The sequence below is a fragment of the Atractosteus spatula genome, chromosome 2 (assembly GCF_055471065.1).
Source record: "Atractosteus spatula isolate fAtrSpa1 chromosome 2, fAtrSpa1.hap1, whole genome shotgun sequence".
Taxonomy (NCBI): domain Eukaryota; kingdom Metazoa; phylum Chordata; class Actinopteri; order Semionotiformes; family Lepisosteidae; genus Atractosteus; species Atractosteus spatula.
In genome coordinates, this window is record NC_142707.1 from 59,720,758 (window position 1) to 59,852,588 (window position 131,831).

Consider the following 131,831-nt stretch of genomic DNA (forward strand, 5'->3'; position numbering starts at 1 on the left):
TGTGAGGAGTGACCAAGGGGCAGCAGCACAGGTGGAGATGTGGAGGAGGAGAGATGCAAAAGAGATTGGAGAGAAGGAGAATTATGTTTAGTGTTTATAGTTTGGGGAAATGAAGTCAAAAGTGATTACAAATGACTGACAGCTGAGGTTGACTGAACTTGGCTGTTGTCATCGCTCCCAAACTTTCATTACAAATATGCACCTTCTTTGTATTTTCTTCAAGCATTACACAAACTGGAATAAATTGTCAGAGAACACTTGTTTCCATCTGGTCTTAATAGAGCACACATAAAAGTTTTTAAGCTGTTTAAGGTTCCTTTACTAATATGTATATTGGTACATAAAGTACATCCAATAATATGTACAATGTACAATACAAGTTTTACACTTTAATTTAACAAATCCTACAAATTAAATGTGTTTCAGAAGATTTCATATGGGTACATGGGGCATACAATAGTGAAATTTGTTCAAAGATTATAATTTTTTCTTTAAAAAGAAACAATGTGGTATTTAATATAGCATTTTGCTAATTAATAATAATAATTGCTTACACTTATATAGCGCTTTTCTGGACACTCCACTCAAAGCGCTTTACAGGTAATGGGGACTCCTCTCCACCACCACCAATAATAACATTAATTATTGCCATTAAGTCTTCAATTCATTATTATTAAAAATGTACACAAGAGTAACCCTGCCCTCTGCTTTGAACAGTGGAGCAACATTGTTTTTCTATGAGTGGTGTCATGTGGATAGAACAAATGGTGATATTTCTGAAACATTTTCCACCTTTTGAGAAATTGAAAGAGAAGTACAAATGTTTCCCACACTGATCACTGGTGCTGCATTAAAGGAGTCTTAGAATGAGTTCATGATACCTGCAAGGAGCATCCAGACATCCTATCTGGTATGTCTCTGGTTAGCTGGCTGAACATCCAAGGAACAGCCAAAATCCTAAAGGACAAAACTCTTTAAGAGAATGGAAAAATCTTTAGCAGCAGAGGCTTTTTTCCTGGCAAGAATATATCTCAAAAATGGAAAGCTTTCAGCAATTCCTAACAGCTGTTGCCATGAAAAAAAAGAGCTGTGCACAAATTCATAAGGCTTGTCCTAAATCCACAGAAAGTTGTGTTTCCCAATACAATTAAGGGAATCCATTTTATATACCAAAAAAAATCATACTAAAACATATACCCAAGATGTTCTGTTAATGGATACAAACCATGCACATCTCTTATAAACAGCATATGTTTTACAGCATATTCTGTACCTGAATCTCTAAACAAGAACCAGACGCAGTGCGTCATCATCACAGTCCTATGATTATCTTTTATTTATTTTATTATTTTTGCACTGGTGTTGATGTTGGGAAAAAATCATTGAGAAATGGCCAAGGGGAAGGAGGGCAGTAAACAAAACAGAAGACTCAGTTTGGAAGACTGGCTTTGTTAAAGAAATTAAATGAATTGTTCATCGTTACGTTAACTGTAACAAGTAATGGTAGACATTCAATTAACACAGAAATTTGCCTTCAATTACTCTTACATCAAAAAACAATTTCTTATTTTCATAACAAAATGTATGAGGTGAAAATGGGGAATGAAATAAAACAATGACATTTGTTTTTATTATTTTCTGTATAAAGATAAAAATAAAGATACAGCATCTGTTGCTTAGCTGATTATTTCCTATCTGATTTTAGGCATGCCATTGTTGTGTGTCATGTATTGAACATAATGTCATTGCCTTGTTATTCTTTAAAAAAGAAAAATGTTACAACAGTAACGCATAGTTATAATTCCATCCAGAACAAAAACGGGATTTATTAAATAGGTGAATGAAAGCACAGTTTTTGAAAAACAAGAATGCTTCCAATTAAACCTGAATTCATTTAGATACCATAGCCACCCCCACAATAACCTCATCACTAACACATTCAAAAGCTAATTACAACTTTCTAAAACTAAAAGGCTGGAAAGCACAATAGATAGCAATACAAATGCTTGTATGCAAGTCGTACTTCCATGAAATAAGAATGATCTGAAACATTTGATAACAGAGATGATGATAATGAATTCTAAAACATTTAAAAACACATTTCAGGTAACTGGAGTGAGATGATGAAATATTAATTTAGTTCTAGAATAAGCTTTGAATGAAAGAATAAAGCTACTGACAGCTTTGGAAATAGAACAGTAAATAAACCCTACAAAGTAAACAAAAACACTTTTATCAAACACGACTGAAAGAACAGAGAGCCCATAGGCTATCAGTTTGACATACTGTACTGTATTTTTCTCATGGAAAGTGATAGATCTGCTTTAAAGAGTAAGTAAATGAAGAACAGAGCAGAACAGACTTCAGGCATTCCACGTGATGCATTATGGACGTGGAAACCGAATTTAACTTCAAACTTGTTTTATGTTACCCAAACAAAATGCTATGTTTTAATTTAACATGAGGGAAGAGTGATAAAAATATATAGTGTACCTACTGTAATGTATTGAATGCAAAACAATGAATCAAGGCATGCATGTTCACTCCATAGCAAACACAAAAGGAATAAATGAAGCTTGCTGTTACAAATTATATGTTTCTTTTGTACTTTATCAACAACAATCTTTAATAACATTAAACATGGTTTCTACACAAACGTCAGGATCCTTTTCAAAATATTCATCATAAAACCTTCCCATGTTGTGCTTATGTTTGTCTTCTGTGTGGTCAGTACCAGATGATACATGAACCTTATGAGACTCCCACAGAAGTGCAGCCTCACTGTAACACACAGACAAACGCCCCCACACAGACGCACTTCACTGCAAGCCCACGCACACCCCTTCACGTTTTCACGCAAACCTACACATAGTCAGTGGGTTGGCAGGAAATGTACAACACTCCAGCATTCAGGGTGGTGACGGGGTCTTCTCAGCCCCCTTCCCTCCACACAGATCGTCCTGCATCCACCCCCAGCCCTCGTACATCAGGGCTGACAGATGGAAAAAAAAAAACAAAGCCAAAGAGCAAAATCTGCAACCCCTGTGTAACAGGCTTAACAAAGAAAAAGACACCAGGCTACAGTTTTAAAGCCAGCATGACAATAGTTTTATTTATTTTTTTAAGAATAAAAAAGATAACAAAATAAATTCTTCTTCATAGTCTGGAGTCATCAGCTTCCTTGCTGCTGAATAAAGACTGCTAGCCAGCGCTCATTCCTCTCCGGATCTTCTTTACTCTTTTCTCAGTCATCCCAGCTCCCTTGCAGCACTTCGGTGTGTGGCTTGCCTTCAGCCTATCCCTTACACACCTACTGCGAGCAGCAGTGTACTGTACATACTCTATGTAGGATTGGACCTGCTATAGTTTGCGACATTAACTATGAGCAGCTATGTGCTGTCAGGTGATAAGAGCTCATGGCCTGTCACACTCTGTTTATACTGTACTGAGTTTTATTATATATTTGTAAGAGCAGTTCATTACAACAATACAACAATATGATGCAAAGACAACTGCATACATTTACACAGCATGAGAACCTTGGTCTTTTATCAAAAAGTCATGTTGTGTGATGCACTTCTTATATTAGTTTGATATTTAGAGTCTCATGGTATCAAAATACTGGTAATCGGTATTATGAAACATTGATATGTGCAGTGTTACCTCTCTTTACAAAACCTCTCCTGCCTGTTTCCACCTCTGGAATGTTCCCTATTGAAACAGCACAAATAGTTGTTTTATAATCTTTTTAACGATTGATGTGTTCATTAAGGGAGGATGCAGAAAGAAGCATACTGTATTCAAATACTCCAGCTCCATCTCGTTTTATAACACACCTGTGGTAATGGACACGGATTGCATTTCTTGAAAAAAAAAACTTAAATATAGAACTAAATAAGGATTAATTTAGATTTGGATTAAAGAACATCATCATACATGGAGAACTATTGTTCATTTTTAGTTCATATTTGTGTGAGAATTTCTCTTTTTGTTTGGACTACTACATCACAAATTGTTTTTAGTGACTGAAATGTGTTCTGAAATATTAGCACATACTATAATAAAGAGCCATTCAAACCAATTCTGTCCATTTTGGGTTTTCAGGCTCTCTACAATCTCTGATTCTACAGTACCTTTAAATAGACCTTGACACATTGATGACAGATGAGTTCTGATCTCTGGAATTAAGAATGAAATCATGGGTCTTAGTAGTAGATGATAACTAATTAAGAAGGTGTCCTAAAAATAGTCATGGTAACATGCTGGCTTGGTGTTCCCTGAAGGGCTATTCTTAAAAGTGCTGTGAACAGAATAAGAATGTGAATAAAGGGTGTCAGAGGCTATGATGGAATTACTGAAAAGGCATGCTGTAACCTTCTCAAGCAACAGAGTAAATTCCCAAACACAGAAACTTGTTTTTAGAACTGTTAATCAGAGATGGCTTGACATGAAAAGGCAAGACAAGGGCAGACATTGTGGCAGGCGTCTCACTGAAAAGAAACATTGTCCTGAGGGTGTGAAGTGGACAATTTGAAGGAACCTATACAAGAAAAAAAAAACAGCAGGCTAACACAGAAGACTTGTAACCTCGTCTTAACTGTTATCAATCAGTACTTGAAGTTGTTTTAATTAAATGAAATACATGTTATTCTATAATTGTATAACTTGTTAGTCTAATTAAGTACATTTATACTTGTCAAGTACAATTATTACATAGCAGCTCGTCATAGCAAAGCTAGGACAAACCATTTCTCCATCACCATTTTCTATTTCCTGGTAAGGAGCACAGAAACCTACAGCTTATATTAGAAATGCAGAGTGCAAGGAAGGACTACATACTGGACAGGCATCAGGCCCATCACAGGGCACACATACAAGAACAAAAGGACAATTTAGAGAAATAAATCTAAGAAAAAAATTAACGTCGCCAGAAGTTGGAAGTAAGCACAGGGAAGAACGTGCAAACACCCTTCAGAAAGTGCTACAGTTCACCGTGTGGCTCCAATTATAAATCACTTCTACCTTATAATGTATAAAACTATGAGATAATTTCAATAACTCAGTCTAATTAATGTCACAAGACGTCAACATGTATAGGGATGGCATATTTACAATTTGGAGTTAACTCGTGGCTGAGGAAACGACAACCTGGCCAGTAAGGTTAAGGCTGACAGAAGCTCCTTGTACAGTATGGCTTTCCTTTTGATTCTCAGAAGAGAACAAAGGAATGCCATAACACCAATGTAGAGTTATTCAATGACAGAGCTTGAGGAGTAAGAGTTTTTGGTTGATCAGGTCTTTTGTGTTAGGCTAAATGTGCTCCCTATGGTTTGTTCTGTCCCTTTATTAGCAGTACAAAATACAAACATTATGAAATGGGGATCATGAATAATTTCAGTTTACCACAATTCCATTATCAACAAAGCCTTTTATCCTACGAAGTGGCCAATTCGAAAGACACCATACAAGAGGGTCATGACATGACAGAGGATGCGACTCTTTCCAAGATGCATGTGGCTACTCTCTCAGGATGTGACATCAGCCCATCAGAGGACCGAAAAGAAAGAGACAGGACTAGCTTATCAAGCCTAGCCAACGTGCCCTTGGAAAGCGGGAAGAAACTAGAGTACAGGGAGCAAACTCGAATGAATGCAGGGAGAACAAGTCAACTCCAAACAGACACCAGAGAATAGAATCAGAAACAGAACGATGGAGCTGAGAGGTAGCACATCTAACTTTCACACCACTATTAGTATTCCAAATTGCAAAAAATATATACCTTATTGTACATAGACAACATGCTTTTCTTTCATTCAAATTATAAAAATGTGTTGTCATCACAGAAAAAGGTATGACAGCACCAAAATGTCACTGAAAACCTGATGAGTGATGTGAACTGACCTCTGGTGTCACACAGACAAAAAGAAGGAAATGATAACTGTCAGAATAGTTGCTTTGTTATTCACAAGATAAGGAATTTACTGTAAAACCCAATCTTAACTATTTCTTCACTATTTCCGTTCACTTATTTCTTTCTTGTCATTAAGCTTACAATTCAGAACATTTGCATCAGTCCACAAAATGTTGCATCAAATTACGATACGTTAGCTATAAATTAAAATCTAACAATTCTTGCACAGAGTACAATCAATGATACTAAACATATCTCACAAACTAAATGAAAATGAAAATGAAAAACAACTTCCAGACATCTCAAGTGCTACAAAGATAAAAATGATCTAACTCTGCTCATTCTCTCATTTTCCTGCACTGAAAATAAAATTCACTGTGGCTCAACAACATACAACCAAAACATAAATAGAAATATTTAGTATATGGTTTCAATAAGAACATGAGCATAAATTCCCTTTTTAGTGTCCTGTGGTTGAATATCCCACAGTAATGTAGTAACCTAATCTATGTTTTGGTATTTAACTGAATTCTCTAACAGAAAAGGGGAAATTTTGTGTTGAAGCAGAAAACTTATCTTAAAAAAATTATCTTACAGATATAACTAACACACATTTCCCATGTAGTAAAATATTTTTTGGATTGTTGTAATTTACCTTCGTATACATTGACATTCCCTCACTAGCAAGCCACAGTGTTAAACAACAGATATGTTAAACACATCATTCATGTACATCCTTAATTCTTTCAGATGCATACCGTCTGTCCCTAACTTTCTGAGGAAAATATGAAGTCTCATTTTTGTGGTTAATTCTGGAGACTGCAAGCCAGTGGGTTGGACTGGTACTGGTAATTACGTCTGGTTAGAAGATGAGAAAAAAAAAGACATTCTTTTGGTATTTTTAAAGAACTCAAAATGCTGCTTTTGCATGATGGTCAAAAGGCATTAGAAGAGAGATCTTAATTAAAAAAGTGATGTAAAGATCCTCAAATTGTGTGCTACTTCTATGTTTATTGGTACAGTATAAAACATTTTCACTTATATTGAACAGAATAATTAAAGTAAAAAAAATCTTTAGGTGAACTTTTATGATTAAGTTTTAGATTGCAAATACTTTGGTTGGTTCATTTTATCACTATAATAGTCGCACCCCATATCATCATACTTCCTCAGACAAACTGTTCTTATTCAACAATTCAGTTCTTTGCAAATTGTTCTTCCTGGTGTCGATAAGCATGGAGCTGGTCATCATGAAGGCTCTCATTAAGTCTCAATCTTTTGAGTCTGTATTGCTAGGGTGACATGTAGGTGATTGTTAACACTACCTGTCTTTTCTACTTGTTTTTCCTGCCCTGATATAAATGGAGACATATCCAAAAGATTCACAGCTATAATTGCTGCCAAAGTTGCTTCCACCAAGCATTGACTCATGGAGTGAAGACTTACTTAATCAACATATTTTAGTATTTGATTTTTCTTTGTAGAGTTCCAGGCATTCAATATCTTATACCCATATATACCCATAAAAGTGTGTAGATTAATCATTCAAATTGTGATTCAAAATATTCACTTAAATTTAAATTTGCAGTTAAAAAATAAATGCTGTACATTCACATTTTTAATCTGCAGAGTCCCTCTAACTCACACAAAAACTAACAAGCAGCAATATCAAACAAAATGACAACAGCAGTATTTTTCAGTAGTCTAAAGTTCATTCTAGCTCTGCATTTGAATTCCTTTTCACCTGCCATTTTTGCTGTTTTAAGGGCGGGACTGGGACTGAAATTGTTCTATTGGCTAGGGTTTGACAACAACAGTTCAAATACAACAGGACATAACTGTTATACTGTACGTCCTGTTGTATTTTTATCTAATGAATAACGTATCATGAGCTCTTCTAATACCAGCAACACCTTTATTTTAGTTTACTAAACAGTGCCTTTTGAAATTGTCACATTATTTCACCAACTACCTAGAACAGCTCCAAAAAATACTGTTGTAACACAGAATTCAGCATTCCCATATGAAAAAGTATTGTTGGGTTAGATAATACTCACACCGTACATCATAGCCTGCTGCAACCATGGCTGCTGTTGCTGCTGTATGTGCCATTGTGTGTCTCTGTGTTGGCCCACCAGGTAGATACATCTGTTCTGACCAAACTATCCTATTCTCCTCCCCACATGTCCGGATGGCACCCGGGCTGGGCACCATCTGAGTTGGATGCTGCATCACTGCCATGGATCCAAGAGGGATATCGTGGATATAGCTATCATTTAGGAGGATTTTGCTGGTCTACAGAGATCTGCATGGAGTACTGACATACAGAAGACATGATGGATAGATTAATACCCTTATTCATTTTTTCCTTTTTTTTATTGTATAATGTTAGCATGCCCAAAGGGGTTGGGCAGCCAGTTGACCTTGGACCCCTAGAGGGTTTTTGTTCTCCTTACTACGGAGTTTTTGGTTTCTCTCCTCCGTTGTCTTCTGGTTGTTTCTGTTCTGTATTTACAACATGTAGGGTCACTTGCTTTGTTAAGTGCCTCGGGGTAACCTTGTTGTGAAAGGCGCTATATAAAAATAAATTGAATTGAATAATAGGGAAAAATGGGGATCTCCTTCTTAATGTAATGAAATGAAGGTTCATTAAAATAAACATGACATGCAATTCATTGTATTTTTATTTAAAACCAACAATCCTTTTTAACTGCACTGTAATTGATTATCCAAACTTAGTTGTACAGAATATTTTCCACCAAACATCACAAAGTTACCATTTTTTTGTATTCTTACCTCTTTATATTTGTTTCTTTACAATCAGTTGTGCTTTGTTACCTTAATTTTAAAGATACTGTAATACAATTCAGTGAATAGCAGGGCCTGGTGACAAAACGTTCAAAGAGTAAATTAAAGAATATGTATGTGTATACTGTATATATGGGATTCCCATATATATTATATACATCTATTATATATACTATATATATGGGATGTGTACATATTTACATTGTCTGGAATGTTTTCCCATATGATTCAATAAATCAAGTAAGATTTAGAGCAACAGGATTCACATAAGATCAAATACCTTTAATATATATTATCACTATTTCAACTAGTTTTGAAACAAAAAAATGCACAAGTGCACATATGTTGTTTCACTTAATGCTTAACAGTACTACTTTTTTAATCACAACTAGCACTTAGTTGTAGCCAATCCAGCAAACAGGAGATAAAAAATTACAAGCATTAAGAACAAACTACAATATGCAGATGTCAATCTAATGCATAAGTGCAGAGTAAGATATATATTTTTAATTTAAATAGCAGGTTTACAGTATACATATTGTTTGTTCTAATTAAGCAATAGCAAAACCCATGCTTCACATAGAAAAGGCATCCACAACATTAAGAAAAATGTACAATTTATGAAACATAGTACAATAAATAGTATAGAATTGCTGCTGTACACAAAAGCAATTAAATTTCACTCATATAAAAATATGTTTTAGTGCAACCTTACGTATATTGATACTTCACATCATTCAGACTCAAGTGTCCAAAAAAGAAGGGAAATTACATTTATTACAAAGCAGATACACAAACTCTATATATTTACAAATTTCCTGCTTAATATGCTTATAAGAATATAAGCAAAAAGTAAAGAAAAGGCACAAACATCTGTACATTTAAAAGTACCAGACTGGACAAAAAATAAGTCCATAAGCAATTTTGGTCAGGCTCATATAAGTTAACATTATTTTTATTTATCTTTATTTTTTATTTGTATTTTTTTTACATATGAAAAAAATCCTTAAAATAGCAAACCAAGTTATAAAAGGCATGCTATATATTTTAACTACAGAAACGTTCAAAGTTGTTTGCTTTAAAGACTTGTTATTTTGTTTTGCTACTGGCATTTCTTTCCAGTCGTTTACCTGTTATCAATGACTTCTCTTGCAGAATCTTTACCCGTCTTTGTGCTTGATGGCAATTCCCGCAGGCTCTGCTGACCTAGCAGTCTCTCGTCAGCACTCTTGCTGTAGAAAGTAGAATGGACTGCTGCAGTCTTTAACGTGCTGTTGTCCTTTTCAGCACTACAGTCAGGTGGGGTGGCCGAAACACTAACAGGCATGTGCCTTGTTTCAGAGCCACTAAAGTGCTCGATCCCAAACTGCACACTTTCCAATGGGTGGTGATGATCGTGACGATGATCCATAGCCTTCGTGGGCTTATCGAGAGGGCCGACGTCTTCTGAAGCGATGCGGAGAGAAGCAATAGCTTTCGTGCAAGTCTGTATGCTCTCCTCCTGCTCGCTCTCCTTTTCCGCGCCTTCTGCAGTTTCTTCCTTTGCTCTCTGTGAGGCAGAGTTTGGCATGCGAGGGGACCCGGCCAGAACCTGAGAAGAGACCAGCTTCTCCTGCTGCCTGAATGAGTCCTCCGCTCCCCTGATGCTGCTTTCTGAGAGGGGGAAAGACAACTCACTGGCGCTCGATTCCTCTGATGTGCTCTTCTGAAGAGGCAGCCGTGAGGAATGGACCAGGCCAGTCACGGACGCTGGCACCGAGTGCACCATCTGGATTCCTCCGATGGGAATCATAGGGAAGGGCGTCCGTACTTGCTGTTGGGAGTGCAGTGGGAGGTGGCTGAAAAGATAGCCTTGCTGACCACCAGGGAATACGGAAGTACTGGGAGGCTCATGGCTCCCAGATTGATCCCCAGGGAGGTTTATGGGGTGAGCTGTGCCCTTCCTTTGATCCTGAAACCAGAAAAAGAAGGAATTATTGACTTCTGTTGCTTTGAAACTGCAAACAGGTATGTGCGCGCAGGTGATGAAGGACAAGAATAAGAAAACAAAAGCCAAAGGGAGATTCAATGTACCTCATCACGTAAGATAGGGTCCCTCATGGAAGAGGGAGGTGCAGAGCTTTAAAAAAGTGCAATGAAGACGAAGAGATCAAATTTTCAGACAAAATGTTCTGTTTATAGTTGAACTTCAAACAGAAGTACTGGAAGTGTAGAACCACTTTAGACTTGTATGTAAAGGTTTAGCTCAAATAACATGAAAGATCTACAGCTCTCCAGCATCTTCAAATGTTTTTACAGTCATGATTCCCTTATTGCTGCTTCAGCATATTGCTTTTTTCCTTGGCCACTATTTGTACTCCTTATACATCTGTATAAAAGCAGAATGTCAGTCTGTGATGCACATACAGAACTGGCTGTAGCAGTGTATTGTACTGTACTCTCAATGAGAGCATGGCATGATAGATATATTTATTGCATGGCCAGTGCATTTGGAATCGCTCATCAATAAAGTCTCAAAACGTCATCAAAAAGAAGTGTCAATATCTTACCAATACCCCAACAAAGCCCTCATACATCGCTCACATGTAAGAAATAGCGCTCCTGGGAACGCAACCCCATTAAACCCAAGGTATAATTGCCTCTATTAATGTTGGTTCCTACAGCACTTCCTTCTCTGGAGCACATCCTCAGAGCTGAAAGAGACAGAGCTGTACTATAAGGCTATTATTGGTCTCTTTGTATGTCAATATATAAACAATATTGATTTAGCTCTGTTCCAAGAATTACATGTGATTTACATGTCGGAATTGCTAACTGAAATAATGCACAGTGTATTATCACTTTCACAGAGGTGGGAGCAAAAAGCAAACATGCAGTTTGTCAGTGCATGTGCATAGAGACAACTACTGTAGATTAAAAATATATCTCAGTCTTTGCTTGGCTTTACACATACAGTAGACACACTGATACTTCTCTGTATAATCAAAACATGCTTTGCTTATAATCAGAGTAGATCTTTCTACATCTTTCAGCTTTGTACTTGGAAAATGAAAGCTACTGTGTACTACAAGACAATTATAAAAACATGGGTCCAAATATACAATAAGCTTCCAGTAATACTGTATTTTTCATACAGAGTAGACAGTGCAGAACTGGTAGGACTGACTGTCAGAAGATAAAGATGAAACGCATCACATGACACTGCAACATTGCAATACGCCCACCACTTTAGTGATGATTTTCTGATGAATTTGAACTCTCCATTGACTTATCACGTGATATATACTGTGATAGATCACTACAGCTAACCACTGAAAACAAGTGGGACAGAACTCATCTTCAGAGATTCTGATATTTACACAGAGGCTCACTGAATATCTGTTCTGTTACATCGTAGTATAATACCCCTGGATTAATACATACATCTTTTTTTCTTTTTCCAAATAATATATAGGATATACAAAATAATATATAGGAATCACACAGCTCTTTTGCAAAACAATATTTTAACCAGAGCTCCCAATTATTGTTTCTGATGATATATTCCTCTAACAAAGTTCCATACTGGAATGCTAGCCCAGGCTAAATAAATAGTATGTGTATTAGGAGTACAGGGCCTTTTCTTGTATAACACACTTTGTACTCTATGTAGCCCAGTATGAAAGGTAACTGTTTTGTATCACATTTTCAAGAGGCAATGACATCAAACACTGTCAAAAGAAATGAATATGCATGGACTGGAGTTTCAATGGAAATAAACCTGCTAATGTGTTCTCGTTAAATAAGCCACAGAGACAGTCAGTCAGCATGCGAAGTGTCCCTGTTAAAATGAAGCTGGCTACAGTGACCTGACGTCTGTTGAAACCATCTGGTGAAAGGAGGGGCCTAAATTCAGGAAAATAAGAAAATCAAAGCCGTTTTTAGACCTTAACAGCAGTGACATTAGCACTTTAAATTGATTTCTGTTCCTGTATAAGATCATTTTTCTCTATAAAGTTCAATCTATTCAAATTATTTCAACATACAACATTTTTCATATTAGTTATTAAACATTTAATTATTTTAATATTCTCTGGGGTCTATAGTTTTCAGAACTCAATAAACCAGACCATGTAAAAGGGTAGAAATGTGTTATGATAATCACCACAGAATCTATATTAAAGGTAAAAAAAAAGCGTTATTTCGAAAATGGTGCTGTACACAATGTAATTTAAGAAAATACAACTTTTTCATGTCTCAAATTGCTGGCAATTAACAGTTGCCTTAAAAAAACTGTTGTTCTGTATGTGGTTTACATTTGTTCCACTGCTCACTTTATTAAATCAAGGGTTCCTGGAAAGCAAGTTTTAACGAGGCTCTTAAGAATAAAACAACACTTATTAAGCAGTGAGTTAAATGCCAAAAATGCATTATAGACAGAACATTGTTTCTTTATCTTGATATCCCCTGCTTTCATGGATATCAGCCAGATGAAATAAAACAATTGGTTACACAATGCAAAATAATTCTGTAATATGAATGCTACATTTTCCTCATCCCTGAGGAATCCTAATTAATCTGAATATAAATAGAAAAGGGCCTTCCATAAAACTGAAGTAATGTGAAGATATATTTGTAACAGTAATTTATATGTTTGCATTGGATTTAAGCAGCAGAAATGGTTTCATTAACTTTTACGGTAGGGGTAGTGCGCATCATGGTGCTGATCATAAGTACCTCATATGTGAAAAATTTACACCCCCTGAGACCCCTGGAAATCACTTTACTTCAATCATTTTAATAAGCAGCAAGCATTTTAGCCAAAAAAAAGATTAGCGCACAAATAAAACACCTTCAATTGCAGAATTTCACAATACACGCAGGGAGAAGTTTATAGACTTTTACACCTTTATTTGTACATTCTTAGTTTTATTTGGTGTTATTTTTCAGAGCTAAAAAAAGTTGACCTTCTTATTTGGAGAAAAGGGAAAGCAGTTGGAAGTTTCAACATGAATTAAAGGCACGCAGTACATACCGTCTCCATGTCCGAGTGGCTCCTGCTCCTCTGCCCCAGTTGGAGTATGTCAGACTGTAGGTACTGTCCTAGTGCCCATGGGGCATTGTGGTGATGCAAGCCCCTCCTTGGTGATGCCGCTCTAATCATGCCCCGATGCCGGCTCCTGGGGGACAGTTCTCGTCTGCTGGACATGTCCTTCCCGGGAGACATGGGCCTCCCCAGGGAAATGGGTGAGAGATGCCTTCTGGGAGACAGGTCCCTCCTTGGAGACAAATCCCTCTTGAAGGTCACGTCCCTCTTGGGAGACAGGTGCCTCAAAGGTGATGCCTCGCGCCGAGGCGACAGGCGTCCCCGGGGTGAAAGGTCTCGCCGGGGCGACAGGTACCTCCTTGGCGTGGGCGAGGACTCTCTGTGAGGCGAAGAGTCACAGCCCGGGGAAGACAGCCGGGAAGGTGAGAAGTCAGTCGAAGAGGAGCTGTACTCTGGAGACAGCATGAAGTCTTCGTCCATGGAACATGGCACATCCAGACGGTTCTTGTAACTTTCGCCCAGAGCTCCTTGCAAAAGCCTTTGGTATTCGGCCATCTGAGGGTCACTTGCTTTCTCGCTGGGCACCATCAGCTGTGTGATCTGGATGCTGGGTAAGGTGACGAAGTAACTGACCAGTGGAGGCTTAGTCGAGAGGTCAGATGCAGTGCTCTGGGAGGCTGCAGCAGCGGTGACCGACAAAGAGGAGATCCCACAAGGCTGTGGGCTTGTGCTTCTAGATCGTGTCTTTGGTGTTGAGTCTCCTTCATATTCGTCGTCTTCATCATCGTCCTCATCAATCTCATCACCCTCTTCCTCAACTCCCTCCGAGTCATCTGCATCAGAGAACTGGTGTTCTGCAGTGGCACCTGATACTCCCATCTTCTCAGTCTCCCTCTGGACATCATCAGCATTATCTGAAAGAACACGGAACAGCAGAATTTTATGAGACCCTTGATTAGTGCAGCCTGCATTCACTAACTGAAACGTAGAGTTTTAAAAATAAATACAACTCTGTAAATACAGGACAATACAATCAGATAACTGTGTTTTCACTATTTTTTTGGTCAGACTTTTTTTTTTGGCCAGCAATCAACCCTTTTTAGGGAAATTAAACAAGAAAATGTGCAGTGACACACCCTCATAAATCCCCACTCTCCTGTAAGACTTTGTTCAGGCCAGGATCTTCAGAGCTTTACTTCTATTACTGGTATCAATTACAGATTTTTTATTACAATTTACTTAAAAAATCCCGAAGAGGCAATATCGTAGACACGAACAGCATGATGTGTTGTTGTGTACAGTACCAGTGTAGATTTAATTTTCCTGATTCATCTATGCATCTTTGCAAAAGCAGACAGGTGTGCAGCATCACACAAAATGATGTAATCCAAAAATGGAAATAAAAAAATGAGATTTTTTTGCCATAATTTCTGTCGAGATACCTTGTTGAAACTAAACCAGAAGTGTTTTTACATGTTCCTTCTCTGTCAAGGAAAATCTTTGTGCTACATGTTTAATTTGTTTATTTTATATAAACATGGCAAACCATAAATTTTCTGTTTTTCATTATGCTAATTAGCCCAGAAGAACCACAGTTCTGGAGTTTGCACAGCACGGTATTTATCACACATTGGCTCCTCCTGCGATTAATTCACCCAAGGTCTGATTCATACCAGCTTCCTCTGCCTCCACATCGTCCACAGATGTCACTGACACCCCAAGCTCCAAGCATTTCTTCATGTGGGCTTTAGACTTCATGTGTTTTGTCAGGTTTCCTGAAAACACAGTTCAAACGTTTTTCACAACTGCTATGGGCCAACATAGAAAAATGTTTAGCTGTTGAAAATGCCAACGTCCACACTGCAGAGACCAATATACTGTACCTTGTTCCTGTACGTGAGGCAAAAAACCTTCAAGACACTAAATATTCATAAAACAATCCATACATTCAGTATCAGAAACCCTAGTAACGGTCATGGCAATCTAGAGCATAGGGCACAATCTCGGCTCATTACAGAACAGAAATAACTTTGAAATTCTACACTTATGGTGACCTGTTGAACATTATTACTTTAAAGTGACTGATGCCAACAGCAATTTGAATACCTGGAATAAAATGTGTAAGTGAAAATAATAAAAACAGATAATAATTAATAACAGTGAAAGAGCTATTCCATCTAAGGTAAATAACTCAAAGCATGCATATTACTAGTGTTAAAATTGTTACAAAAATTTTTTTTTTTTTACTTCTCATCACAAATGAAAAGGGTGCCTAACGTATTTATAGTCTTGTGAAGACTGTTCATATTCCAAAAAACACTTCCGTGAGTTTCACCTTAAAATTTAAATAGCCTGACCTGTGACTGTATAAAACAAACATAAAGAAGTAAGCATGGTTATAAAGCACAAGTTGTTGCACAAATTCTCACTGCAATATATTCACATGGTGGTTGATTCAGAAAAAAAACCCACCTTTAGTCTTAAAAGCAAAATTGCAGAATTTGCAGACATATGGGCGCACGTCTGTGTGCGTACGGATGTGTTTCTTCAGCATACTGGGTTTCTTGCAGCGGATTCCACACTCCTCACAGATATACTTTCCTCGGCCCCGGCCCCTCACGTAAACATAGTCTTCATTGGATTTGTACCTGAACACAACACAAATCCTTTAATTTTTTGCATGTGCTTTGGCTGATACATCCAACCATCCATTTTCTATCTGCTTCATTCAATCCAGGGTCGTGGAGGAGCCAGAGCCTATCTCGGCAAGCAACGGGCACAATGCAGGACACATCACAGGGCACACATACTCTCACCAGGGTCTATCGCTGACAGGTAGCAATGTTTACTACTGTGCCACCGTGCCTATTGACTGATCCACTGCACGGTCATACCCGTTTTTCACTGAAGACTAACATGGAGTTGAGTTGGTGAGCAAACTCAAGATATCAGGAGCTAAACCAGAGGCAAAGGAGTTCTCATAGCCTTGCAAATGAAAATGACATTCTGTCTTTGAAATGCACACCTGGAACAATATTACTGTCCTTCTACCTCACGAGACCCATCACTTTCCTAACCAAAACTCCCAATGAGATGAGTTTCCTTGCCGTTTATAAGATCCAAATCCAAATGAAATATGTTATATGTCTTAACTCATTAAACAGTATTTAATTTGTAAACTGTTTCTGGTCACATGTCAGTTTCATGAAGATAAATAGGCAAAGATCTTTTTAATACATATAGGGCAGATGAGGGTCTCAACAGACTCCAGTAGCATATTTCTAATAACAATTCCAGCTAAATGCTGTCATTTAATTTATTTTAAATGATTATACCCCTCTTTTATTATTGAAAAATAAAACTAAAGAACATCTGGCTACATTCCAGCTTCACAATCGCCTACAATTGTACATAATAGCTCACAGTAATTATGTAACCAAGGCAATGGTTGAAGTCAAGTAGCCCAGCGGTAAACCATTATCAATTTCTTTCACAAAGGTTATATGTATCAGAAACTGACTAAAAATGAATCAATATCAAAAGTCTTTAAGACAAATATCTTACAGGATTCTACTACATTCCCTTAAGACAGTTTCCTGATGTTGAATTACCTTTTGATTTGTACACTTTTACCATGCTTACTGTATATTGTGGTATGACCACCACAATTTTTTATTTTTATTTTTGTGGCTTCACTATTGTTTATTACACTGGAATATGGGAACACTATGATGAATGTCTATAAGTAATGTTTACTATGATGTGCCACTGTGGTACTTACAGTTTACCACAGCACACTATCATAAGGAGGGAGATTACACTTGCATCAACATTTACACATGCATGTATGCATTGTAGGGACTAGCTCTGGTCATTTTACTATTATAGAGCACACAGTCTGGATGTACAGTATCTATAGATTTAGCAGTTTATCCGTGCAATCATATAACATCTAACATATAACATCTTGAACAAGCCTTCAAACAAGCCTGAAACAAGCTTTGTACTTACTTTCCTTTAGGACACAAGGGGTAATTTAAAGTTTCAGGCAGAAAAAAATCAGCCTTTTACTTAATCAGTTTTTAAAGCCAGAATTTTCCAGAGAGAGACAGATGGGATAGGTTGACACACAGTATTTTCTGATATACTATAAATGACAGGTCAAAGAAAGCGCATTAAAAGATTTTTTTTTAAATGCCATTCCAGATATAATTACTAAGAATCTCGATATAAGCATGGGGGCTCATCAAGAGTTTTTATCAAAAGAACCTTTCAGTTTTTGCCTGTGGTTTTACTTGACACAAGCTCAGAAAAGAAAAAAAGTGCAAACTGGGAACTAAGAATGCCTGTCAGTCAACCACTGAGTCAAGTAATTCACTCGTTCCTCTTCCAGGCATTAATGTGCGAGAGGCTCACTTACCCTCCTTCGAAGATCTTGATGCGGGTTGGTTCAGCTTGCTTTGCAGACCCGTCCTTCTCTCCATGGTGATCTTCTTTCTCTCGCTCTCTTGTGCTGCTTCCTTTAATTTTTTTCTCCAACTTGCTCGCGTCCACCTGCATAAGCTCTGGTTTCACCTGTGAAGCAAAATATCACCAATGAAATATCGCTCTCCCTGTTTGTAGGAGGGTAGAAGGGGCTGCATGGCAACAGACAAGCTATTTCAGGATACAATAAATCACGGAATGTAGACAACTCCTATATGTTCACTCAAGTCATTTGGTGGAAAGAAAGGGATTCCATTTCCTGATATGTAAGAAAGACTTCATCAAATTTCTTCAAAGTACATTATTACTATGTGCCTTTCATTTAGACAACAATCAACATCAAACAAAACTATTTTTTGAAATATAACAAAGTTTTTCCACATTATCATGAATTATATTCATAACCTTCACCCTGGTTTTATCCACTAAGGTCTTATTTCAGAATAATATAACCTTTACCTTCTAAATGTGTTTCAGAATTGTAGTTGTCAGCTGTTTATTATCCCTTATGTTTTTGTTTTTTTTAATCAAGCAAAAACATGACTGCTGACAGCTGCATTTTTCATCAGAGTGATGCATTATCATCTTATCTTTAGTCATAGTAACAAGTTGCTGATCTGTTGAGTGTTTCTAAATTTGACAGTGCAATTCATTTTATGTTATACCATATAAAGATCTAAAATATTAATGTTGGAATGGATGAAAATAGTAGAAGCCAAATTCCCTACCTGGTCAAGGTTCTGCTTCCAGGAGACAGAGGACACAAGTTTGCCTGTTCCAGGGCGATACATAGCAGCCATTGTGTAGGTTTCTGTATTCTTCCTTTGCTTGGATCGAAGAAGTGAAAGGGTAGTCTTGGTGTTCAAGTTGGGCGGATTTGGATTGTAGGAACTGACACACCAAGATGCATAAACAGAAGAGAGAGGAGTCGTCTGGGTATGGTTAGGCTTGGTGTAATTCAGGAAGCACCAACTAACACTTGTTGTAGTGCGAAGACTGGGGAATTGAAAAAACTGCTGTACATCAGCCACGTCGGTAAGAAGAATGGTACTACCAACAGCAGTCCCACCCTGATTGGCAGCCAGTTGCACCAGCATATTTACTGGGATATTACCACTCATTGCCAATTTGTTTTCTTCTTGAGTGTCACTCATGGAGTGTATAGACTGCGGACTTAAGCTGATATCAGGTACAGCTTCATCTATGTCCAGTTCCTCCGGTGATTCTCTGCCATCTGGGGTTTTTGTCACTATCTGCCGTGGTGGAGTGAAGTTGTCAACAGATGGGGCCTCTTTTGAATGTGAAGAAGTCTTAAGCAATGGTGCTCTGGAAGAAGAAAAATCTAACAGCGATGGTGACATTCTTTCTGGGTACTCTCCTGTGCCATCATGCCTTAGATGGTCTGTTTTTTGTGATTTGGTATTACCTTTTGTCACATTTGAATTACTGAGTTCCACTGCACTAAGTTCCTCCACAATCTGACCATACATCTTCTCCTCCTTGACACGTTTCTGCTGCTTTGTCTCCATGAAGAGTTCCAAACTGCTTGCTGGTGACAGCATGCGCTTGCTTCCTCCGATACTCGATGAAGCATCAGTAGTGGAGATGCTTCCAGTAGTCAAGCACAAGGGAATCCCTGTATCCAATCTCCCTGGCAGAGGCTGCGGTACCTTCCAGAGTGGGTATCTTAATAGTCCACCAGGATGACCTAATATTTGTGATAAACTGAATCCTATTCCATGCTTTGCTCCAGTATTTGTAAAGGAGCCCTGGGCAGTATTATCTGTGACCTTACATATTACCATTGTAGAGCTAGTACTTTGTGAATGAGTGACCAGAATCTGAGAAACACTAGTATACATAACACTACCATAAGATGGCACATGAGTCTGTATTCTAACAGGTACTAACATACCTGGGAGTGATGGCTGAGTACCTGCATTCTGAGTGGCAAAGATTGGCTGAACTTGCTGCACAAGCACTGTGCTTGTAGAGTAGATCTTTGCTGGGAGATGGCCCGGATGATGTGAGGAAGCTCTGGAAAGATACTGGTAGTTTTGATTACTTGGACTCTCAACTGCCTTTGCATCACCCTGGTCTTGAACCTGCTGCAGCTGGAGAGCAGGATGTGTTTTTTGGTGAAAAGACTGCAGATTAGGGTGCCTGATATGTAGCTTTTGGTGCGTCTGGAAAGCAAGGTGATGTTTATGCCTTTGTGAAGACTCAGGATGCCAGAACATGCCTTGTTGAAATGGCAGGAAAGGGGCCTGTGCCAAGCTGCTGTGAAAGGAGGAGTACTGCATAATTTCCCTACTTGGAAGATCATGCATTTGCCGCTCACTTTCTGAAGGGTGTTGGCTTGAAAGATAAGAGGATTTTTGTATAAGTGCATGGCTTTCTTGTTGACTGTCTTCACTGATGCTTAGCTGCAATGGATGATGATGTGAGCCAAGAACTGCTTGCGTGCCTCTCTTAGATCTTGGTACGTCACCTGTTGGTACACCATGGAGCAAAGGTGATGAAGAACTGTGCCAAGTAGTATGCGATGAATGATGAGCACTTTGCACATGTTCTGAATGCTCTTGTTTAATGCTCTGATCTGTGCCTTGTTCTTGTATGCCACTTTCAGGGTAGACGCTTAAGGAGGCCTGTCGTACAAGATAACCCCGTCGGCGCTCTTTCATACCTGAGGCACTTGCATAGGATTCGCCCTGCAGGGATGTAGATGAAAGGCTTCCGTAATCGAATGATTTACTTCGGACCTCAGGGACCTCTGTAGGCAACGCACAGGGTGCTTGCTCTGAAGAAGACCGACGCATTTCTCTCTGTTGGTGCTGACTAGGAATAGAAAGTGAGTTACCACTGCCTGGCACAGTTAAAAACTCAGGCTGCTTCCCAAAGTCATCCAGCTTGGTTGGGGAAACAGCCTTAATAGTTTCATCCCTATCAAATGACATCGAGAAGCTTGAGCTGTGAGAAAGATTACTCTCTTGGCTGGGACTCCTGGAAAGGCTGGTGCAGGTAGATTCAAAGCTTGATTCCCCAGAGGAATGCTCCATTTCAGCCAGACGCAGTCGTTTCTTTTTTGGAGGCAGCTTTTCTGCTGGTAACTGGGAAAGGGTTTCACTTCTCTGTGGCCACTGGAACTCCTCTACGTGTTTCTCTGGTTCCTTAGTCTGAACCTCTGGCTCTTTTTCTGGTTTATCTGGTTCCTCAGTGACTCTGATTTCAGGCACTTGAATGTTGGGTTGGCGGACCAGCCTAGGGGGTATGTGATATTGCTGGTGGTTTGTAGGCAAGGTTGCTGGCTCTCCCTCACTTTGCTGCTGATCCATGCTTTCAGCTCGCATGGCAGAGTCAGGGCTTTGCACTTCTTCAATATTTTCTGAGTCAGATTGTTCAGAATGTTGACTTGTGGGTTTCTCCTGTTGATAAGTTGGATATTCAATAGATTCAGACTTTTCAAAAGAGCTAGGCCTACTTAATGAGTTGGTGTGCTGGATTACAGAAATTACATTGCCAACAGCCTTTCTACTGCTGGTGTCAGCTAGTTTATCAGCATCAGGAACAAGCACTACATCCTCCGCGGACATGCTCGTTGAGGTGGAAAGAACCCCACCAGTTTCAAAACTGTCAGACTGGCTATGCTGGTTGTAACTGTGAGCTTTTCCTGTAGGTGTCGCCCTTGAAGCTTCTTGATTTGCTTGTTTTGAGTCAAAGTCGCTAGCTGACACCAGCATTTCCATGGAACCTTGATCACTGCTATATTGAGAAGGAAGGTCTTCATCATCCCCCACACTCTTTTCCTTCCTACGCTTCCTCGTTGCAGTTTCTGTACTCTGTCTATGTTGCATTAACAGGGACTGACTCAACAGGTCAGAATAAGCCTCCATTCCCATTCTTCCATATTTTGCACGCATTTCTGGGCATTCAAGTTTTTTATGCGTTTCCCAATCTTCCCATCTTCTGTAACTCGTACCACATAATTCACATTCAAACAGGTTTCGTTCACCTCCAGAACCCTTCAGCTCTGACATCAAAGAACATAGCTTGACTGTTCCTGAAGGTGGGACAATATTCTTGGATACATTTCCATAGTTGTCAAGTTCTACATGCCCTTCATGTGCTGGTGGTAGTTCAAAAGCACCTTGCCTCCTGAGCATGCTTCGATGAGACAGCCCTCCTGAACCTGGATAAAAAACATCATCAGAAGTCATTCTTTCATCAAAGGAGTGGCTTCCTCTTATACCCTGTGGGACATTAAGATTTGATGCTGAGGATGTTGGCATTGAGTTGCTCCTTATCAATGGTCCTGAATCTGAAGGAGTTTCTAAGTGACCTGTGCTGCCTTGGCAAGTGCCTGTGGGATACTGTTTAAGGTCACAACCTGTTACCATTTGTGATTCTGAACTGTCTCCTCTAGGAAACATCTTGGCATTCAGTTTAATTGGGTTAACCAAGGTTTCATTATTTGTGAGAAGCTGTGATATGTGATCAGATTTGTCTTTTATGTCCATTACATTAGTGTCTTGGCACACTACTGCTGTCATCGCCACTGTCATGGAAGTTCTAGGGTTCAGTCTGTAATACTTCCCAAACATAATTTCCTCATAGGATTTTGCATTTGTATTTGGTGGACTGATCTGCTGCTCTGCACTTTCTGAGCGGGAAAAGTAGCCAGAGTCCGTACTGCCTTTGCTGTGTGGGCTCAAGAGGTTTAAAGACTGCTCAGAATCCTGCCCTTTCTTCTCAGTGAGTCTCAGTGCAAGTTTCTGCTTGACAGCATGAGGTTCATCTACCCTGCCACCTTGGGTACTGAGGGGAGATGTTTCTGTTTCAGCAAACTGAGGTCCCTCCCCCACTGGCTGAATCCCTTGTTTAGGGACAATCAGAATAGGCACTTTCATGGGGGCCACTGCAAGTTCATCAGCTGAATCCACATAAGCAAGTTCACCAAATTTCTCTGTTGTGCTCTTTTCGGCTTCAAAAGATATCTGTGGGATGGGACTGCTTTTATCCAAAAAACCTGGGCCTTCAATACTTAAAGCTGTCTCTTCATCCGTGTCTGTGCTTTGATCACCATCTGAATGTACCTCCGCTTCTCCAACAGAAGATGCCTGATCCATATCTGGACGAGTAGCTGCCAGTTCCGAAAAGGGGACTAGCCCTGCTTTAATAGCGTGGGCATGAGATTTTCTATGCTTGTACAAATTACTCTTTGTTTTAAAGGAAAAGCCACATGGAACACAAGGGTAAGGTCGTTCACCAGTGTGAGATCTAATGTGCTTTTTCAGCACACTAGGTTTAGCGCAAGCCCTGCCACAGTAGTGACAAATATACTTTCCAGGCTTCTTGGGTTTCTGATCTTTTTTGTGCACTTCCTCTGACTGTTCCATCCCAGATTGGGAAAAACGGGAATAAGATGCAGGCAAACTGGGAGACTTCCTGCGTGGAAAGACTCCCCCGTGACCACGGGAGTGCACAGAAAACAAGTCCTCGGAGGTGACAGACTGCAATGGGTTTACAAACTGCCAGGCATGTGCTTCCAGACCAGGCTGTGGCTTACCACTCTGCAGGAATCTTTCCGGTATAGACTGCTGTGGAAAAGAATGGGGTAGCTGGTAAGAGTAAGTGCTAGGAAATAGCTGTGGGTACTGATTCTCTTGAGATGGCTGACCAACTGTGGATGACAACTGGAGATTCCCAGGACCATACTGTTGTGCTGACACAGTGATGCTGCCACCACTGCTTTGCAACACATCACGCTGTGAGTGTCTTTTTCCATCTGGATCTGCAAAAGTGCTTCTTTTAGTGCCAGCTGTGGGCTCTGAAACCCACTTTCTTTGTAGTGGGTTCTTCTCTCGGGGCTCCTTGGTAGGTTTTTGACCAGCAGTAGGCTCAACCGGCTCCATTTTCTTCTTTTTTGTCTATACAGAGTACTGAAATTTATGTTTGTTAAACCACTCTAAAGTTTGTAGACATGTCAAATGTATGCCCAAACATTTGTTTCTTAAATGCTCAATCCACCCATTTTCTTTTAATTCCCTTGGACTGCCCCAAGAGAATTTTCTTCTTCAGTATTTTCTTTAGTATTTTCAAAATGTTCTTTTTTGGGCATCAGACCACTTACTTTCAGACGTTTTATATTTGTTTTAATTATGGAGACTTAAGTCTGTCACACTGATTGATATTTCTGTTTTTAAAATAAGGCAGCCATATGTATTGCAGACTCTATATCTTTCCTTCTATTAGGTCTTTTCTTCAATCTCTCCAAGAGAGAATGCAAAGTTTTATTCACTGCATAACATTCATCATGTTACCTGAAACAAAATGAAAGACAAATTAAAATATGGTGATAATTATCAGTACAGCTGTTCACTGTTCTTGACAAAATCACTTTGCTAATTTATTGACAACACTTAAAATAATTTAATTAAAAAACACTTTAGAATGTGTCACTTCTGGTCTTTCAAAAATGACAGCATACTTAAGTTGGATTTAATTTTAAAATGTATTCTTTGTTGTTGTTATCTGTTTCTTTGTTTATCCACATAAACATGTGCATGCTATTTTCCATGCTTATAGTTAATACACAGATCTATATTGATTAGCAGAACAGATCATTTAACCAAAACATCACCTAACATTACATCCCAGTAACATATAGTACCTATTTAATAACTAGAATGATATAATGATACCCTTAGAATCAATCATATAATTATAATTATATATACTATTGTTTAAATCACCAACATTACACTCAGTATTGGATATACTATCATACATAACATGTACCAATGTTGATACAGTATGTATATATACCCTACATATAAAGTGCTAAAAAACGACAGAGTTCCTTTTTCTTCTTATGCACTGCACTTCTTTTAGTCCTTTCAATTTAAATATGATTATTTTGAATAAGTCCAACAACTAATGGGACTTGGATACCCAAAATATACATAATACAAATTGTCATTTTCAGTATGACTGTAGAACTCACTTCTCAAATGACAATGCAAGGTGAGTGTCTTCCTTTGGTGTCTTCTTCTCGTTCTTTAATATTTACTAGACCTATAAGAGAAAAACAAAGAATATTAGTTTTATTCTCATTTTGTGGATTACGCATACAAAATGTGTTCAGCATATTTCTTATAGCTTTAAGTACACAAATATTTCACAACAATCCTTTATTGCTTCCGAATATACATCATTAGAGCACACCAAATGAATAAGCCTGAAAAGATGCATTAAAAGTCACAGAATTACAAAGTACAGTTATTTCAACTTTCAATTCCTCCACGACAGTAGTTTACTACAGTAGTTTTTTAGTCCTATAGCATTTTTAAATTTGACCAACCATTATCAGAAAGATACTTGTTCTCGGTCAGGGTTAAAGCAACACAGAGCCTATCCCAGAGGCACAGGCCACAAGGTAGGAATGTGCAGTTAGGGTTTGAATCGTGTAAACATGTGCCAGTTAAATGGAAAATTACAGCATCTTGTCAGCAAATGGAACCTTCTTTTTGTATGTTGCTTGAGGAATTAAGAATTTGATTTTCACAGCTGCAAAAACAGGAGGATCAAATGTATGACATGAGGAAAAAGTAAATTTCACAAATCAGAGACTACTTAACATAATTTTAGAGCATTTAGAAAGTATCTAACGTAGGGACTTTCTTAGTACTAAAGAAACAACAAAGAAAGTTAACTTACATGCAGTGTTGCATTATGCCAAAAAGATACCTTCTTGCTCAATGTGGAAACTTTCTTTCTTAGTGAAAACATAGGTTTTCTTTTGCTTACACAGTATGTACAGTATGTGCCTGTTTTACTTTATTTTTTAATTAATTCTGAGAGCAGTAAAGTTATCCATGGCCCAAATCCAGAAGACAAAAGCTAGAAGATAGTATTTCACTTTTAAATCAATGCAGAAAAACAATTCTACCAACTGTACTTTCAGCAATCCGGACTGACGTGTGCTCTCACTGATTCACAAAGCATTTAATAATCTCAAATTTGGTTTAAAAATCAAAAACACTCATCTCTGATCAAGTGCTAACATGTTCAGTTAATAACCTCAAGGAATATGACTCTTATTTTCATCCCCAGATATGTTTAAATTTCTACAGAATGTAGATCTGGTTGTTTCTGCTGAAAATACTGCCAAAGATGTGAATCACTGCTAGCCAGCATGCCCACTCAGTTCCTCAAAAGACACAAAAGGTGTAAAAATAGCCTGTGAAATGCTGCAAGTGTGACGTTCATCGGCAGATGAATGTGGGTGGCCAGATAAGACTCTACTGCTGCAATAGCATGCTATTAAAAAGTCACTGCCATTTTTCTTCTTCATGTATTTCCCTTCCAATCATACATCTTTTAACATTGCAAATGACAACATGCAAGATTTCCTGATTTCAAAAGAGTTCAAAGTTGCAAAAATCCAACAGACCTCTAGTGCCCTACATGGCCTCAGCAAGAGTGAGGAAATAATGTGACGCTGGTGTCTAGGAGCCAAAGCCGAGTTCTAAAAATAGCCAGGCAGAAACACCACTGTTATTTATAGCACCTGAAGCATTTACTTTTGGTTTTTTCTGTTATTGTAAGTGATGGACCTTCCCACAAAAAGTATTTGCCAAAATACTAGAACAGCCCAAAATCCTGACACTGCAGCCCTGGTGTGCATCTTTTAGGCCGAATGGAACATCTGTGACATACTGCATAGCCAGAAAAGGCAGCAGCAAATAAATTACCTCAGTAGAATCTCACCTTTATAGCAACTGTAATATAAGCCAGGGCAACATGAAGAATTTCTCAGTATTTTTGTATGAATATAAATCTAGAAAATATCTGTGCATGATATCTGTTCTCATGGAAAAACTGTTTCACACCATCTTCTGAACATATTTTGACAGACCTTGATCCAGTGGGTTGGGTTGGATTTCAAGATGATTGGAATTTTCATTCTGTTGCAGTTTCTGTGCACCACAAAGCAGCAGCTGAGATATTCCAGGTGATAACATTTTTGTCCACCAGTTCTACCACTAAGGATATGGTCACCAAGACCGTGTTTGCTGAGTATGAAGGAGACCTTCAAGTTACAGTAAGTAGCTTCAGGACTGAAGTAGTAATCCACACGTTACCCTGTCAATGCTAAGCCTACAGTACATTACTTACTGTCCAGATGAAAATAAAGGGAGACATTAGAATCCTTTGGAGATCATGCTCCAGTTTTCTCTCAGTCTCATAGGCTTTCTGGCTATGTCTGTTTACTTCTACTTATCGTAAGAAAGGTTATAGCTGATAGAAGACTGTTCAGCCCATCTAGCCTGTTTGGTAATGAATTGCTTGCCTGTGCCCTGTGCCGCTGGAATAGGCTGTGGGTGGCCACAACACTCTCTCCATTATCAGAAGGCTGCCTGTCCTGTTGAATGATGCTATCATTGTGGACACAGGTGTGCACATCATTTTATCATTTTAATGCAAAATGCAAGCCATTATTAGAGCCAAGAAGATCAGAATTAAAAAAGTGAAAAGTACAATAAATACAAACAGAGCTTTCAAACAGCAGTGATAATGTATCATATACTGTAAGATTTTTATATTTTAATGGGGATTAAATAGGAAACAAATATAATATTGAAGATTAATTTTATGTTCAATAGCTCCTATTTCAGGTTCACATATTTAACACAGGAGTGTTTGTCAGATACTATGCTTACAAATTTTAATTTCCTAAGTGATAAAGATACAATACTTACACATTTTCATTTCCTAAATGATAAGAAGGAATTAGTGTCTCACAAGGTATTTTGTGCAGTTTGATTTTAGGAACTTTCTCTGAGCTTTATGGCAGCTCCTGTACAGTTTTCACCACTGAAAACATTACAAGGGCTATTTGCATCTGTGGCTATTTAAATTTTCCACTAAACTAACCAGTGCCCAGTTGGCTTAGAGATTAACAGAAAGGCTTCTGGTTTCTGAGTTTCCAGGTTTAGTGTCCAACTGGGATCGACAAAGTCTAGACATTAATGTGATGGGAAACCATCCAATCAGTGCTATGAGGCTGAGCTTTTCTGTTCAAAAAAGACTTTTTTTTCTCACAGTGATGTGATTTTATGAGAATGCCTTGCTTCATATTCTCCTCAGTGCAGCTTTTTATTCCTAAATATACAGTATGAATTATGATGTAAATTGTATGTAGGTTTGCATTATCTGAATCTCTTAAACAACTTATTGTTTTTTGTAAAAGTTAACAAAACAATCTCTGTCACTTTCACAAATAGACTCTGGCAACTAAGTATTCCAGTAAACACAGACATAATTTAGACAGACATGAAATGAAATAGTGTAGAGAAGTCACATGGCTCACTAACCTAAAAAAGGATTATCATAAAAAGTGCAATATCATAACCTGTTTTTAAAACTGTTTTACTATAGTAGCATTTTTTGTTAATATTCATAATAAAAACAACGATAACTGTTCCTTGTATCTGTACAGTTCTTTTCAGCCCAAACATTCCAAAATGCTTTATATGCAGTACAGGAGGGGACTCACTTGATCCACTTCTGAAAAAGATGCACAACAGCCATTGTGTGCCAGCAGCCCCCCACCACAGCAGATTATAAGTGGAGAAGAGACAAGATACTGGACTTTACAAGTTGAAATAATGAGGAATTGTGGAAGGATTTGGTAGGATCATCAGATACTAAAAACCAAATGAGTAAAATGGGCCAAATTTTCAACTCTGATTTGTAACTACATACTATATATATCATCTCTTGGTATACTTGACACTTCTTTGTTTTAAAACTAGAATGCTATTTTTATTTCTTCAAATGCTGTTCTAGGGCTTTTCCATAAAATGATTAGTCCTCTTCTATTGCAATATTTTCAGATCTCCAGTTTCCTCTAGTTTGTATTAGTTTTTATAAAATGAATGTGCAGTGGTATAACTACCATATCATGATTCAAAGTGTCAGGAAAACCTTGAATTGATTTATTATTTTGGGTGTTATTTAGCATGAGAAAATTTCATTTCAGAATTTTCAAATTTATTCACCTCTTGTTTACCATGTCTATAAAGAGAATCTTGAAAACCATTTTAAAAAGTCATCTCTATTCATCTTCCCAAACCTTCACATACAGTACAGTAGTACTGAGGTATTGAGAGACCAGACGGACGCTTGTCTAACTCTTGCAAGTAAAAGCCATTAAAGAACCCACAGAAAAGGACTCGTTTTGAGCTTACGTTATGAGAAGGTACAGAACAATGTTGTCACAATTGATTGATCTAACAGAAGGTTATGCACCTGGTTTGGAACAAGGTCGGTTGGTGTGATGTAGTCATCAAATACCAAAATGAGTTTATCAAATACCGAAGTAAAGGGATTCAGCTGGCAGAGGACTCTATAGTTCACACTCATTTGCAGACGAGCTTACTGCCTCTTTATTTTTCCATTTGGACTTGTGAACATCTCTGCGTGTTACGTTAACCTGTCTGCTGGCTGCTACTCATTCTCAGTGGCGTGATTGAGAAAAGAAAGGCCCTTCCCTAAGTTTTCTCAAATCGCTCCTGACATGAGAGCCCTGCCACAGCAGCTTGGCAAGAGCAGCTGCTGGATCAAAAGGAAGAGGAATCCTCCCAGCCCTACAGGTACACTAAGGAGAAAGGTTCTAGCTCTACAATAATTCCGAAAGGCTATTCAGTGCTTGACTGATGTGATGACAGACTTAACAATCGTATCTTACATAAGTTGCCACTTCACAATTATATCACAGTATGTGCTTTTGTATGAAAAAAGCCACTACATAAATTATGAATGTTGCTGGAAATATTAAAAAATATCAGGTTTTCACCTCCTAAACATAAATATTCTGTAGCTCTCTTCTCTCAGTCATCATGTAATGGCAAGAGGGAGATGACAACTGAAAGGATCTCACTGGCTTAAGAATGTAAGACGTCCATTTTGGAGCAAAAACACATTTATACAGTCTTCACAGAAATCCCGATTTCTTTATGACTCAGACAGATTATGTAAGGTCTACAACCGTATGAATATTCATTCTGACAGGGTCATTTGCTTTGCCTTCTCCCTGCCTGCTAGGAATGATGGACCTGAAGAATGAAATGCACTCACACCCCCGCTGCGAAACACTTACTTTTTTTTTAAGTGTGCCAGCCACAGTTGATGGGATATTATTGAACATGCAGTATTTACTTTCTGAAAATTAGTCTCAGGCTTTCCTAAACAACAGCTATGGGCTTGTGCTCCTGTGTGTTTTGTAGCGCAGATCTGCAAGGATGTGGGAAGCTCTCTGCCACAGGCTACATTAGTCCCACAGAATGACGCACATCACCATTGTTTCTGTTAAAGGGCAAGCCTTACAAGTGCCTTTTTAAAATAAAAATACACGCTATTACCTAATTCAGGGATTAAAGTCTTAAAATTTCTGCAGTCGCTTTTTTGGAGGGGATTAGCATTGGTATTTTATTTGCGTGTGCATAAACGATATACACTACATTTCTCTTAAAAGGATTTAGCTTGCTTACATAATCTGGACATTTTCTTTTAGCAAAAGTTAATATACACAAATGTGTAAAACTGACATGAATAGTAAAGTGTCTAAGTATGCTTAACTCGGTGCAAGTTTACTGAGGACAGATGCCATTGAAAAAAGATCTGATACCTACAGTAGTACATGCAAACAAAAAGGCTGTACCTAGGGCATGTCCTCAAACACAATCATTAACAGCTCTAAAGGAACATGTAAAAAGTTTATTCCATGCTGAAAAGAGAAGAAAGGAATCACAAGGTTTCGGCTGTGGAGCCTTCTTCAGGTGTGCAAAGGAAACGTTGTGTTTCCTTTCTTCTCTTTTCAGCATGGAATAAACCTTTTACTTTTTCCTTTGCAGCTAACGCATGCTGACACAGCTATGTACTGGAACACCTTCTACAGCTCTACTATTCTAAGGATAACTGCTTCATCAGCTATAACAGTATGATATAGACAGTTAATTGAATCGAAATGCATTCTCTAAATCCTTTTTCCTGTTAAAGTAAGGCCTTTCAAATGCTCACTGTGCTAGAAATAAATAAGGAAAGAATAAATGCATATGACACGTGACAGAATCCCTTCTCCTGTAAAAATGTAATGTACTAATGTACATCCGTGATGTTGACAAGTAGACTATGACAGGCTGTCATGCAAGAGTGATCCACTGTACTGTGGTAAATTCAATGATTTCTGCAAAATAAAAATCTGTGAAGACTACAAGATGACCTGCTTCAGATATTCAAAAAGTCCTCTAAGGCAATGCCAAATTCACCCCAGCCAACTTGTCCAGAATCAACATAAACTAGATGACAATCATCGAAGTTAACAGCAAAATGCACTTAAAACTGAGTACAGGAGGCACATCTTTATACAAAGTGTTACAGGAGTGTGAAACAACTGCCAAGCCATGATGTTGATGGCTAGATTCTTTCAAGAAAACTTCTGACTTAGGTAGGGACTGTAGATCTATGGTTTGTAACTGTTATGATCATTTTCTTATCCTGCTAAAGCACAAATAAATCAAAGTCTAGCATATTTCCACCCAGTGTTTTACCAGATGCAGAATGCATGATTCTTGTGAGATCATGCTATACTGGCAATAGGGGCACACAAATACTCCAGGTTTGATGTCAAGTACCTCAGGATATTCTCTCTGCATAATATCACATAAAAATGTTACTAATGACAACAGCAGACATAGCTGTTCATAGTAACATTAATAATAATGTTAGTTTAAAACCAGTGTTACACGGCATACTGTACATCAGTTTTAAGTGCTCTCAAGCAATTTGTAGCTGTCTGAACACCTGCTGTAGAATGAAGAGATGAGAAGACCAAATCTGGAATAAGGTGCTCTTTACAGATGATCATTAGTCTGAACTGTTTGTCAATAGTTAACAACAGTTAAAACAAAGGAAAAGGGTGGATCAAGGCAAGAGAAATGTGGCATTTTAGCCAAGGGTGTGGAATATTTATGAGCAATCAATGATGCACTGATGCCTAGCAGGTACTGGCAGGTTTTGATCTGTCTCAGGGACACATCTCACTAGGTAGAGATTCTTCTTCTTGGCATACCTGGGACATGCATTAGATGTCTTGCCCCTCACAAGGTCCTAATATACAGTAAACATATCATATCATAAAAGGTCATATTGTCACAATCATAATCCCTCCTCTTGAGGGCCCTCTGGCTCTTTCTTATTTTGCCAAATACGTGCACTTCCCCCCAATCCTACCCCACCTTATTTAAGCCAGATGCTCTTACCATTCTGGGCTCAGCTTTGGAAGACGGACGCTCAGAAGCCCGCCTACCGGCGAGTCCAGGAGAGGCCCGACGGCATAGGCTTCATCACAGCGTCCTGACCATCTGAGTCCAGGGTTCGGAGCTCCTGGCCTCGTCATCCCGTTTTTATTCCCTGTTCCTGCACCGGATCCCGTTCCGGTTTTTAACTCTGTCTTGTCTTGATTGGATCACCCGGTTTTGGACTTTTGGACTTCGCCCCGGATTTCCCCCTTTGGACTCCTTGGACTAGTTCGCCTTGGCCACACCCCCCGAGCACCAGATCATCATCGTCACACCCCTGTTTGTCAACCTGCCCTGATCCTCGTCGTCTCCTCCCCACTGTCCTACTCCACTCACTTCCGGATTACACCATCTCCATAGGGTCCTGAACTATGCTTCATGGGAGCCTGGACCGGCTCCCGTTACACATATGGATTCTGAGAAATTCAAACAGCAACCAAACCACATTTGGTTTCCATATCAAATACTAATACACTGTAAGAAGTATTAAGTTTTTCTACACTTCTGACATTGTTACATAAATGTCTAGATTTTAATTACACATAATTTGTGATTCCTGTACGCATTTCATGTGTTTCCACAATTACTTGTAATACTTTAATCCATTCTCTTTCATTTACTGACATGACCTTTCAGTCGAAGAATTACATTGCCTAATCTGTTCTGCAAATGTATAGAATATTCTTGAGCATAAAACCATAAATGATAACAAAGAATACAGTAACTTGTTCTTTCTGTGGTTCTGATGGGCACATGTAGATCTAAATTATGATTAACACAAACTAATGGTTGAAATATCAGTTTGTCCTGTGGGCACTTTCTTTCATGATGAAAAAACAATTTCTTTTTAGAATCTCTGTGTGCTACTTGATTTAATTTTCCTGGGTAAAACAGAAAATTTGAATGGATATGCTTTTCACCAGCAGCCTTTCTTATGTTTAGATGATGCTGCTTAATAATTTAATTTAACATTAATCATTTCCATTAGGTAGAATCAGACTTTGTTGTAGCAAATCCAATACTGGAATGGGTTGGCAGATTTCCCCTAATAAGAGCTGCTGAGTTTTTAAGATAAGGCAGAGCTCTCCACTTCTTTAGACAGTAATTGTTGAAGTGCACAACAACTATCTGATTTCTGAATATAATAATAATAATAATTGCTTACACTTATACATTATACCGTTTTTTTGGAAACTCCACTCAAAGCACTTTACAGTAATGGGAACTCCGCTCCACCACTACCCAGATGATGCGATGGCAGCCATAGTGCGCCAGTACACTCACCACACACCAGCTATCAGTGGGGAGGACAACAGAGTGATGAAGCTATTTCATAGATGGGGATTATTAGGGGGCCATGATTGGTAAGGGCCAATGGGAAATTTGGCCAGGACGCCGGGGTTATACCCCTACTCTTTTTCGAGAAACGCCCTGGGATTTTTAAGGACCACAGAGAGTCAGGACCTCGGTTTTACATCTCATCCGAAGGACGGCACCTGTTTAGAGTATAGTGTCCCCATCACTATACTGGGGCATTAGGACCCACACAGACCCTGCTTACTTGACTGTGCACTTGCTGCACTTCTGTAATTACTGACAGTACCTCAACACATAAGGTATTAGTTTAACCCTTTCGACTGTCACTCCAAGACATTCATCAGTGAAACAAAGCAGCTACAGTACAGACTGCAGTGGCAGGCATTTTGCAGATCAAAGGTGTCCAAGTAACATTTTTATTTCTCCTATTAAGTGCAAGAATACCTTACCACAAACAACACAGTGGAGGAAACCAAAGATCTCTCTTAACCGCAAACTGAAACATTCCATTGTTTGGTGCATTTTTTTCTGGAATCGAAAATGTATATATAATGTATATATCATACAACTAGCTGTAACTATGAAATGAACTTACCCTCTGAGTTCATAACAAATTGAAAAAAATTCAAGAGTCAAATATCTCCTGCAAGAAGATTTTCTGGACATATCAGACAAACTATGTCAATCTCCAGAAGTGTCAAACTGCTTCCCGATTAGAAATCTTAAGTTCCTCATAAAACATGAATCCTCAAATCGAACGCAGGAGGTATTCAAAGTAATGCACGTACTTGGATTAGGAGCAGAAAATAGAGGATAACCACCCAGCCATTTTCTAACCACTTTTTCCATTTCGCAGCCAGGACCAGTTTTCCCAGAAGCCAAGAGTAATATTATAGGGATATCAATACATATCCACAGGTAGCTGTCACAAAAAAGGAAACACTTGAATAAATGAGGGATAGAAACGATCTGAAGACATGTGCTTCCACACAGGTGTTTATCCTGAATTAATTAAGCAATAAACATCCCATGTTTTTAAACTGCATGCTTAGGGTCATGTATAAAAATGCTGAACAGGCCCAGTTGCCCATTATTTTGGCTACCATGGCTAGCACAAGAGTTCACGGTGACTTTGAGAGAGGGGTGATTGTTGGGGCACATTTGGCAGGAGCTTTATTGACAAAGACTGATCAATTTGCTGATGTTTTATAGGGAGCAGTGGCTAAGGTGATGTTGGCATCTAAGTCTGACAGAAACACATCATCAACTAGAGGCAACTGTGGATGAAAGCGTATATTTCTTAACTGTTACGGTATGTCCATGCATTGGTTCGAGATGCATGGGAAAACTCTGAATCAATTGACTACAAATGTCAATCTAAGCAGGCAGTTTCATCACGTCGAGAAGGTCACAGAGAAGGATGCTATAATCGGGCTGCAGTGCATAAACACCTTATTACACCTTAAAGTGCACTTTTGCTAGAAAAGTGGTGCAGAGTACACAGTAAGTGGTCTACTGAGCAGTGGAAAAAAGTTATATGGTCAGATGAGTCATCTTTTACCTTGTTCTCAACAAGCAGACAAGGACAGTCAGGCCCTGCGAGAGGGGGGGCGAGCAGGGCCATTTGACCCAGGCCTCACCTCACAGGGGGGCTTCACTGCACCCGAGGGTGCATGCTCCTCCACTTTAACCCTTTGGCTGTGCTCCTCGATTTGAGGTGTATTTGGAACTTTTAACATATACTGTGATTCTCGACTAAAGTTCCCGGCTGGGAAGAAACGTACCCCTTTCAGTGCTGAATCTACCCTTCTTAAGGAGTTTCAAAATGCCCGCCTTAATCCTCCTACGCTTTTCTCCGTGAAATATTGTGTGTCATACACATACAATTATGTAATCGTGATGTTTTTTTATTTATATAATGCATTCTACGAATTAAAAAAAAATATGTGCCATTCTTTACATTAAAATATTTTTTACCCCTCTTCCCAAACAATGAGGAGGCCTCACAATGTGAAACGGCCCGAGCCTCATCTGAGCTCTCAGAGGGCCTGGGTACATGTGTCTCAAACACCAAAAAAAGCCAACAGGCTCAAACTTATTTCCCACAGTGAAGGGTTCTGGCAGCTCTGTTATGCTGTGGGGTGCATTTTCCTGGCATGGTTTAGATCCACTCAACCTCTTAGTGTGCAAGGTAAATACCAATAAATACAAAGGCCTTATGAGTGATCACATTCATCCTGTGGTGAAGCATTTCCCCCATCCACCGTGCATGAGTGGTCAATGAATGGTTTGATAAGCATGAAAACGATGTAAATCAAATGGCATAGCCGTTCTAGTCACGAGATGTCAACCCAGTTGAACGTTTTATGGGACATTCTGAAGCACCACCGGAGACTGAGTTTACCACCACCAACAACAAAGAGAAAGAGAAATTTCTCGTAGAAGAATGGTGTCACATCCCTGCAGTAGAGCTCCAGACACTTGTAGAATATACTGTATGCCAAGGCGCATTAAAGTTCTTCTGGCGGCCAATGGAGACCCAACACCCTATTAAGACAATTTATGTTGGTGTTTCCTTTAATTTGGCAGTTACCTGTAGATCACACATCATCATTACTGATCTATATCAATGATCTAGATTCTGTTAGAAATTAGTCAAGATGACAGATGATACCAAACTAGGAGTATTAGCAAACACTTTAGAAGCTGCAAATACAATTCAAAAGAACTTAGAACAAATTTAATGCTGGTGGGTAAACACCAGCAAATGATACACAGTATGGACAAATGAAGGGTGTTGCATGCAAACAGAAAAAAAAACCTACAGATATAAGATAGGAAACACTGAGTCTGAAGAAGTTAATTATGAGAAAGACTTACTGTATGTCATGTTATGCTTATGTTGTCACTTTCATCTTCAATATACAATGTGGAAAAACAAAGACAATGTTAGGATATATCTTTAAAAGTGCAGAATTTTAAATTAAAATCAAAGGGTTTTATGTTAAAATTGTGCAGTATAGTAGTAAGACAATTTAAAATACTGCATACGGTTTTGGTCACCAAATTATAGAATAGATATTACTGCTCTGAAGTCAGCACAGAGAAAAGCAAGCAGGGAGTGAAATGAATGTTCTTCACTGATAGAGCTGAATCTTTAAATGTGGAAGTATACAACAGAAACGAATGAGATCCTTGGATCAATTAACGATTTAAAAAACAAACTAGATGGGCTGAGTAACCTCCTCTCTGTTACCATATTTAGGTTCTTATATTCTTTCAGTGATTCACAAAGAAGAAACAATGACGTTCAGATATGGGGAAATTACTTTCACAGAATTCCTGCAACATGCTGCCTTTATGTCGATAATAAAAACTGCAATGTTCCTCCTAAATACATTTCCTAAGTCCTTTTACTGGAACCATGCATGTGCAGTGCAAGTACAGTACACCCCGTGTGCTGGACACACTCTCCATCATTAAAAAACGGAAGAAAAATACTGCCCAATATTTTGAATAATCGAAAGGAAGGAACTAAATTAGGAGACTAGTATTTTTAGCAGCTGACGGTGATGAGAGTGGATGTGTCCACATTAGTATTTGGGAGCATGTGTGTGGGGGGAACGGATGCTCACATCCATAGCTGCCTTTGTGAGTGTGAGAGAGAGTGGGAGACAGTTCTTGTGTGGGAGGCAGAACCATGAATGTGATCCAAGGTTAGAGTTTTGATAAATTGTTTTTATGAGAGGTTTGGTTATGCAACTAAACTTGTCCTTTTCTCCTTCTGAGCAAGAGGATTTGTGCAGCAGAGTGCCTAAATGCGAACTAAAAATTAACAGGAAAATTATTGGTTTTTATGGGCATTCATATCATCGTATAAAGGTACACATTCAGCATCAGAACACCCTGTCTCACAAGGACATTTGTTTTTACGTTAATGCTAGGCTTATATTTTTCAAGCAGTGGTACAGGAAAATGGAAAACTGAATGAGTATGAAGTTGGAAACTACAATAACCACTATGGTTTGGTAGTCTCTAAAAACATCCAGATAAAAAGCAAAAGAGCCCTGAAACAGTGTATAGTGTACAGACTTCTGTTGAGATTAGCAAAAACAGGTAAAAATCTATTTTATATAGTATTTGCTTGTTGCTTATTTTCTCAAAAACTCTCAGGCCTCTCAGGATGGACAGGAAAAGATTAAACAAAAATGTCTTGTGGCAATACTTGCCATCCATAATTGCTAGGAATTAATTCATAGCAATTTTTCTTGACCACACTTGGCGAATTATTACTGACAATATTGTGAGCAATTTCCTGGTGATTCAATATTTATCAGCAGGGGTAGAAAGCAGGTTTATACTTTTCCACTTGTCTTTCAGTGATTCCACAGAAAACAGGAGAGAGGACTTTAAAGGCTACAGTAAGTATACCATATAACTAGCATCCTCCCTGATTCAATTTCTGATATATGCAAATAAATTTCACTATTTCACACTAGGCAGCTGTTGAGCACTTTGCCCTTTAGAATTTCTTACTTGCTATAATCGCTAAGGCGAAATCCACACTTAGGTACAAGAGCTTTGAGAGACAGCACTTGCCTATGGGTTCTAGATTTTGTGAACAAAATGAATAAAGTTTTTTTAAGGTGTGTAGCAAAATGACATTTTTATTCTATAGAACTTTTATTGTATTTGTTCCAACATTCACTGTGCTGTGGCAGGTAACCTGAGTACACACAATAAAAACAGACTGAGCAGGATTATGAAGGTAGCCAGCAAAGTTATCGAAGCACAACAGCTACAGCTGGCAGACATCTATACCAAACAAACAGTGCAGGAGACCAACATAATCATGGACTGTCATGGCCACCCCTTGCACAGTGAATTCGAGCTCCTTCCATCAGGGTGTCAATTCCTACTGTACCTTTATTCCCACTGCTATTAGCCTTCTTAATTTGGACAACTGATTGATATATTTTACTTATTCTTTTCCGTCATGCGTGTTTCCATCTCATTGAACTTTTTTATTTTTCAATAAAAATATTTTTTTATTTTTCTGCAAACTCTTTATCTCATCTTATGCATGTATTTCTTATTTGTTAAAGGATGTGTGCCATGTTAAACGTAATCTGTACAGTATTGTGTTATGTGTTTTATCTGCCTGCAAAGAATGCTTTAAAAGAATTTGCAAATATTTTTAATAAAAACACAATGAAAAAGGACTTTTGTACGGTCAGGGTGTTTATTTAATGGAGCAATAGAGCAACAATCCTCAGGTAATGTGTTTTAAGACTCTACAGCCGTTGGTGCCTACTGTACATGTTTCCATTTAACACTAAAAGTCACAGATTACATCCCCCTATACAAAGAAAAGAAATGGTTCATGTTAATCTTAAGTCTATGGAAAGACTGTCATATTTTCCACTGGGTAAGCTTGAAACCATTACTGAGCTAGCTAGCCTTCATTAAATTTTCCACAACATTTTGCAGAAATGTCAGGAAACAGCTGTACAGGCACTGATTAATTATCTTTCTCGCTGGTACCACAGCCCACTCCACTATATTTAATCGAATATATATGCTGTTTTATTTACATTTTCACCTATATTAGAACTTAATGTGAAAGGCTGAACTTTATATAAGCATAAAACTGTAACCTGTTGTTAACTTTTAAAACCATGTAACTTTAGGAAAAAGACTGCCTCCTAAGGACATTTAAGATGTGTCTGTCTTGGACTGAACCTAACACAGGTTTAGGTCTGGAGGCAATTCACATCTGTCAATCCCAAAGCCAATTTTTTTCTCTTCTATAAAAACCCACTGAAAGACTTTCAGCTCCTTTTATTACACCATGTGGACACAAATCTATCAAACAGGGCACTGTGCAGTTCTGGCAAAAGCAAGTGGAACGGTATACTTCATAACTTCCAAGTGTTTAACCACTGAAATTTTGGGGAAGGGAAGGTGCAAAACAAGAAAGAGACCATCTGGAGTGCATGAGCTAGGGTTCGGGGAGGAAGAGTTTAAACATCTGCTGCTGAGCGTCCCAGAGTAGACCAAATAAATTACTGACACAGCCTTCCAAGGTTAACAGTAGGGTAAGGTGGGCAAATTGATGCATATCAGTATAACCACTGCTCTTCACTTCTGAAATGATGTATATCAGTGATTAAAGAAAAAAATTTAGCCGCACTTTTTTAACTTTGTGACTTTTCTGCCATAATTCTTAATTTCGCTGATAGACACAAGTGGCGTGAGGTTTATTTGGACTGAAGCTATTCATGGAGGACTTCAAATGAAATCCGCCGGGGATGGTTTCAAACCGTGAACAGCAAGTAACACGCTGAGAAAAGATGGCAATGCTTTATTTTAAGTGACATTACAACATATTTCAGTTCTTTATGACTAACATAATAGTACTTAATATAATGTTGAAGGCAAATATATAAAGAATCTGTCAGCATGTATTACCTTTTGTAAAAATGGCCCATTATATGTATTTAAAGTATAATTTATAAGGCATATATAGAGATTTAAAATGTATAAACTGGCATTATTGAGCTGTTTTCCCCTAAGAGAAAAATAACATAAGTAACAGAAAAATGTACATCTAAAATAAAGTATTACAGAAAACAATTGCAAGTCTGCAGGTGTTTGCTTGAACTTTAGCAAAATCTTAGTGTTTAATTTGCTGCTTCTACAGTGTTTGCAAATCCTCCTATTTTGATACTGTCTGAAAACTTCACTTATTTGCTGACTTAACCAGAATCTAGTTTGCTAATATAATGATCAGAGCACTGCAAATGCCTGTGGTGCTCCACTAATTATATCATCCCAGTTTGAGCATTTACTATTATACTGTATATAGATGTACTATGATTTCTATCTCTTAATCAGTTCTCCACCCAAACAGAAGCATTTCCCTGAATAACTTCTGTCTTTGATTTGACAATTGTTTTTGTATGAGGAGCTATATCAATAGCCTTCTGAAAATCTAAATACACCATATTGTTTGTTCTGAGTGTGTCAATGACTTATTGTTTGTTTGAAATAATTGCAAACGCCTTTTCTAAGTTCATGTTGACTATCCCCCTAGGATATTATTTTCACACAATGTTAGAAAAAGTATTCAAACTCATCCTATGGTGTCCCATTTTGTGGAACTACAAAATGATGGATACAGTACACGTGCTTTTACATGCAATACTTTATTCAAAACCTGAATGCTCAGACTGAAGGCTTCTAAGGGTAAATAAGTTACAGTAAATGCCAGAAAAAAAAGAGAAAGAACCTGTAAAATGCTGATTGCACAATATTTAGACCTGTGAACTCAATACTAGGTAGAAGCACCTTTGGCAGCAATTACAGGTGCAAGTCTTTTTGCGTAAGTCTGTGGCAACTTTGTAAAGTGGATTGGTACAATTTTTGCCTGTTCTTCTTGGTAAATTTTCTCAAGCTCTCTCAACTTGCTTGGGCATAGCTTATGGACCGCAGTTCTGTAGATCCTCAACAGGATTTAAGTCAGGTCTTTGAGCAGCCAGCTTAATGACATTCACTTTCTTATTCCTAACCACTTAAGTGTAGCTTTGGCTTTTTACTTTAGGTCATTGTCATGTTGAAAGTTTAACGTTTGTCACAGTTTTAGATCTGAAGCAGGTTTTCCTCAAAGATTTGCCAGTACTTTGCTCTATGTTACCATCAGTCTTGACAAGCTTCCTAGTCCCTGCTGATGAGAAGCAGAAGTATAACATAATGCTGCCACCACCATACTTGACAGGTAGGAAAGATCTGACTGAGTGATAGTGTGCTGGATCTGTATAAAATATAATTCTTTGACTTCAAAGCAAAAGGCTCCAATTTTGTCTCGTCTGTCCACATAAGATCTTGCCTCATGTTTGCTGTATCATATAAATGGAAAACTTGATGTGGGATTTGAGATCAGTTTTTCACTTTGCCACACAGACCAGGTTTCTGGAGTGATCAGGATATTGTAGAAACTCACGCAATTTTGAACTTTAAGTTTGTAGAGTCAGCCTGATGTAGGCTTTGTTTGGGTGCCTTGCACTTCTTAGACATTTTAAGGATCTTTTCAAATTTGTCATACTCTACTTATGATGTATGTCTTTTTACAGTTTTATCTATGAGTTGTTTTGAAAGCCCCTTGGTCTTCATTTTTGAATCTGGTTAAAATTGACTACCTGACTGAGGGACCTTACAGAGATAGGTGAATTGAAATTAATTTGGGGTTGCAAAGGGTTTAAATACTCATATTACTATTTATTTACTTCTTTTTTATTGTTTTTTGCTTTGCAAGTGTGAGGTAAGTTGTGTATATGACACATTGTTCAAACATTGTCTGACCAGAAGGCCTTACAGGTGATGATCAAGTCAGCGCATTCCAAAACTGGAGTCCAGCTTCCCTCTATTTCACACATTTTTTACAACTCACTGTCTCGGGAAGGCTGGAAGTATCTCTAAGGATGCCAGCCAATGTGGTTTCTCATTTTTCTTCCCCTTTCCCTCTGAAAAGCGTTATAGGAGCATAAAGGCACGAACGTCCAGATTCAGAGAAAGAAGAGTTTCTTCCCATAAGATGTCAGATTACTGAACTCTACACCTACCACTGGCTCACACTGATGTTTTTTTTCAAAGATGTGTGTTATTTAACTCGTTGTTGCTGCTACTGTTCTGTGTTTATGTTTTTGGTGTTTCCTTAATGTCTTTGTATTGGAGCATACATGCAAATGAGCATTTCATTGCACTTGTACATATGACAATAAATTGAACTGAACTGAAATATCGATTGCTACATCAAAGTGCCATGACTGCAGTCTCTAAAACAACAAAATGTGCAACGGTCTCAATTATTTTGCAAGACACTGTACAGGTGGATCTTCAAGTTTAGTACAAGTTATTGCTTCCATAACCTTTCATATAATAGAAGTCAGTCATATTCTTTTGAGATTAGAAAAAAAAACTAATATCTGTTGTCTTCTTAAGTACAGTGGTGTCAATCTGAAGTGCTTTCTTATAGCTGAAGGACGTTTCTATGCCAATCGTATGTAATACATAACTCTGTCCTTTCACTGCCTAAAATAAAGGTTTAAAATCAAATCTTTAATCAGTCTCTTCCACGCACTACAATTGCATATTAAAAGATGTAAACTGTTCTTAATCTAATTCAACATTTTGCACATATAGTAAAGCAGATTTTCCTACACCTACACATAAATAATCCACGATAGATATTTTTATCGGCAATTGTAAAGGACTCTGTAGGAATTCAGATAAACTAGAGGTCCTCTTCCTTCCATATAATGAAACTAAACTTGGGATTTTGTGTCTCTGATAGGAAATCAATGAGTACAGGTATTCAGTATATGCGTGATCAATTTTCTTCCCTGTTCCAACCCAAAAGCAGAAACCAGCACAACTGCCAGATGTGGATCAAGCAGACCATGCATGGTCTATTGCCTAAATACTGTATTTTAAAATGAACAGACTGTATCCACTTCATCCAGCAGGGAAACATTTATGTTCCTGGACACAAGATGGGCAGATGTGATACTAAAGCATATTCCAAAAAAAAACAACTGACAGATTTATAATTAGCCATGCCTTTTAAATAACCACAGACTCATTCCAAAATACATGTCTAAATTGCATTTTGAGAAAACATATTGATTTGATTTAAAGAACAATGTTTCTACAGCCGCGCCCACAGCAAAACACAGCAAATGAATTATACGGGAAAAATAAATACATTGCCACAGAGTTAGCTTCCCCAAAAAGCCCCAGGCACAAAGAATTTAAAGCAGTGCTTCCCAACTCATGGTCCATGACTTAACTCTAATTTATCTGAAAGCAACTCCCAAAATTCAGCCAAACTGTTCCGCCATAAATCCATTTTCTTGCTACCAAGTGTTGGATTATTTATTGTTAAAAAAAAAACATCTTTGGCAAAATTAAATTTACAAGACAGGTTTCCAACAGTGAAACTGTATTTGTCTACTCTATGTTAAAGAACACAACATACAGCTCCTGTGATGCAACTCAAGCACAGCCTTCAAAGCTGATACTGGAACAGCTTTTTTAAACAAATTATATTGTATTATATTTAACAAATACAAATATAATACAAAAATCAAAGAAGGCATGCATTTTTTCCTAAATTCCTTGCTTTGAAGTTGGTGAACTTCCCACAATACAGTATAACATCATCCATTGTATCAGGACATACTGTAGAGAATTGGCTTTTAGAACTTTAATATCACACTGCATTTTAATTAATAGTCACTTTCTGTCAATTCAACTCCTTAATGTGATTAACAAAATGGAAATTGATCAATTATTTTATTCAGACAACCAACCTTAGCAGGAACCAAATTATCAAGTAAAATGAATATCATATGCTCTCTGCTCTGAATATGTGTCTCTGTTTTGTCCTTGCACATGGATAAAAGTAGTCACAAGCAACCTGCCTCCACACCAGCCACATCCTTGCAGCTGCCTCCCTGGTTCATTCCTCTAAAGTGAAGGGGGTTTGTGACAGGGCTGATCTTTGGGCAGTGCTGTCATTTCCTCAGCCAGATGGGTTAACCCAAAAAGTACTTAGCATGCTATCTTTTTACATTCAGCTGCCCGTTATGCCATAATTACAATTACACTTTGAAAAAATAGGTAAAAAATGCATGCATAATCCTGACTCACTTTTTGAAAATAAAACATTAGCCATGACTTTATTTTCTATTATACATACTGTATGGTATATACCCTTTACGTATAACGTTCAAACAGTTGCTGTGAACAATACTTTACAGTACCTGGAAGAGGTCCATGGTATAAACCCAAAACAAAGGTGGTTAGGAGCCACCAGATCTAAAGCATTTTGGTTTTAATTCCATGTTTTGTATGTTTACTGGTCACAAAGACCAGGTTTAGGAATTGAAAACCACCCATCTTTTTTGGAAATTGTTATAAGGCTATGTGTGAGCATTTCAGGTTTAACCTGAAATACAAAAAAAGCAAATTGAATGGAATATCTTAAGCTTTAAAATGTGTGATTATTTAAATCACAGAAAAACAGAAACTTAAAATAAATAGATAAATAAATCTAAATTCCAATTAAAAGGAAAAATGCTTTGTATCAGGGATACTCAGTGCTGTTGTTAAACTCATCTAACTTAATCCTTTCCCCAGGTGTGCAACAGATGGTAATTCAAATATTCTACACACTCAAGGACTGTAGTCCTTGAGGACCTTAGTTGAGAGAACAACAATACATTCTTTGGTAGAATATTATTCTACACCCATCAGCAACTGATCTTCTCATCTCTTTAAAAGAATTTCTTAGGAACTTCTCACAACTCACCAAGCCGATAAGCAACTGTGAAAGCCCTGGGGAGTGGAAGAGATGTGTAATGGGCCCGCGATCACCTTGCCTCTCAAAAGGCTTGGATCAGCAGTCGCAGCCCTCAGGGAAACCCTGTGCCAGAGTTCCAGAATGACACAGGCCACTGTGGGGGAAAACAAAGAGAGAGAGACAAATTACAGCTGATGTATGTTATGAAAAAACAACACAATACAAGATCATAACAGTTGCTTTCAAATTGGACATTTTTAGCTAGGCCTTTATGTTATTATAGGGAAAACAGCCGCCCTGCACTCACTTAGAACACCAAAGAACCAAAAGCAAGGCTGTTTCAAGCACCTATTCCCTTTGGAAAAGCAATCAGATTCAATGGCGACATTTTAAAAACAGTACTGTACAAAGCATGTCCATGCTTGCAATCCCCTTACCATTCTAGAACAATTACTATGTCATCCAATACAATCCGAGAGACTAATGAGAACTTTTGGTTGGGCTGATGATGCTACTAAAAGCAATGCCTTTAATTTGCAGTCTCTGCATCACTAAATCTAGGGTTAAAAATTATTTTTCCCCCCGAACAATTTCATGTAATGAGATTCAATATACGTGACCTTTCCAGAACTGGAAAACTTGCCTTATTCAATCTGAAAACATTAAAACTATTCTTCTGAATTTCCTGTTCTTTTTTGAAAGGATGTTGATTATCCAGAGAGTCACACACGCCACAACTCTCTCTGTAGCTACACTGACACAGTGAGTGGATTTAAGCGCAGTCTGGGTAGATCAGCATAGATCAGCAGTGGTTCATCGGCTCACCCTCATACAGCACCGTCACAATAAAATGAATAAAATCAATATATGAGGCAAACAATCTAAATCAGAGGTCCTCAATCCTAATCCTTGAGAGCCACAATCCAACATATTTTACAAGAGAGTAAATCATCCATCTCTAAATGTACAATGGAGCCTGTACAAAGAAAAGATCAGGTGGTTCTAGGTGCATCCCTGCCTTTCAGACTCATCAGAACATCCCAAGATATTAGAATAAAAGTTGTTTCCACCCTAAACCGGAATAGAAATGCTAGTAAAACTTAAATTTGTCTCCATGAGCCAGTTCTCCAGAGCTCTGAATGAGTACGATGCAATGTTTAAGCATGCTCTGATTTGATATGTAAGCTAGCACTAATAAATTAAAAATGTGGTTAAGATTTGTATTAACAGTTGTGGAAAGGGAAGAAAATCAAAGTCATTCCAATGAAATACTTCAGTATCAACAAAGAAACAAGAACCAGAAACAGCTGAAACTACATGGAAGTACATTTTAATCTGAGAACAGGAGTCACTTCTTTACAAAAAGGCTTTTTGGAGAGGGGGAAAAGCTACAAAGCCATGGTTTTGAAGTCAAACAATTCTTTCAAGAAAAGGCTGGATTAGATTCTCAGATCAATTAGCAACTAACTACCACATGAGCAAAAACGGCCTCCTCTCATTTGTTGACTTTCCTAGTGGCCTTATGTTCTATTGGTCAATCAATGGCAAATAAGATTCTTCACATGGAGCATTACATTTAAACTTCATTCCATTTAACTCTTTCACTCTTAATTTGCTTTACGTGCTTTGTTTTCTTCAGATTTTCTCCACTTGTGCCACAAAGAACACAGAGCTTCCAGCACAGAACTTGGAAGTCCACTCGAGAGTCCTCTGCGCTACAGTGCCACCTCCCGAGATCCACCTCCCAGAACAGTTGCTTCAGAGCTGTACACATCAGTGGAAAACATGGGAGGGAAAGGGCAGGGAGCTGGGAATGCTAACAATCTAACTGAAAGATTTATTTACTGATTCCTGGGCTTTTTTTTTAAATAAAATGTAATCCATTCAGGTTCTCCCTGCACTGATAAATCATTCATCTCACAGAAATAAAATGACCAGAAACCCATGGCTTCAGGCTAGTGAAATAAAGCAGTGCTCATTCTTTCTAACCACTAAAGCTCTCTCTTATGTCCTTCATTCAGAAATGCAATACAGTTTGGCAGGGAGATAAGACTTTGGTATATGGATTCAGTCTAATATGAGCCAGTTATTGGGGTCTGGAACAAGGATGCCCTTTTTCTGCTTAAATCTTTATTATTTCCTATCCTAATAACAATAATAATCTTGGTGGTGCTGGCAGTAGTAGTTATGGAAACGATGTGTAACCTTATTAATATGAATTAGTAATTATCGGCTGAATTACAAACGGACACACTGTCCTTCACAATTTTAGGAAATTATATTCATCATTATCTGATCCTACTTTCATTCTGTGTGAATCTGAAGGAATACACTGTATCATTAGCAAATTATTTGGGGGGCGTTTGCTGTAAAGTCACTGATACAACTGCTATCAATATCTACACGTTTTAATTCCTTTCCTTTTTATGGGAAATCACCCCAAAACACAATTTTCCAGTACTGTAATTAAAAAATTATTCATGTATTTTCTTTCTCAACTTATTCATATTGTTATCAAGCTTATTTATAACTTCACATGCACATGCACATGGCCAAGGTTACTAGATGTCTACAGGTGTAGTGATACCTGCAAAGCCATCAGGCATTCTGATTCATCACACAGCATGAAGCAAGCCTCTTATATAAACCCAGCTGCCCAAGCAGCATACCAATTTACGTGTCTTTATTCCTCACAAAATCAAATGTGTGTTGATAGGGAGCATTGCACTGCTGCGTGTTACATGTTCACAGGAGCAACAGCACTGTCTCTCCGACATTACTTGGGGTCAGGAATGCCATTAATACTGATGCAGAACAGATGGAGCAAATAATTTCATTTCTGAAATAAACATTGAAAATCTAGTTCCAGAATGTCTTTTATTTTGGAAAACCTCCATCTAAAATCTAAACAGAATTTTCATCAACATGTAAAGGCAGGGATTATAGCAGAAGAAGGTTATCAACTGTATTTGGGGGGGGGGGGGGGAATGTTCTGAACGGCAAAGGAACTTTTAATTCGGATGCATCACAAAATACAGCACAGATCATGCCATACAGTGAAAAACAGCAGTAGTATTATTTTAGCAGACTCGTATTTTTCAGCATATAGTATGAACTTTACATCAGTCGCGCCAAAAAGGGGGAACAAAATCAACCATGTCCGTGTCACCACATTATTTTCAGAAGAGGAATATTTATTTTTTTTTAAATTGGATTCAAACTGAGTGGAAAAATGTTTAACGAGAAGATATGGTGTGTGGATATGAATCTGCTATTGATCCATGTGAGCCGTTAAAAGAGCACTGGAGAAGTTGCAGCTGTGAGACTGTCCTGGAAAAAATCCTTTCACAGCAGACCATTTCCTTCCTTTTTGAAATTCCAGGGACTCAAAAGGCAGTACAGTACTCTCAGTGATCAAGTCAGCGTGGCTAGAACCCTCAGCTGCTGTAATGCAATGATTTCACAAGTTCACGGTGGGCCAACATTTCATACCACAAGACTGGCCAGTGAGGAGAGTTTTTTGTGGACAGTGAGGACTATTTTGCTGATGAATGATGTTTGCTTCTAACTTGCAGTATCACTGGGACTTGCACATGAGCAACCTAATGAGATAATTCACTTTTTTTCACTTGTAATTTGTGAAGGAGGGAACTGTCGCAGTCAATACTGAGAAGCACAGATCTGCTGGGCAGACATGACTATACAGTCAACGTACAGTCAGACCGCATCGCCTGGTGAACCGAGGGCATATCTTGCAGTACAAGTGCAAAGTATTAAAACATAATCATCCCAGGAGCCCTGTCTGGAATTGAACAGAACACCTCTATCAGAGGTAGACGTTCACTATACACACTCTTCAATTATTCATTAAGCCTGACAGACAATATAATCTTGCTGGAAACTAATGACCAATCATAATAAATGAAACATTACGGTGAGGCCACATTTCTTAGCACATATTTTTAAGAATGTGTTTAGTGGAAATTTTTGTGGTAACTGATTCATGAAATTGTGCTGCTATCATCTCCAAAAAAGACACATCTTTGTTACACTTTGCGATTAAAACATTTGCAGGATTTTAGCAGCCTGAAGAATACATTTAAATTAAAAATATTACAGCATACAATGTGTTCTTTGTCAGTAAAGAATAAACAAACATAGGTCAACATGTTATTTTTGAATCTGTGCTCATGTTCCACAAAGAAATGCAAAACCAAATTGTATTATCTAGGGACATATCCTACAAAAAAATCCCCTAGCAAGTCACTAGACTTTACCACGAAAGCACTTGCATTTTCTATTTTACCGTATTCAAATTTTCCAGAGTATCACTTAACTTTGAAGCATGTTCAAGTGTTGTACTTGTAGGTGGAACAGGGCTCAGGGCACTGGGCAATTACAGAAGTGATATCACTGCCTTAAAACCTAGGTGCTAGAGGATTCTGTTGTAGCAGAGGACAAGGCATTTTGGCTGAAGTTAGCGGATGTCTAGGAAGTGGCACTGTGCACGCTCATCTGATTGAATCCAGGCAGGGGCACAGAGCTATTTAAAGCAGGAGTGAAAGAGGATGTATGTTAAACTTTCAGGTAGACATTTGAACGGAATGAATTCTACCGTTATCCTAGCTGGAGCAGCACTAATATTAATGTGTGTTTATGATGACAAGTTATTGTTTCCATCCTCAGCTGCTTCAATAATATGAAATTCTCCAGAATGTAAGAACACCTTATTTCATTATTACATTATTTCAGACACAGGTAGTATGTGGCTTCATGAGAAGCAATGAAACAAAAAAAAATTCCAGTGGCATTAAATACCTAAGAAATACCCTTAAGGTAGCAGGTGTGTCGCCACCCACTTATATAGGCACTGAAACTACTGGAAGAGACAACTACCTTTTGTCAGGTGCACCTGTTATGAGTTGACACCTTCAGGGCTTTAGCAGAGGGAGAGAGGTACAAGCATCTTCATTCCCACACCACTTATCACTCTGCTGCATGCACTTGCACAAGACACACGTTACATACTATACAACTGTTTAAAATTGTTCACAGTGTAGAGTACAGATATAAAGCATCTGTCAGTAGATAATGTGAACCACATTAAATACATTTTTAAAACATCTGACATTTAAAAAACAATTAGAAATAAATCAAGAACGTTTCACACGTTTCATGCATCACATCTTTTACCATAGGCATTTAGCCACGCCCTGACCCAACGACTCCGGGGAGATTACAGCAAGAGAGTCACAAGGTTTGTTCTTATAGTATCGCCATCCCTCTTCTATATTACTCATTATAAAAGTCATGCATAATTAATGGTAGCCTACTTAATAAATACTTCTAGACTCCATGCCTTTGTGCGTCTCTGGTTTAATTAGGCAATTGGCTTCAGGCATTATATAAAGACAATGAAATTACCTTCTATTTAATGGGAAGGCTTAAAAATTTATAGGAGGAAATAGAAATAGTAGAAGAATAGTATATTTCTAAAAAACAAAGAAGAGGGGAAAAGTTACAGGGCAATCTTTAGTTACTTTCAATGACCTAATGTAAGTTTGATATATTATCATTTTGAAATAGTTATTACTTGTATTTCTTCACTAGGTTAAACAGACAAAAGGGTTCAAAATACCTTAAAACTTTCATATCTTGGAGGATCGCTATTTATAGATGCTCAGAACAGCAATCTCATAATTAGCTTCAGCTACAATAAGCAGAATGTTTTCAAGTGGCATGGCTTGCCAGAAGAGACCAGAGCTGCAGCAGAGATGGTTATATTATATTAGGGGGTAATGAGGACGGAGTGGATGGGCCAATCTTAAATCGATACTTTTCATTTTCTGAAAGTAACAGTAAGCTGCTCCATAACTGGTAAGGCCCTATCTTACCTTCCCCGAAAAATAAAGTTTAATAGCAGCGCCAGCACTGAGTGATAAGTAAATCAGCATGGAATGTACTGAATAGCTGTGCTCATGACATCAGAATTACACTTTTTTTTTTTGCTCTGTGGCAACCATTCCGCTGACAGATACTGTAGGTTGGGCATCATGTTACTATTCACAAGCTTGAGTAAAATTCCTTACGAGCAAGAACCGTCTTTTATTTTTATTATGTTAATACTTCATTAAAACATTAAAAATCTGAAGCAAATCTTGTTTTTTTTTCTCAAGTTACCAGAACAATTGACTTTCAGTGGACAAACTTAGAAGGGCCTCTTGAAGATAGAGAGCAAAAACAATGAGCACAGAAACATTTCATGAGAGGTGGAGCACTGTAGTTTGGAAGACCTTGTTAATTTGGTTCTTTGAGATGGATTTTTAAGGGGGGATAATTTAATAACTCAGCCTGTCCCTTCTTTTCTTTTGTGTATTTCACATGCTTAGTACTGTATACCTTAGTACTCACAAAAGTACTAAAGGTAACGTGAATGAGAACTTTGTTCTAGGCTTTGATTGCATACGTCTGCACTGAGTTTATTTGTGCAAAATGTGGAACAGCCGGCATGCTTATTGTCAGCTAAGTGTGCATAACCAAGTATAAATACAGTCAACAAACATCCCTATCCAGTACATTTCAATCCCCATCCCTTCCCAACATCACTCTTGAAACTGGTCAATGGTACTTTCCAACTATTTTGTCCTTATGGTCTGGTTATCACGATGCCATTGTCCTTATGACCTGATTATTACTGAGCCCTAGTCCTTATGTGTTGAATATCAAAATACCCTCACCTTTTTGGCCAAATTATCACTGTCTCAGCCAAGTAGGTTAAAGCCAGATCTCTATCTCACATTGTTCACACACCACACCAGTCAATTCTAGGGCTACCCCAGAGTTCATGAAGTAAGTGAAGTCCAAAACATTAGGAAATGCCAAGATGCTTGTGAACAAATGTGATTAGATTTTATATTCAGAACTTCATAAATAACTAATCAAAGTCCACAGAAATGGAAAATAACATCAGTACTTTATAGCAGGTGCGTTTGAAGAAAACTGCTCCCATTTGGTAATCGCTGCTTTTGAAATCAGGATTCTGGGTGGAACGAATGGGAAGCACATGGTTTTAATGGACATTAATCACACATTACTTTCACAGTGTGAGCAGGGAATTAGCTGCTGCCAGCATGGGATAATCAGTGTAATTTCCTGACCCCCACATGCCTGTCTTTTCTTTTTTCACTCAGGACTGCCAGTGGTCCTCTTAGAATAAAATAAAAATCATCCAGTTGTCCTTCTTTTACTGTATAGGTGTTTCTGCACGAAAATATATTTTAATAGAGCAACAATTAAAGCGGACATGTTCTGAATATTTGACAGAATTAAGTAGTGATTTGAACAGATGCCGCAAACACAACAGAAGCTTGGTCCAACTGCTATGAATCCCATGATCTGTTGTAACAGCCTGACTCAAGACAGACACTGAAGGTCACTGAGTTCAGAGCATCTGGTTGGCTCCTTTCGGTGATTTCACCAGCATCTTTCTGCTCTCTTGTCTTTTTCCGGAAACAAGAGAAAAACAACTCCAGTCTCACAGTTATGACTCAACATGAAGCAGACACAAAACGCCATACTTTAAACAACCCAGAGTCTGACATATGGATAAAAATATTTTCTTCGTATGTATTTTTTTTTATTTTAAAAGCAGTGCGATACTTCTTTAGGAATTTTGGCACTCTCTGTGCTTCTGATAATGTTCTCAGGAACACAAAATGGGAGCTTTATGGTTGTGTTATTGAAGGGACTGAGCAGTAAGACAGAACACTGTGTAAGTGCCCCGTTCTGTAGTACCCTTCTATGAATATGATGACTGGTCAACATTTCCCTTAAAATTCACAAATTTGTGTTTGTCTGAAAAAACATTTAGAAACAAAAACAACACAAACAGTATTGTTTTTGTTGGGCCAAGAATAATATGTTCCAACTTTAATAAATACTAAAATGTGTGCAGTTTTTATTTAAACCAAGTAGAATTGTTTCAGTAATGAGCACTGATGTTATCCTCCTCTTCAAGGTGGCGTCTATTTGTATTTTCAAATTAAAAACCTTCAAGCCAGTCCATTGCAGGACACATACACAAACAGGGCCAATTTTCCCAGACGCCAATTAGCCTACCAGTATAACTTTGGACTGTGGGGAGATACCGGAGCACATGGAGTAAACCCATTTGAACATGTACACACCATGCAGACAGCACCCCAGGCCTGGAACTCCAGCACTGTGAGGCATTGCGCCACTGGTCCACCCATATTAATTAAATTGTATATTATATTAAATCAATTTACCAACCTATAAAAGAGGAAGACAGCCACCAGTCAGAATCCAACCTGCTAGCCTGCACCAGAATGCCATCAATATAATTTTGACAGCAATAATCATTAGACCACTTTTTACATTCTGATTGTTTTCACACTTGTTTATGCCTGTTGAATGACATAATAAAACAGGAAAGGAAGTGAAAAGGAGAAGGTTTCTCCCCTTTGTCCAGTATACCTATTGTCATATTAATGAAGGTGTCTAGAATTTAGATTCACTCAGCTTAATTAATTTAAATGAGACAACCAAATACTTCACAGAGCCATTATCTGTGTCTTGACACAATGATTATGGAACATTTCCTGCTCACGTCTGGGGCAGTTTATCTAGTGGTTAAAGTCCACTCAGTTCCTGAAAAATCTTCCTGAAATAACACTTCCTTGTTAACTAAAAACACCGGTACATTCTGACAAACAGTCAGGGCAGATACTAAAACGTGTTAATGCTGTAGCACAGATGTGTATATGGAAAACATAAGCCTGAATATAATTACTGAGCTAAAAAAAACGTAAGTGCAATACTTCTGCTAAGAGCCACCAAAAGACTTTGGTCAAAGACATGTGGGAAAAAATCTGATTCATAACCACTAACATACACAGACAAATCAGAAAGGCTTATGTTATACAATAGTCACATTATACAGTGTGTGTGTTTTGGAACTAGAAAAAAAATGTGCAAAGGTCCAAAGAACAACATAAACATTTGTCCAGTACTTTAAAAGCCACGACTGTTTACATATTTTCAATTATTTCTTAAAATATACTGTATTTATTTACTTTTTCTTTTTAAAGTCCAATGTCTCATGATATCCAGATTATTTAAATATATTAAAAGCCTGGTCTCTAGTTTTGAAAAATAATTGTAGTAAGATAAAATGATGATTAAATCTGACTGGCCTGTTTTAAAACACTGATGTTGCCTGGGTTCTAAATCTAAAAACAGTGATGCTATTCCAAAACTGCATGGTTTCCCCTGTATTCATTCTCCTAAGAAGGGAGGAGGGTACCTCTTTTACAGTCCCAGAGACAGTGACATCTTTCTCAAGAGTCAATATTGGTTCTTTACAGCTGCACTGCTTAAAGAATATGTAAACCTACACCTATCCGCAATATCACACGTTCCTCATCTTTTTCTCAATCCCAAATCCTACCCTACTGTGCCAAGCGCCAGCTTTCAAACTGTGGCGCATCTCAATGCACATACTATAACTGTCTCTAAAACACAACGGTGGATTTTAGTTGCTATAAATATCTGAGTACTGTTAAGCACAATTTACTGAGAACACAGAAAATGGGTCTGCTTTGCATGGCACCTGGAAACAGAAGCCACTAATCTGTCAGGTGCACCTCCCAAGCCATAAAATGGCAAGGAGGGAGGAGGAGGAAAAGCCAATGCTGAAAAGGGATAAACAGTCGCACTGACTTTTCATACATTAACGTCAATTTTAACGGAGCTTGTCAAGCTTAATGAACCCGTTAATGTCACCAAATGATTACGATCTGGAATTTGCCAAGTGCCACTTATCAGGCTTTGACTGTAATAAGGTAACTGAGGCAAGTTTCTGGCTGAATATGCAAGTCCCTTTCTCTTAGCCCTTATGCTGCCTAAAAGGAATGGAGCGTGTCACAGGCAGCTGCAGTCTCTCATTTCAGAATGGGTGTAGCACGGTTCAAGTCCTCAAGCTCTCAACGTTCTTCACGGTGAAAGCTGCTTAGTAAAAGTGGGGCTTTTTCATGGGAAAAGACGTACAAAAGATGTCTTATAAATGAATTTGTATAGTTTTCTAAATACTATATAGTAGGGCGGAGCGGTGGCTCTGTGGCTAAGGATCTGCGCCTGTTGCTGGAAGATTGCCGGTTCAAATCCCGCAGCCGGCAGAGGAATCCTACTCTGTTGGGCCCCTGAGCAAGGCCCTTAACCCCAACTGCTCCAGGGGCGCTGTACAATGGCTGACCCTGCGCTCTGACCCCAAGCTTCTCTCTCCCTATCTGTGTCTGTGTGTCTCATGGAGAGCAAGCTGGGGTATGCGAAAATACAAATTCCTGCAAGAAATTGTAAAGGGTTAATAAAGTGATGTTATTATTATTAATTATTATTATTATTATTATTATTATTATTATTATATACTGTATGTATGAGAACAAGGAGAGGATAATCCCACGTCTCAAAGTAAGATAAAAATCTGCACGCTGAAGTGGTTCCTCACTCTAACTGACATGCATCCTCATTGCACTGACTCTCTCCAGGAATATTTTAAAGAGGAAAGGAGCCTTCATATTCATTAATCCGGGTTTATATTGTAGGTGGAGCTCCCTAGTGTACATGTGGAGGGAGGTAATGAACGACGTGAAAGCATATAATCTCCATCACTTCTTGAAGCATTCTTGCAGGTTTTTCCACAGTATAACACATGGAAAACACACTGCATATGTTTCAGTAGTTACTGCTGATTCTCCAGAACAACTGTTAGTATTGTTTTACAAGTACAGTTTTACAAGTAGAGATGTCAGTAAAGATTAAGAATAGAATTCCACCACCCAAGACTGAGGTACAACTTTAATAATCTTTAATAGGTTTATTCCATACTGAAAAGAGAAGAGAGAAAACGCAACGTTTTGGCTGTGGAGCCTTATTTGGGTGTGGGTGCTGTTTTTGGCTCGGATGAGGGCCCTGTCAATAACATTGTTGTTAGGCCAGAACCCCCGGCCTAACAACCACATTCCTTTGGTGCTTCCCTTCCACCCTAACACACTTTCTATCCCAAGGACCATTAACGACAACTTTTCCATCTTACAGGATGATCCCTCCATCGGTAACCTCTTTTCTGAAAGCCCCATCATCTCATATCGCCGACCACTTAATCTGCATAACCTTCTTATTTACAGCTCCCTTGACCGCCCTCAGCAACCATCAACACCGGCTGCTTTCCCCTGCAACAGAATTCACTGCATTACCTGCAAGTACACATCTAACACCACACTCATTCAAGGCCCCTCAGGACAATTCCGAATCACTCAGATGACATCTTGTACCTCCAGCAACCTCATTTACTGTATGTCTTGCAGGAATTGTCCAGCTATCCGAGTTGGGGAAGCCAGAAGGAGACTAGGAGACCGCTTCAGAGAACATGTAAGGGCTGTGAAGATTACAGATTTCTCCAAGCCCATAGTTTCTCATTTCACCTCAGAAGGCCATGATCACACTGATCTGCATTCTCAAAGAAGGGTTTCTCAACTCTCATAGCAGAAAGACAACAGAAACAAAAATTATCCTGAAACGTGGTTCACACCTTCCCCCTTCTCTCAATGACAGACTTGTTTTCGTGTGATCTTCTCTATTCACGTGCAGGTTTCGACTTCACCCCTCTCTTCACCTCTCTCCACTTTGCACCACCTGAGTGGCGTCTCTGCCTCTCCCCTGCTCCCGCCTCCTCCACTCTCCCAGCTTTTGTTCGCCAATGCTATTTAATCTTTGCTGTCTGCCTTGTCTTTCTCACACCCGAGGAAGGCACCACAGCCAAAATGTTGTTTTCTTTCTTCTCTTTTCAGCATGGAATAAACCTATTACTTTTTCCTTTGCAGCCTACGCATGCTGACGCAGCTACCCACCTCAACTACTTTAATAACCTTTACTGAGACTCATGTACATACCCATGTTCATAGGATATTTCAATATTTCTGCACAGGGTTCAGTCTGGAATGTCATCTGGATCCATTTTCACTGCACATAAGCAATTGATGATTAATGATACTTTTTTTGCCGACCCTTATAGCTTATGGGGCTTATTACACACAGATGATATTTATGCAGATGACACACACAGCAATTAGGTAAGCAGCAGAAACGGAGAGGGTTATACAGTATCTTGAGAAGTGAACAGCTGCATCAAAACTTTAAATGTGACCTTAATAGAGAGTTAAGAAAATGCCAGGCATACTGTACATCAAGAACATGTGCAACATGCTACATGTGCAAAAGAAAATGGTACAATCCCTTTTTATCCAAAGAAAATTGAAATGTACATTTTCAGAACAATTTGTAAATTTAAAACGTAAATTGTTAATTCAAAGGCTCTCACCCTCATTTAAAATTGAAAAGAAAACAATAAAGCAATTTGACACCTGGATACAACAAAGCTTAGTGAAAATTCCTTGTTGTGGTGCTTGGCTTCCAAATAAAAAGACTACAAAATACTACTTCAACCTGTTAAACTAATTTTTGATTCGTATTAACAACTACTACTAGCATGCAATGCTAATAATGCTACTACTAGCAGTATTACTGTTCCCTTGTTCCTAATGGATATAGTATGGGGCTGATAGTGACCAAAAACATTCTCTTGTTGGGTAGCCAGCACAAATCCAAGTTACTGTTCTTAATTGCTAATTACCGCACACTATTTTCATACTCTGGTTTGTATATAAATTACATATATTGCCAGCGATCCTGGTTTGTATACAACAGAGAATCAATACAAAGACAACCACATGGTTTCAACACATGTTAATCAAGCATTATTTAGGTACTGTAGTAAGGACAGGCTACCTGATAGCTCTGTATGAATAATTGAATAATTGGTTGATGCCGCACCACTTTGAAGGATATATTAAACCAATTCCTACATTCACAGGTACAAATAAGGTTTAGCTTCTAGGAGGAACAAACACAAAGGCTTACGGGAATGAGGGATTTTTAACATAAAAGCATTTGTGTTAAGTATTCACTTTATAATTGCTGCTAAATTAATGTCCATAAAAATTATACAATGACAATAGCACTGGCATTGTCTTTTCCCTAAAATGGATTTTGTTCTTCTGTAAATTACAAAAACAGTACTGTCCCTATAAATGAAATGTTACCAGATATTCTACTAAAATTCTAAGAATTTATTTTCAAGAAAAAAATGGATACTTTAATAAATACATAAATGTGGTTTTACAACATACTCCTTAACCCCAGTTCACATTCAACTTGAACAGGGAAAAAAGTATTGAAATACGAGATGTCATGATGATGAATAGCTTTAAAACTCCTTTATTTTCACTTTTAAATACAAAGAGCAATTTTCCATTTTAGAGAAAGGAGTTGATTTTAGAAATTGTTCTTTTTCAAAAATTAAATGCGTCTCCGTACACTAAGCACTTGCCGACTTAAGTATTTTTCACTCAACAGGAGTTTTCTCAGTGTACTGCTTACGAGAGATAACACTTGAATCCTCTCAGATTAGATAAAATAAGATCACTTTATTGGCCACATACAATTTCTTGTATTAGGAATTTGTATTTTCACATACCCCAGCTTGCTCTCCATGAGACACACAGACTGGGAGAGAAGCTTGGGGTCAGAGCGCAGGGTCAGCCAGCCACTTATACCCCATGGAGCAGTTGAGGTTAAGGGCCTTGCTCAGGGGCCCAACGGAGTAGGATTCCTCTGCCACTGCTCCGACAGAAGTGTAATGTTTCCAGCTCAGGAAAGTTACTAATTTCCACCTGCAATTACCTGAAACATGCATCTTCACAACAACTAGACTATCACCAATTATTATCAGTGGAACAAACTGAAACTGACTGCAATCGTTGTTGTTTTTTTTTTTACTTTCCTCAAAGACTGAATTTTCCTAAGCATAGGCAGCCACCTCATTGTAAAAATGTAAGAGTTTGTGGGTTATTGTTTTTCAACCCACTGAACACAACACACAAAGCTTTTGTGCTTTAAGAAAAGACAGTGATGAAATTGGAGTGTGAAATGTGATTTGGAGATGCTGTTGCCTGATAGATATTTATACAGTGCTCTCATATGAACTTATGGTTAAAGGAAAAAAAGGTCGACTGGAAACAGAACTTTAAAAATATTTCTGTGATACAGGCCTCACTGCTAGCTCTTTAAATTTAGCCCTTCAGAAATCAGATTGCATATGGTACTACAACACTTGAGTTGTTCTTGTTTTATGTTTGACGTTTGCTCCTGTACGTAAAACTCATTTGTAGCAAAAAGTGTTAGCAAGAAAACTATATTATTAGCCAATTATGAAAACCATGTTCTGATTAATATGCCCACTTTGAGCAGCCAAGATGACAGAATGACATCAAAAACAGAGACTTTAGAGACATCGTCAGCTTCCAGGGGCTCAGTGTGGCTGACAGCTCATGTGCAGGTGTTAAAATGACTTCCTGTTACTATCTGGTGATATTTTCCAACAGGACTCTGGAAGGAAGTAAAAATGTAGGCGCAGCTTGGTGGAAAAAGCTAGGAATTTGTTACTCATGTTGTTTCTTCAGCAAAATTGAGGAAAAAGACAAGCCTTCTTCATGAAAGAATTTGCAACAACTCAAATGCTGTTACAGGATTCTTTGACTGTTAAATCTGATTAAAGAGAGACGTTGATGATAAAATTCAGGGGCTGGGAACAAACCTAGTCCATTTTAGTTTCAACAGATCAATCTGGGATACATTAATAATCAAGGCATAAAATGAAACAATAAATCAACCTGTGCAATGATTTTGCAGACAGCATTGTACTGTATATACCACTCCCGCTTTTAATGTTACAAAGTCACCCACATACAGTAGGTTACATGAGTTTTATTAAATGTGAAAAACAGGTAAATCAACAAGAACGTGTCAAAACAGATCTATAAAAATGAGCTACATAAACATCCAACTTGTTTAAATAAGTACAGTACATGACAGTGCCAGAGCAAATAATCCTGTCAGTACTGAACAGCGCTTTTGAAACCACTTTTTTCAAACTGGCACATATCAAATCATAGTCTTACTGTATTCAGGTTGGATCATGCAAGGACATGACAACAACAAAGAGCACTGGAGACAGAAAACTATATTCAGCATGATGCATTGCTTTGTACTTCATTTCATATTGGATGGGTTCAGTTTTTATTTATTTTTTTTATTTTGGTTCTTTTTATTTAGTCATTTAGAATCAGCTATTCTTTAATACCAAACTGTCAAAGCTTCAATTCTATTTTTTTCTTCCATGTTAAGTTTTACACTCTGATCACAGGAAAATGTAACTTAACACTCAACAACTGGTAGAATCTTTTGGGGATCCCATTTAAAGTTTAGCAATGTACCTGTATTAATTGAAAATTAATACTAGTTAAGTATTAATTAATAAGAGCTAGTGTGGTTAGGCCATTACTACCAAATAATAGCAAGCCACAATTTCAAGAAAGTACCATTTTTATTTATGAATAATTCTGTTTTAAATGCTAATAGGAAGTGACTATTATATTCAGTTAACTAGACATACACAGAAAGATATGTGGATATCTGTCTTAACACAATGTATCTGTCTTTTGTGTGCATGTTGTATCGCTTGTTAAGGTTGAAATTATATTCAAAAATATATACAGTACTGGACATCTTTTCAAAAAGATTATATAATGATACCAGTATATTCCTTATATAGCATTTATTATGTACAAATATGTACAATATATTTTATATACCAAATTTAACATGCATGCATAAATTAATTTTATTTTATTTTCAGATAAATGTCTCCTTGATGTAACACGTTGATTTTTCTTTCTATTACTTGTACTCTATAATGCAAGGTTGCATAGAGGATTAAGAATATTAATTATTTCACTACCAAGGATGCTGATTCTTCTATGTGCTGATTTAGTTGCATAGTAGCTCATTCTCTTAACTGTTTTGTGATACTAAATTACAAAGGTGTAATGAAAGGCAATGTGAGAATATGTGAGACTCCAGATTTCAGACCCAGGTACTAGCTCTGTTTTGTAGAAAAGCCACACAATAAACAATAAATAAACTAGGAATGTCAACATAACCTGAAAATAACGCCCATCAGTCAATCAAAAATGATCTACCAATCATGGCACTGAGGGGTCCAAATTAAGAGGAGGACAAAAACAGACAACAATCTTACTGAGCAGACCAATCATCAAATACACAAACTGCAACCTCACTGCTGCACAGCCTACACTTGCCAATACACAGTTTCTTGCTGTTCAGTACATTCATTTCTCAAAATCATTTTTCTACATTTGTATTTCCTTTATCATTTTCATTACCCTGTGTTTTCCATCTGATTGACATTTTCTACATGCACTGAATAACCTGATAACTAAATATTACTGTTTTTTTTCTTTGTTCTTTTCCAACAGTTCCTTAAAAGTTGTTTTTTTTTTTTGCAGTCATTTCTTGGATATGTTGTGAGGAATAAACAAACAGTTCAGCCAAGCTGTTGAAACTGACACTCTGGGATCCTTCAAGAAGTGGATAGATGGGATTCTGGGATCAATTAGCTACAAGAAATCAAATGAGCAGTTTGGGCCAAATGGCTAACCCCATACGTTCTTTTGCTCCCTGGACCTAAAGCAATTGTATAATGGATATGGAAAGGTTTCGCAGTTTCAAGGCTTACTGTTACATTTACTATGTTGAAAATAACGTATATGTTTGCCATAGACTTTGAGCTGCAATACTATCGTATCGAACAACATCGTTTTTAACTTTAGATGACAATATATCGTTTGTGGCATTTGAGGATAAAGTTCCTGAACACACGCGCTGAGGTTAAAATATTTCTCAGCAAGTTTGCGGCTGTTCTCAGTCTTGTCATCAAACACCAAATCACACGTAACTGCAGCAGCTCCTGTCTCAACGGGGTAGAACTGCTGTCTAAAAATGGGGGAGACAGTCTGCTGATGACAATATACCCTGCCACCTAGTCAAGCAATTGCCACTACTAATGCAGTGTTAAATAAGAAAAGTAAACTACTGACAGAATGAAAAACAACAAATAGGTCACTATATAGCATGCAAGCATGCTGGATTTGTTTTTCTAGTTTTAAAAGTCACAATTATTGCTCATTTTTCAATTTGGAATTGTCAGTTTTTCAAGTTCATTTGTCAAGCTTCAGTACTTCCATGAGAATGAGGTATGAGAACCCAAGAAGTTTTATACAGTACATGAGAGGAAGCCATTTGGCCCATATAGCCCGTTTGGTAGTCAGAAGCTAGCTGATCCAAATACCTCATCCAGCCGTTTCATGAAAACGACCAGGGTAACAGCTTCAACAAGCTTGTTCGGTACTCCCATAGCCCTCTGCATAAAGAAGTGCCTCCTGCTCTCAGCTTTAAGTGCATTTCCACAGAGTTTCCATGCGTGTCCTCTGGCTTGTTTCACTGTTCATTCTGAATAAGTCCATAGGGTTCCATCACAAGTGAAAGCGTCCTCTGAGACACACGTACTCTTCAAGTCACTGACTTTTATTCTACTTTAGGTGAAATGTCAAAATTTGGTAATGAGGAGAGGACAGACACAGCTCTTACTGATAATCCCCAGACCCCCATGTGCTCGGTCTTAAACAGGGGAGCTAATAAAGCCAGAATGTTCCTGTTCCTTCCAGCTTATTCCCAGAAATGATACAAACTTGTTTTTAAATCATCAGCAGTATGCAAAGTTTAATGTGTGTGAACAGGAAAGGCAGGAGATGGAAATATTTTGAAAATGGTACACCTTAAAAAAGCCTAAAAGCACTTTTTTATCACAGTCTTGAATGGCACTAAGAGTACACATATCGTCGCCACCGTCACATTTTCCTTTTAAGTCGTAAATTTTGTGATAGTATCTTGCAAGAATGAAATGAGTGTGTTCAAATCTCTCAGTTTAAAAAATATTTGACACATTTTCCACAAACGTTCAAAATTAAACACAAGGCAGTCAGCTACTTTATAGAAAACAGAACAGAAAAAATCTCCTTTTGAATTTGGTGGTTGTGTTAGAATGCAGTATCTTAATCTAATTAAGCAAATAATACATTTTGTACTGTTTCTACAGTACATGCTTCAGAAAACACAATAACAACTTGAGATTCACCCAAAAATTAGCTTTATGGAACTGGCATTTTCGTCTTCACTTCACAAGGGCCACTAATTTGAAATCAGAAAAAAATTATCCTGAAAAAACTTCAATGTTTTCAAAATTGTACTTATCTACTGACTACCCTTCAAGGTGACATTTAACCTCAAGTTGCAAACTGCCGCCAGCAGGAGCTAGAAACGATATTTAGCGTTAAGTGCAAATCTGCCAAACAGCTTTTTTATATTACAATATAAACAACCTTCAAGGGGCCACCTTAAGCAGTCTGGGGATAAGGCCTCCCCTAAGCCTTCAGCCCCACACTGCGGAGTGCAGAAACACCTTGGCTGACAGCCCCTCGGGTGAGCACACGGTTTCTTTAAAGGAATTTTCTGCTTTCATATAAAATTGATAATGGGATGTGTACACAGCAGGAATGGAAAAATCAGAGGTGCATTACGAGCGTTTCCACATTCCTCTCACTCACGAGGGCAAGCACGAAAAACCCCATCTGCCAACTGGCGTCTGAGAGGCCTGTGTGCAACGGGGGCTTCTTGTAGGTCACACACTGGTGTTTATTTATTGAGTGTTTTCGTGAAAGGGGAGTCAAGCTTTCGATCAATACTAAACAGGCATTCCTACCAGTAAGCAGAGATTCCTGTGTTAGTGAGATGCAATTTCAGATTATAGAACAGCCTGTACTTCATTTGGCATTCTGAAGCCATTCCCGAGAGAGCCAGAAGACCTAGCTCCACTGAGTGGGGCACAATTAATAATTTCCTCAAGCAGGGGACTTTGGCCTATGTTTAGGTGTAACACAAACACTAGTGTACTGATCTTCTATGTATGAGAATATCTTAAGGTTTATGGCTTCCACACCTAGGAACATGTCTGCTGAATGGAAGTACTGTACACGTCATTTAGTGTGAAGAACACCCTTTTCAGCTTCTCTTGTCAATAAATGACAAGAACATAAGAAACTACATTAGTTAGTGAGACCGGTGGTCTACTTAATCAATGATTATCTAACATTTTACAAAAAAAATTAAATAACCCTAAATTCTATTAAATACACACCCTCCCCTGTATTTGTCTCTGTTATCAAATTTTAAACTAGGGTATATTTTTCTTTGGTATCATTTTGTAGGCTGTGGAAAAACTAGCAGATTCATTTTGTCCAGATGACTGACCTTCTACATTAAAATTGGACAAAAAAATACAGCTGTTTCCAGTGGTGACAGACATAGACAGAAACAAAATAAATATCTCGTTACCCCTGCTACTGTATCATTTCCTTTCTCATTCAGTTCTAATGCATTTGGTTGGATGATTACAAATGGCAGTCACCCCACAGGGTCGCCAGTCTCTGTAATACTGCACCAGTATTTATTATTGCTATGGATTGGGCTACCCAGTTGTCTTGCCATATGCTCTCCAATGTCACGTCATTAAGATCCCTGTCGAGGCAAACGATCAGTACAGAGAAATCTTTTGGGAGAGTGGGCTTCCCTCTTGTTTCTCTCTCTGTTTTCCTTGGCTGTAGTTATAAAGGAATGCTGTAACAAGAGCAGAAGATCTAAGAAGCATACATTTTGTGACATCTGGACTAGCATCAGTCTAGCTTAAAGTCAGCTAGTTCCAGCATTCTTTTAAGAGTGTAGGTCTGGAGTCACAAGTGTGTGGGCTAAACTCCAGCCATCCATTATCAGAAAACTGCTTATTCCTGCTAGGGGGTCATGCTCCTGGACACCTGGGGCATAAGACTGAACTACACCCAGTCAATTCCAGGGCACACAAACACACAAGCACACATGAACAAATTAAAGACGACTCAGGCCAGAACTGAATCAAAGATCCAGCAGTTCAAGAACTTTGAGACATGGTTATAAGACTTGAGTCAGAGTACACAACTCATATTTTTATGCTTTTCTTTAGTCAACCTGTGTTGTCACTTGTGCCAGTTTTCAGTATTAATCTAATTGCACTGCATACTTTCCTGGAAGTAGCATTGTTAAGTGTTGTACTGCAGATGGGAAATACAAAGTGCCAGATATGATTTAATAGCAAAGGTTTCTTAAGGAGTGTAACTGATCTTCCTCTAAACTAGACCTTTGTGAGATCTGAAAGTTTTCTGGAACCAAAAACCACTTTAACATCTGCAAATTCTTTGAAATGATGATTATAAGGATGGCTTGGTCATACCTTTCTTTCTGGCAAGAACAATATGGTTACTCAGGGAAAAAAAAAAACATTTTCTTGTAAAAGAATGGTAGTTTTGTAAGTTTTGTAAATATTGCAGACCAAGGGGTAAAATGACTGAAACCACTGGCATGATCACGCAGGATTATTAACCAAATAAAAAACTGAAAGTATGTATTACAAGTTACAGGATCATAAACAGGTGGGCCTCACCTGGAGTTCAAATGTTAGGCCACAGAAGACCGCTCCATGTGATCCCAAAAACCGCTTTCCTGCACAATAAACGCTTTCAGAGTTAAAGCCGCTCTTACTGTGCAAGACACTTTAAGCCAACCCTGTGTGCTGTGCGTGGTGTCGCCAGCCCATCTGTGAGCTGTGCACTCAACTCCACTTTTTGGGCTGCATGCCTTGCAGTCCATTTCCTGTCCATTTCCACACATTCAGCCTGGCAGAGATCCTCACCAGCACTGCCAACAGGGCCTGCCACAGCCTGCTGGCAGCCCAGATTTAATGACACCGCACCACAAGCAACACGCATGCCGAACGGCCCTTCCTGCCAAACCACTGACTGTTACATTAGCATCAGCACTAATCCACTTCAAGTAGGGCACCACTTCTACAGAAGAGCAGGACTGCTCCAACCACAGCGAGGCTGCAGTAATTACGCGAAAGCTAAAATCTGTGAATTGTTTTGGTTTAAATCGGTACTTCAAGCCACCAAATCTAAAATGATCATAAAATAGGATCTCAGATTTTAAAATCATGAAGTGAGATCTTTTCTGAATTAATCTGGTGGAAATCACTTCAATGAAGATCAGAAGTAAGGAAATATATATATATATTTAATATGACTATATTTCCTTATTAGATATTTATATATATATAAAAGTATGGTGTGTATAGCACAAACATAAATTTGTATTATATTCTTCAGTGAATTGTTTGCTTTTTTCAATTGTATTTTACCATCAAATAGAAATGGTCAGGTCATTTTGTTTTTCTGCTGTATATTCACACACATACACTTTGCATACTTCCCTTTTAAACCACCAGTGACAGGGAACAAGAGAACAAAGCTCTGACCATGTCCCCAGTGCACAGCTACACTGTATGTGCAGCAACACACAGAGCTCTCTCAGACAGCAGAAACGCAGGCCATTCAGCTTTCAAAACAGCCTGCTGTGCAGGAAGGAGGAAAGAGCATGGCTGGCTGGCTGAGCCAGGTGCTGGGGAGCAGTCCTGCCATGATGCTGGCATCAATTCCCAGTTAACAGAAGGTCTCGGAGGCTCAGATCTACCGAGCTCTGTCACAAATCAGCCCTAGGGCTTCTCTTTGAAAGACAAAAAAGACAGCAGAGATGCTTAAGCTCCAGGGCTTGTAATGTTGTCAGGTTGTGCTTAAGCCTGAGAACTGGCTCAGGGGTCACTGTCTGTCCCCACAGGCTTCATATCGTAAGGGAACAAGTAATAGGTTTATTCCACGCTGAAAAAAAGAAGAAAGAAAACACAACGTTTCGGCCGTGGAGCCTTCTTCAGGTACCCACCTGAACTTCATATCGTAAGGGCTATTAAGTAATGCTCACGCAGAGGAAAAAAACAACAGACAAAAAATAACCAAGTTCATTCTTAGCAGAATTTATTAACATCACAAGCTCGCACTTACCAGAAAAGGAAAATATATTTGCCTCTGTTGGCACCAAGGGCTTGAAAGGGATGGAGCATTGGAGGCTTGATATTTTGCCCCAGATTCTCCAGCATTATTTTGAGTACTCTTAAAGAACTTGGTGAGATTATCCAGCCTTGTTCATATTCAGCAGCTTAAATTTCTTTCTGTACCCATTTGCTCTTGCCTGGTATGCCACAGTTTCACTACCTCGCAGTCTGCGTTCTCATGACGAATATGAACATGATGGCTCAGACTGCAGCTCACGCAAGGCAGAGAATCACAAGCACAATGCCTCCCACAGCCAGCGTACACTCAGGACATTTAATGTCACTTCCTATAACAGCCCGCACAACGAAAAGTTACTTTTGGTAAACGTGGACCCTAATGGATACTGATGTCTTATGTAACCACAAGTGCATCGCAAACATGAACAGAATCAAATATGAAAGTAAGGGATGTTTCTTTTTTCTGACAGATCTCTCCTCTTGAATATCATCATCTGAATCAGTGTTAACAAGGTTATGCAAAAATAGATTTCAGAACATCTAGGTCTCACTTATCACTGGGTGGCCAAGTCCATCTGTATCTATATTTCACTACTGTATATACAGTAGTCTACAACCCTATTTTATTGTGAAACGTACAGTTTGAGGTGATGGTCATTTTAGTTCAGTAGTGGGACAGTATAGAGCAGTAGTTGACATTTGTTCTTTGCTGACTCAGCAGGAAAATTTAAGAAAAAAAAATTAAAATAAATGTTTCTTCTCGACAGTTACACAGAGTAAAATCGTAATGACCGACAGTCACTGACTGTAATTTAGTGATGGAACCTTCTGTATGGATTTGAGTCAGCAAAACATCACACACCTTTATTAGAAATACTCAAACCTTGCCTTTATTCTCGAGAGCCGATGAGATATTATCACCAAACATAATCAATCATCACATTAAAAAATTCTGAAAGAAGCATCTCTGTGTTTAAGATAGTGTTCAAAAACAGCTTTTGTTGTGAAAACTGACACCTGTATATACAAATATTATCAGTAGAAGCAAATATTACCCAAAAGATAAAAAGGTGAAAGGGTGAAATTCCATGAATTTCCTCCACTGCTGAAGTAAGTGATTGTGTCTGCAACCCCAAGAAAAATTTGAATGTTGGAAATACAGCTTTTGCTGTCATTTTCGCAATTTCTTTGGAATGATGACTACATGCAATAACGGACAGCTGCAAAGCAAAAATGAGAAATGTTTCCTTACTAGAACTGCCTCATAGGATAAAGTGCGTCATCTTCACCTTCATGAAAAGGCTCATTTGCCTATTATACAGTACAGTACAAAACGAACAATGGCTGACAGAAAACAAAAACATAGCGCAGAACCAACATCACAATGGCAGGAACACCTGCTGCAAAAAGAGAGTAATTTCCTTAACAGAGCAAATCTTCCTATCAACGGGCTGACCTCAGTTTCCTCTGAGCCCAGCTTTTCAGATTGCTTAAGGAAGCATGTCAGGAGCTATATATCATAATAGTGGATATTCATTGATATTCACATTACTTAGGCATACCTAGGTTTAGAGTGATGTGGAAATGACACAAAAAACAGAAATAAACACCTGTCTTAAAACAATATAGAGAGAGTATAAAACATTTTATTCCATTTACATTTACAGTCCAAAAAAGAAAAACACGAACCTTTTGATGCCGCTTCGAAGAAAACAGTAGGAACTTTGTATTGGCTTAGATTTGATGTTATTGTGAAGTTATTCTTGTTATATAGAATTCAAACTTTTTCAGGCCAGCAATCCTTATGCTCAAAGTATTAAAACAAAGTCCTTCACATTCAGAAAATGCATTTTTAATTCTCTGGTTTGAATATACCTACTGATTCAGCACTGCATGTCATTTGAATTGTGGTTTTCCTTGTACCGTAAAATCAACCTTAATAAATGGAAATATGCTAGATTTTAGGTTTTTCACTGAAAATTAAAGGCTGAACAATAATTGAAGTTTGTTCAATTCTGTGCCTTTGGAAGACGTGCACAAAGGAACAGCAAAAGTAAAATGGTGAACAGATATAAAAAATAATGAGTGAAGTCATATATTGCCAGATTAAATAAACTACAAACAATGGAAATCAAATATAATTCAACCAAAAAATGGCAAGAACATAACTGAGTTCCCACCACATACCCACTATTTCTCAGAGACTTGATCTTGAAAGAGAAAACTGTTGGCATCCCTGTATCGTACTGAAAAAAAGATCTTACTATCAGATTTTTCAGGCAAGAAAAACACCGTTAGCCATGTTCCAAAATGAGTCCAAAACTCATCAGAATGAACAACAGAGCACTAAAGAAACTTTGACTCCCAATGTTTGACTAAAGTTACCAACAGTCCCCTTCAAAAAAGGAAAATAAAAACGCTTGAATTACACAAAAAAATAAGGGACTGATAAATGTAATGCTAAACTGTATTGTTGAAATGCTGCAGACATTTTTTTTTTATAAAAACAGTGTTTAGTTCAGAGTATCTACCACTGCAAAACCACCAACAGGTAGCCTCTGACCTCTGGGGAAGTGGCAGAGGTCAGGGGCAAGTGACAAGCCCAAGGGACAATTCCAAGGAACTCTGCTAAAGGGAAAAGATATTATTGCAATGGTAGACTGAGGGAGAGAAAGAAGTTAACAGTGGAATTTCGGATTGTTACAGTAAAAAAAGAGGGTGATAATCACTGACATCCAAACACAGATGCACGCATTTCCAAATCATTAAATCTTCCGCTCTAAGATTGACCTTCCGACCTCTTTTTGACCTCTGAAAGTGGAACTCGAGTAACTAGTGCGTACTGCTCTTCATTTTGTTCTTCACATACAGTGCATGCAGCAAAGCGACCTTTAGTAAAGCAAAGGGGGGGGGGGGGGTCTGCCGCTAGGCTAGGACACAGAGACGGAGAGAATTCACCGAGAAGCGATAACACATACATTATAAATCGTCTGAGAATTTGTGAATGGAAAATGGTTTAGCACACTTGGCAATGGAACAAGTCCTCATTCCACAGCTATCACGGTCCTACTGCTCTTTTGCAGACAGAGAAAAAAAGGAAAATAAATAAATGAAATTTCTTCAGCAGACTCAGCCTGCAAGGGAGGGGAGGGGAAGGGGGGGTAATAAAATTTGGAGCCCTGGGAGCTCATTTCAAGGTCGTACTAATCTCACCACTGGGTTCCCTACCCTTTCTAGTGAGTGGAGGGAATTATAAATGCTGAGTGGCTGGGAGATAAGCTTCTCAGAAACAATGCACACCTTTGAACCACTGGGAGACTGCGTGTGTGAGGCATAAAGCCAGAACCAGCAGTGTTTCCCCATCTTATCAAGAAGACGAATTATCCTATTATTTCATTGTGATAATAAACATTCCTTAGGGCACAGCCCATAAAACTGGTCTCGGCTTAACAGCTTTTCCTGGATGAGGTCTGTGTTATTTTAACCATGCAGGGATATGGCAATAGTGACTGTAGTAAGTGAGGGGGTTCCTTAAATTATGGGAACTACTACCGTGTAATCTGCCGATCAGAGTCTAGAAGAGAACAGGATTACTGCAGCTACTGCTACCAAGACAAACAGCATGACAACACTAGTCCCTCAGCTCAGAGGTGGCTGGCAGAGACCTGTGAACAGGAACAGTGAAAGGCAGATTTAGTGCAAGGTATGAGGTAATGTCACTGTTTCATTCCGATCGCCTGCTCCAGTAATGGCTGTGGAATACCTGCAAGAGCTGTGTATACCACTCTTCGGAACAGAAATGAGACATATTGCTTCAGCCTAACACAACTAAGAGCTGCAAAGCTATAGAGCAGCAAACAAAACAAAAGGGAAAACAATCAAGACACAGAAGCACAACAGCACTGCACAACACCACACGGCATACACCATCAAATAAAACAACAGGTCTCTTCCAGCTTCTCGCTGGCAAAGCCTCCTGCATTCAGTTCATAAACGGAAAGCTACTGTGTTTCTCACAAGGAAATCACCCCTCAATAAAACAACAACAAAAAGAAACGTCTGTCTACCAACCTGCTTTTATCAGCTCCCCAGTCCCATATCTTCAGTCATTCGCAGCATTCCACAGCTTGGAAATTCCTGTTGTCCATTCTCTGAGGTCACTAATAAAGCCAAACAGCAGGCGTAACTCCCATCAATCATAAGCCACTCACTGATAGAGCGTATGTTAGGAGACCTACTGATGTAAGCTAGTCACCAGAGAAAATACCCAGCCGTGACGCATATCCAGGAACAAAAATAGCTATAGGGCCCCCAAAGGGATTATACAACAGCCCACATTTAGAGACACTTCCAGCAGCCTGGCCGGCAGTCGATTCACTATGCTTTCATTGGTGGCTGCGAAGGGTTTACACGGTAGTTTACATTTCCCTAAGCAGACATGACCACAAATAGAGGGGTCGAATGAAAAGGCAGCAGTTAGGAGAAATTACAGGCTTCTCAGTGAATTCTGACACAGCTCTACATGAAGTGATGCAGAAACCACTGTCTAGTGGTGAAGAACGCTTCCTGTCTTTCCCCTGCTGGCTGTCCTCGGAGTGCCGGGGATAACAACATCTCGTAACTACCCTACCTCTCCACAACCCCTAAAAATAGTACACAAGTTTAATACTAGCAAAACCTCTTAGAGATGTGCTACCCCTATCTCAATCACTGCTCTCAGCCCAGTGACCTGATTTGCATCCTGCTCTTTCTCTGCTTTGTTCTCATACTTAATGTGACATTGGTAAGACGACTTAAAGCACAGGCTTTCAGAAATGATCTTCCAAGAAATTTTGCGCTGCTCAAGGACTGACTTGTGTATATGTAGACACGCGCATCCTAGGTTTTAACGGGAGGAAAGCATTTAAGTATGAGGGACGCTAATACATATTAAGTGTACATACACACTGGTGTCCTATTTTTCACTCAGTTCAGCTCAATTCAGGTTCTGAAAGCTGCCTGCAACTCCGAAAGGTACATTCTGTTCACATGAGTAGTTTTTTTTAATTGATGATGTTTTTGCATAAGTCAATAGATTCTGTATAGTTTTCCTACATATTAGTAAGTCAGTAAAATATTCTGGTTTCACTGAATTTTTTACCATCTTTATGTTTGATCAAAGCATAATAGAGTTTTAAAGTTTCCCAACCTTAGCACAAAGAATTTATATCCTGCAAAATAATCCTGCATTTTATTCCCTGAGTACAGTGAGGCAGATCAGATACAACATTGGCTTGCATGCTATTTGTCTCAAATTTAAACAATCTACCCATTACTAAACTGCTTTCATTCTGTCCCTACAACAGGGTCCAATTTAAACAGCTAAAAATACTCAACCTCTCCAAACCTCACATGTCAAAGACAGTAACTGTTAAAAGCCAAAGGTAAACTGAGCACACTCCACTGCAATCGCAGGGGTATTGTGTTTAGGACAGAAGGGACTGACAGGCTGGCCAGTGTTTGGCAACAATGTAGCTTGCTCTTTTGCAGTGTCTGAAATACAGTATATAGCTGTATATTAATGCCAGTAAAGTAATTTAAGGAACTACAGAATACAAATCTGCTAAGTCTCTACATAGTTTAAATAAACATCTGTCAACACCTCAATTAGTGAACTACCTTGCTTTCTAATTTGTAGTGAAGCTAAATTATAACTGATTTAAGTCATATATTAAGGTGCCTTGAACATCCATCAGCATGTTTCAAGTGCCCAATAATTTAAACATATTCTGCAAGAGCAAAATGTCTTGCCCTCACTGTGGCCCCAGACGTACTGTACTGTAAATAATTCAAATCTGTCACAATTTTAAATGAGTCTATTACTTTTTCAATATGCAATGTACTGTACATAGGTGCCATGGATCTCTTCAATATTTAATTATATCTAAACTATATTATTCAGTTTCATAAACCTCTTCAGGTACACACTGTATGAATCTACCTACAGAAGTCTCTTTTGTTTTCTAAATGCAGCAAATTTCCTACGCTTAAGAGAAGGAGAACACCCACACAAATTTAAAAGCACAGCGGGCACATCATGTCATATATAAAACTAGCAATAAGGTACCCAATTCGAAGACAAGCAGCCTGACTACTACAATGCTGGGAAGATACGGCAAATGTAGCCTTGGACATGCAGGTGGTGACACTGTTCTAGTGAGGAGCTGAAAAGAAAATAAATGCCATAGTTACTCAGCAGATATTCCACCAATACAACAGCTATTGAGCTACTCGACCACAGAAACAAAAGGTCAGACTTAGACTCCCAAACAACATTAGCACTGAATGAGAAAGTTAATAGCGGAGGTGCTGGTGTGGATGAGTGCCAGCTGTGAAGTGCCTCATTCATCAGTACACCCTGACACATGCGCGGGGATTTAAAGATTTTCCTGAAAACAGTCCTCCAAAACAACCCAGTCTGCCTAGCAGCTCAAATGGGTGATTTGCTGTTTATTTTTTTCTTTGTTTTTTCCAAAATTATTTGTCCACTTTCTGGTATTTAGAAGAAAAAAAATCATGATCATATCCTGTTATAGGTCTTCTTTTCTGTTGTGGAAGGTGGGACTGTTATGAAGTATGAACTGTTTCACATTGCTGGTTTACCTCTCTAGAGATAACAATCTTATATTCAAACAGAAATAGGAACAGGAATCCCAGATAAGAAATTCTGCATTACATTAATCTCTGAAATGTACAGTGAATGTACGTGATATGTATAATATACTGTATACATCTTTCCTGAACAACACATTCTGAATGCTGTTTAAATCTCTTAACCGTACTACAGGTAGTAACCCTGCCTTAGCTGTTGAAAGCATATAATTTCTTTTCATTTAGAAACTATTCATATCTTTTGGCCAGCATTCAAGCTGGGGCACAAGTGAAATTTGATTCCTTGTGGCCTTCTTTGTCTTTCTGTATTTGTCATACTTGGTCTCGTGCTTTTGTAGACCTACTTTAGAAAATGAAAGTAAAGTGTGTTCACAGGGTATGATTTCTCTCTCCAGAGCAGGACTGAGGCACAGAGCTGGGGTAACGAGGTGACGCCACAGTTATTGTGCCTGCTCTAGAGAAAGACAGCGAAACCCAGATTTCGCTGCAAATTCCTAAAAACAAAGCAGGCGACATTCTGTTCTGGGCAGACCTGTTCTGGGTAACACACCCAGGGGAAACCCAGGGTGCAAACCAACAGGAAAGAGGAGAAGAATCTTTTCTCATACTGTACATAAAAATGGAAATCTGCATTTCAACTTGTCTGTCTATTAAATATGCTTGCTATTTCAGCTTTCACTTACAGTGCCTATAAAGCAAATCTTCGGATATGAACAGAACACGCAATGGCCTTTAAACAGCAATTACCAGGAGAGACTCTTGTGGGCTATCATTGCTAGAAGTATTACAAAGAAATTCAGATGCTGGCCGGGGAATTTTATCCCTTCCATTACATCTTTATTGCATCAATAATTAATTATAAGTACTGCTTAAAGTATCCTATTCCCATAGTGCATCTATGAGAACTTTGATATCTTTATTGAAGTGTTTTCATATTAATAACCTTAACCCCCCCCCCCCCCCCCCCACTGCAATAAACCCTTTCTCCTAGACTAATACATTAAAATGCATTCATTTTAACGTCTGGTTTAAAAAGCTCTTATGGCTTTGTTTTAAACTGGCACTCACATTTACAACAGTATGTCAGTTGTGTACTTTGTCAAACGTAGCCATCGTTCCAATGATTTTCTAATATGCACTTTTCAGCATGGGAAAGTCAGCTTCACAGTAGAAAAGGAAACTTGAAATTTAACAGAAATCATAATTACTTAATTGGAATTCCTTCAACCAAATATGACACCAATTACAAATGCAGTAAAACATGAAAACTCTTACCCATCTTACATTTGATGTTTGGGTATTTGACTTCCTTTTTAATGTGTAACTGCACAGCAATTCTGTCAATTAGAACACATCAAAAAAAGTTTGTATATGTATACTTCTTTTCTCAATTGAAAATGTACTACATCCAGATACATCTCTTACTGACGTTTCCAGAAATCATTTAAAAATGCTAAGTTAAAAGGTTTAACAAAAAAGGAACAATAGAGAAAGCATAAGAAATACACATAGAAGAAAATGAGATCATGAATAACAATGACAAGCATCTTCCTCACCCCTGGTTTCATCCATCTGTTTTTTAAATTCTTCCAATTTAGGGTCATGGGGGTGCCGGAGCCGATCCCAGCAAGCAACAGGTAAAAGACAAGTGGATCCAAGACTAGAAAAGGCTCTTCCACTACATGCTTACGTTCAAAGCGACCTACAGAATGTTAAGACGTTGATACCTATTTGCCTTACTCGTGGACAGGATGCCAGTCCATTGCATGGCAGACACAGACACGCACACAATCACACCAGGGCCAATTTTCCTACAAGTATGTTTTTGTACTGTGGAGGGAAACAGGGGCACCTGGACTAAACCCACACAAACAAGGGGAGAACATACAGACTCCATGCAGATAGCATCCCAGGTCTGGAACTGAACCGAGGGCTCCAGTGCTGTGAGGCAGAAATACTAACCACTGTGCCACGGTGCTGCCCCCTCCTCTGTTTCATGAAATGATAGCAGCAGTTTTCACTTTCAGGATACTGCAACTAAATGTGCATGGTAAAACTTCTGCTGGTATTCAAGGCAGTGGTGTGGAGTAGCAGTTAGGGCTCTGGACTTGCAAGTCACTTTGGATACATGCGTCAGTCAAATTAAAAAAAAAAAATCACTTCATTTTGCAAATGATACTGCAGCACTAAGGCAGTGAGAGTAAAGGCACAGAGGTATCAATGTCATAACACACTGTGGGTTGCTTTGCATGTACAGTAGCAGAAGACCTTTTGCTAGTCTCCGATTCAAATTCTGCATTGAAATGATGCGCCGTCCGAGAAAGAAAAACGTGCGACTAATTAAATAATTGGAGCAGAACAAATTGGAGCACAACCTGTTTCTGCTCTGATCACTGCAAAAGGGCATCCATCATCAGACCCAAATCTTTTGAAAAAATCTCCATCTGACCGAGGATCTGAGCCTATGGCAGAAAGCAGAAGGCAGAAGGACATTGCCTCAGCACTGCCCACGAGGACAAACCACAAAGGAATGAGCTGCACCTGATACAACAGTCCAGAGAGAATTAAAAAAAACAGGAAGTCGTCATTAGAGCAGCTGTCTTCTAAGAAATATAATCATGCAGAAGAAGTAGGTAGTGAGAGAGGGGCTGGAGGATGAGCATTTGGGTAGGCCTGATGGTCACATTTACTATACACATACCATGTTACATGTGTAATGGAGGCTCTTCTTCCTTAAGCTCTTAAAAACTATTTATATTCCAGGAAGAGGAAATTTGTTATAGAAAATGTCAGGAATTTTAATTGTGTCGAATTTCTTTAATTTAAAAGGTTTTTTAATTGAATTTTAAAAACATAAAACTTAAACCTATTGTTTCAAATAATGTAGATTAGTAGGACAGATTGCTATTACTATTGAAACTCCTAAACTAATAATGATGGGTATGAGACAAAAAAAGACATTACAGATCTTCATATTCTCATTCATAACAAGCTGCTTTAAAAATCACACAATCCTACGCCATGTTCAGTGTACAGCGGTTACTGTATGTATTTTTACAAACACTTATCAAAGTCCCTGTGGAGGAAACCTGAAAAACAGAAGCTAAAGCAGAACAACTCTGAACAACATATAGGTTGCAACACTTTCAGATAAATGAAGCCTCTTTTTTATGATCTCATGATTGCAAATGTCATTGTAAAGGTAAAACTTAAAGGTTATCAGAGAAATTGAGTGCTAGACAGTTTGTTATGTTTGTGATGTTATAATGAATTTTGAGCTTCCTAACTGTAAGCTGAACATTATTGTAAATCCAGATCTGACTTCATAACCCCACATAGACCACATCATGGTCTCTGTTTCACAGCAGGTCCTCAAGAAGTACAAAGTCCCCTGACAGAACAGGAGCAAACAATCATGAAAACATTCAACAATAATGTGAAAGCAGGCTTTCATGCATCAGAGACAATTGCTTATTGGGGTGTAATCTAAAGGTTTCATTTTAACAATGTAACTGTCAATCTTACAAAAACCCATACATTTTCTGCTAATAATCCTGCCCCTAACTGTCCCTAATCCCTACCACGAAACTCTCCTGTGTCTAGTACTGTACACGTTGTGATTCAAATTCAGAAATTCAGCATTGAAATCAGGAGCCCTCCAAGAATGCAAAACGTGTAACTTGTACAATTCCCAAAGGTGCCCCCTGGTACTGTTAGTTTCAAAGATCTCATGTTGCTTCTAGCACCTGTTTCCCCAGTGGCAAGATCAAATGGTCAAAGTGGCAAACTCTAGGTCTCCATGGTCATTTTCCTTCCACAACAGGATCAACTTGCTCCAGCCTCCCAGACAAATGGCAACATGTTTAGACATAGGGTCTTCCTAAACAGATCTCCAGAGTGCATTAGCTTCCCCCTTTAAATGCACAGTACTGCAAACTGCATTTCTTTCAGCACTTTAACAAAACGAAGCACTAAGCCAAGAGTTTAAATTCCCTTTGGTACCTATAGGAAATTCATATTGTGAAGTTCAGCTGAATAGTGTTAGATCACCTTGTGTTAAGACCTGAACAAATCTGGCCAGCTGCAAAAAACCATGTAAAAATTTCCCTTAGTTTTCCCTCCGAAATGTCCTTTAAATCTAATCATGTTATAAGAAAAGTGATCAAGGTATGGTATTCAATAGTTAAAATATGGCACTGTATATAATAAGGCAGTGATCCTCACTGCTTTTCTTGTTTTTAGTCTTATTAGTGGCTGCAGTAGTAGAAGAAGTGGGTAACCTGTGATTCATCTGATAGTTTTGGGGGAAAAGTGTATCTTCTAAACAAGTTAATAACTAAACGTAAAAAGTATTAGTATTGTTTTCAGTATAGTACAACACTAGGCCTGCCATCTGTAAAAATTGGCTGTCCTGTAGAGTACATATGTGCAATGTAGCTCTTAAGTCCCTTAATGTTGACTTCAGTAGTCTGGGACAGCCTTGAAATTGATGTTGCTGGATGGGTAGTGAAGGTTATGGGGCCGGATTCAATCTCTAAATATGAATGTCTACCCCATGAATAATCTACACAGCTGGGCATGTCTCGGGCATATAGTTTAGTCTAGTACAACACAGAAGCAAACTGCATTTGATTTAGCTAAACTTACATTAGCGTTTATAGAACAGTGCACAATGGGCTCAAACTGTATGGCACTGGTGCAAAGAGCACAACAACAGCTGAAAGAAAACCTGACCCATATTTTCTCATAGAGGACATACTTACATACTTAAGAGGACCTTAAGCTCATTTCTAGCCCCCTTCACATCATGCCAGATTAAAAGAAAATAAACTAATATTTTCAGAATTCCAATAAATGCAAAATTAAATAGTTATTAATTTCATCCCATTAAATCTGTTTAGTTTCACCATACTTACTGAAATGCATATGAAAGAATACTGAAGACAACTCTAAAACAGTAGCAGCATTAAAAATTATAATACTGCTAAAATATAAAGAGGAAAATATATATGGCAGACAAAAGATAACTAATTAGACTAATTAGAGTCCATAATGTTTCCATTGCCTTCCTCGTCCTGCATAACCTGAAGCTATAAAGCAGGGGCTTAATTCATTCATTCATTCATTCATTCAACGTTTCAGCATGCAAACTGACTTACCTAGAGATGACTGTGTATGCATAAAGGGCTATGAAATCATAAACACATTGACTGCATAGTTTTCAAATGATACTCACTACATGGTTTTCATGGTATGCTTCTGCTTTTTAGCACATTACATTTAGTCAACCTTAAGAAAATTTTCTAACATCTATATGCTACAAAAATTTAATATTATCTCTAAAAATCAGTATCTTTTAAAATCTTTTAAATTTAATTTAACAGATTATAGTATTTTTTTAAAGATTTTCCTAATAGTCTGTGGAATGCTTTTAGTATGGTCTCCAGAAACGTACAGTATATGTAGGTCAGCTCTTTCTATAGACAAAGGATCTCCATGACATCATCCTGAATGCAACACACTACTTTTAGAGAACGCAAGGTGTACTGCGCAAACCTCTACAGTCAGCAGCCTCCATGAGGAAAAGGAAGGCACTACAAGCACCTGAGTATTGCCTAAATACAGTACTATCCACCAACACAGAAGAGTGTTCAGACAGTTTGCAGTTCATTTTTGAATGACCAGTGTAGCAACACAAATACACTACACTGTACCAAGTGCCTCTGTCCTTTTAGGCCATTTTGAACAATTAGCACAGGGTGTATTTTATTGCATTTATTCGCTTTTTTATGGAGGATAAACCATATTGCACTTATTCTTTTCCTATATAACTATATATTTAACTATATCTTCTCTATTTGTCAAGAACGCAGATCCCACAGGCAGATCTATTTTGCAAAGCTCTACTGCACAAATCCTTGTCTTCATTCAAAACATGTGGGTTTAAGTTGTCTTTTATACCAACATATTAATTCACACTGTTAATGATTTTAAGTGTATTTCTGTTATACAAGCAATGTCACATCTTGTGTGTATGTATCAGTTCAAAACATGCCACAATTTTTTTTCTCCAGCAATAAGGAAATCACAGATTGTGTTTGTGTTTTTACCATATCTATAAAAAGACAATGTCTGATCTAAGAAATATCTTTTAAAAGATAATAGTGAATGCCATCGAAAGATCAGCGTGCATATTTTCATTCCTGTTTATGACAGTCAATTAAATCTAAAATGGATTTTACCAGGGCACTAAACCATATGCACCATGATGTTTTATTACAAGTACAGCAGCATAAATTGAATCACTGCCATAGATTATTGTTGTTCAAATCCCTAGGCTCTGTTTGCTATCACTTTCTTGTGCACAATATTACACCAATGCGTCAAACATTGTAGCTATTTCTGTGTTCTGGCTTTTTACAAATGACGCTACGTTACTGGAGACAGTCTCTGGGAAGAATGTGACTCACAAACTATGAAGAAGACATGAGAAATTGTCTCCTCTAAAAGGAGAACTGCGTTTATGAAAATAAAATGAGAGAGACTTACTGTAAAAACAGTTGTTTAACCTCATCATTCTACTGGAAGAGAATTTTACAGTCAGAGTCACCAGCATCCATTGCATTGTTTTCTCATAGACACTAATGTCTCATTTCCACTTGTTGATTTCTAGCTATACTTGAGACAACCGGTCTGGGCAAGGTGTAAATACAATACATCCAACTACACCTTGTCACGCCACATTATACCATCATGAAGCAGTCAGATCTGTGCACACCATGCACACCAGCAAACAGTGCCTGATTCTACATCATTACTGTGCACACCACCAGTCAGTGCCACCTTCTACACTGTCACTATGCACATGAACAATCAACTGTGCCTTTAGACATTTTTAATCACAGCACACCCAAAGCAGGAAAAATAAATGTTTTAGTGTCATATGCACCACAGAACAAAATAACACTGATATACCGTAACATAAATTAGTCATGACTAAAGTGGTAACATATTTGTCCAGCATCTCACTGATAAAAGAAAATCAAACAGTCTACCAGTGAATTTCAGGAATCCACAGTACTACAATCTGCATCAAGTAATTGTATTTGGAGATCAAATTATTCTGATGAAACAGTTGGACAAGCATCTATCTGGAACTCCGAACGGGATAAAAGCACAATCTTTAACTCTTGCTTTCCAATGCACAATGGTATGTCTGATTGAGAATGCCCACTCATTCTGAGACCAACATATGTTACTTTTTTCATATGTCACAGAAGACAATGGTCTATGCTACAGCAGAACAACTCTAATCTATATCTTATCAAACGTATCAAAAATGCAATGGCATTTGAAACATTGATACAACATAGGAGACAATAGGATTTTGATTGTAATTCTGCAACCAAATGGGCAGAGCAGTGGCACTGTGGCTTAGGATCTGCGCCCATACCTGGAAGGTTGCTGTTTCAAATCCCACGGCCAGCAGACAAATCCTACTCCGGTGGGCCCATGAGCAAGGCCCTTAACCCCAACTGCTCCAGGGGTGCTGTACAATGGCTGACCCTGCGCTCTGACCCCAAGCTTCTCTCCTTGTCTGTGTGTCTGTGTGTCTCATGGAGGGCAAGTTGGGGTATGTGAAAAGACACATTCCTAATGCAAGACATTGTATATGGCTAATAAAGTGATCTTAATCTTAATTTTAAAATCCAATTTGAAAACATTTGAGACCTTAACAATCCTGAAATCGTTCTCTTTGAAAAAGAAATTGTTGCCTCACCTAAAGAATTTTAAAAATCATACAGTTTGAGCCAAAGTATCAGCATAAAATACTGAGTATTTGGAATAGATTGAGTTAAATTGTATGAACTATTTAATCTGTCTAGCACTGAATTCTCTTTCAGAGATGCTATGTGTATCAGCCAATTAACAGACACAGAGTGAGAAAAACAGAGTCTGGGGAATCGCTAATTTAAGACCTCCTGAATCCGTCCAGCAAACAGAACTATGAGCATTAGAGGAAGCTTTAGAGTAAAGTTGTAAGAAAGCAACACAGCCTTTTAACATGACACGTGCTAACAAAGACATCATTCAAGGATGATATGTAAGCTTACAGAGCATTAAGTAGGCCCAAAACATGAAACGGTAGCTCTACAATGCGTCTTCAGTAAAGGAACATTTTCCGCTTTGGAAGCTCTGAATACATTTTTTATGTGTGTGTTTGTGAACTTGGCTGTTGGGGATCACCGCTTCAGGCGGATATAATCAAAAGCGTGTCACAGTCACCAGCTTGCACCTCCACTACTTCTGCTTCTACTACTGTGCTTGCTTTGCACTTCTGCGGAAGCTAATTTTTATGCTTGAGATATTTAAATTGCTTTGGGGTCCTTCTGAAAAATATAAAATGCTATAAAATGCAAGGAAATATTTTTAAATTGTAATGAGACAGAGTGATTTAAGCAGGTCGCTTAGATTGGAAATTACTATTATACAGCCTCAGGGATATACATGAATTTAAACATAATAAAATATTAGATGCTACAAAGCCAAAGCCTGCATTTGGGTGACTCCCCCAGTCCAAATTTGAGGGAAAACACAAATGCTCTGTGCTCTGTTTTCTGTGAATAAAATTCACAAAATCCCTGAGGGTAAACTACAGAAGACATGTATTCATCAGTTTTGTGCCATGGTCCTTTTTTACCACATTGAACACTGCATTTGTTAACTTTCTGACAGAACTGATATTACATTACATCACATATTTCCTGCATCCTGATCAAATGTCTGACAGGACACCATTTTTTTTCCAGTGTTCCTACACTTTAATATCACTCTGCACCTATGATGGTAAATTGAAAATGAGATTACAATATTTTTCACACTGTTATAAAGAACCCAGAGAAGTGGTTTCAGTTTTTAATTGATGATCATTTGCACAACCTTCCGTTTGTGGCTCTTAAAGGCAATCAGCATCTGAAGTAGAAAGAAATTCCTGCAGCTGTGATGGCAGCAAATCTCCAAAATAACATTGATCGGGAGGAGCTTCATGAGATCTTGTGCAGCATTAGAGAAACAGTCAGTAGTTTGGAGAGAGAAAAGAAATCTGTCTTTGACGTATGGTCTAAAGCCCTCAAGAAGTGAGGTGCAGCTGATTTGGCCATTAAGAAAATTTTATTTTAACTTGTGTTCCTCATAACACTTCTTAATGCTTTGCAAGTAGCGTGTATTTTCTGTGATGAGAGCGGAAATTATTAATTTGATGCAATGCTGGGCAGCTGTCCTTGGTACAGTGTGAAAGCCCAGATGAAATCGAATTTCAGTAGGAGTTGCAAGGACTTCTAACATCTTCACTTGCAAAAAAAACCAAGAACATCACATTTGCAAAGAAGCACGAGAAGCGTTTCAGCCAAAGTACCTGGTTTGTGCAATAATTATTTCAAACTTACTGTAAAATATACCGTATAAATAATACAAAATCTATGTTGCACATGATTTAGCTGTCCATTCAAAGTATAAACATTCCAGAATAGGAAGATAGTAACAAGGGGCTGCAGGTATTCTGATAATTTATTCTTGTAAACTACTCAGCTTAGTTTAGAAAAGTAGTAATAACCTGAAGGGCCTTTCATTTAAGAGAATTCAAGCTCTTATATCTGAGTAATTGAGAAACAATTGATAAAGATGGTCCAGAGAAAGCTGTAATGAAGTGACAGAGCAAGAGGATGTACTGTTGTTTTTTAAAGTGAATATATGCAGCTAAGACTGCAGGAATACCAGCTACCCAAGCATGTACATTGATGTGTACAATATTATTGTGCTATTCAAAATCTAGGCATCGTCTCTCAATATTTGCCTTGGTTTTATATGCAATCACAATAGACACTGCAGCTTTAAAGATTAGACTTTCCCGTATGAAAATATTTGAAATAATGGTACAGTGGGCCACCAGCTACAGGTAATTTGAACTGATATTTACTGTTTTTACATTTTTCAAATTATATTACAATAGTACAAGATGTTCCATTTATTAAAAACATACAGTCTACAGTACCTGCAGCTAGCCATAATCTTGATTTTCCTCTAATCCTTCAGTCTGCGAGGCATTGCTTTTGTGGAAACTGGTCATTTATGAGCAATATATAAAAACAACAGCTACGATGTTGAAACTATGTAAGCCAGGCAAGCAAGTGGTTTTCATGAAAAATAAACATGTACTGAGAGTACATGAGAGTGTGGAGGACTGAGGCAATGATGCAGTGAAGCAAGCAATGGACGCAACATGCCATCTGGTTGCCAAGCAGCTATGCCAAGCAATCAAAGCTGCTAAGATCCTGTTCTGAAGCTATCACTTCTAGGGGTTTACACTGAATAACCGATGCTTTAGAAATGATTCTCACCTGGATACAGCCAATGGTTTTGGGGTGTTTTTTGAGAATCAGTTATTTCCAAAAAGAACAGACATCTGTGCGCATGGAGCAAGACACTAATACCACTATTTTGTGCGTTAATGTTGTTTTCTCTGTATAGGTGCAGCATACTACATGTAGAAAGGTCATCAGCCAGAGAAAACAGAAAGGTAAGTACATTTTTAAATTTCAGGCAAAAATACTCCACTGAACTGTGTTATAATCTCATTGTGGGCTGAGTAATAAGCAAGTACAGAAGGTTGCCATCAGGATTAAGAAGAACAAATGAAAAGATAATTGAAGATTTGGGATTATTAATATCCCTTAGCATTTCTGAATGCACATCTTTGCCATTTGTGTAATATTAAACAAATCTGTCACAGCAAAAGGAAATGTTTGAAGTTGTTTCTACAGACAGAAGCATTCTTAATGGAAACAATGTGTGTAGTACAGTAGCTCCAACATACAGTAAAGAGAACGTTTCAAACACCTTGTATGTTTTTGGCTCAGTTACACATTTTATCAGACCTCATGTTGCTGCTGCTGTTATTCCTCTGGTTGAGTACAAACAGTTATGACTATTTATCAATTACATCAATTTTTCAAAGACAAAGATCCTACTGCACTATATCTGAGAATTCTAGTTTTAAAAGATATCTAGACTGTTCATACTGTATACATTCCACATATTTTCCAGTGAGCTTTCCTTTTTTTAGAATTAATGTTTGCCCTCAGTCCTATTTACAGTAGTTAGAGGTCATTTCTCTCACTCCCAATGAATGGTATGTTTTGAAGCCACTGGTACATCTCACAGCATCAGATTTAATTGCTGTCCAAAGGCACGTTGTATGCTTAAATTAGAAAGTGTGGCCAGGAAGTTACAATGTCAGTTTTAGGGAAGCTGCCAAGACTGCAGATGGGACAGAGAAATAGGCACAGAAGAAAAGATGTGCTTACCTTAATACCTACTGTACCAGGATAAATAAAAGTTCTTAAACCTGTTAAATTGGGATAATCTGGAACCTGCAACTCTGTTGTCATTATTTACAAACATTCGACATTTCACAATCCCTACCGTAAATCTTGCTGTTAGGCCAAAGCCACACTACCTTGACAGCACTGTAATCAAGTCAAGCGCTTGCTGGAAACTCTTAATCAGCTACCGAATCTGCTAGCACGAATCCCACTCTTTGCATGCCTACTGGTCAATATGAGCAGGTCAGCCAAGTCTGTGTCAAGTGCTTTTGAGCTGTATTGGCTTATCCCTGACTCTCTACTTCTCTTCGCAAAACTACTGTTCATATTCCAGCTTTTGCCAGCACATTATTTTTTTTTTTGCATATAACATAATACTGTTAGGAAGGCAATAAAATGCAGCATGTACTGAACTGCTTACAATATCAATAATGCTTGAATCCATGCAAAACCTGTGTGTTTTTCAAAACTCATGAGGCCTGACTGTTTAATGCCTACAGTTCTTTTTAACACCAATATAAGAGTGTGACTTTGTGCAAGACCTGCAACACCTATTTCACAGGATTCAGCCTGAGCAAATGCTGCTGTTTCTCCATTTCATGGCGCATATCTAAAAAGAAACTGCCACCTCGCTCTAATTTAATTCAAGCAGTTTAAAGATCTGCACCATTTGGTCCAAAATAAGCTTTAACTGGCAGTAAGATGGGGCAGCAATAAAGACTTATTCACTGTTTTGTATTACAGTAAAAATCGTGTTGGAGCAACAATAACCTATCTATTGCTTTGCTGCACGTTATTTTCAGCTCCAAAAACAACTAATTCAGATACACATACATTACCTTCATTGGATAACTCTGTCACGCTTTGCTGTTAAATGATACTTGTGGATGTATTTTAGATTTCAGCTCGTTCTAGACGACACAAAACCACGGGAAGTGTCTCAGACTGCACATTTATAAAACACAGAAACATCAAATGCTGAGAAATTACACTTCCCCCTACTGACATAGCCCTGTGGAATCAGATGATGTGGTGTTCATACAAGCCATAGAAAGTCTAAATTACAAAAAATGTCACTCTCAAAAGTGCCTCATGAAAACCTGTTAATGTAATTCTCCTTGCACTTAATAATGAAATATTTTTTTTAACCACCCTAAATGTATTATTATTGCAATATGAACATTTCACAATAATATTTGTGTTTCCATATTTGGCGTGTTGCTATACATTTATAGTTTTACAATGTATTGTGTCTCATTCTACATTTGATATTTTTTATACTAGATATATTACTGACTTACAAGCAAATGCAATGGCAGTTACAAAGCAAATGAATAAAAGTAATGAGTAATTACTGTAACTAACACTTACACTAAACATACTTTTTTCTCCATTTTATATGATAAAAGATATTTTTTTTCTTTTAATATCTTTTTGACTCTGTCTGAATGGAGAAAGCAAATCAGTACATGTGTGTAAACAGCAGACACTTCCAGTTCTGAATCTGAAAGTCAGGCAGTGTTAACAGTTGTGTTTACCTGGGTCCTTGACATTACTTTAAAATACATATGTGCATATGAAAATAATTATCAAAAATTACAGCTTGTGTAGGACCTGACCTGGGATCATTCCTGAACTGACATGAGTGCATTCTAAATTTACAGATACCTGTTGTATGTGACATTTCACAAACTGAAAGATGGGGATAACCTTGTCAGGAACATGTGTGTAAATACTCTGTACACGTTCTAATGCACGTGACTGAAGCTCTTATCAGACTCTAAAATGTTCCTGAAAAAAAAAGCTTGGAATCTGAGCACCTTGTGTGTCTTCTTGGGTGATCCCTGGAAAACGGCTAAAAATTAAATCTCATGTCAAACCTTCGCTGAACTGCGTTATGATTTTTTGCGACCTCTGCACTTCATAGAAAATGTACAGGAGGGAAACAACACTGCCTCATAAGACTTTAAAATGTGATGTTTAAAAATACATGTTAAGCCCATCGTTATCCTGCAGTATTTCTTTAGCAAAGAGGCATCTTCTTTATAGTGGAGTCCAATCCAATAGTGTGCTATGCTACTTTCTCTCAGGTGCTTTGTTTCTCTGCTACTAGCATTTTCTCCTTTCTGTCCTAGAGACAGGTGTGTTTTTTGGACATCATCAAGGCAGCTAATCTTCCACAACTGAAGCACTGACTTCTGTGAAGTGGATGCTTAAGCCATGAGCCTCTACCTCCTGCTACTTTTACTCGGAACATGTTGAAAGCTGCTGTAGTGTGCTCAGCAGGGTGGAGATTCAGAATCCTGTTGGTGACAGTTTGAGACTCCATGAGAACACTATTTAAAATCGTGCTTGACTGCGTCATTTTGCTCACTCAATATTTTATTGGCTCTAATAACCTTAAAACTATGGAACCTGGACTGCTGTTTCAGAAAGATCTGAATCATTTAAGGCATCACAATGAATTGTGTAACTAAATGCCAGGGAATCCTATGACAAGCCAATTTTAATAATCGTTAAGTCATTTGAATTAAGGAATGCCGATATTGTGAAGTACCCAAAGTAAACGCTGACACTGCAGAATTTCAAATTATAAATATGGAATTCTTCATACAGAAATACAATGAGCAGATAAAGAAAAGTCAAGAGTTTTCTACTCAGAGTCAAGATGCCCCCTTACTTTGAAATTACCCATTCTAATTTTGCTCGTCTATGTCGAACTGCTGCAGAATGTTTAGGATGGAGCATGTGCAGGGAAGCTTGAATGTGTATTAATTTATCAGTCTGACGGCAAAGTGTAACAAAGAACGGGGCGAGAGTGGACAGCAGAGACAAAAAGAAACTGATTTCAGTCACAAGCAATCAAGCCCAACATGTTCTACATTACTCCTCTTAATAATTATCCTAATATGTGCTTTAACTAATACTGTACATTACAATATGGGAAAAATTCACAAAGTTCTTTAGCTCAATACTGTGTTCATAATAACACATCTTTTTAAAATGCGGCAAAGGGCTGAAGTTCTACAAGTGTTTATTGCCTTGTTTTGTATAACTAATTTATTTCTGCCTAGTGTACCAAAAGTGATGACAATTTGAACAGTAAATGATACAAATATCTAATAGTTTAACATGATAATGTGAATTCCTTATGTTTTTGTGTTGTTCCAGTTCTAAGAATGTATACTACTGCAGTAATACATCACATATGAATATATCTGTATATACAGGGATCAATTTCTTTGCAACAAAATAGGGTATAATTCTTTAGTTGCAGATTATATTCTGAAAAGTGTGTGCTTTTTGTTAATTTTCCACACATTTATAAAGTTCACAACATTCACTACTCAATGTATTTATCCAGTTCACTACAAAACACGCCCACACCCACCTACACACAGACTGAGAAAGAAAAAACACAAAGTGCTTTACCTAGCACATCCAGTCTGATAGCTATTATATAGCAGTTACAAATGCCAAATGATGCAAAGCTCAGAACATTTTCTTGTCACAGATGGCATGCATCACATTAAGATGAAGTCACCATTCTGATTCAGATGGTGAAGTTCTCTTTAATATGGTACTCTCAAATTGCAAGCACTTGCACATTTTAGATATCAAGACATTTCAGCCTGAGATTGAAAGTCTGAGTACATATTCCAAAAAGCCCTTATTAACATACAGTACATTGACAGACCCCGATATTGGTTTCCAAAGTAGGTTTTAACAGCTCAAAGCACAGTTTAAAAGCACAGTGTGAGACAATCAGGTTTAGTTAATATTAGTGTAATTATAAAACTCATTCTTACATGACATTATCTCAAATAATATCAGTAAGTGAGCAATTAGTTACTTAATGGGCTATATGTCTAAAAAGGAACAAGTAATAGGTTTATTCCATGCTGAAAAAAAGAAGAAAGAAAACACAACGTTTCGTCTGTGGAGCCTTCTTGCCAAAACGTTGTGTTTTCTTTCTTTTTTTCAGCGTGGAATAAACCTATTACTTGTTCCTTTGCAGCCTACGCATGCTGACGCAGCTACCCACCTGAACTATATGTCTAATATTTGAGCTGTTGATTGTAGAAATGTGTGTGACTTCAATATTGTATTTACTTAATAAATTCAAGTGTGGGCATCTATTTTAATGACTTAAAATATAACAAAATAAATAATTACAATTTAAAAAATACACTAATATGTACTGTTTAGAATAAGTAGTTTCTTATGGATATCATATAATATATATAATTTAATATTAAAATATTCTATAAATATACCCTGGCAAAAATTACAAGTAAAAATAAGCAACCAACTGAATTCAACTGTAAATGTTAAATAAAGGTAAAAGAGCAGATACTGTATTTGGTATGGATCTACCAGTATATGTGAAAGCACACAGTATGAGAAAGTTTATCTCATGAAAAAAATATACTGGAAGTACACTGTATGCACATTCCTTAGAACATAAATAGGGGATATTTACTTAGGAAATCACATGAGCAGAAACTGGTTATGAGAAAATTTTTAATAATTCTTTCTGGATACTGGTTTGTAACATTTACAGTATATACTGTAGCTGCCTGTGCTACTGAACACATTATGTGCAGTTAAAAAACAACTCTGCTTAATTGTAATTTACTGTATGATTCAGTATAATATTTATACATACCATAGGTCAAAATGTATCCTTTTGCTGAAAAGGTATAAAAATAATAAACATACACAAATGAGCTTCATATCATAGATATTGAATGTCCGGATTTCTTACTTTCCAGTTGTTTTTTTCCCTACACTTCATTTAACATTTGAATTCATTTGAATTGTTTTCTAAAATATATAATAAGATAAGAATCACAAAACATTGCAGTCGTGTAGAATACTGCAGATACTATACTGTACATAACTGCCCCCACATTATGATTCACAGCTTATTTTTGGAACAAAACATAACTGATATGATGATTACTTAAGGATTGTTCTGACCAGTTTCATTTATTTAGTCTGGTTGCCATCTAGTCCCAACTATATACCAGATAAATTGGCTGTTTGAATTTACTTGTGGATTTTACAGGGCCACTACAAGATTTTACTGTGCCAACATACTTTGCCACCTAGAAATTGAATCACAAGGTATTAATGTAAATTCCCCCCACCCCCCAAAGAAATTGGTGAATTAACATACAGTACATGCCAATTTTAATTTTACTACGCAAACACAATTGTAAACACCCCTTTGCTCTTTGTAATTGGCCTGTCTGCATGATCGCATTTAAAAGCAGGTTACAACATACTGATAACTTATCTTGGGAGACAACAGGCTACGCCATACCCCAGTACAATGGCCGTTCCAAGAACAACACAAATGTCCATTGTGTAAAGTTCTTCATGATTTCCATACCAGCTATTTGACTCTGTCCCTGCGTGACGTCTATTCCATTTTTCCGTTTTCTGTTGCGGCCGTATCATCTCTGTGTTGAAGACGCCGCATTTCAATACAGGGATGGGTGTAAATGATTGTATAGAAACAGTTAATCCGATCTAAAGTAAATAATACGTTTTCAGAATCAGCAAGACACCGTTATTGTGAAATCAGCCACATTTATGAGCTCCCATTATCTGACACATACAGTATATTATTGCACAATGTTACATCTCAACACTGAACTAAGGGCCAGCTCATGGACATACTGTAGGACTGTAATGGTTCATACATCTTCACTAGGGAACAACATAAGATGTATTAACTATGTAGCGAGTCCTATGTAGTGCTTCCATACCTTGATGATTCCAACACTGAATTCTTTTAAATTTGGAATGCTTTCCATTTTCTGTTTCACGTCTCCATAATTTTCCCTAGATGACATGAACAGATCATTTTCTCTTTCTGGATTTCTTACTATCCACAATGTCTTGTTCCTTAGAATCACTCCCAGCTCTTGATATGATCATTCCAAAGCTCTGATCAACCATCTATCGTCTCCCTCCGTCCACCATAACTTTGCTCTCTGTCTCACTATATTTTTTTTTTTGTCCTCGACATCCATCATCAAAACCAGCACAAAAAAGTTGCATCCCTGCTATTTGCTCTCTTGAGTATGTGGGTGTACACAAGAACACTTCCGCCTGTGCACAGCGCAGCTGTGAGCTTTTGGTACCAACTGGTACTTTAGTGAGTTCACCACCTGTTCTGTACTTGGCAGTTAAAAAAAAACAGCAAGAGAAACTGCATCCTCTCCTTTCTCTTTCCATCATGAGCCACACATGTGGCATAAAAAAACATACTCTATGACAGGAGAGATTGTTAAAGTGGTAGGCTACATAACATGCACTTAGCTTTTTAATTCCTTATTTGTAAATATGTGCACTCTCAGTGGCTCTCTCTACATTACTATGCAGAATTACCATCTACAGAATATATGACTTCTGAAAACAAGACTTAAAAATGAGAACAAACACTCTGGGGATCACATGACCTTTACAAGACATCATATCCCTTTACCAGACTGCTAGTAGGTACTTACTAGGAAAATGATATCCTCTAGTGTGAAAACTTTTTTTATATTTACCAATAGGCCAGGAAGCAGTTGTAACTATCCATCCATCCATTTTCTAAACTGCTTTATCAAATTCAGGGTTGCAGGGGAGCCAGCGCTTGTCCTGGTAAGCCGTGGACGCAGGGCAGGATACACTCCAGACAGGATACCAGTCCGTATCAGGGCAGACACACAGACACACACACTCACACCAGGGCCCATTTTCCCAGACGTCAATTAACCCACCCAGCATGTCTTTGCACTGTGGGAGGAAATCAGGGGCAGGGGCACCCAAAGGAAAAGAGGGAGAACATGCAAACTCCACACAGACAGCATCCCAGGTCCAAAATGGAACAGATGCAATGCAATGCTGACCACTGCACCACCATGCCACCCACAGCACAGTGTAAAGCTCTTCCAAATTTGTTTTGTTGAAGGAGTTAAATAACGTCACAAATAGTCATACAATCACACAGAACACATAAAATAACACACGCATGAGTTAAGATTGACAAAATCTGATTGCTAAAAAGCAAGAGCAGTTTACATTAAATGCAGTTAATTTCACAGACTTCAAAATAAAAGGATAAAAATTTATTTACAATATTTTTAAGGCAGCTGGTTAAATCTTTCAAAGAAAGTTCATGCTTTTGAATAATTGTAACGCAGTTTTGACAAGCTCTGATTTCAATTTTTATGCAACTTTCAATCAATGATTACAGAATATACACTGTCATCAGTCACAAGGCATCCCTTTACTAACTGAAAAGCCAGGCGTTGAGTACAAAACCAATAGAAAGTCATTTAAATCTTTAACACAGCCAGATCCAAACCTAAATTTTTCTCATGTTCAGACACATCTCAGTGAATCTGAAGATCCCTTAAAGGTTCACCGCTGCCAACTCACACCACATAAAAGGCGACTAAATAATATTTTATTGAATCTACGTTAAACAGGAAGAAGAACAGAAGCTTTATATCTACAGTGTACACTCTTTGCTTTCGGCTACTGCTTATGGCTGTCAAAACCTATTAAATGGAAAAAGTAAGAAGTGTTAAGTCCACACCCGAGTGAGACTGTTACACTTTCCAGTATGGTCCTACTGTTTCTTTAGGACTGAATATTTTCGTACCACTTCTTGAGAAAGAGTTATTGTTAAGAGATATGTTGATATCTGAGTAACTGAGTAACAGTAACAACATAGGAACTGAATGAGAAGGGTGAGAAAATTCAAAGTGTAATTTCATTACATTGTACCTATTTACCAGAGGTTGAAACATAACATCTACACTGGGTACACAAAGAAAACAGCACTTCTGCATTCATCACACAGCAAACTTTTTGTGAATAATAAATTCTAAACAGATTTTTTTTTCACTTTTGAATTTTACGAGTTGCCCAGAAGGACTTGTGATTCACTCCAGACCACTTTATCATGTCCACCCATCTCCCAACTTTCTGATTCAGCGTTGCACAGGAGCCGGGGAACACCCAAAGGAACCCCACTTGAACATGGAGAGAACAGACTCCACGCAGACAGCACCAGCTCTGGAACTGAACCCAGGGCCTCAGCGCTGCATGGCAGCAATGCCAACTGCTCCACCACTTACTACAGTATATATGACTGTTCTTTAGACTTTTGTGTTTTTAGTACTGTACTATTTTGTTTATTAACACCATCATTTTAGCCTCGTGTCTTGATGTTCTGTTTCTCACTAACTGTACTTTTTTGGTTTGTTTGCATTCAGTGTATATATATACACAGTATATCAGTGAACACATATACAGTACATACTGTATATTCATAATACAAATTAAGTTTCCAGAACAGCTGATCTACGTTTGTTAGGACAATACCCAACTATCGACACACACTAAGGGAACACGTTAAGCAAACGAATTGAACTACAGTGGTGAAGTAGTTACAAAACACTGCTCACAGGCAAACTATGAAGAGTGTAAATTTAGAAAGCGTTAGTGTGGAGTGAGGGGTTTTTCACTCATACTGTACAAATGTTGCCTGTGCCAACAAAATATTATATTTTTCTTTCAGAAGGTGAATTTTTATTTTAGGTTCTCAGGTATATTTATTTTATGTTTGTTCTCTTTAATATCCTGGCAAAGTCAGACTACACTTAACAGACTACAACATATTAACAGACAAATAATCATGCATACACTGAAACTATGTGTGAGAGTACAATATGAAAAGGACAAACAAGTGCAGTAAGGCATGTAGAGGAATAAATGCTTTGCTACTTTGATGACAATCAACAAATATAAGTGCCTTCACTGGCTCGTACATAAGGCTTTTGATGCAAGCGTCTTACTCCACTGCAACATTTAAAAGTGCAGACGTCCCTAATGCCCCTCTACAAATGAACATTTGAAATATGTTATTTCCCTTTGCAAATACGAAGTCTGACCAAATAAATGTTCCTTTGTCTCAAAACAGTATGGTATTCACAGAACGTGACTGTACAGTACTGAGGATAAATGAGCAAGAGAAAAAACTGCAGGCAGCCCAGGCAAGCGGCTTGGTACTGCAGCCTTGTCAAGAAGGATGCCCAATGAGTGCCTGGTTTCAGTGTGCCTTCTTGGGCAGAAGATAAGAGCAGCTCCTCTGTGAGCGTGCAGCTCAGGACGTTTTCACTTTCCTTTTTCCACAGGCGTCGGTAATTATCGGCAACCTCTACTGAAAGAGGAAGCACTGGATTGCAGCTGAGAAAGTTCCTAAACGAGACATTTGCATTTGTGCTGAGGAGGAAACGAAAACACGTAGTTACAGCATGTTGAAAATGGTTGGGCTTAGGGCTCCTGCTGGGTCGAATCTCAGTTGCCTAGAAGTTTACCTAGACATTACTTGGCTCACAATCAGCAATAAATTGAAGTACAAAACAAAGTCATAAACTTCAGGTGTGAAATGAGCAATACATCGGATACTCCTACATCCTGACGTAGATAGTTTTGTAAGCTTAGTCTCAACGTAAGGTAAACGTAAAACAAAGAAACATTCCCCACTGTAGTTACCTACATTGTGCATTATCATCCAGCGCAATGAGTCATTATTAAAACATGTGGTACAAGTCACTTATTTCTGACGATGAGAGTGGGTGGCCAGGCACGAACACTTTAGTGCAGTGCAGCAGGTGCTAACAGTAAGGTACTCTACTTTTCTGAGGCAGCATCTGTGAAGAAGCTAAAACTGAGATATGCATATTACTCAACCTGACTAGTTTCTTTTGTTCTACGGCTTGTTTTCCACCATACTTCTACATCCAACATCTCGACAATGAAACATCAAATTTCCATCCCGGTAAGGGTATTAGGACGCTGTGTTAATCCAAAATGTTTCACACCATATTAAGAAGAATACTCACATTTAATGATTGAATAGTTCCCATTTCTACATTTCAAATCAAAACATAGAGCACTGAAGAGAAAGAACACACATATGAATAATGATCTAATACAGTATGAACTTTTCATTTCATCTTATCAATAGATATCAATTAATATATAATGGAAAAAACAGCACTTCATTCCTTTAGAGTTTATTGATCCACAGAGTAAAAATATCACAAGATCCCATTTCTTTCAGCTGTTGCTCATGTTACAGCAGAAATCACAGTTAGTCATATGCATGTTTAGCTTTTGTGCAAAAAAGCCTGAATATTTCTCTTTTACCCTGATTGTACATTTTCTCATTGCTATTTATCAGACACCACAGCTTCAGCCCTATTTTTAATCCCTGTTCACACCATTATACAGTACTTTCAATCAGAATCAGTGAAGGACACCACTGTTGTCAGGGTTCCCATAGTAACACAATTTGTATTTCTATACAGTTCGGTTTCACGCATTGTCTACACCCGAGGTTCATACAAAAGCTAACCAATGTCTAATAAATAGGACAAGCAAAACTCAGATTCCTCCTATGATCAGAAAAGCACAATGTTCCTTAAAGGAACAGAAATATACAAACCATTATCGTTACTGTATAGGTGCTTGATAGAAATACGAAAGCCTGTAAATACAAGCATGTTGATTTTCTACAGTCAGTTCAACAACATCTGCACAGTCTCACCACCTATCTAATGATTAGGTTTGAAAATTATTAATTACTCCACAAATGGCGAACACATTATTTTTTAGGGGCTTTCCTTAAATTCTAACAATTCAGGTACTATTTTACTCTGCTGTATTTCATTACAATACTGTTCCCAAAGTGTTAAAGGACAATGGTTGGTCAGTACTGCAAATACAGATACTGAATTTACAGTTCTTTATGCACAAAATACAACTGAGATATATACTTAATGTAAGACTTTAGAATAATAATTTTTCAACACACATAGAATATTAACATATCCATCCATTTTCTAACTGCTTTATCCAATACAGTGTCGCAGGGGAGCTGGAGCCTATCCATGCAAGAAACAGGCCCAAGGCAGGGTACACCCTGGATGGGACACCATCTATCGCAGGGCAACACACACACATAAAAACGCACACCAGAGTCAATTTTCTCAGAAGCCAATTAAGTTGCATTATGTCTTTGGACTGTGAATGGAAATCGGAGCACCCAGGGGAAACCCACACAAACATGGGGAGAACTTATAAACTCCACACAGATAGCACTCTCGATGTGGGATTGAACCCAGGGCCCCAGCACTGTGTGGCAGCAGTACTAACCACTGCGCCATCATGTTGCCTTGTATGCAGAATACCTACACTCTTAATATCTCCAAAGAATACTGTTTGCTGAAGACACAAGGCATCTTTTTTTTTTCTTTAAGTCCCCTCCAACTTAACCAGGCGGGTACCAGACACACAGCCTCAGCATTCTGACTAAATATAGCCTAGCTATGCAGTGCTATGTCGTCTAACGGACGTTGCCTGCAAAAGTGCAATGGGTTGCACTTGTGTAGGTACTGTAGGTACGTGTCTTCCGGGATGAATCACGCACGCATCATTTTGTGACAGAGTACTCAGAGCACAGTTGTTACAAGCCCTAACCTTTTACAAGCCTTCACAATTGATGTCATCTCCAACTGGTGCTGCAGAGCTGTCTGCTATATGCAAATTTAATAACTTTAAAATGACTTTACTGACTGTCTGTGTCAGGGGAAAAATCTGCATCCTCCCTCCAAAGGTAAGATTACACAATGTAGTCTAAAGGCTCTTCTCAGGTCTGGCATATTGCTTGATAGGCACAAGACAGAAATTCACACACTTCCCACAACTGCTTGAAAACCCCTCTAATGCATTTGTAGCTCAATGTGAGACCCTTAACCATCCCACAGTAAACACACAGTAAACGAGACAAAGTCACCAGTATCTAAAGTTATCCTTAGGGCAGGAAATGGTTAGTGGAGGAGGTAAGCTGAATAAAAGACTGGAAATAAAAAAACAGAAATCTAAGAAAAATTCAGAGAGCTGCGGAACAGTTTTTAAAGTTAAATGAATTAGCAATGGGCAAGAGCAGCGTCAACATACCTTTTAGTTAATTTCTCAGAAAAAGAACAAGGATAATTTTACCTTGGACTCAAAAAAGGTTCTCAAAGTTCTCAGTTGCGCACTGCCAGCTTGTATCTCTGCCATGGGGGATTATATATCCTATGGTGATTTGTAAGTCTGTGAATGTATTAGGCAGCACTGCTGGTGCTGGCGAAATCTGGCCTGCAGTGCCAGGCTGTGTCTTCAAGTGCTATACACTACAGCACAGTAATGAACAACAATGGGGGCTTTGTAGTGCTGTTGAGCTCTTCTATCACTATCAGGACTTCAGCAGTTACCCACACGCAGTGGCTTTAGTACGTATTAGAACCACCAGACTCACAAATGTTTGTTGAAGTTGTTGTAAAAAGAAACTAAAGAAAGCTAGGCAACTCAAAACAAAGTTTCATGCACACGCGCTGGGTAAACAGTCTTCTTATTTCTAAATTGTTTCAAGGTCTACAAGGAAACGAGGAGTAATGACAAAACAGGGTTTATTTTGTTTTTATCCAATGCATTTCTTGTGCTCAAAGAAATGTGCCTACTCATGGTAAAATCACAAATGCAATATTCATTCATGAAAAGGGCATAAAACACAGCCAAAGGATTATACGAAAATTCTACAAATCAAATTAGAAAAGCATCTAGATCATGCAGATCAGATCTGCAAAAGAGTGGTTTAAATGGTTAGATTATGCTTAACCTGATAGATTTCTTCGAGCAAATAAACAAGGATTGGTCTGATAGCTGGCAAATGAAATTTAATGAACAACAAAGAAAGATATTACAAGCAGGAAAGAAAAAGAGAGAATTGTAAATATCTAATGCCTGTATATGGTACTGAACTGGAAGTAGCCATAGATTAGACATACTTGATGGTGTTCATGCTGAATCTTCACTTTTTTCAACTACGCAGTGTGGGGAAACAACAAAAAGGTCAATAAAATGCTTATATACAGTATGTGGTTAAGAGTGTAGAATGTAAATCAAGTTATGTTAAAATTGTCGTCAACTTTAGAAACCATGCTAAAAGATACTGTACTTTCATTGTCAAAGGAGAAAAAGCAGACTACTTCCTGGTCTGTTGGGGATGTCACACTCAGACAGTTTTTCTAACCTGTAATAGAGAGCACTACATTGGAATTTAATTCAGGTGTTTAAAGTCCTGAAAGGAACCAAGCGCAAGACCAAGTGCACTAAGAGGATATCTTCTAGATGAGCAGCAACACGAGGACCCGAGGGCACAAGTGAAATTAAGTTCAGGGCCAGTCCAGACAGAGGGCAGGGAACACTTTTTTTATACAGGGGAGTATATGGCTGAACTACTGTGAGATCCTTCAAGAAATAGATTCTGGATTTGTAGACATTAATCACCTATCAAAAAATGAAGCAAAATAACCCAAAAATTATTTTCTGTTGGTTCTAAAATAACTGGTGAAATCGATGATAAATTTAGCAATTTTATACTTTTTAGATTAAAAAATATATACTGTATATAAACGACAGCAAGACGAATAGTCATTGGTTGTGCTTCCAACATACAGTATGTAACAAAATGGCACGACTACTGAAGTATTCCCATGCTGTCTCCTGAACATGAAGAAAACGAGGGTGTGACTTCAGTACAAGGATGTTTCTGCAGTTCACGTTCTCGGTCTCCTCAGCCTGATCCACAGAATTAGTCCTTATGCTCTGGACTAATGATCCCCATACACCACATGTATGGAGGGCTGAACAAACGACTCATGAGCCTGTACATGTTCCACCAGCTACCAGATCATACTGTACCACTGTCAGCAACAGACCTACAAATCACATCTCATTGCCTTCAAGTCACAAGTCCAAGACTCAGACTGCCTGTGTCCACAAGTCAGCAGAATCCTCAGACATAGTCAACAAGATACTACACATATTTCACAATTTCTTCTCAAAAATGTTTTAAAGGACAGGCTTTTTCTGCCCTATAGATATGAGGGATACAGCTTCTATTTCAAATTACAAATGAACGCAAAAACCTTAGGGTTTTTTTTGACAGCTCTTTGTCTGATGTTTTTCTGAGTATAAAAGAAAACAGATTTTGACGACTACTAATATGAGGGAATGACATTTCCATGTGTTTTATCTCTCAGAGATAGTGATAATATGGCAAACTGCACAGTAGAGCAGCAGAAGAACAAAAGATATAACAAACCAGAACTCTCTCTAAAACTGTTATGTTGTTGTTGATCTATGTAAATGTCTTATTCAGTTACAGAACACTCCTAATGGCGTAGATGGCTTGTCAACAAAAAACATTATCATATTTGTTTCTGTCACTACAAACTGGTGAGAACAACAAAACAAGTTTTGTAAGATTTTTTTTTTCTTTTACAAGTATACTAAATCTAAGGCATAAAAATGCATGCTTATTGCTTGTACAGTATATCTTGAAGGGCTGAACAAAAAAATACACTTGAATAAACGACCTCACCACTTATTTATTCCTTTAAAGAGCCTTCATTTATACATTAACAATTAATACAATTATTGAAAGTCATATGCATTCATCTTATGTGCTGTAATACATATTATATGCAACTCTCAATAGTCATGTTACATTTTAAGAAAGCATGAAGAAAATGCTCTGTAAGTGCTTGTCAAACAGCTTGTTCATCCACTTTCTGCAACCTGTGACATTTACACACAACTAAACACCCGTGCCAACCCACACAGCACTGCCAAATCAATGACACAGATGCCAGCATAACACTTCTGTGTTCTAACCAGAATGTGATCCCAGTCCCTCTCAGCTGGCAGACATCCAGATTGGTAGAGGAGAACACATTTCACAACAGCAATGCATTTCAAAGGCTTACTCTTTCTCCTCCTTCAAGGCAAACATGATGGTTCAGGAGGGGAAAAAAGATCCAGCCAGTTCAAGAAAGGGCAAGTCTTTCTTTAAAACTGTAAAACAACTCGCGTTAAATTATTTTATGCTCTGGATTTTTCATTGCCCTACTATAGCACTGGATTCATTTTTTAAAAGCCCGGCAAAACAGTGGCATCTCTTTAGTCCTCAAAGCTCTGCAAATATGAAACAGTTAAGCATGGTAGGCCCTTCTCAAAGAAGCAAATTAAAAGGTTAAATCAGGCCATTTCTTTCATAAATAAGAAAACACTTTGCTTTCTAACTCCATTGACTCAAAAGGACTATTGAGACCTATCCACAGCAAAATGATTCATTCCATAACAATAAAGTCTGTTCTTTTGCACAGTGAGTAATATTCTCTCAAATGTGATATATTCTAGATTCACCCAGTGGTATGGCACCTTCACTACACTGATACACTGCTACAAAGTGACAGGAAGAGCATGTCAAACTCAAAACACAAAGTTCACAGAGTTAAAATGATAATCAAAGAATATTCTTGGGCACTGTCAGTGGGTGCCTATGAAATTCAACGCTGAAAATAAAAATAAAAAAAAACATTTCATAAGCTCCACGTACACTCTATCAGGCAAACAGGAATAATATCTGCCCCAAAAACAAAATCTTGTATCATCTTGCTAACTGGCTTGATCCAAAAATAACTATTGGTCATTTCACTTTTTATTTTTATCCACATTAGTTGATTTCCCTTTTCAGTGGCATTTTCAATGCAAAACATTTCTCCCTTTCCATTCGAAAGAGAGAGAACACATCCTGTTGTTCAGAACAAGTATGCAGGCAAGCACCCAAGCTGAAGCCCACAAATTGCAAAGAAATGTACATATTCAGTCACCCACCTCAGTCAGCTGTCAGTCCACCCTTCTTGGCAGTCCCAATCTAATCCCAGTTCACATCCATCTCACAAGCCCTGTGTTTGAGAGAAAGTGAAAAGGTCAGCAACAAACTCTTATACACACACAGCTACAGTACACTAAAGCGAACCCAGCTAGCTCCCGTCCAATGGAAGACATTTTTTGGGGACATGTGAGGTAACACATACCAGTTCAGTACGTCACTGCAAAGAGCAGGTAATCAGAACAGGCCTGGGGGCACACCAGACCAAAACCTGACCATGTCAAAGTGAACTGGCCAATTAAATAACTTTCCCATAATTGTTTCTGCCCTAAAGACAGCACAGAGAATTGTAGCTTGGCACACGACATCACTCTATGTCCGTTTAATGCAGAACTACCCCAAAGTTATAGTCCATGGTCATGGGGACTAAAACAGAGAAGATCAGAGATGCAGCCAGCATTTCCCTGCAAGCACTGAAGCAGCAGACCCTGCTCTGGGCTCCGCAGGCCGACGTTATTCAGCATTATTCGAGAGCTGTCTCAAAACCGGCACACGGCGGCTCACATGCGTGCTGCCCACCTGACAGTCTGTCCTTTGCATCCTCTGAGTAATGAAGCCTCCTGGGGTTAAATTAGCACCCAAGCATCCAGGTCCTCTCAGCGTTAGTGAACACACTGACATCCTATGAAAAGTGAGCTATTCCCATCTACTGTCAGCAGCCTTCCCTCCCTCTCTGTCACTAACCCAGCTTGTACAGAGGAGGAAAGAGAAAAAAAATTATCATATTTCTTCGGCATAAACACCTGCTTGCTGATTGGCTGGCTGAGAGCAGTGGAAACATCAATCGTAGCAGCGATGCAGGCAGTGGCTGTTTGCAGAGTGCGGAGATAAAATTAGGTCTCAGCTGGTTCTGCTGCAGAAACCGAGAGACAGAGGGAGGTAGGGAAAAAAAAAGACTACTACTTTCTCAAAGCAGGAAGGAGGGGAGGCCATGAGTGTTTCCTGTTGTGCAGCTGAGGCAAGCAAGGACGTCACTGTTCACACTCCCTGGGGGCGTAAGCAGGACCAGGGGCCAAAGTTTAGACAAATTCAAATACACTGAAGGAACCCACTGTAAATACAACCTGTCCTCCGTTGCTTTGAATTAAAAATCACGGGATTATAGTTTTGTTTTGTTATTGGATCTCAAATTAAATCGCATTAAAGAAAGATCTTTTTTTTTCCTTATAGAATTCTATTTCTACAAACCTAGAATGATTTATTTGGCTGTTCCGATACAAACCAGACTTTTTGGCATTACGATTCCCACAAAATAAACTGCCTTTCTCTCAACAAGACAAGGTCCTGGTGAGGAATTTAGTTTACTATTTAGTCATAGTTTGTGCAATACACCTAGCAAATTTGATACCAGGAAACTAGTGTTATAATACTTTGTGGCTTGATGAGGAGTGAGCTCTTATCACGTCTTTTACAAGATGCAAATGAGAAATTGTCCCACTTTTTTCTTTCACTGAAAATATGATTTACAAGGAAAAAATAAAGTTTTCTTCACACCCTTTTTAATGGGCCTGTGTTTCTTTTATTCACAGTATTCATTCTTAGCACTTCTCATTAGGCCTGGTTTCCTGATACAAAGAGTTTCGCCATTATTTGGATACAGATCCTAATCCAAGCAGAGATAGTATCCAACTTCCTCCTGTACTAATTCTGTTATTAAAATTAAGTAAATGGACATCCGACAGCAAAATATTATTCACCTTAACACTACAAAACAAATGGAGATATGACATAGGGCTCAAACTAATTCTGTTTGTAACGCAGCACCTACTCAACAAAGTATCAGTGGACTCAGTTTCATTGTGTAGTTTTAGCATTAGGCGCATCACACCAAGCGCGGTGTCTTTCATTTCCACAGGTGCCTGTCTGCAAACAGGAGCACCACACAAGCTCTTATTGCAGTGCATTAAATAAAGCTGCTTTTTGATTGATTAAGAATAAACTACTAATGATTCCCTCACAGCTACACCTTATCTCTTTACTGTGTGGGCAAGGTCGTACAGATTTCATCGTCCAGGGTTTTCAGGAGAACTCCAGCAGAAAACAACTCCCATGAGAGCTCAGACTGAGATTCCTTGTTTATGCCATACAAATACTCCAATATTTTAATAAATTACTTACTTTTAAAGAACCAGTTCCAACTTTAACTTGTGAGTTTAATACATTCAGCTACACAATTTTGCACACGTGTCTTTAAGGCATTTTTATATCTACACCAAAGATAACTCAGCACAATTTACATACTGTATATATTCCAAAGTTGTGGAAATGAACATCTTTATAATATATAATGTTCTTATATACTTATTATGCTTTGCTGTATATTTTGCATTTTTGCTTCAGTGTTCTAATTGTTAACGACTGTAAAATTTGGCGATTATTGCTTCTCTAATGAATGACAGTCCAGACGCTCTTGTGATAAGCAATGTGTACATCTTTGTGTAAATATGGTCTACATAACATACTGTATACTGTATAAACAAGAAAAAATGCAGTACATTAATGGCAAGGCTCCAAAAAGTGGAGACAGGAAAAAGGACAGCATGCAGAAGGAAAAGGTTGCCATTTTAAAAGAGGTGTTAGCACTCGTGTTCTGTTGTGGAGTGGTTGAGTGTTTTGTTTTCCTTGTTCATTAAGGGAACATTAAATTTACACCATTATTAAAGCCTATCCTACTGTCCAGCCAAGACAGAAATCTCCCATTTTTATTTCTTCATAACACTAGAAGTTGCCAAGGTGTTCTCAAAGAGGCCACACAGACATGTTTCCTTCTTGTGTCTGCCGATTCTGTCATTTACAAATGACCGTATGATAAACATGCCGAGACACGTGTAGGTTTCTTTATCTTTTACCATCAGCGAATTTTAGAGAATGATGACATGACTAACATTTTACTGACGCAGATAACAGGAGCGGGGAGAACCCCAAATAGTTAAAATCACATTGGCAAAGCGTGCCTCGTTCTTAAAAGACACTGATGCAACAGATAGAAAATAACACCTAAGCCAAGTTCCTGGTTTGAGAAAACCACTTTGATGAAGTGCCGTTTTTAAGGCACGCAGAACGCGAGCATCAAGAGCACGAAGAGTGAATGGTAAGAGGGCCATGAACAAATTCAACGGGTACAGTGACTTACATCCGAAACTTACCACGATCTTCTACATCCCCCCCCCAAAAAAAATTCTCCGGTCTTAAAAGTTCAAGGTGGAATTCGATACAAAGAGAGGTGAAGACGGTGCGAGTTGGACCGCAGTTGTGTCCAAAATATAAAAATAACAGCCAGCTGTTTCGAACACAAAAGACAGCACAGCGTTCGTAATCAAGTATTCACCTGGTGACAAATCCCCTTATGCCCTCGGCACCATTGCATGCGAAGGGCTGACAGCTGCGCCGGCTGACGTTGGGCACTGTTCCGTTTCCACACGCACACCCCGCTAGCTGGAGCGCCGTAGGAGGCCGTGAGAACAAAGTCTGCCGCTGCGCTGTCTCGTGCCGCAGTGGAAAGGAAACCGGGGGCTACTCAGCACCGACTGATAGCTCAATTCACAAAACCCCGGCTTAAATGCAGGGCAATGCACGTTACGCTAAGTGCAGCATTATTACTGGGATACTGGGAACAGAGCACAAGAAAGCTTCACTGCTTCAAAGGGCAAGTTCAAAACGTGAAGCTGGAACAATACTGTACATGTCTCTAGAAAACTTGCTTGGAAAATTGTCAGTGTTTTACAAAACGAAACAGAAATATTTTTTTCCTTCTACAACCTGGTCATGAATACATGTATTGTTTTATCTCTTCCAAAACTGGCTACCTCTCCTTCTGATGACCTTCTCATGACCTATCAAAAACAACCAAAAGGGAGCTGGTCAGTTTCAAATTTCGCACCTATTTAGTTGAGTTTACAACTGCATGATATCTACAGAGAAGGAAACATTAAAAAGACTTAGATATTGGACTTTACACTTCTTTACTCATTCGGCAATATCATCAATATTTTAACTTCGTTTTAACTTTGAACTTGTTGCCTTTACCTTCTCAGGTCTTCTTACTGTCTGCTTGTAAATGGAACACCATGATTCCACTCAAAAGTTATTAAAAATACTTACAAATACTATAATCAGAAATTTGGAAGATCTTAGGGGGCTGACTGTGCCAAGCTGTGAATTTCCTAAATCTTAAAACTCTCAGATTATGAAAGTAATTTGAAAAAAATCAGTAATTCTGAGCTCCTGGTGCCACTGGTTTTATTGTTCCTATATGTCAAAAACATCAGCACTGCGTGTCCTCATGAATGGTTAATCACCCATCCAGTACTGGTCAGCTACACTCCAGTTTTCTTAATTATTAATTATGCTTACCTCAAACAATAACACTGTTGACTCAATATGGTAGAACACTGCAAAAACAAGTCTTTAGAGTCAAGGGTCAATGACTTTCATTCTCAGGCACTGACAGACACATCAAGAAAATCCTTGTGTAGACTCCAATTACAGAGACTGCATCTGCACAACAAATGAAGGCTTCTTTTTTTTAGAATTTAGATTTTAACATTTCTAAGAGACACTTTCTCTCAATTCTCAATTACTCCCATCCAAATAAAATAACAAAGACAAAGCACGCGTAAGAAATCAAATAAGGTACAGTACTGAGGTGACTTTAGGAAAGGCACAAAAACATTGTGAGCCATCAGTCACCACAATATATTTCTTAAGTTTCAGTTCCCTGATTGCAATGTTATTTTTTACTTGAAATGTAAAACAATGTCAGGCATGCAAATCACCTAGCTCCTTTCTTCTTCTTCTTCTTCTTCTTCTTCTTCAGATTGAACGGTTGATCCAACAAACTTTTTTTTTACTCAGAGCATTGTGGGAGACAGTAAAAGCTACCCAGCCACTCTGTTCAAGCTGAAACCCTGGCTTCTTTTAAGAAACAGCTGGATTTGATCCTCAGATCACTTATCTAATGGCAACCAAATGAGCTAGATGAGCCAAATATTCTTTCATTTGTAACATTTCTTATGTTTCTGGGAACATGCACTGAAGGTCTGTCATTCTCTTGGCATAGAGTCTGACACACAGACACACTTAGACCATTGCCTGTCTGCATGACTCACATGTTCAATTTTTAAGGTACACCTGAAAGGACTACTTAGAGAGGCAGGTGAAAACTCTTCCTGTGTGTCGAGTGGCTATGAAAATCAACCTCTTGGGCCCATTACTAGGTAAGGCACAAAAAGGATTGTGGACTCTTTCTACATATTTTATTTAATTAGTAAATGCACAACCAGGTAAGGACATGTTATCCACTAATACCAAAGTGCCATTTTGGGTTACAAAATTGTTCCGTTTCTCACAGAAGAAAACCAAAACCACCATAAATAATAGAGGGTGTGCAGGAGGTGTACTTGTTTTGAAAAGAGTATTATCAAGTTTCTTGTATGGATCGCTACTGAGCTGTTTACAATTTGTGTTTAAACTGTAGAGTTTGAAATTATAGGTCTACATTCAGCTTGTGTAACTTATTTCATGTTTTTTCTGCTTTTTATCTCTTTGTTTGTAGTGATTCTCTCTTTCCGCTTAGACTACTAGCTTCCTAATTATTTAAACAAGAAAAGTACTTCTATAAGAAGTATATTCTATCAGAATCATCTCAGCTAAATAAATGAAAAGGGGAGTGTGGCATTAAAAACAAATTGTTTGCTCTGTGTTCTGAGCACTTTGCAACATTAACTCACTTCTGATCACCGTTTTACATAATCTGCTTTAAATCACTCAAGAACTGTTCCTACAAGTAAAAACAGATGTTTCTCCTCAGTATATCTCAATGTAAAATTTCTGCAGTAAACTGGGAGATGCGAAGAAGTACTTAACATCACCTTCAATAAACGAAGCAGATTAAAACAGTAACAATTGTTCCACCAAACCCATCAGCGTTCTGCTGCAGCAGAAACAGATGGTTTTCCTCTTCATCCATTACAGTAAGTGTAAAATTGCCATAAATATAGTACCAACACTTAAGTTCTCATACAATTCACTAGCCAGAATTTATGGAGAAAACTTAATCTGCCCTTGAACTTCTTAGAGAACAGTGTCAGAGTTACATTACCACAAAAAAAGCCTATTGGACAGGAAAATATGTTTTTTATTCTATACTGTTAAAACAACTTTAGCACAGTTGTAATTCATGTTGTAATATACAGTTGGCGAGAGTACCTTTTTAAAGCATTTCATGGATACATCCATCCATGTTGTAATCACCTCATCCAATTTATGTCACGGAGCAGCCAGAGTCTATCCTAGCAAGCAACGGGTGCAAGGCAGGATATCCTCAGGATGGCACGCCAGTCCCATGCAGACCACACACAGACACAGACAGGCACACACTCACACCAGGGCCAATTTTCACAGAAGCCAATAAACCTACCGGTATCTCTCTGGACTGTGGAAGGAAACCGGAGCACCTGGAGAAAACCCATGCGAACACGTGGAGAACATGCATACTCCACACAGACAGCACTGCAGGTCCAGAACTGAGCACAGGGTTCCAGCATTGCAAGGTGACAATGCTAACCACTGTGCCACCATTCTGCCTCTTAATGAATACAGTCATGGACAAATGCTCTGGTAAAAAAAACGTCAGGGAACATGAAGAAAGCAAACTACTGTATTTTTTCAACAATACAAGCACTCTGACTTTTGTGTTGCATATACAGTACATCAGCCTTGGTTAAATGTTCTGGTTATTTGCAACTGATGCACAGTTTTGACCATGACTATATGTCTATATTGCTGTCCTACAGATACTACAGAAACTATCCTACAGAACACCTCCACCCAGAAAAGAGTCCATATCTGATTAAATAGGTCTTTATTTAGGAAAACCTATTGTACATATCAGAGCCACTTCAAGGTTCACCCTACACAATGGCTTCATGACTTCAGTCTGCTCGTTTAACACAAAAAGAATTACCTGGATGGTCGCTGCCTTAAAAGTATTATTTTGTGCATAAGAAAAAAAAACTACCAACCCTGCTTCTGCAATTGTTAAGCTCTCTGCTTACAGAATTATTGAGATCATTCCAACAAAGGCTGCAGTAGAGAAAAAAAAAGGATTTTATTAACGATTTGGTGACCAAGAAGAAACAACCCAATTGTTTATGTCTAACACCAAACTTAAGGTGGTTTGTATAAAAAAGAACTTGTACACCTACCTAGAATTAATAAAAATGGTCTTGCAATTTTATTTTATTATATTGCTTTTAGACGTTTACATACAGTAAACATTTAGCTTTCTGTACTTTCAGAAGGGTTACTAGCCATAGCATTGATTGGAGGGAATAATATGAGTGAAATAGGAAGAAACCGATATTGTGAAAGCAGTAACCCTCTTACATTACAGTAATTCACAGCGGTGGTGTTACTACAGTAATACTCATTTACTACTGTAACTGCAGGGCGTTCTGCGTTAAGACCGAGATAATGTCAGCGTTGACTAATAAAATAAAAAATATATATTTTCCCAACAATGCAAAACAAATCAGTGATTGCAGGGCATTTTGAGAGACTTGATGGGAGGGGAGGTGGTGATTTCTGAAGCGTGCATTACACGAACCTACACGACGGCTTCCGCGGTTCAAATGCCAACCCGTGAAGAGCAGGGCGCCCTTTTCTGTTGCTGTTGCTGTTGCTGTTGCTGTACCCCGGCGGACACAACTTTGCGAGCGGAGAACATCTTCTTTGAAACGAGCCGAGCTCCCCTTGTTAACCCCCTTCCTGTCGTCCAACGCGTCATGGAACATTCCCGGAACGAGCCAGCGTCCCACCCACCTTCCCTCTCCCTCCCTCTCTCTCTCACACACGTACATGCAAGACGGGCTGTGACAGTTCACACAGAGATCACCGACCGCCTTCAGCGGGGGACAACGAAAAAGGAAATTTGTGCGCGGTCCCACTAAGGGCGGGTGTTGGGACACAAAACAGACCTTTTCGGCTCATAGCAATCGTGACCGTTTCAAAGCAAGCGGCCCAACCCGCACACCCTAGAACAGCTATGCAAATTCCTCGGGATATTACGCAACCTCCCTAATCTGCATGCAAGCAACTGGGTATTCCCCACATATCCCAGTAACTAGTACGAACTCGATTTATTATTTCGGCGATGGTTTCTGCTCTCGGCGACCAAACGTCGCGGTGTCGTCACCCCGGCGACCGGTTAGCGCAAAGCCACTCACCGTGTCACGTCTGAAGTGTCATACATCCACACACGTCCACCTACATCCAGCTAGAGAAATGTCAGCCCCTTTCGTGAAAACGATAACTAGGTGACAGCTCCGTCTTTAACTCTTCGATACGGACACTCCGATGAGAGTTGGAAGTCAGAGGAATTTGTAACAGAAACGAAATAAGTTAATGACAACTTATCTCCGACAACAACCACGACAAATAAAAATAAAATCTGGTGTCTAGCTAACGCTCGGCTTCGTTACACCTGCGGAAGGAAAGCTGTCAGTGAATTCCTGCCGTCGCGAAGTTTTTGAGGAGCGTGAACTCAGAAGGAGCCTGTGATCAGGAGACAGACAGGGTTATTCCTGGCACCACTTCCCAGAATAGAAAAAAAAAGGAGAGCTTGGCCCGTGACGTCATCGGATCCCCCCTCGCGTCCCAGAGTGAGGCTGAACTAGTGAAACCAGGCTGCGCGCTGAGGAGAGCTGCGCTCCAGCCACCTCCCGGGGCTCCGCACACAGGGAACTCCCTCAGCGCCGCGGCCGGGACGTGACGAGCAGTAAAGCAGAACTTGACTTGCCGTGCCGCGCTGAGATCTTGTCGGGGTGAAAAGGAAGCCTGCTGAGATTAGATTTTTTTTTTTCCCCAAGTCCTCTTTCGCTTCACTTAAACACTGCTGCAGTAAAGCAGTGCACGTATTTACAGTGTGTCTCGGGTAGCCGTAAGACTTAAGGACAAAATTTCATCTTCATAATTAAGCTATATTCTCACTTTTCTTGCAGGTGGCGGTGAATAGGTGGACTATACAAAAGAACACGCTGCATGGATATCAGTTGTGTTACCGGACTACAGCCTACCCAAATACGTTCTACAAACGTATTGAAGAGTTCAGTGGAGAAATACCACATAAGGCTATATATTATACAACCTTTTTTTTTCTAAATCCCAGTTTTCTGCAGGATGCAGCACAAGTATACGTCTTAAAAACCTTAGGCTGACAATTCTAAACATCCACTGATAAGCAGACCTGTAGTTTTGTCAACAAAAATGGAAAGAATGATTCATTTTCAGAGGAAATTGTGCTTCATAACAGGAAATGAATGAGAGGAATGTGGCCAACCACAAATAAACAACCTGACAATGTTATTGATGCATACCCTTGCACATCGATAAGATGGCAATTTGCTAAACAAGACAATGCTAATGGTTTATCAAAGCTGTTTCAGTAGCGCAAATGGCATTTGAAATTAATTAGTGGGTATTGTGCGAGAGGCTGGTTCACAGCAGTGAAGAACCTCGGATACGGACATCTCGAGAAACTGCCGTAGCTTTCAAACAGAACTGCCCTCACAGATTCTCTTTGTAGGGTCGCGCCAGTCTGTCCCAGTAACTGTGAAGAATAATACACAGTTTGCATTATTAAGACCTTCGTAATCAGACCTATGAAAACTGATGCAATAGAAACATACGATTTGCCTACCATGTTGTTGATAAACACGGTTTTACTAACCAGCTACGTTTATACGTTTAGTAGTCATTACATTTCAAGTCAAACATAACTAGGTCTGCATTACTGTTTATAAACGCACAATTAAGAACCAGCATCGTTTGCCTTCTTTTGAATTGTAGTGCAGCTTTGTGCAGAGATGATCATCTGTTCAGGGAAATCAAGATATTTAAACACCGGTGGTCTAAAAGGAAGGGGAGATACTGTAGCTTTTCTGGCGTTTGCAGCGTTATAAAGACTTGTTAGGCATTATCAGTGTCTGTTACATGCATGTGACTTGTTTATATTGGGTTAAGTGGATTATCAACTAGGGGAAGGATAAAGCGACATTGGTTTATGTCTTCCGTAAAAGAGGTTATACAGTAGCTCACAATCACTTTAACTCTAATCCAGCGATTTCTATTGTGCATACTAAATAACATGTCTCTAATCTGAGGGGAAAACAAAAGTAGAAGGAAGAAATTAAGGATTATTGTGCAAATAATTGGTACAGTACTCCATCATACAAAGCTCTTAAGTACATACTTTTAAGAAATACACGTACTGTACAGCTTACTACTTAACTGGAAAAGCAGACACACATTTTCTACATCTGAATGGCTTAATTTCTTATAGGTCACATGCCATTGGTGAAATTCAAAGCATGTTGTAAAAACCAAATTAAACCATTTAGCTAAACATGGGCCCCAAAACCTACTGCATTACAACTGTAGGTGAGTTAATGCCAGACTTGCATATACTGTACATACAGTATACCCCCAAATTAATCACTATAATTACCAATTTGTATGTATTCATAGTTGTGAATGTCTCCATATGTGTAAATATATATGTTAAATAAAAATATTTAACTCTTTAGTAGCCTGAATCAGGTTTCCTTCTAATACTTGCCTGTACTGTACATTGCTGTATTGACATTTTTCCGTTAATCAGAACAAGCTTTCCAGTCTCTACTGAGGAAAGGTATCCTCCACCACCAAGCTTTAGTGCAGGGATGGAGTCGACTGAGAGACATGCTGTTTTGGGTCTGCACCAAGCTTCTCACTTGATATTGAAACCAAACTTCTACTCTGGTCTCTTGTGATTACAACACCCTTTGCCACATTTGTGCAGGATCCCCCGTGCGTGTTGTTGCAGACTCCTTGCTGGCTTTGAGATGGCTTATTTTTAGTAATGACTTCCGTCTTGCCACCCTGCCATATATACTAGTTTTATAAATTGTTCTGGTTATTGTTGACTGATGCACATTTTCACCCATCTAAGCCACTGGTCTCTCTAGCTCTAACTTTTACTCTGAAAGCTCCTTAGTCTTTTTTATGGTTGAGTGCTCAACTCTGACCAAGTAACCCCACTGTGTCAGGTGTTTTTAGTCTGAAATCATGAGAACTTCTATCATTGCACATATTCAAGCAAATAGCTTGTTAAGATATTTCTGTGCACCTAAACTAATTTCGGTTTGCTACGGCCAAGAGTTTGAATACTTATGCAATCCTGGCTTTTACATTTTTCTTTCATATTAATTATCTATTTACTTCTTTCATTTTGTTTTTGCTTTGACTGTGTGGAGTAGGATGTATAGACATCAAATATTTAACTGCTGCTTCAAAGTGTCATGTCTTTGGGCTTTAAGGGGAGAAAATGTAAAAACTGTCCCAGGGTCTGAATATGTTTGCAAAGCACTATAGATGTCAGATATAAAAATTCAAAGGTGGAAGAAATGCTTATCCATTTTAGGTGTAGCCTGTAAATAGTATGGGTACAAAGGAACAGTATATGAGATCATTTTGAGGTTAACCATTTGCTGTTCGTAGGACTATAAAACCTGTGAATTACTACAAAATTCAGATCCTGAATTGTGCAAGTGCATCTTACACAACCCAAATTCAAAATAACAGAAGAGTACTTTCAAGACATAACATATGGTGCTCTGAAAAATGTAAAGGAGAGAAGAGAAATTCTTCAACCACACCTCCTCTTCCTCAGTCACCAAACTTGCATCATGTCCTTGGCTCACTGCACCTAGTGGGAGGTTCCCATAGCTCTAATCTTCATAGCCAGGCAGTTGTTCCTGCAGCGAAATGGGTCAAGGCCAAATCAGTATCCAACATAAATTTATCATTCAAATATTCCACACTTGTGGGAGTTTACTGAAATCCCTGAACTTCCTGTTGGAAAACAAGTAGCTATACCTTCTGGGCTAGGGGGTGTTGGTTATATTTTAACTGGGATTTCACACATGGGAGAACGAGGCCTAGTGCCTGCTAAGACTGAGGCTAACGTTCTTACATCTGCTCAAGGTAATGTAGAGGTTCGTCAGTATGGAAGAGCTTTGCACATCTGAAACTATAAAATACTCAGAATTTCTGAAATGTAACTGAAGAATCTCATTAGACACGACCAAATGCAGAGGGTCTGATATCAAATGATTTCCATGCAGTTCGCTATTAGTGTTGTGTGGAATTCATTTTTTATCAAAACTGCTGGCAGTGACGTATGCAAAAAGACTTGAGGCTCTAACTGTTGCAAGAGGTGCTTCCACCAAATATTGAGTTCATAGGTCTGAACTTAAACAATTAACATATTTCAGCTTTTGCTCTTTTGTTTCTGCTGACATTTACTGTACAATTCTTACCCTTTGAAATCTTCATTTTAAGCATTCGGATTTTTACTAAAGTATTACATTTAAAAATGGCATTTGCATCATTTTATACTTTTACAAAATGGGACACCACAGGAGGGATCAACACACTTTTGCAAGGCAATGTATTTGCCGAAATATTTAAATGCAGCATTTTTTCAAACAATTAGATGCTTTGATGTTGACACTTGCTACAAGGCATGCAAAATGTCTCGAACCAAGTGCAAGTTAATCAGTTTGTTGCGTTCCCCACATTCTGCATTCATAGGCGGAATGCAGAAAAACATTATCTGCAGCTCTGTGAGAAGGGAACTCCCAAATAACCTTCATTGCACAAAGACAAATTTCCTGTTTCTTTTGCAAATCACTATTGTCAAAACCTCACCTGTATATGTGCCAAACCAACTTCACCAGCAGGCATGGTGTGCATTTATTGTTGCTGCAGATGTAATCCACCCTTGACAGCTGACAGATGGCTGAAGATTATTCACTCCACCCCACAGACACCTAGTTTTATGTAGAACTTATTTGATTTAAATTGTAACTGTCACAGCTCTCCAACCAACATCTATGTTCCCTAAGCCTGTCATGAAGAGAAATCTTGACTCTTTAATGCTGGAGCTTTGCTATAAAACTGTGCCAGAAAATTGCATGAGAACTTGTAACATTTGTGTTTGCATCTGTTCAACAATGAAAGTAGTGCACAAAACATATACTGTAGGAAGCATTATTAAAAATGAGGCCACACTAAGCAATATGTTTCAGCACCTGCAATTCTTTGGTCCCACCCAGTTGCAAAGCAAAACCAAAATTTGTTTTGTTACAGTACTCCTGTATGAAGTATTAATACATGTGTAATATAAATCATGATGTAGTATACACTATATATATTCAATAAAGTTTCATAAATATTATTATGAAACTAAACAAAGATGAAAAATTGTAAATAAAAAGCGGGCTTGTTATTAAAAAGGAGTGCTCAATAACCTCCAAAGATAGTTAAGTAACCAGAAATAATCCAGTACTGGGAAGAGACAAATACCTGTAAAATTATTGTTTGAAGGTCCAGATGTATATGTTAGTTGAAAAAATACATTGGTTAGATAGTATATTTTTTAAAGAAACATGAAAAATGAACAGATTGATTAATATCGATTAGAGTTAGATAACTTATTCAAAATGTACTGTATAAATTAACATGAAGTATGCTTTACTTCAAATTAGGCATTATCTTCAGACTCCCTAATGAAAAAGGTAATGAAAAAAACATAGAATGGAAGTAAGTTCTATATTACCTTTAAGTACTGAGTATGCAAAAGGCAGCATAATCAGTTTGTATCTCTAATCACATTTTGAAAACACATCATGGAGCTTTAAATGCCTCACTGAGGCAGGTACAAAAGTACTGTGGAGTATGGGGGGCTTTCATATCATTACTGAATTTTATCATTTATATAGAAGTTACATGACTAATTCTAATATTGTCACAGTTGCATGTCAGATCCAAATTGTAATATTCTGAGGTACTTTTACCTTTACATTTTGATCTCCCAATTGTGTTTATCGCTGAGATTATGTCAAAGTAAAATGACAGTAGCATGAAAGTTATAATATGAATAAATACATAGAGCACAACTACAGTACAAGGAGAAACAGTTTTGGGGCAGTTCTTTTGCTTTCTTGTATTCTTGGACAGAAGCCATAACCCTCAAATATTAAAAAACCTTCTATCATTGAGGTTTTTCATTTAACAGCAGACTCATGCAACCCAGTTTATGCAAAACAGAGACTCCTAGTGGTGCAACTGTGATACTAACATCTAACTAGTTTATATACAGTACCATCATGGTGGTCTGGAACTGGTGGTACGTGTAAATCATTTTAATGATTCATTCATCAGATCCTAAAAGGACTGTGGTTGGAAAGACAAAGTCAAAATAAATATACAACTACTTTTAGTTCTTAGACATGGTTTGGTTTGGCACACATTTTTTGACTGGTCTAGTGGTTATCACATGTGCGTTCTTTGGAATGAGTATGATCACTCTGCACCAAAACACCAGAGTAATCTCAACCCCAGGCCTCCCCGTCACAGTATCTGTAGGTGGATAGGATGCTATCAAAGAAAGTCAGTCTCATCCCTGCCATTCATACACAGTTCCCATGAGATCTTACCTACACCGAAAGGCTAGTCAATGAACTTCTACACATTACAGTTTGTCATTTACTGTTATTGATATTATTCCCTTACATATTTCATATGAGATGAAATTCTGAAAGCTATTCAAGTGCTAATACTGAATTTGTTATTTTGGCACACATCCATAGCACCAAATTAAGCTGTTGTGCACTGGTCAATGGAATAGTTCTTTATTTCATGCTTGTCATACTGTAATTGTCCAATTATACTGTGGTATACTGTGGTCATTTCATTATTTGCTTCCTGTGTATCTTTTTTGTCTTGTTTGGCAAGACTAAGTTAATTTCTATTCTCGTTCTATTAAATAATAAATGTGAGCATTTCTATTCACATTTTTACTGTTTTGTACTGTATGTAGGCCTATTTACTGTATGTATATTACTGTAATGAAAAAATATTTGACATAAAAAAGCAAATTAACTGAGGTCTATTAATTGTCATTTTAAATACCATTGTCATTACCAGTTAAATAGTGACAAAAATATCTTCCCTAAAAACACAAATGTAAAATTCTATATGAAGCCAACTTAGAAAGGACTTGAAAATGGGATGGAAGATTACAAGACTCAATATTCTGAATAAGATGAAAACAAGAAAGATCTCATAATTACGTTGGCTTCACTAAGCATACTTACAAAGTGCTAAGTGATGCTGAAGGCACAGGATATACTGTAAGAACAGAAATATCACAAGTCACATTCTTTTACATTGTTGGCTTTTATCTTCTCTTTTAGAAAATAATTGTGAGCAACCAGCACTTTTAAGCCAAAGAGCAACGAACCACTTGAGTTCAAGAAAATGCTGCTACGAGGTGGAACATTTTAGTGAGATAAAAGACCAAGCCCTGCCAGTATCTCTCAACCACATGGGATCCAACTGCTTTTCAAGTGACAAACTGAAAGAAACAGGTACTGTATAATGTTTCAACCTAGAATAGGGATGTTTATCATTGAAAATCACTTCTGTTAGTTTTATAAACATCACACTTGTTATTTGTCCAGTTATACTCTATATGCTGTGGTCATTTCATTATTTGCTTAATGTGTATTTTTTTACTTGTTTTGGCAAAGTTAAATTAAATGTATCAGTTCAAAACAGCAAAGAACACTGGGTGATTATGCGTTATACTTCCCTAATGGGCTTATGAGCCCTGTGCGATGCTAGTTTTTTCTCCCACTTTCTTCCTCCTAAACAAACCGGAGATGTCTTTTTAAGATCCCTGCTTAAAGGAGTCTTTTGTTACCATGGCAAAATAATATATTGTGAGCCACAATTACACTAATACATTTTAATGTTATTCACAAACTACACCCTGGTAAAATCCTTGCAGTTTCATGTACTGTAGAACAGGTTTGGCATTAATGGGGATGTTACACACATGAAATACCGATACAGTCATATTCAAAAGAGGTGCCTCCAGACAGGACGAAAGAACTAATCGTTTAATTCAACAGAACACTGTGACAAAAAAGCATGATGAAATCCAGTGATGAGACATCAGTCATTTTTTTAGTGCCCATAGAACATGTATCTGCTAATCAGGTTACAGCTGCTGACCGTAGTTTACATTGTTGAAACATACAGTATCATACCCTGTTTAAGTAAAAACAAATCACTCTACAAAGTAATGTCCATTGTAGGACGTTTTCCTTCTTTTTTTCATTTTCACCATTAGCTTCTCGACGGCATTTGAAACACTTCCTCTAGGAAAATTTCTTTTTTTTCCCATTTAAACCAGGTGGATACCATTTGTGTAATTTGTAACAACAGACAATTGCTTAGTCATAATATACCTTTTGCCACCTGTTCACCTTAGAAAACAGACAAATATAAATAGCAGGTCCTCTTTGAGGGTTCAACAGAGCTAGCAATTCATGATTACAACCTTTACAAAAACAATATTGAGTAATTTTGTGAATTTGTTGTATGGATCCATTCCTACCTTTCAATGTGTGTTCTTTCCTCTCATTAGTCCCTCTTGTTTGATTGAATCCACTGCTTTTGGAGGTGTCTTGGTGCCCGAGGAGTTTGCACGCACTGTGCTTTTTCATCATGATGGCCTTGAAGGGAGAATGTCATGACTAGCTCCTCATCAGCTGGGCTTTAATGTTACCAGAGGGTTGCCATCGAATAATCAGTAAACAGCCTGGCAACGCCTCACCTTTAATGAAAAGCAGCAGCTACAGATAGAAGCCACATTCACTGCCTCGACCTTCAGCGTTCCCAATAAAAGGCTGTGATTCCCGGAGAGCTGCTGGAGAGAAAATGTTACAATCAGCCTTCTTCTAATATGTTTATTAGCTGTTATACAGCAACATTATGTTCCATTTATTCAAGAGAAACCCTTACAGTCTATCGTTGTGATGTATTATAATGAGAAACTGTGGCACAGTGTAATATTATTTTTGTGTGAAGGAAATTATTCCAATCTACCAACGATTGTTGTGAGGATGCCATCTTTGAAAGACCTAAAAATAGCTCATAAATAGTCTTAAAACAACACTTCCGTAATACAACACTGTCCATCCACCCATCCATCACTTTATCCAATACCGGGTGACAGGGGGCCAGAGCCTACCACAGCAAGCAAAGGGCACAAGGCGGGACATACTCTGGATGGGACAGTCATGGGGCACACACAGACACAGATACACTCACACCACGGCCAGTGTTCAGAGGAGCCAATTAACCTACCACTATGTTTTTGGACTGTGGGAGAAAGCAGGTGCACCCAGAGGAAACCCATGTGAACCTGGGGAGAACATACAGACTCCACACAGATAGCATCCTTGATTAGCAATGCTAACCACTGTGACACCATACTACTCAATAGCATATTATATGCATGTTTCAATGTAGCTCTATGCCAAAAAAAAATAAGATTCATATAAACACTCTTCATGGATTGCAGAAGGAGTTCCACTATGATGCAGTGCAGTTCAGAGTGAGAAATGGAAGCACTTCTTACGCAAAGGGTTTTGGGAATATGGAACAGTCTAAATGGCCACCTTTTCAAAGCTGATGTCTTCAGATCAATTAACTACTAACTACTAAATGGGCCAGATGGGTCAAACAGTTTCCTCTAATTTGTCATTTTTCTTTTACCTTTATTGATATTTTGGTTGCAACTCACTGTTTTAAGAGATGACCACCCAGCCCAATTGGCAAGTATGTTAAGTTAGAATCTCCCCCCTAGACCACCATTTCTGCAATGGTGTTGGCAAGGGGTGCTGTCATGATGAACATTGGGAAATTTTGGTCTAGAAGCTTATATTTATATGCTAGGGTTGGGTATTGGCAGCAGCTGCGGTTTGTCTCCTTCCAGACTTTTGTTATGAGCTCCTTTTAAAAACAGCCTTGGAAAAAACAACCTCACAGCTCAGCAAAGGGACAATGTGACCCCATATGTACAGAAGGATCTGTGTCACAGATGGTTTCATCTCATTCTCTCATATACATATTCTAGGTATTACTGTAGTTAGAGAGCAACTACTTCTGAAAACAAAGCAACAAATCAATAAGCAAGAGAAGCACAAACAGCAAAGGAAAATATTTTAGACCAATAGTTCCAAATGCTGATCCTGAGACCCCTGTGTTTGCTGGCCCTCCTTCCATCTGAGCTGTTAATTACTGGTACTGATTGATGCTTCTAATCCATTTGATTACTTAAGTAGACTTTTGTTTACCCGTTTCTGTTTTCAGTCCCTGACCAGAAATACCTGACGTGTTTTGTTCCAATATGTTCAGTTTACAGAACTTTATGTATTTTCACATCAACTTGTTTATTAAGACTTGTCTCCCTCACTGTACTGTACGCCTGTCAAAACAGAACATATCAACTGTATCAAAATTTCCCACAATGATTTTTTTCCTTCTTTGCAGTCCACTCAGTTACATTTCAGCTAACACACCCGAACAAAGGGATTTCTGAAACTCATAAATTGCTACATTGGCAAATGCCACTTAACCCTTATGAGCTGAAAAGAAACTTGAAAATATGCATGAAATAGAAATAGAAGTCAATCAGTCCACAGCCATAACAAAAATCAGGAGGTATAGGAGTCCCCTACAATAAGTTTTGTAAACCACTGGCTTAGAACAAACAAAAGAAGAGAGAAGTTACTGAAAGAAATAGATACTTGTTCCTCAGTGTTAGCGTGACTTCACATGTGCACTAGAAAAAAAGAAAAAAAATCCCAGTTTAGAAAACTGAGAAAACCAGCATGATACACACACTATAGAAAAGCATGTTATTAAAAATATTTCCAGGAAATATGATTTTCTCCGGAGCATACCAGTAGGTCACACCAGACTACAGGCTGCAGAATATGTTTCACTTCACAATATTTCTGTTTGTTTACTTGTTGTAAGTCTCAATCAGTGTATTTTTTACCATAACCATTTTGGTGCAGTGCAAAGCCAGATGTCACACTGATGCAAAACTACAGAAAAAAAGTAACACATAGAGTACAAGAACGAAAGATGGCTTTTAACGATAATTAAAAATGAATCATTCTGAATCTATAAACCATCATTTTAAGTCCTGCAGGTGGCCCAGAAGTAGTCAATTCAAACCAAATCAGCCTTGCAAAGTTGTAATCTGGAGTTGCAGATCATGGCTGGGGGACTTCCCCTCTGAGAATTTAAATAAGTTATTTGTTTTTTAACAGCTGTGATTTGGGAAATGTTTAAAACCTGTTCAAAGACATTGCTGCATTGGGACAGGTATGCTTTATACAGAAGCAAAGAAGCTCTATCAAATAGGATTGAGCTCAAGGTGGTGAATAAGTCACACTAGGTTGTAATTAAATAAAGACTCCCCAGCTCCCCCCTCTGAAACAGGAGAGTAGTCATGAACTCTGTTCTAGGAGTAATATTTGGGATCCAAGTGGATCGAGACATCTAAAAGTGTTGAAAAAGTCCTGAATCCTGCAATCCATCAGCTGTCTCCTCAGCTGACTTCTGTTTTTACATTCAAGTTTGAATATTACACGGCTTTTTCAAAATGTGGTGTTTCAGTTCCCTTTTTAAAGTCTGCTGGCAAAGAAATAACACTAATATGGTCAGAAACAATATCATTGGGGACTTTTAAGTTCCCTAAATGAAATGATTACAAAAACGAAAACTAACCATCATCAGTGAAAATTAGTATGATGACTGAGATTTTAACTGAAACAAATCTAAGAAAGAAATCTAAGAAAAATTAGAGAATCAATATAAACAGATGTTTTTTCTTTTAAAAACTTATATATTTTATATTTTGTTGTACATAAGACATTATCTGTGTACCATCCAGGTTGTATTCTGCATTGAGCTCATTGTTGCTTAGAGATAATTGAGCTCTCCCCATCAGAATCCTCTATTGGAAGAAGTGGTTAGAAAATGGTTGGACAAAACATTATACAATGCCCTCAGAAAGAATCAACCGCCTTTGGATATTTTTCGCACAATTTGTTACGTAAACTAAAAAGAAATCATTTATATAAGAAGTTTTGTCATTAATCTGTACAAATTACTCTATAATGTCAAAGTGGAATGAAAGCTCTGATTTTTTTCAGTAATTTAAAAACACAGAAAAGCTTTGATTTGATAAGTATTCATTCCCTTTGTTATGACACTCCAAATTGAGCCGAGATGCATCAAATTTCTCTGTGAAATCACTCTAAAACCTGAAGGACGTCCACCTGTGATCAGTTCTCTTGACTGACATGATATCAGAAGTAATACACCTGTCTATATAAAGTACCTCATTTCACAGTACATGTCAGAGCAGAAACTCTTCCATGAAGACCAAGGTGTTCTCCATCTATCCATTTTCGAACGGCTTTATACAATATGGGATCACAGGCTAGCCAAAGCCTATCCCAGCAGGCAACAGGTGAAGGCAAGATACACCCCAGACAGGATGCCAGTCTATCTTGGGAAAGACGCACAGACTTACACCTGCTCACACTAGGACCAATTTTCCCAGAAGCCACTTGGTGTTCCCCATTATTACATGTTATTCAGGGAATTGTATAAAATTTGAATGACTTTGGTTTTCCGGAACCATGGCTTGTGATAGAGCACAGTGTATGCATGCTTCTTGCCATCTTTATTTCATTTACATGTCAAGCTAATCTTGTCAGTTTAAGGGATGTCAAAGTCAGGTGAGTGGTAATGCTAAAACATCAATTTGAAAATCTGTTCTTCTTTCATACCATCATTGTATCTTCTTTTTTATTAATTTTCCTTTACCTGCCTTTTTTGTGTTACTACCAAAATTAATATGGGTCTAACATATCATAATAAAAAGTGATGAACATTTTCAGAAATATGACTTTCACATATTATCTTCTTTCTGTGAGCCATGGTAAATCACTTATCATACAGTCCCTGCTCTGCTTGACGTCAGCCATCCAAGTTACAAGAAGCAGCAGGTGATTGCACAATTGCCTGTCTTTATCCTTTCAAGTGGAATGTACTGTATACCCCTTCAGTAGGAATAATAGTTTCATGGGAATAACTAAAACCAGGTAATCACTCTAATTTTTGCCACACAGTGACACAGATAGTGCCACTAAACCTATTTTCAAAATGTTAATAGTTGTGCCATGCAAGTAAAAAACGTATGTGCAAACTGTGGCCTGAAAGTATATGATAAGATATATCCATGGTATCATGGTATCATGCAGCTTTATTGTAGCTGAGGAGATACACTGGTACATCAGGGGTTAGTTCTGTGGGTGGATTATTAGTAGGCATTTCACTAAAACAACAACAGCTCAAGCGAAACATGAAAAAAATGTGTCCCACTCAAGACCAAAGGCATTAGTCTTGTCCCCCGTTGTCCTCTTTAGTCAGCTGTTTCTTTGTCAGTCACTTTCACAGATCAAACAAGTCCGTGCAGTTCCTTTACCACCACATACTGCTCTTTATGTTCCAGTGTCCCCTAAGTTGTCTGTGTGTTCAAAATAATGCAGTACCTCAAACAGGAGAACACTAGACAGTATAGATCTGTAGAGATCACAGAGAACTGTGTACACGCAAACATACATGACAACAGTGACTTTGAATCAAGACATTTCCCTGGTTAAAGCAGATCTTTATATGGGAAATTCATGGGGATTCCCTTATTAATGATTAATGAGAAAAGGACCAATTATTTAGTCTCATTTTAAGACCAAGATTTCTTTGTATTTGCATCATAGACTCTGTGAGTACTGATAAAGGTAACAAGGAATAATATATAACTGAATGGTTTTATTGTTTGAAGTGCCTAAAAAAAAAGAAAACTGAGGTTAACAAAGACAGCACAGCTAGAGAAAACCAGAAGCACCAGAAGTGCCATACCGTATGTAGTTTGCACCTACAAAACAATAAGGCTAATCTTAATGGACATCATCTTCTGTAACATTTTAATTGCACTGAAGTTTCATATTGATTGTACAGTACACTACCAGAAGTTTACACACAGCACTGGTTTTAATGTTTTATAGATAGTAACCTTCCCTATCTAAAACTTTGATTACTATTCTCTTGTACTGTGAGATTTCCGTCCCATCAACTTTAATGTTCACCACAGTTTTAAAGGTATCATTGCCATACTTAAGCATGTGCCTTCAAGCAGTATGGTGCTTTCTGATGGGTTGCCTGACAACAAAAGAAATTATAGGGTGTCAGTCTAATACTGTATTAGATAACATTTCACAAAAGTTACACAAAAGCTGTACATGTAGTTAATTCTTTTATTGTCCCACATGGGAAATTGGCATTGCAAGCAGGCACAAAACTTAACTCAAAACATTTAACACAACATGGACTCAATTACAAATAAAAAACATTATGCAGTTAATGTTACTTAACTATTTTCCCAGTTTCCATGAATATTTCCAATACTGTATTTCTGTGTCCCCCTGGTCGGTTGTCCAAGGTAAAGAAATTGCTTTATTCATAGATCTGGGTGGCAGACATGCCATTGCACTGTAATTATTATGGGCCGTAGTTGCATTAAATGTGTTGTCTTGTATAGCTCTGGTTTAGTCCGTGGTGAAATCAAGTACTGTTGTTACCTTATTCTGTTTTCTGCACAGATAAAATAACGCATGCGAATTGAAAAGCTTACAAGTACTTTTTCTTTAGTTTTAGGATTTTATGTAGGTATATTCACTTGTTTGAATATCTTAAATATTCTGTTATTGTTTTAATTATGGCATAACAGCAAAAATAGTTCATATTTCTACCCTCAGAATTTTAAAGTATGTCAACATTTCTCAGCTAGTGGCAATATTAACTTTGTCATGTCAATAGAACTCAGCTCTGGAAAAAAATAACCTCAGCATTCACAGAAACACTAAACAACTCAAGCCTCCAGGTGGTGTCACCTCTTAAGTGGCTTGTAAAAAGGGATCTGCTGTCTGTGATCTGTGAAGTTTTATATGTAAACATGACAGAGGACCAACAATGTAAATGTTGTGGTTGTGGGAGAATGGAAGAAGCTACCGAACCATGTTGTTGAAACCAATACCCTAGTTTCTTTGAAGAAAGGTACCGTGACACCCGTGGATGAATTACCAACTAATAAATAGCCTCCTCTAGTTTGTAACCTTCTTATGTTCTTAACTTTGGTATCCCTGAATTTATTTCTGAATTTATTTGCAGAACAGCAACATCATTCCTGATCACACCTTATGGTCTTCTTGACACCGGTAAATATTTGAATTCCAAATATTTCACATCTCATGCCAACATTATTATTTAACATGATTTAAACAACAAACACAAACCAAAACCTAATATTTTTCTTTTATATTAATGAAGTGGCAATTGGCTGAGCATGCATGCGAAGATGAGATCTACTTTGCTCTGCAGGCTGCATTGTTAGGTATTTCACATGGGTTAACCACAACCTGTCTTTGGCATACTTTGTTTCAAGAAGATGTATTTATAAGTAATTAACTTGGACAAGATGCTAATTAATTCAAATGTACTGATTAATCAGCGTTTCATCATATGTTGTATATTGTGCAAGATACTGCATCAAAATTGATTGCAACAGAAGCTTGTACACTGCAGGTTGCTTCAGAAATTAATACATTAATTTTGCAATGTGATTATAGATCAGAGAGAAAGAGAAAAAAAGAGAAAAAGAAAACATATGAATGCTACAGTATGCGCATGTCTGCACGTTAATTATCCAGTGTATAATTCCAAAAAAGGAAATGTTATCACTCCATTCAAATTACTTTATCATCATATTTAATTGCTTCAACATAATTAATGTCATGTCAATTTGAAATTCCTAAAGTTTTTTAAATGTCCCTGACTGAAGGTACAGCATATTTTGCATTTAGTCTCTGAAGTTCATTTTCATTTATACAACTCATTGTGTTTCCTGCATTTGTTTTCTTTTTCATTATTGGAACACCTTATATTATAGAATCTAAAACAATCTTTAATGTTCTAAAATTGCAAGCCAGAATCCTGAATATGTCTTATGCAATTGACCACCACACATTGCATTGAAATCCTTAGTCCTTGTACAGCACTGGATTCCTGTTAGATGATATTAAAATCTTTCTGCTTATGTTCAAGGCTGTACATGTTAAGGTTCCTCATATCTAGCCTATATGTTATCTGTTTGCTCTCCTCCACACAGTCTTTGCTTAGCCGATTCTGATTTATTGTGAATTTCCAGTTCATTCTATGGGTGGCAGTAGATTGTGTTGCTATGCCCCAATGCTGTGGAACAACATCCCTAAAGATATCATTGCATGTTTTCAAATGCAGCTTAAAGGATTTACTCTCTCACAAAAGCTTTTATGTGATTATCTCCTGCTTTGATTTTGTCTTTGATTTTACTGTAAAATACAATTTTAATGTACTGTATTGCAAAGCACTTTGAGATGACTGCTTTTATTATTAATTTATTATCATAGTAAAATCAAAATAGACCTCAAGAAATGGTCACCTTAGAGAATTACTTTCTCAAGCTAACTTAGGCACCATATTTCCGAATAAAGGTCTAATAAAATTATATTTACAAAACATCACTGTGACAGGCAGCCTGCATTCTGTAAGTCAATGCATGACAAGATCCTGCTGTTGGTCATAGTGCTCCCAGATACTTGACAGTTGAGCTCCTCTTTTTCTATCTTATCTGTTGCATCTTCTCAGCAGGTACTGTATGTGATGTAACTGGTCAGAGAGCAATTACAGCACACCAGGGAGCTCAGAGGGACAGTTCCAGAGAGCACAAGGGTTTCCAAACCTGCTGGAGGTTCAAGTCACTGAATAAAAGAACTGCATAACCACAGAACATGAGCCAAGGGCTGTTAAGAAACAACCCGAGATGTTTCTAACCTGCTGAATAATTATTTTTTTCTTGTTTTTAAAGAGGTTCACACATTTTTTATTTCTCCAAACTTCTGAGTTTTTCTATTGAAAGAATAATGGGCACTATAACACTGTGACTACTATAATCTCTGACTACCAACCTGTTCATTGTAACAATCACTTAAAATGTTTTGAAACTTTGGATCTCGGAAGATTATTTCTTATTTTTTTTCCTGAGGTAAAGAGGTAAAATGGGTATTAGAGATGGCTGACCATTCCTTTTCCCTTACTTCACCAATGTAAATAGCAGGGCACATTTAGCACAAAAGACCTATTTAGTACTGGAATTAACCTCTGCTTGTTCCAAATTGGCAAATTTTGTCTTCTGCGACAAAATGCAGGACATAGTGCAAAGTACTTCAGAAGCAGAATCCCACACTATTTTTCATAAAGATGAGACAGCAAGACTAGCAAAACAACATTGTGATGCCACAAGGGGCTGTGTCCTCAAGGTGTGGTAATTTAATAATAACATCACTTTATTAACCCTTTACAATTTCTTGCATTAGGAATTATCTTTTCACATACCCCAGCTTGCTCTCCATGAGACACACAGAAAGGGAGAGAGCCTGGGGTCAGAGTACAGGATCTGCCATTGTACTCCACCCCTGGAGCAGTTGAGGTTAAGGGCCTTGTTCAGGAGCCCAACAGAGTAGGATTCCTCTGCCACCTGTGGGATTTGAACCAGCAACCTTCCATCCACAGGAACAGAGCCTTAGCCACAGAACCACCACTTTGCCCCTGAGGACTTGAGGACTGAGGACTAATTTCCCTGAGGACTTGATTTTTTTTTCCCTTACCTATGATGGTGGCACACATCTAACAGGTGATTGCTCAGGCAATCATAGGTACAGACATCAGGTGTGCACTCCTGCTCCAGACCACAGGAAAAGAGTGCTAAACCAGGGAGGATCAGAGAGACAATTGGGACAAGAAGTCAGAGCACAAACAACACAAGTCTTCCACATCAGCTTCTGCTGAAGACTGAAGACAGCAACAACCTCTACAATTCCAGCCTCAGGGCTGAAGAGCAGCTTTACTGTTACTGTAGCAACTACTTTGTCACAGTGCAGCCTGTCTATTTTATTTCCCAGCCTCATTGCTGAATAGAAACTTTGCTACTACGCCAGCAGCCTTTTCCACAGTGCAGGCTGCTCGTTTATTTATGCTTATTTTTTCCATCCTTAAGGCTAAAGAGCAGCTGCTATTGCCACAGCCACTTTGCCAAAGCGCTGGCTATTTATTTTATTCCACTATACCCTTGTAACTGCAGATCTGTCTTACGGCTGCTTACTTAATCACTGTGCTGAAGACCGGCTGTGCTACCACTGAAATGGCAGCTTGTTTACAGTCCTCATTCCAGACAATAAACCACCATTTAACTTTTAAGACTTTTGTGGGGTGTGTCTGTGACTGGTGCCCCACCTGAAGTCTGTGCATTTGTTGTGAGCCATCCCACGCACTTCAGCTCAAAGTATAAAATTGACAAGTGATTTTTGTTTTCTGAGGCATGTAATCAAATAGCAGTACTTTGTCCGGGGCAAAGATGCCATACAGATTGCATTGATGTCTCAGAGCACCAGTGGAAAACTCTACTGAAGTGCCGAAGGGCTACAGAAAACCTTTTACTGAAGACTTACAAGCTATGGTTCTGGAGATACCTTCTGGCAGCAATAGCCTACAGGACTTTGGACAGTTGCTCCAGTGTCTTTAACAAAAATGTCTAACTCTTTTGTCAGGTCTGTAACATTGATTCAGTGAGCAGATGCAATATAATTCTGATTTCCACAGCAGATTCTGTTCTTTAGTAATATCTGAGGGTCATCAAGAAAGTTTTCTCTAATACAAAAATCATGTATACATTGGTTTAGATGTATCCTGGTTTACAGAAAAATAAGAGTCAGTAGAAGGACTTTACTGATGTCAGTCATGATCAGCACTGTTTCCCCCAGGAATAGAGGCAGAGCTGTAGATGTTACAGACCGAAGAATGAAGGCACAATAGTCCAGAGGGAGTGGTCCACTCACTACACCTCGGGCACAGGAGAGGCTGGCACAGTACAGCACCAGCCCAAAATGAAACTGTCTACCAAAGTCCACCAACTGGAATGCGGGAGCTACATCTTCTGGGGTGTCTCTCTTTTCTGCACTGGAGTGGATTCCTGTGGCCGGGCTCCTTGGGGAAAGTTGCATGGGATAGGAGGACAGCCCGCTGGAGTCTCCCGTTGTTCAGGCAGGTGAAATAGTAGCATAGGAAGGGGAAGTAGAGGGAAACACTAATGTAGAATGGGGATGAGCCACCAAAGACTAGAGCTGTGCTTAGTCCAGAGGACATCTCAGCGCGGAGGGGTCCAACCTCCCAGGCTGGGCAGGAAATTCCTGGGGCTGTCCGAGGCTACCAGTTAGCTCAAGACGCATACCCTTCAAAGACCAGGCCAGGCATGTACTATCAGCTCAGTCTCCTGGAAGATAGCCATGCACCTGGAGCGGACGGAACTGGATTCCCAGGCACCATCTAGACCGGGCCAACAAAGACATCGGGTGAGGTTCCCTCACAGCCGCTGGAATCCTCTGGAGAGCACAGTTGCAGGCAATCTCCCAGGTGGAGCTGAAGGGAACTGGAAACCAGGAACAACAAGGGCTTCACTGAGATGCAGGAAGGTGGCTCAGGAATGGAGTGAAATGATCAATGTTGGAGGAGAAGCAGCAGAGGAATTTAATACCGTCAGAGCACATGCTGCAGTGAGAGATCTACAGCAACTATAGCCAGGTGCTCCTTATAAACCTGGCGGCTATTGAAAGTGCCATACTCTCCACTCAGGAGCAGTGAGGACAAGCGTCAATGTCATTACAAGCTTAGAGGTGCCCACTCTAAGGCCATGGTGGCTGGCTTTAAACCAACCAAGTCCAGCAACAGTACATTGTTAATTGGCGGAGCATTCTGCAAATGTTGCTTGCAGAATCTAGATCATGATCAGCTGAAAATAATAGAGTTGATAATATAGTCCAGGCCAATTCTCAGAGCTAATACCACAGTATTATACAGTTTTAACTTAATTATTATGAGTAACTTAATTATTACTGCCAAGAATTGCCAGGGACACATACTCCCTTCCTCAATCAGCACAAAGCATGCGACTCAACATTCTTTACAGCACTTCCACTGGTGAGGGGGAGGTTTTTGCTGTGCAAGCAATTCTAGAGTTATATTCAGTAAGTGAAATTCATTTAGGACGGCGATGAGAATAACTTGGAAAAACAGATTGCTTTAATGCTTGTGATTTTGTTTCAGTGAAGAAATGAAAGATGTATATTATTCCTGACTTCTCTCTTACTTGCACATTTTTCAGGTTGTGCATTCTTCCACAGAAACCTTAATTCCATAAAAAGAAGCTGTGCTCTCCCTTGCTCTCCAGATGGATTAATTTTGGTTAGCTTTGGCAATTGTGTCTTAGTGATTCTATAAAAGATTAAATACCTTGTGAATTTTACAGACATTGACATATAAAATGGTTTTACATGTGCCAGGCTAGAGACTTTTTCAAACTTCAAACACTAATAAAATGACAAAATGCCCTAGTTTCAATGAACAATTTTCCTTAAGTCTTTAAGCAGATTAGGGTGTGTTTATGTGATCCACATCAGCCACCCTTGAGTTATTTATTGGCTATTCCCACAGTGGGGGGCTAATTGTCCCAATACTGAAACCACAACTCTTTATGGAAAATGATTTACAAGTTTTAGATTTATTGCACTTAGTTTCCATGGAGTTTCAAAACAATGGAAATCATGTGTTTGGTCTAAATCAAAGCTATCTTACAGCCTCCTCTTCAGATTTATATTGAAAGAAATGTTAGCACAAAACATTTAAGAACATGCTTACTGTACTTATAAGAAGACATTCCTGTGAAATGTTGCCATAGACACATCAGGGTATTCATTGATTTTAGTGAAGCAAAAAGCTGAGACCCCACAATGGATTGAACTTGCTCTAGGAAATTAACCCAAATTCCCTTTCAGAGCCGCTGCAGAGTGGATTCAGGGGGGCCGGCTGAAAACACAAGCATCTCCACCTGCAGGAGAGTCACAACTGTGACAGCTTTTTCTCCTCTCCTATGTGCCTATTGACCACTGCCATGGCATGGTGATATGATCGAAAAAGGACACAAAAGGGCAGCCAAAAAAAGAAAGTGGAACAATAGCTAAGGCAGGGAAATACTTTCAGTCTATTAAATGCAACTTAGGAATTGCCTTACAGCATATCAAGTATTTTAGTTCATTCATTGTATTTAAGAATCTATTTATTTGCAGTTGTTTTAACTCTTTGCCTCACCTCCACTTGCTTTATTAATTTCACATGATGGAGGAGTAGCATCAACTCTACTCACCTGTGGGGGGCTGTAAAGTAGAACAAGCAAGAACTGTCTGATTTCAAAAGACAATTTAGTTGTTAGCTTAGCTGTTATTGCCACAATTCTAAATTGTAATCGGAAGGACTAATGTCTTAAACAGACATGTCATGAATTTTTAAAAGTGAAAAGAAAAGCCCGTGGAAAACGCTGGAAGCCAGAAGCCTGGCTTAACAAAAATATGTTGAAGATGTGAAAATAAAACCATAAATTCGTAAAGAGATACATAATGGAGCAGGTTGCATTTTTCTCTCTGGATCAAAGTTACACACTTAGATCCCAAATGTATTTTTGCTAGCTCAACTATAAAAGATGTTTCCTTTCCATCTACAAAGTTGATCCAAGGTTAAGTGTGGTGTTTGGAAAAAAAATTAAGTATATTTCTCCAGTACAGCTTTTTTTAAGCTGCAACTTAACAAAAAAGTAAAAAAATATCCAGACCAAGATTATATCAGAAATTTGACCCTCCAGCCATCCGAAATGTACGCTTGGCACTTGATGGTTGGCTTTAATTAAATAAGCCTCTGGCACATGCCAGGCTGCTGTTAAGGGCAGGGTTTGATATTTTCAACTAGTCAGTAAATTGACTTTTTGACTTAATTCTGGCCCAAAGCAGACAGGAAGGAGTAATTATTTGCATGTTGGCATAGCTCATGTCACCAATCACAACTGAAGTCACAAGTCGCCAATTACAACTGAACAGTGATATGAGCATTGAATGTTGCTATACATTATATTAAGGTATTTCTTTGTGATTTTATTTCTTAGTCCAGATACTTGAGCAGAATCACAATGCAGCCATTCCCTCTGCTTGCACCATATACATTTGGAGTGGAAAACCCCATTTCTCTACCCTACATGAACATAAGGTACCTAATATCAAATGTTCCAATCCGGAATTCACCCCTGATGCAAACTCTGATTTCAAAGTGTATAGTTTTCTCTAGCAGAGAGTCATTTAATGACCTATAGAGTTAAGTACTGCCTTTCCCATCTCAGACAGTTCCTCTAATATGTTGGATAGATGATTAAGCACACATCTGTCTGCTGGAGGATGATTTCCCTTTAGACACTTTTTAGTCATCACTGATATCCAGGCTTACCTTGGGTAGATAAAAGCATGTTTACTTTACTCAGAGATTACTTACAAAATTGCATTAAATCCCATAATATACTATATTATCTATTTAGTATAGGATGTTTAAGATTTTGGTAAAATTAATGATGGTGCTCTTTTTATCAAATTATAATTCTCATCTTCCTAGAACAGCTATAACAGACGTGT

At 38.3% G+C, this 131,831-nt stretch overlaps 1 protein-coding gene across 2 annotated transcripts; it reads right to left on the reverse strand.

Moving 5' to 3' along the window:
* Positions 1-8,577: 8,577 nt before the first annotated feature.
* hivep2a (HIVEP zinc finger 2a) lies at positions 8,578-109,733 on the reverse strand. Of its 2 annotated transcripts, XM_088933431.1 has the most exons (10): positions 109,428-109,733; positions 101,145-101,215; positions 45,282-45,426; positions 25,234-25,304; positions 18,959-24,550; positions 18,166-18,320; positions 16,218-16,393; positions 15,419-15,520; positions 13,734-14,659; positions 8,578-10,670 (listed from the first exon to the last, which is right to left on the reverse strand). In XM_088933431.1, exons 5-10 carry the CDS (start codon positions 24,140-24,142, stop codon positions 9,846-9,848), a joined length of 7,368 nt encoding a protein of 2,455 aa, XP_088789557.1. In that variant the 5' UTR covers positions 24,143-24,550; positions 25,234-25,304; positions 45,282-45,426; positions 101,145-101,215; positions 109,428-109,733; the 3' UTR covers positions 8,578-9,845. The 2 variants fall into 2 exon arrangements, with proteins under 2 accessions (XP_088789557.1, XP_088789561.1); XM_088933435.1 differs by lacking the exons at positions 101,145-101,215; positions 109,428-109,733 and adding an exon at positions 71,386-71,561.
* Positions 109,734-131,831: the final 22,098 nt, after the last annotated feature.

What these genes read in the sequence shown, in the direction of transcription:
- hivep2a (XM_088933431.1), bottom strand. Translation starts at nt 24,142, where the DNA reads ATGGAGCCGGTTGAGCCTACTGCTGGTCAAAAACCTACCAAGGAGCCC. An exon ending in GGAAGCAGAACCTTGACCAG is followed by an intron (nt 18,321 to 18,958) that starts GTAGGGAATTTG and finishes TTTGCTTCACAG; the next exon opens with GTGAAACCAGAGCTTATGCA. An exon ending in GCCACTCGGACATGGAGACG is followed by an intron (nt 10,671 to 13,733) that starts GTATGTACTGCG and finishes TTCTGGTTTCAG; the next exon opens with GATCAAAGGAAGGGCACAGC.